A 117,275-nucleotide genomic window follows, 5' to 3' on the forward strand; every position below is an offset into this window, starting at 1 on the left:
TAGCATGACTAATTTTAAGGGAGGCCATGGTCTGGTAAGGTTTCATTTATTGGATTTTGCATTGATATAATAGACATTTTCACAATAATAAACCTGTAGCCTGGTCAATACACATACCACAAAGGATCTATACTGAACCTAATTTTGTACAGCTTGTAGTTCAATGACCCGCCCTTAGCTTGTCCATCCGTCAACATGCAAATATTTGCCGATGACACAGTTCTTTATGCAAATGCTAAAAACAAATAACACGCTGCAAACAAATTAACTGCAGCCATGGCCCATGTGTCTGACTGGTTAAGCAACTCATGTTTACACATGAGTGTGATAGTTAAACATGAGTTTACACACTTTCACGTGTAAACATTAACATGGAAAAAAAAAGTAACCAATACCATAAAATTTTATCTGGCTAATTTCAGGCATATAAGACCATACCTAACAACAGAGGCAGGCAACCTCCTTATCCATGCTATGACCTTTTCCCATGTAACATATTGTTTCTGTTCCCAAGCAAGCACAAAAACTCACAAACCCTTTTCAAACAGACACTAAAAACACTAGAAAACACTACAAAAGTCAATATTTATCACCATTGTCATATAATGTAAAAGTACAATTTATTTATTTTGGTTATTCTTAAACATTTTGCAGAAGCTTGCCTCATCTTTAAGGTCTTACATGGGCTTTCCCCTCCCTTATGGAGCCAGTTCATAAAGCAGAAGTATATCAGTGGTGGGGCAACAAGGGGACTGTGTTGTACAATACAGACGTTGCAAGTTTTGGCAAACAGTGTTCTCAGTGAGAGAACACTGTTTGCTACTAGAATAGTCTACCTACTGAACTAATTAGTGCACTAATTACCTAACTTTGAAACATAAACTTAAGAAATGGCTTAGGGCAGACCAAACTTACAGCCATTAGTAATCTTACCACCTCATCTCTGACACTGCCTTTATATAATCTCACTCACTCAATCACTTTTGTCATGTCTCTATGTATTATTTTGCATTGTTCTCGTAGTACTTGTTGAATCACTGTACTAATGGTATTGGGCACTAATTTATTATAACCCGCCCAGGGGCTAAGGTTGAAAAGTGTAATAGTGTAAACCGCAATGTTGATTGATGTGCATTGTCCCAGGTAATTAAATGAATGACTGAATGCATAAATAATATATATCAATATTTTACTTATTGTTTACAGTACAGCCTCAATGAGTTAATCCAATAAAAACCCCAGCTACAATATTGTTTGAAACCATGTTGTTTTAAATAAATAATCACTCCTCATTTAATGGAACAATGAAGGTATAAAGGGGGAAAAGGGTATTAGTTTCACATCTCTGTGTTCCATATACACCTGCTGCCAGGTGAGACAACACAGAGGGACTTTGCACACGTGAAGACCTTCAGGGAGTTATTGGAAACAATATAAGAGGCTCATTGATAAGGACACTCCGACTGTTCTTAAACAGAGACCACACCAGCAGACCAGAGCTCAGCGGTCGGACCTGCGCATCCACTTGTTGAGTTCATAGTAGTTCACCGTCGCTCTATTTAAGAGGCAACAACATGGCACACGGTCTGGTCAAACGGGAGTCGGTGGAAACGGAGATGCACAAGTCAGAAGACAAAAGAAAAATGTTCGTTTACACCAAGAAGAGGGGCTACGATGTTACCCGGAACCCCCAGCTGAACAAGGTAAGTGTGCAGACACAGTTGTGTGAGTTTTCAGCTTGTTTCCAGGAGCGACAAGGCTGGCAAGCTAGCTGCTGCCTTCAGGGGCCGTAGGAAATATTACAATTCTTAATAGAACTTCAACGGCCAGCCTCAACTGTCAATATAACCGAGGGAAGATGGTGGTGTTGTGTAATATCATAATAAAAGCGGTTTGCCTAACTTTTACGGGGTGGAGATGCTCAACCAGCGGTGGCTTATAGGCCTAGTCTACATAAACGTTTAGCTAATTAGTGACTACAGTGCTAGCTGATGTCAAATATTGACACCTAACGTTAGCTTACTAAACTGTGCTACATATTCAGTCACTTCCCTCTATTACTCACGACAAAAAGCAGCAACTTTCAAACATTGTCGACATATTAGGTCTGCATTTACTACTTTAACACTGTCACGAGTCTTGTTGATATCTAGACCGCGGTCGCTCGGAGCCCTGGAGGAGCAGTGAACGCAGCATTAGCCAGGAGGTTTAGGTATCAGCTTTAGACTCGGTTATATTTAGATTTAAAGAGACCAAACGCTGTTGTCACACAAGAAAGGGGCTTCTGCTATTATTGCAATGTCATGTATTGCTTTACAAAGACTGCAGTGGTGCATGGTTAACATGGTGCTACAATATGTGATTCAGCACATTGTGACAAGCTGCTGTGAGCTCACTGTGAAAGCTGATATCTTGTCATGTAAGATAAGGCACTACTGCCTATATAAAGCCCTGTAAATAGCCCTTGTTTTCGTTTTATGAGTAGAATGAGGAACAATGTAAGAATTGGCTTAATCATGCAACAAATAATGCTGAGCAGCTTCCTTGCAGATCATGAGATAAACTGCTGACTTTGCATATTCTTCTTGTGGTGGTAAAAAAAAAAAAAAACTTTCATTCCGCCTCCGGTAGTCCTTTGAGCTTCCAATATGACTCCTCTGACCAGTTTCTGCTGTTAAACCGGCCTGATGTCTTTTTTCCCATGCTTTAAACGCAAACAACAAAAGAGCCTCTGGCAAGCCTTTGAGCCTTTTCCAGTGTTTTCTCTGGGTTTGTGTGGTGGGACGGGGCCCCAGAGGTCAGGCAGTGGTGACAGGGTCTCTGTCCATGGTGCTGACTGACCATCAAAACAACTGGCTGCAACCAGGGCCACTCTTAATGTCAAGTGTGACCGCTCTTTGCCAGCAGACTAATTTTAGAACACTTGAACAGCAATTTTTCTCCACTGAACCAATTTTTGCACTCTTCCTGGCCCTCTGGGAAGCTACAGGAAAACACTGAAAATGATACGCCTATCGATGTCTAATCTTTAAGCTCCTCTGGTTTAATTCACCATGTATCCGCAGAGTTTTTAATGTAAAAGCTGTTCCAGTCTGATAAAGGTTGCAGTCAGTTGGAGCAGCTGCTGGCCTGGGTGGTGTCAACAGTGAGCTGATAAGTGAGACAGTGAGGTTCAAACAGGCCAGTGTCTGTGGAGCGAGGGGTGGTGAGCTGGGGACTGCACAGAGACCTGTTTGTTAGGCGAGTTAATGACTCCACTCTTGAGACAGCCACAGGCTGCACATCAACCCCCTGTGTGTTTGTTTTCATGTGTGCATGGAAGTGGTAGGGTGAGGTGAGACGTGTGCACAGATTCATTATGATACGAAGAACAAATTAGGCCGCCCTTTTGAAATGTAGGTGTGTTCAACCAGAGACACAGATATCATGTTTTGGTTGTTAGAGATGGCATTAAGGAGTGGGCCGGGTTGGTTTGATCATTCATATAAACAATCTGTGTGCACAAATGTAACAAATCAAAACATTTCCACATTAACTTTTGGAATAAGTTAACTTAAAAAAATACTGACAGTACATGCAGAGTAGTCAACTACTGCAACAACTCATTAGAGTGCAGAGTCTGGTAAACATTATTGGGTTTTAATTGGATTTTAAAGTGTTGATCCTTGTATGGTGTCTGTCTGTGGTACTAAATGGTCAGTGCTGTGATGATGGTGATTTCTCATTCACCAACTAGTAAGCCATGTTGTGACTTTCTCCTTCATCTACATTACTTCCTCTCCCTATTTCTTCCAAGATGTGTTCATCCAGCTTTTGTGTTCTCTTCCCCAGTGTTTCCAATTTCCTTTCCAAAGGATGGATCGGATCCCATTTACAGCAGTGATCGTGATAGCGTTTGTTAGACATTGGGCTGAGTTTGTCGTCTACATACTTTTGTGAGGTTTATTGGAATTTCTGTCACTGCTTGTTGAAGCTCTACCAGATGCTCTTAATCCAGCTCTGATATGTTGACGAAGTTTGAATGAGTTTTTTCTGCATTTGCCTTGTAGATCTGATTTTAAAAAGTTTATTTTTTAAATCTCTTCCGTCTGAGGTGACGGCTGTTTTTAATAGAGGTCAATCTGGGATCTATAGCTTCAGCGCTTAAACCTGGCCCAGTAAACTGTTTGTTTACATCTCAATTTACACCTTGGGACCCTGAATGGACCTAGTGTACAACAGGGCTCTTAAAGAGGGTTAGAAAGCTTGACCTAAATTCATGTCAAAGCACGACTGGTCTAGCACTTAGGATGTTACACTATATTTTGTCTGTTTTAGTAAAGGTCTGTTGATAGAACTTGGCCTGAGACGTTCAAATTTGGAGCCTTAAATGGAAGATTGAAATATAGAGACAAAGAAATACCATTGTACTCACAGTTTTTCTCTTTCTCCATTTCCCTGCTTTTTTATTTTGAATAATGTTAAGAGCGAATGTTACGAGAGCCACGCTTCTTTGTTCTTCAGTTTACAAGAAGTCTTTTCTTCTCCCTTTAAAGTCGGCCATCCTAAATGAGCTCACAGTTTGTGCTGTTACATTGTTTTGGAAGAAAAGTGTGGCTTAACAAGATTAATTACATGAGTACAAAAACTGGGCTCGAAACTTTTCAGCAAGAAACATGTGAGGAGCCTGCTTTGGCAGTTTGTACTCGGCACAGTAGTTTGTTCAATCACTAAGAAATCACAGTGTGTTCTTCTTTTCTAAAGAAAAATAATGTTTTTTTTATAGCGCTGCACAATTAATAGAACTATATAACAAATCACAGAAGCTGCAAGTTATTGATAAAGGTCCAATGTGTGATAAACAGCATTATAATGAAGTAGTGTAGTGCTGCAGAGATGCCCTGGCCTACAGATATTGTTCTCCAGATGTGAGAAAACATGTTTATTTGGTACAGAACCCAACAAATTTCACATCTTCTTGATTTTAATAGTTTCTTCAGTGAAAATTAAATTAAATTTGTGATGCAAAATTACTATTCCCGTACTAATCATGACTGATATTGCAGTTGCCAAAGTAATAGCATATAAATGTTTTTGCCATATAGTGCAGCCCCACTGGAATCCATTTTTCCTGTTAATCATATGTAATTGCCCGATTCTGCACACTGCTCTGCTTCCAAAGGCGCACCAGCTGTTTTCCCGACACACTTTGCCAAGGTTTTTCTGAAGCTACATTATTAATAATAATAATAATAATAATAATAATAATAATAATACATTTTATTTAAAGGCGCCTCTCTGGGCACTTGAGGACACCGTACAACACATAAAAAATAAAAACAGTAAGAAATAAGAAACAGATAAGAAAAGACAATGTAGATAGTTAAGTGGGGTATGCAGTTCTGAATAGGTGAGTTTTTGGCTAATCTCACTTGTAGTAGTTGTATCTGAGCAACCTGAGCCTCTCATCAGTTGGCTAAAGTGACCCGAAATACAGGCTCCCTCAAACACACACAGGTTAGAGTCATAGCAGGAAAAAAAAGGTTTCTTATGCAGCCAGGTGAACCATCCACTGTCAGCCCTGTGCATGAACTGGGGCAAGGAAATTGGAGGAGAAGGTAGGAAATGACTGCTAAAGCGTGTTAGTGGCCAGGCACAGGCAGGCTTCTGTGGCCCAGGCAGTGGCACATTGTTGCCCTCCCTCTGATTTCAGCGAGCCCTGGGGACGAGGTGTGTTTACCTCCCTCAGCTGGCCCACTTCACCTCTAACAGGAGCCAGTCACAGCACAACCTGCTAATTGATGCTGAGGGACGCAGCGCTGAAAGCAGCCTGTCCTCACATTGACAGGCTTCGATTTCCTTTTAATCTCCCCACTCTCACACTTATACATGCAGAGCTGATGCATGTGCGTGACACACACACAGCTTCACCTCACTCTTAGGCTACCGCCCCCTCCTCCCTCTCCAGAGGTGGAACCGGATATTATAGGTGTGTTTTGTGTGTGCTCACTGTGCAATAAAGAGATGAAGTGGGGTGCGACGCGTAGAAAGGGTTCTCTGTGGCGAGGAAGAGAGCGCTGGCCACGCTCCACAGACGTCCTCTGTCTCTCTGCTTGATCACACATTAATGAGGCATCTGTGTGAATCCCGGCCCTCAGTGCGTCTCTCTGACGCTGGTTCCGCCTGCCGCCGGCCTTGGATAACAACAACAACAACAACCTCCCTAAAAATGCTCTTAGCACCCAATCAGGGATGCTGTTTCGCTTCAAACACTGCACTGAGCTGTCGGTGTGTCGGCGGCCAACAGATGCCCATTCACCGGCTCTGTACTGTAGGTGAAGGTGACTGTAACAAGTGCACTCAGTCAGAAAGGTTGGAGAGAATGAGAACTGCAGCTCCTGTCTGTTTGTTGACCTGCTTTTACAGTTTCACAGGCACCAAAACATCGAACCTGACAATAATGAATAGTGGACTCACAAAGACTTGCTTTCAAGTACAGTAGGCCCCTGAGTGAGAAATGGAGCTGTCATTCACGCTATTGGCACTAAATTCAAAGAAAACTCACGTTGATCCCGTTGATTAAACTGTAATGTTTTGTTTATTGAGGCTTTTGAAATCACTAACATTATGCATCATTAGAGCCTACGAATGTTGAATAAAATGGAGAGCCCGTGCCCAGACAGCGCTGCAATTGGATGCCCCATTTGTAACCACAGGCTCCACATATGACATTGCAACATGGCCCGTCAGATGCAGGACTAGAATTAACAATCTCTGGTCTTGGCAGGCACCAAATAACAGTGTATCTGATTTGGGCATTGAGGATGTGCTGGTATGCCAAATGGCGACGGTCCTGATAACCCTCCGTAGCAACTGGAAGTCATTAGGCCCTCATGTTAGATTTACTCGGGTTTGGCTGCTACGCTCATTGACTTTTGCTCCCAGAAAAGATTTTTTTTTGTCCTCACCAGGTTTGTGTTTTCCTTTAACCAAGACCGACATAAATAAATTTAGCAACAAACAAACAAATGGCAACAAAAATTCCAAGCTTTTAATTCTGAAATGGAAATATTTCTGTGTCTGTGTGGCTCTCTGAGTGCTCTCCTTAGGGTATGTGTCATGCTTTGTTGGTTACTGCACAGCGATCTGCTGAGTTTTCCATGTGAAACATAATGTGCTCCAGCCGGTCTGGGTCTCTAGCAAGGCCCGATAAGGTTTTTATAGCGGTGCACGCACTCTTAATAGAATTATGTCACAATTGGTAAAAGGTGCCAGTGAGAAAACAGCTTGATGACCCGACGCTGACTTTAGCCGAAGCAGACTGGAACTCTGATTCCCACTGAGTCACAAGTCAGATTGTTTTCTGCACAGTCAACACTTATACAAGCTTTGTGCTGACAGTTTTCTGCCTTGGTGAAGAATTACAGCAATGCTTTGTTTGTGCTGCTTGCAAAGGTTCCCATGGACGATGGTAATCTTTCTACATTTATCAGTCTCTCAGCTTTCTGGCCCCTATCCATCCACATCAACATTTCACATCCTGGGGTAAATCCTCTGATGGCTACCACATATATTTGTGGCGATAGAGCAGTGGTTTTAAAGTAAATAATTTGTATGATGTCTTGACTCAATAACCTAAGGAGTAAACAGTCAGTCCCTAATGATGCTAATTCTCACAAAACCTTCAATCAAGACTATAAAGGATTAAAAAAGACCTTGGATTTTCAATGTCCAAATGTGTGTGGAATCACTGGCTACGTTGCTACTCACATTTTTCATTTCAATCTCAATCATGTTGATGTGTGAGTAAGTTTTCCAAAAACCACTGCACAGGGGATTCTGACATCACTGCCCTGGGTGGGGCAGAAATCATGTGAAAATGCCAGTGTGTGTGTGTGTGTGTGTGTGTGTGTGTGTGTGTGTGTGTGTGTGTGTGTGTGTGTGTGTGTGTGTGTGTGTGTGTGTGTGTGTGTGTGTGTGTGTGTGTGTGTGTGTGCATTACAGGCTGTTTAGAGGTGGATGACAGTGGTTATGTGAGGTTGAACTCGATGATGTTGGCAGTCAGATTACAAGCCGACGTTTAAGGGAGCGGTGAAAATGGGACAAACCTTTCTCTGTTCAGACTTTATGCAGAGCAGCTGCACTTGTCAATCCCCCTCACTAGGTGGACTGCAGAGCTCAGTGGATATGTGTGTAAAATGAGGGTGTGTGTGTGTGTGTGTGTGTGTGTGTGTGTGTGTGTGTGTGTATGGGTAGTCCCAGGTGTGGCCAGGTGTGTCAGGTTGACCGCACGTATTGCTGGTGACCAGGCATTCCTCTGATGGACTGGAGTGGATCGGACAGACAGAAAAGAAAGTGCGCCCTCGTTCCCCTCCAGTAACCAACCCCAGCTTGAGCTTTACACACACAGGCGCACCTCCACACACACACACACACACACACACACACACACACACACACACAACATAAAAAAAAAAAAGACCCTACTTTTGATAAACCAGTTTAAATAGGTAACCTGCAGCCACACAAGCTTTAATCTGTGTTTTTCAGGGCTGGCTCAAATAAAGAGTGTAATATGATCACACTGAGAGTTCAACTATCTCTGCACACACACACACACACACACACACACACACACACACACACACACGCACTTGGGATGCTGTGTTTATTTTGCAGCAGGGTTTTCTAAATGGCCCTACCTCCTCGCTCACTTTTGTGTTTTTTGTAAGACGGTCCTCATTCATGTGAGGACAACGGAGAAGCCATTAGCTCGTCCCAGACAGAAAGAGGGAGACAGTCTGAGCCTCATCACCTTCCTATGAAGCTCATCTCAAGCATCCCACCTCTTTCAGCCCCTCCTGTCGTTTTCCCCTCCTCTTCTCTTCAATGCTGCTTTTGTCTGTTATATTAAGAGTGGCGGAGGTCTTGCCATATCTTAACAGAGATACTTCAGCAAGAATTTAAAGGTAGTATTCACTCTGCATAGTGAATACATTATTATGTACAAATTTTGAGGTCAGAGAGATAGCTATCATTAAGACTAATGCATGCTGATTGACAGGTTTTCAGTCCCATAAAAACAATGATGAGGTTAGTGATCATTGAATATGCTTGCTATGGGGAGAAAGCTCAACTTTTATGAACTTTGACATGCTAATTTGTGCCGTTGACCAATAGCAAACCATTGTGGCAGTGCTGACCTTAAAAAAAACATTCTACCAGTATCACCCCCCCCGACCTCAAATGCTCTCATCACTAACAGATCCAACACAAACAGGTGAGTAAAAAAAACTGCAAACTCTTTGTAGCTGTTTGTCTCTGTGCCCTTTAACATTGACCATGAGCTACAGTGTTGTGGCCTTTTTCCCAGTGTTTTAACAGCAGTTCTGTTTGCTTTGTGAAGAGACTTTTCTTTCACATTTTTACAGTCTGGGTGCATTTAGAGAAGCAGCTGCCATGTAGGTGGTCATTTGGACAGAGGACATTCTTGTCATCGCAGAAAGTAGCAGTGATAACAGGAAAACACATTTCAGCGGGGCCCTCACATTAGCTTGACACGTTCATTTCTTATTACTGATGGCATACTCTCTTGAAGTGAAGTCACAGAGGTGAGTGAGGTAATTCACCTGTTGAAAATATCCTTGCTGTTGCTGCTGGACACTGGCTATAGAATTAGACAGTTATTTTAAGAGTGTTTCTGGAAGTGGATTGGCTCTCTGTAGGACCTTGAGATTAATTGGAGATTTCCTGCACTATTAAGACAGGTCAGCCAGGGCACACTTGACTGCAAGTAAAGACATCTGTCCTATCATTGCAGCTCTGTTTGCTCTGTGTTTATGTACCTTGTGTTAAGTCTCAAGGATTTGGCTTCATGGACTCTCTCAACTCTCAGCTTTAAAGTATTCCTTGGTTGTTGGTTGAAAAAGGACGTATTTAGACAGTAGAAAAGTGTTTTCATTAGGAGTCACAAACACCTGTGAATTCAGATATGGCTGTTGGGGCCCATACTGTCACCTGAACACGGCCAGTGATAGCTGGAGCACCACTAGCCAAAAGTGAGTATGTGAACCCAAGGCTTCACAGAGCTGCCGATGTCTTTAGAGGCTTGGACACTTTCCCGGCAACACTCAGGCTCCTAAGGGACCTGAACTGTGGAGCATGAAAAGGCTGCCGCAAGGGGATTGGCTGCGTTTGAAGAACCCTACATGTCCTCTACCTCCACCCACTCAAGGCTGCCCACCCTAAGTCAACAGCAGCTCGGTTTTCAAGGCAGTTTGACCAACAAGCGTGTCTGTACATTCACAAGTTGACACCTCTTGATTTAAGTAGGCCTGCGCTTGCATATTTGCTCAGGATGAGGAATTTAAGACGCTCCTTTTGGTCTCAGAGCTCAGTGTTGCTAGGTGGGGATCATGACTCATGAAAGTGAGGAGTAAATTAGAGGCTGAGCTGCTGTCTGCTCGCCAATGGCAGATTTGGACAAGAGATGTGCTGTTGTAGTCTGTCTTGAAAGCTCACAAAAAACTTCAAACGCTATTTTTGGGGTCTTTAAATTTCGAGTTATATATATATATATATATATATATATATATAATATTGCTTCTCAAGTTATTTTCATTAGTATTTTCTGTCTTGTTCATTAAAAGGAAAATATGGCTTAAAATACAGAAAACATACAGCAGCAGCACCTCTACAAATGGGAACAGAGAAAGTATCTCTGGTAGGTGACTTAGTTAAAAGTTAAAAGAGAAAGACAAAGAAATACTCTTAAATACATGGTGTTCCTACACATACACAGTACAGTTTCCAACTGATATTTAAGGTTAACAAGCTCCCATGACCTACACAGGACATTTTCTTTCTGTTTGCATCGGCAGTCGTGAACCAAACAATTATAAGAAATGTGGATTGTTATGAGCAATAAAAAAACAAGCAACAGCCTCTTTGTATGTCGTATATTAAAGAATATTTTCCTTACAAAAGAGTATTATTTATCTGTGTGGTCACCATTAGCAACAGCAGCATTCTATTTCCTGGTCAAAGAAATGTGGCAGAATAGACATTTGGCTATTTCCTGTTGCTCCCTGAACTCTCGTTAATCACACAGCAGGACTGCAATAATGCAGTTTATCTGGGAATTCATCTGTTTTTTCAGCCACCTGGTTACACTAGTTTAAGTTACTGCTAATCACTGCTATCATATGGTGTTGAGTCTTGCGTTCGCCAAAAAGATAACCCTAACCCCTAACCCTTGTTTACACAGGCAACAGCACTTAGCTGATATAATTTGAGGCAAAATCCCATTCTTGTAAGAAAATTTTTGTAATTATTTTTTTTCCTTTTTTTTTAAAAGAAAAGAAACCTGTGTTTTATTAAGACTTGTAGTTTAGAACAAACACACAGTGAAATAGGGGATCAAGCTCCCTTTCTAAACCAAACATATGAAATTAAGCTTAAAAAGCCTGCACACAGAGTTCTATCAGTGGACCTACCTAACATCTAGAAGAAATGTTGATAGAGAAAACACTAGTTATCATTCTGATTAATGTGTTTGACCCTCTGAACAAAGTTTGAGTGCCATAGTCCTCAGCCTCCTAATGACTACATTTGTTTAGGAATGAGTGCACATGCAGGCCTTACACGGCACATTTGTTGGGAGGCATTCATTGGGAAAAAAAACTTAGTCAGCTTGTAAGATCCTGAGAAGAGAAAGATCGGAGCTGATGTGTGCTCTTTCTCTTCCTCCTGAGAGGAAGGGATGGATTTAAAGGGCTTTATTCGCAGGGCAGTCCTCTTGAACCCTTCTATGGTTGCCATTTTAGCAGGAAACAGATGCGGGGCATCTGACCTCTTACTGGGGAAATCTACAGGATTTGGACACAATAGGGCAAGCTGGTACTCTAAGGCTTCACACTGAATAAGAAAATACAGCTTACATTGGCAAGAAAATTGACACTGATCTTAATTTAGCTTCAAATTCATTAACAAATCAGGCAGGTTAGTACAAGAGTTAATGAGAAGTTAAATTCCAGTTGGTTATAATTTATTCCGTATCATTTGTCTTTAAACATTTAGCTATATGTGACCTTTTGTTAAACTTTACCTTCATCTTTTCTTCAGCGATAGATTCAGATTATCCATTGTGAGATATCTACTGTATCCAGGTGTAAGTCTTGTCAATAGTAAGTACAAAAACAGAACTATACTAACTTGGAGACAAATATTTGTTGAACTCATTGCTCCATTTACAGTCCAAGTACAGTCTGTCCATTGAGGGGTTATTTCCGTTCTGCTCTACAAATTATTAACAGTCTCTTTGTGTGTTTCATGTGACATGTGCCCTATACATTCCTGCACTTTTTTCCTGTGCCTTTTGTGAAAGATGGACCAGTCGGAAATGTAAAGATTAGACATGGACTATAAATTCTATCCTCCCTGTTGCAAAATACATACAACACCAGCTAACAGACTCAAATCGTAGACATATGATATACTGTAGATGTATGGGAATTTTTTAAACCCACTCCAACTAATCTTACAGACCTTGGTATAAATGTTAAATACAGTGTACAGTATGACTACATTTTAAGTACATTATAGTTTACAACTGAGTGTTCACTTGCAGACTTCACTTTGGTTTTCTGTGGTGATGATCAGCCTCACTACTGTTCTCTCACATGCTGCTCTGAAAGACCCATTTGTCTGGTCCTTTATACAGGTGGTCTGGTGTTTCTCACTCTGGCAGGTTTATTGGGCTCATTGTGCAGTCCTGTCTGTCCCTGAGCACTGATGGTCTACTTACACGAGGAGTAGACAGACGGGAGATAATGAGCTACCTACAACATATAGGCCACTGTATGTCATTAAGAGATGGAAATACAAGAACTAGATAAAGAAGGCATGTTTGCAATAAAAGTGGGCGATATGGATAAAATCCACTATCATCTTACATGTTATTTTATACTGTATCTCAATCATCTTTCCAAGTGAGAAACCTTTGTGGATCAAATTACATTAACAAACAGGAATTTCTGTTTTGGCTAACAAGTGAAGAACCTGACCAATTTAAAATTTATTAAATTGAACAGTCAATGCATAGATCTTTGGTGAATATCAAACTGAAGGTTCTACCAAGACCTGAACTTCAATTGGATCGCTGGATTCAGAGTCCACAGGGCTGACCATTACAACATGGCACCCATCTTTTGCATGCAGATGGTCTAAATCTCCAGCCTGCGAACTAGACAAATCTGCCATGCTCATGAGGTTTCATTTGCTCTGGCAGATGCGTCTCTCCAGTGTTCCATTTAAATATAATTCTTCTACCCTTGGAGGTCCAGAATTGAAAAGTCAGACATCACACGTTTCGCTGCTCTGATTGATAGGTCTAATTGTGTCCAGTCTGCGGATCTGTCCAGGGCAACACACATGCTCACAAAACTGAGATCAAACTGTCAAACTATGCAGTGCTGATCAAATATAAATAAAAAGTTTTGCATAATTAGCATTTGTGAATGCCAGGCTAACAAATATCCACAAAGACATTGGGAAAAGTAAATCATTTGCTGCCCTATCCTGATGAGGTTGTTATTTTAGACTTAAATTACATGATTAAGTTTACGTCAAGTTGCCTCAGATCAAGAAAAAACACAGAATTTCCAATTAAAAGTTTGAATTAAAAAACGATCTATGTTACTGTTGGCCAGGGGTCATTAACCTGACTTCAAGAGACAATGGAATGTGCCACAGTTTCAAGACAATGCTCTTTCACACTTGCCTAACACTGAATTCAAACACAAATGACTTAAAGTTCCAGATTCTGGGCTCGTCCGGCATTTGACCTTGCACCCAAAGCGAGAATTATACCCCTAGACCAACGAGCCGCACATTTAAGGCAACAACAGGTAAAAATGACAGTTGGATAGAAATGGTCACTTATTTTTCCTGCAGCAAAAAGAAACGAAAGGGTCTGCTTCAGTTTCAGGGGCCTGTTATTGTGCATGCTGGATCACTGGGACACTTCAATACAGCAGAGCCATCACTAACGTTGGTGACACCTCTACTTTTCCCACTATGACAAGTCAAAGTGTCAGCTGGGAAATGATGGACTGCTTTACATTGGATCCAGGCACATAAGCTTAAAGGCTGTGAGCTCATCTGGGAATTGAACCCAAAACCTCTCACACCAAAAGGAAGAATCATACCCTAGACCAATGAGCCCTACAAAATAGTGGTGTTTGCATTTTTTTTTACTGGAGAAAATGGTACTGCGCTTTGCAACAGACCTCTACTGCAAAATACAAATATATCAGATACAAATATGTACGAAGATTTATCTGACCTGTTCCACATTTTGACCACAAATGTCAACCTCATGGTTGCGCAAGAGGAAAAGTCAGGAGATCACCAAACTCACTAGGATTCATCGTCTTAGAATCATGAAAGAAATTTGTGCCAATCTCTCAATTAGATGTTGAAGAAGTTTCACTATATGAGTGAAAGCTTGGACCTGCTGGTGGCACTAGAGGAAGAGTCAGGGATACATTATGATACACCGTCTAGGAACTATTAATGTTTGTACAGAATATCCATCGAACAGTTGTTGAGACGAAGAGAGATCCAGCCTTGACCAAAGTGGTGGACCGACCAACTGATCAACTGATGGACACACAGAAATTGCCATCCCTAAAGCCCCACCGCCAGTGTGTCTAAAAATCCAATATTGCCATAAAGTAGTGTTTAATGAGTTTTTAAAATTAGAATATTTGACCTAATAAAAGGGTCAAATGTATAATAGTAATTAGCGTAATGATTGCCACATGTTATTATATCAAACCTTATAAATTAAACCCGATCATACACTTACTTCTGAATGATCACTGTTTGGGTAGTTATTACATGATTTATTGTAGACTATATATCCAAGCTTTCTTGTATTTCCATACCATTAGCAGAATGACAAGCTTTATTAAGTTCTCCTCTGGGCCTGTGGTTAAAAAGTGACACTAAATCACCATGTCTGCCATGTTTCTTCATAGACTTTCACATATAGCTCACATAGTTTGAAGATGTTAAATGAAAAGCAGAAACAAAAATGTCCTCTTTCTCCCCTTTCATGTGGTCCTTATGGCACTTGAGCAAAACGTTTGTGTTACCGTGAAGCCGTTACAGGAGATTCATTGTGGCTGTTTGTAATGGAATTTCCACTAGAGAGGGAACTTCCCCTTTAACGCAGTGTAGACCGACCTCAAGGTAGCTCTGGGGTGTCTCAAGCTTCCCCTCAGTACGCCAAGTGGACACACACCCTATCGCTCACGTTCTCTGACACACACGCAAATACGTGCACATGCAGTCATGCATACAAGCACGCACACACCAACTAATGTACAGCAGGCCGTGCAGAGTTTTCCTTTCTTCAACGCTGCACCTGCAGGCAGTCCATAAATAAACCTCCTATTCACTCTCTGTGAACAATTAGGATCATTTAAGAAAACCTTCACTCTTACTTTCCAATGGCAGAAGAAACCTTAAAGGCCCTCAAGTTGGCTATTATAAAATGGTCGGGCCTCTTAATCGAGCTTGTGAGTGTGTAGTTTGTTAGTTTTAGGTCAGGTGCTGCATCGTCTTGATGACTAATTGAAAAAGAGTGAGGTGTCAGAGGAGTGGTTTTAGGGGAAACGCCGTTGCACCTGCCGTGTGTTGAACAGAAAATCAGTCATATGTGTCAGAGGGCAGAGGTCAGCTAACGCATGATTTTCTGGCATGTGTGGCGCTCTGCAATTAATCAGTGTGTCCGGGAGAAAAGGGTCATTTGAAGGCCTTTTGGTTTTAGGGTGTGTGTCAGTGCTTCACCTCCCTGGGAAATGAGCACAGACATCTCTGACCTTCATTGTCACATTGCTGCTTCAGACAGTGTAACTCCTTCTCTTGTGGTCCTCTGGCTGTTGAGACTACCACTTGGTACATTCAGATTTGCTTAGGCTGAAATATATGGAAGCAAGTGTCTAACCCAATGGACTTTTCAGACTATTTTGACATATTGTGTACATTCTCTGAAATTTACAAGCGTTTCCAGTGAACATATGCTAACCGTGTGTCAGCCTAACTGATCCACCTGTGAAAGTCAAATAATGTGACATGCTTTCCTGGGTCTAGTTTCAGAGGAATCTCTGATTGAGCTATTTCCACAGCAAAGCCACACATGATCTCATTGCTCATGCCCCCCTCTTAAACACAAGCAGATATCAGAGCAGCCAGGGATCAAAGCAGAGGACATTCATCTGTAGGGGAGTGGGTCAGAGTAATGCGCACTGCTGGATGGGGAGGTGAAAAGCAGTTTGACTACACTGTGGATCAAAATAGTGAAGTATATTGGCAGCAGAAGTTGTTGGTGAGGTCAGGTGGTCCCAGTTGAAGGGAGCTCAGGAAATTACTCAACCACTCCAGGGGCTCTACAACCTGGCTCCTGCTGTACTACCAAAAAGCTCTTTTTTCACAAGTGTGTGCGAGATGTAAAGGGCAAATAGAGTAAAACGCTGGATTCAACAATGATTACAAACTGTAATGTAGCTCATTTCTTCACAGTTCGCAGTTCCCTGAAGTGTTGGCATTATATGACAAATGTGTGAGGTGTGTTTCTAATTTTGCTGTTTAAGTGGCCACAGAGTGCACAAAGTTAGGCATTTTAAAGTTATAACTGTACAGGGTTTCATACAGATCGGAATCTTTTCTGTAGTATGATGAAAGACATCTTTATAGTAATGTACTGCTAATTATTTATTTAAAATATTCTGTGTCTCAGGTGACACAAATTTCTGGTATTTTTATGTATTTGAGAAGATGCACAGTGTACTCTATACTTCACACTATGTTACTGTTTATACCAGATAATATTTTACTTTTACAATTGTGTATGAATCCGAAAAGATGCGCATCTGCAGACAGATGTCAAATACCGTTTTTGACTTTGAAAATGCAAGAAAAAGAAACAGAAATAGTTGCCTTCCTTCCTTTTGTATTAATTCACCTCCATTGTGCAGTGTATTATGGGACAATAGTATCCATGGTCAGTACTATAAAAAAAATTAAAGGTAAGAATAAAAGTCACTGCCACACACCTTTGCTCTGGCCCTTCAGCTTGGTCACTGTAGTTTATTTTGAGTTAATCTCACATACTGTACACCGCCCTGCTTCTATAAATACTCATAAGAGCACTAAATGTGGATTTATCTGCCTCTGAAAATAGTCCTCAATAATGTTGCTTCCTAATGTTTGAGTAACAATCCCACAAATAGTGGGATTTTTTTGGAAATGACTCAGCCTTTTTTTTTTTTTTTTTAAATTAAACTATATAGCTATAGATATAGATTTATCTTCAGTAAAAACTGACGGCCCTGGAGCTGTGTGCCCTAGGGTAGGGAAGTCAGATAATACAGAAAAATGGACTAATGCTTCTCACTTATAACATTTCAAAATGGTGTGCATTGGATACAATTTGGGATGAAATCTGGATACATTGTTTTTAACATCTATGCATCAGTAAAGTCCAATTTATTTGTTTAGATGCACTATGTATTTATTATTTAGAAATGTTTAATTTTGTATTTAGATTGAGTCTTCCTCTCTGAACTGTTTCTCAAGATATTTAAGAAGAACCAACGAAATAAAATCAAACTATCTGTACCATATTGAATTACATAGTATCATTTTGCATCACATCGCATGGCTTTTAATTGCATTGTGTTGAATCAAAATTGTGTCGAACTGCATTGCATTGCAATAGGGATGAATTGTATCTTAGCGCAATGGTTGTTGCTTCGTATGTATCCTGAATGTATCAGATCATTGGCAATGTATCGAGATGATGATAATGATGATGATGATGTTATGATGAAAAAGTCATCACATAGAGCTATTTTGTGAATGCATAATATACTTAAATATATACTCAATATATACTCAACACTCAAAGTCTGGTTAGACTGAGCATGTGGGTTTGGAATTCGGACACAGCTGAGGTCACATGTCTGTGAGACTGTGTGAGCTGCTCTGTAGACACAGCAGGATGACTCTGTTTCAGGATAGATGGCCGTCTTATGTTGCTACTGTTTCCACTTGATTGCTGATGCCTATAGAATTTATAGTGTAGGATGACTGCTATGGCCATTTGGAACAATGAGTGCAGTGATGCCATTAGACTTCAGGAAATGCATTCCTGTGAAGCGTGGGCCCAATATGTAGCTTTTAAAAAAGATGTGGTTTAAGCTTACCTTGAAACATGCAGAATTTACCTTTTTGAAACCCAAGAACATCTGTGGACCGACTCCATATGGGTGTATAATTCAAATGATTGACACCGGCACTGATCCAGAGACCCCCTGTAGTATGAGGGATACCCCATCATTCATCATGCGCGCGCCACACACACACACACACACACACACACACACACACACACACACACACACACACACACACACACACACACACACACACACACACACACACACACACACACACACTCTCTCTCTCTCCTCCCTTGTTGTCTTTCTAAGTGGTTCATAGAAAAGACAGAGGATGTGGATGGAGGGAAAGAGATAATTTAGAAGTGAGGAGGACAAAAATGTCTAGGGGGGACTGGAGAGTTAGAGGGGACAACTGTTTGAGCGCACATGTGTTTGACTAGAACCAGTCCAGTGCTCACCTCCGTTCAGACTCATGAATACTGCCATGAATGACAGCATTCATTTTGCCCTTTACTCCCTCTGTCTCTCTTTCTTCCCTTTTATCACTCCTCCAACACACACTTACCCATTTATTCTAATGTAACATGTAAGAGAACATAAAACCACATCATACGTCAGTAAACTGGGTTTGTCAACTGCCTCCGCTGTGCACCGGAAACCACTAAAGACAGGACTGCAGTGGTTTAACACCTGCTGTCTCCTCAAGAGTTTGACCATAAAGGGTTTGTGAGAGCCAATACCAATATGTTGTATGGAAGCTGTTTCAGTTCCTTTAAACTTTAACATTGTCATGCAAGCAATTCCAAAAGAATGAGAGGGATTTATTGATCGCAACAAAGTTCCCCTCAAATGAGGTGACGTTGCATTCATAGGACAGGTACTGTACCCAATCAGGGTACTCTGCCATTGCTGGGGGATACATGGACAACATTTTTTTTTTTTTTTATTCAACATATTGAGTCAGCTGTAACATCCGAACACCTTTGGTTGTGTTAAGCTAGTTAGCAAGCTAAACAGAAAAGGATAAACAATGAAATAGATATCCACAAATAATAAATAAACTGTTATAATTAGCTAAAAGCAAATGGTTGAAATAGTTAGCTCAAAGTAACGGAGAAGCAGTTGACATATTTAGTTACAAGTAGTACATAAAGAGTTGAAATAGTTAGGTAAAAGCAATGGATATATGGTTGAAACATCTAGCTTCAGCTTTTAGTAGTATGAATGCAAACTTGACCAAACCAACCAACAGTTCAGGTGATATTGTAAAAATGTAAACTTTTATATAGTTAATAGTATTAAATTGCACATTTGGAACATGACTGGTGGTGTGATGAAGAGATAAGAAGAGGTTTTATTTGTCACATGCACAGTTATACATGGTACAATGCACAGTGAAATGCATTCTTTGTACCTTCAGCCAGTAGTAAAGAAAAACAAAATACTACAGTAAAAGGGGTACTGGTTGGGAACCAGTGGCCAGAGGCATGCTTTTTAACCACTTTCCTTCTCATTCTTTCTTCCACGCTCTTTCACCTTCCCCCCTTCTCTCTCTCATCCCCCTTAAGCCTTTCCTCTCACATACTCTTGCGCACCCACGCCTCCCTGCTCTGTCACCTCTCACCTCCCTAAAATGGCCATGATGGAAAAAAAAGTGTTTGGGTTATGTTTTACAGTAATCTGTGAAGGGAATTTCCAAATCCTTCTGCTGTGACTGGCAGAAAGCTGCGATACAGCCGCCCTGAGCTGGCTGTTTCTGAGGGGTTGATGGGAACCTGGTCAGCTGGGTCATCACTCCCACAGCTAGAGAAATTAGAGTGGGATCTGGCTGGTGTCATGCCTCCAACAAAACCCTCCTGGGCCTTTTCAATTTACAGTTTACAGTCATCCATCGAGTGTTGTTTCCATGTGAAATCTCTGGCCATCTTCAGCAGCCTTCTCATTTCTGGACATGGATTACTGACATAAACCAGAAACTTTAAAAACTTTGTTTTCTTTGTGAACACTACACTAAAAGCAAAGCACCCTCTTCTTGTTTTACACCATTTTCTGCTGTATATCAATTCAGTCTCCCACTTTCTGTTCCTGTGGCACTGGTGGTAGGTATGTAGCAATTTTAATTAAAGGACGACAGCAAACTCTAAACACGTAGGGATATTATTAACAAAGATCTTCTGGACAATCCCAGCATGCTTGTGTTATGTTGAGGTGTGAAGGTCAGTCTCTGCCCTTCCCCCCTTTGCTCTTTTCCTAATGATCAGTTCAGGGTCATCCAGTTCATTCTCTCTGGGGTTTCTATCTGAAAAGTATTCCTTGTCATACGAACACTGTTTTTGCAGAGAGAAACTTGTGGAAGAAGAAGACTGAGGAAGACTGAATGTACAAGAGACCTGGTGTCTGCTAAGCTATACTGGAGCATCACATATCAAAGCCTGATGGGAACATTTGGCTTAAAAGTTGGTTACCCGTTGTCTGGCAAAGATTTCACAATTTTATGTTTGTTTGGGGATCTGACAATGGATGAATGTGTCAAGTAGGAATGGGATGATATTGAAATTTCCTGTTATGATTTATCAAAATAATCGAACAATATTATCGCGATAATCATAAAAATATATCTTAAATTCTTAAAATGCCACAAAAACATGCTAGAGTCACTTCATCTTACATTTTGTCAAGAAACCAATTGCATCACAGATAGGACCAGATAGGACGTCCCATTCGGGGTTTCAACACATCCTGTTTAACCTTTTTGTGGGGGATTTGATGAGCCATGGTGACGGGCTTAGAATTTAAGAAAGATGCCGGCTCCTGCTTGTGGCAAATTCAAGGACTGTACGTGGCAAGCTAGCTTTTCCAAATCACTCGTGAGGATATTTACGATTTCACCACAATGTTTTTATCGTGATATGTGATAAAATCGTATATCATCCCATCCCTAGTGTCAAGGACAAATGCCATTTTGAAATGATTGTTATTTCTTTGTGATCTTTGAGTGAAACTAAAACAAAATGACAACAACCTTCAATTTTCTTCATGTTAATCTATTTCTTGTTGGCCTTTTTGTTTTCGTTTTGGACTGACCGATAAGTAGCAAGTGACTATAACAAGTGATATGCCTCTGCTGTATGAAAGGGGAAAGGGGTATAAATCCGTAGTGAGGTTGGAGGTGCTTAGGAGGTTCAGCCATCACTGAGCAGTGAACCTCTCTGTGGATAGAGTGCTCATAGTGCTTTTATTGGTTCATTGCTTCCTCTGTTCTGGGAAGATTCCCTGCTAGTGACCTCACTCTGCAGTGGATAAATATTTCTTTGCTGAAAAGACAGTTTCTAAAACAAGTGTAGTTGTACCAAACAATCTTATAGCGCAGCTCCGAATGATTCCTCAGCTTACAGCTCAAACCACGTCTGAGCAGCAAACAGCCTCTGATGGACTCTCCAGCACTGCATCTTTCTCTGTGTCTCTACGTGGCAGCACCAGAGGGAGGCTGAGCAGAGCGTGGTGGTGGTGGTGGTGGTGGTGATGAGTGGTCTGGTGGTTTTGCTGTTATATAACGAGCCTGGTCGGCTGGCTGATCACAGCCTAAAAGAGCTGTGAATACTGGCCCATTACATCCAGTCACCCCACCAGCTGGCAGCCTGATCAGTTAGTCTTTGACTTTCATAAAAGAGCGTCCCCGCCTCTTACTTACTTTCTTTCTTTCCCGCCCTTTTCTTTGTTTTTGTCACTCTTCACTGTGCCTTTTCTCTCATCTTTGGATTCTATCCTCTAATCCCAACTATGATAACTATGGGATAAATCTGTCATTCCACTGGGCTATCCACTCTCTTACCCCCTCCAGCTGTTTTTACAGCGTCTAGACACACATGCCGCTATTGATAAAACAAGTGGACACCACTGTGTGCTGCTGGACAATGAGGACGTCGTGGAGTGTGGGTCTTCTCCTTTGGCTGGATTAAATAGATAAATCATCTTTTTGTGTTGTGAATCAGGCTTTAGGGAGTGTGTGTGTGTGTGTGTGTGTGTGTGTGTGTGTGTGTGTGTGTGTGTGTGTGTGTGTGTGTGTGTGTGTGTGTGTGTGTGTGTGTGTGTGTGTGTGTGTGTGTGTGTGTACTCTGTGCATCTGCATGCATAAGCATAAAGGCGGTGTGTTTATGAAGATTTGCTTTTATCTGCAGTATCATCACTACTTTGGCATTCTGTGTATATGTGTGCATGCATGTATGTATGTATGTGTGTGTTTATAAACACTGGGGCGAGGAAGGAGACGTGACTCAGTCTTTCCTCCAGCTGTTGGCCAGAGTCTCCCCCAGTGCGGGTCACCGTCGGCCAAACTAGTGAACTCAACTCACTAGTGAAGCTTCCTGTGATAGAAAGTTTCTAATTCAGTTTATGCTGACTGTCGATATTTACGGGTCTCCTGCATGAGGTTTGGTTTCCAAATGAGCTTACTTTGCATGTCTGGGGCGCATATTGTATTCAGGGTTAAGAATAAAGATGTTTACGTGGGCATGTCTGAACCCTCAAGGCAAGAAGTTTCTTCATTTAAAGACCAAAGCTAAATCCCCCCTTCTGTTGTTGCTGTACATCTTGCACATATACCATTATTTGCTTCTGAACACACTGATCTGATTAACTGAGATGCTGCTGTATGCACATCTAACTGTAGCAAGCAGTCTTTTGCTTGAGTCCTGGTGCAGCGTAGAGAGAACACGTGGCGATAATAGTGGGGTAGAGTAGATGGTGCTGATGGCGGTGTTTATGGGAACAACCTCAGCAGTCTTCTGTTCCCTGTTTGGTCAGCTGCAGCGAGGTGGCTGGTCTGACGAGCTCTGACATCACCGGCAGAAGTGAATCCAGATCCACTGGTCTATGGTGCAACAACAGCGTGGGCGAACTCAACCGCTGTAGATTACTTTCTCACAGTCCTGTTGAATGTTACGCAAATGTTAGCCCCCCACAGTTCCATTTCAGGTTTATTCAAAATCAACTTTTACACTGGCAACCACAGTTGAAGTTCTAAATGTTACTGCCAGCACAATGGTTTTCCACTCTCTACTATCCAAGTGGTGAAATTATACAAAACATAGTACCATTACACATGCTGTTGACTCACTATAGACAGGCTTGTAGCTGCTAAACCAACTTATGTTAGTAAGATGTTAGTAAGGGTTATGTTAAGGCAACAAGAGAAGTAAATACTTTCCTTATAGTATAGTGGGCTTTGTACACTGTACTATGATATTGTTTGTTCAAGCTGCAGCAGTTAGTGTGTCTTAACTTGATATCCTGCAATAGACCAAAGAAAAACTATGTTATAAAAAAAGTGTGCAGCGAATCAACTCTTCCTTTTCTTGACAGCAGATATACTTTAGCAGGAGCCAATCACATTGCACAAGCAGGTGTGTGATGGTGTGTTTGGCAGTGCCGACCAGCAGACAGACTACTGATTATTACACTTGGATGTTTGCACTGCCAGGGCTTCCTGCAGTGTTTTATAGCGGAGGCCAGGGCCGGAGTGGGACTCACTTTCAGCCTGGGAGTTTCATGCCTCAGACCAGCGCACTTTAGTTCACAATCTAGATGTTTCCCGGCCATGCCAAAACATGCAGTCTTGTGTGTAATTATGTCATCAATCAGGTGACCTCCTTATTTATTTATTTTTTACCCACCCTGGCCCTTGCAGCCCAACAACCAGCCCGGCCCACTGGGAAATTTCCGGTTTCTTCCAGTTAGCCACTCTGTGCCTGGTGGAGATGCCCTGCCTCACCTGAAACAAAGGAGTGATTATTAAGTTTATATAATAGGGTTATAAAGCTAGAAAACTAGAAGTGGGTGCTCCATCACAAAGCAAACGCCACATAGTTAATGAGTCACTACATTCAGAGCGAGATGAGCTGGGCCAGAATCTGTATGATTGATTTAGTATGTTGTATGTTTGCTTTGCAGTAATTTATCAATGCAGCATGTCAAAACGTTATGAAATTTAACAAATTGGGCAAAGAGCGACAGAGACAAACAACCCAATCAAACACCCCAGTGCCATTTCCTCTCTGGCTTCAGTACTGAAATGTGTGTGTGTCGAGGGGGTGGGGGGGCGGGATGAGTCTACCACATCTGCTAACCAGTTTCATGGGTTGAAACCCTGACTATGCTTTTGGTGAACTAAATGGTAACATACAACATTGCTTTTTAAATGATCCTCTGGTTAAAAAAAAAAAAAATGTAAAATGGCCTGGACTTGATTTGCAACACAAAAGTATCAGCCTAGCAGAATAAATCTCCTGTATTTAAAATGTTGATTAAAGCCCTGCATTAACACCTTTTAAACCTCTTTATTGCTTTTTAGTGTGTGACTGATGTGGTTTACCTGCTTCTACTGTGCTTGCACATTTACTTTGTCTTTGTTCCGTTTTAACCTCATGAAACACTCCGGAAGACTTTGTATTTTAGATGTCTCACAAATATTGTTGACATGACCCATTGAGTTCAACGTTCATTCAAAAAAAGCACATGAATGCTTGACAGATAAATGAGGGGAAGCAGGGTTAAGATGGCTATCACTATACATCATTTTCAGCAAGTGGTTTTACTGATAAACAAATCATACAAAAAGGCCATCTTGTAGTGCTTCAGCCCTGCCTCTCACGAAAAGAAAGCACTCCCTCTCCCATACAGCGTTGAATAGAGAAGTGCTCTGTGGCCACACACATCTCTGCCAGGCCGTATCTCAGTGCCAAACATTTGAGCCCTCTCCCTGTTTAAGGCCTGCGTGCTTTTGTCTCCGTGTCTGATCTGCGACTGTGGTTGAGAGAGGCTCAATAGGGGAGGGCCTCCCTATCGTGTTAGGATCAGGTCTCTCTCAATAGGGGTTGTTTCTCTCGGAGCAGAGGGCATCTCCATTGAACGTGCAGCTCGAAAAACACACGGTGAAAGAAAAGGCGGCGAGCGAGGAAACATCCAACAGATTTTTGTTTGGAAGTGGGATTAGTGTGTCGGAGGCTAGAGGGGGACTGCGAGCAGGAAGGTCCCCTCCCTTATCTTATCTGGGAATCTCGCAAGCCGAATCAATCATGGCTTTGTGTGGAATTACATCATTTTAAAGTTTTCCCAGAAAGTGGAAAGGCTTTTGAGGGTTTAAGTATTTGGTTCAAGTTTTTCTTTGTCAGCACATTGACAAAATGGTCCATCTAAACCAGTTATTTAGTCTCATAGTGAGTCACAAACCCATATTCTGTTAAAAAAAGGAGAGAAAAGTTACCACTAAAGGAAGAGATGATTTAATTTCCTTCCACTGTGTAAAAACATATTTTAAGGAATGCTGTGCTTTACCACTGCATGTGATATGATCTGAAATAAAATTCTTAAAATTGCATTGACAATGTGCCAATATGAAGTGTTAGGCAGTGCTGCACTGTAACCAAAGTAGCTATAGCTAGTCTGCCATGTTGATCTGCCATCTTTCTACAGTAGCCCAGAAGGGACAAACCAAGCACTGGCTCTAGATAGGGGCATTTACCTTTTTCATGCATTTTGCAGCCACCTAGTTACTGGCCCTTTAATTCCTTATTAAGTATAACAACAAAGAATTACATATAACGTGATGAAGTGCATACATATTTATCCCAGTGCAGCCTACTGTATTTATTTTCCTCAGTAGCTTCAGTGGACAGAACCAGTTAGCTTAGCCGCTACTTAGCCATTGGGTGTGCAAATAAATGCAAATTAGATTGTGAAAAGTAATGTGTACACTATCCATATATATATAGATAGATAGATATTAGCAATTTTAATTTTAACAAAATGTATTATTGTTAAAAATGGAACTGGAAGCTCAGATGTCCACAATGTCTGCGTCCACATAGCCCCAATTTTCTCTGTGAAGTAAATTCATTCATCTGACCACGATATGCACCAATGGCACGTGTGAACAAGGTCAATATGCCTTGGTTACACTTGAATTTTGTCACAGCACAGTGTAGGAAATTGCTTCTCACATAGAAAGTGAAATATGAGAATTTCAAAGGACAAAAGTGTGTGAGAAAAGTTTCAGAGCAGTGTTAACACTGTGATGAGGGGCCTATTCCTGTGGGTAAACTAACCCAAACAGTGGCATTAAGGAATTTAACTGGTGGAGGAGTCTAGCTGTAATGAAGGGAGTGGCTCTGCTGTGAGCCTGCTGTTAGACAGAGCCCGGTGTGGTTGTGGCAAATGGAAATTAAAAGGTTGAGGTAGCGGAATGTTTGAATTTCTAAATCTTTACGCCTAAAACTTTGCAACAAACCCACCCTTTGAACTCCCTGGGCAGCGCAGAGGAAGAGGGGCAGAGAAGGCATTTTATCAGTTTCAAAGAACGAGTCCTTTCATCTTTCTTGTTGGCCTTCTGGTGAGCTAATTAGCTGTTTCCTCTCCGCTGAATGTTTTGGGGTGGGCATGGCAGCAGTCCGAGGTTAAGGGGTGGCACTGGCCAGTGGGGAGATTACAGGTTTGGGTTGTTACCACGGCTTCTGGAACATGGAGCTGCGGGCATCACATGTGTTGGCACAGGGTGCGGGCACTTCAGATGTGGTCAGGGACATGTGGAAGCTTTCTAGGGTTTATCCTGCCCAGCCCAGTTTAGGGCTCTCAAGGGGAGAGAGAGCAGGCATTACAGCAGTCAAACCTGCATTCAGACAAACAAACATAGGGGTGCTGTGTGTGTGTGTGTGTGTGTGTGTGTGTGTGTGTGTGTGTGTGTGTGTGTGTGGGTGTGGGTGTGTGTGTGTGTGTGTGCTTTAGTTTGTGTGTGTGTGTGTGTGTGTGTGTGTGTGTGTGTGTGTGTGTGTGTGTGTGTGCTTTTAGGTTTGGATGTGTGGGTGTGTATGTTTGTCACTAGACTTTGGTTTTGAAGGATATAAATCAAAAGATACAGTGAAGGAAAATGTTGACATTTGTTCTATTTATGATGGGTAAATTGCTGACTCAAATGTGTGCATGTTGCATGTTAAGCTCCTTTAGGTTCACACTTTCCAATTTCAAGCTGACTAGGGGCTGTTAAGAGAATTAACAAGGAGTCAGAAGCATGTGAGTGGCAGGTTAGATATTTGTACTTCTATGTGAGCAGAAGTGCTGGATTGAATTGTAGGGCCATTTTTTTTGCCAAAGTTTAAATGTACTGCTTTAAATATTCTTGGTGTGAAGCTGTTTTAACTTTAAGTAAGATGAAAGCTTGGAGCACCATTCTGGCAGTGTATTTACCCTGGCCTATGATGTTGAGACAATGTTCCTCCTTGATGCCCAAGAAGGCCGGCTGACGGACACGTCGACTGAAAGACCTTGGAATTGAAGAGATTGGCAGCTCTATTTACATGCAGAGGACAAGGCCGTCGCAAAGCCAACATTCAAGTCAAAGACATGTCAAAACTGGCGTCAACAGTTCCCACGCTTTCCCAGCCAAAGTCTACGAACCGTGCACTGCTAATCTTTTTCACCACGGAACCCCCCACCCTAGCTCTTTTCTCCCTCTGTCACCAGTGCCCTGCCCTGACCCAACCAGCCGTATCTTCAATCATAAAGTCAGGGTTTCCCCCAATGGACGGCCAAGCTGCCTCCTCCTTTGTGGTGGATGTTAATTGGTTATTTTGGGCCCAGATTCCATGGATGGTATCTATTTCACATGTGACACTGGCAGTCTGTGAAGGCCCATAGAGCTGTGTGGGTAATTATTCTTAATGAGGCATAGAACGCTTTCATGGGTCTTTTCATTCACGCTGACTGGCTGGGATATACAGTGATAAATATCTTAGATTTCTCTTTTTCTGACTTAAGATTGATTGATTGATACGGATCAGTCTGACACAGAACTACTGCGTTTTTGATGTGAGGGAAGACTGCTCTGGTTTCAAGTGTTTTTACTTTGAAGCAACCTACCTCAGTATTATACATTATACATTAAACACAAATTAAAGGAAAAACCCGTAAGAAAATAACGTGAATCAACTGAACACATATGGACTCCAGAGACGAGGAGGTTTGTGTTGGTTTTTCCTTTAAGTTGCCTCCCATCTGTAAATAACAACATAACAACAGCTGTTTTTTTAATACTAGCACATGCAAAGTACACAGAAATACAATCCAAAATACAAATTGAATACAAATAAATCACAATCTTAACACAAGCCAGAAAAAAGGGCAAAAAATACACTATAAAACTAAATAAGTTAATTTAACTAAAAACAATGTTAATACTTATAACATCAAAAAGTTTAGGTAACACTTACTCAATTTTGTAAGTTAAAAAAATATTCTCGATCAAATGGCTTTAGTAATTTTAAGTTCCACTGACTTAAATTTGAAATTTTTATTAGTACTGTGAAAACAAAATACCCAGTAAAAGGTATTTAATCAACAATATTCTTTAACTTACACAATTGAGTTTGTGTTACTTAAAATGTTTGATAATCCGTTTTAACCATTTTTAAAATGAAAATAACTTGCATTACCGTGTATGTGAAAGTGTTTCCAATAGGGCCATTTCTCTTCAAGGAAGATTGAAAATGCATTTTAAATAGTCTGAGAGTGGTAGAAAATAAGTAGAAACGGGAAGTGTGGGCAAAAATGTGCATTTCTGCTAATTATGGAGCTCTGTTTGTTACTGTATGTGTAAATCCGTTAAGTAGTTTAATCCTTTGTGAGAGTGGTGTATAGTGGTGTAAAGTAACTAAGTCGGAAAGAAAAGATGCATTGCCACAGACTTAAGTACAAAACAGTCGATAAAAGCTACAACAGTAAAATGCTACTTAGTCATTAATGCATCAGTAACATCCATAACACTCACAGGGGCGACTACATCAATACTTACTTTCCTTTTTATACTTTAAATACATTTCGCTGATAGTACTGTCTGTGTCTGGTAATGATAGACCAGTGTACGAGTTTGTTTGTGTGGGTGTATGTGTTTTTTGTGGCTCTTTTCTTTTTTTAGCATTTAGCATCAAAGTGTGAGTTGCGTCAGGAGCAGCCAATTCTCTCACAGAAAGAGTACAATAAGTGGAATGTAAGAAACCAGTGAGAGTATCTCCACTAATGAAAGAGCAGCGGGAGTCTGTGTGAGGAACAAATCTCATTTTACAGCCTCACATTAGGCTCAGTTTTCTCGTGTATTTTGAGACTCTTTTCTCCCATATATCCCTCATGGTCAGCTGTGGCAGACGGCAGGGCAGTGGTGCATCGTGGGCCAGCTGCTGTTCCAAACACACTTGGAGTCTGAAGTGAACAGCTGGTTCTCTGAAAAATAGAAAAACTTTTTTGATAATTGGGGAAGGTTGTAATTCAGAGCTGCTTCTGTCTATTTGAGGTCCGTTAAGTACAGACTGCATCGAGCCTCGGAGAACGACGGACGGATCGGGACTCGTACTTCAGTGTCTGAAATAACCAATGCCCTTTTTTCAGTCGTGCTCAGATGATTTAGTGCTGCCAGCTAAATAACCAACATCGTTTGTGTGAATTGCTGTTTACATGTTGCTCTGTGTTAACTCATAGAATGACATACAGTAATTCCAAGTAGCTTGTAGACAGTAAGCAAACACAAAACCCATTTCTTTAGATGTTCTGCCAAAACGGAAATGGCGTGTTTTTGCTCATTTACTTCACCTCCTCTCCCCTCCTGTTTAGCAGCGTTACCCTCAAGAATCATTCTGATGAAATCTAAAAACAACAGTTTGAAAGCAGTCTGCTTTTCTATTTAACAACGACTAATAAGTTTTGGAAGCGTGTCTGTGGTCAGCGCTGATGGTTCCTCTGACGTCAACGCCGCCAAATTTGATTCCAAATGCCTTATTCTGTGTCGTATGCTTTTCTACTTCCCTCTAACAGTGCGTCTCGTGTGATCAAGCACATTTTTTACAACCTCAGAACTGTTTTAACACAACCAGATACACAGAAAGTGCCGGTGGCTTGGAAAGGCTGTAAATTGTGGCGGTCGGGCCAAGCATCCGTGTGTGATCCAAATGAGAGCCGTTTACTGCGCAGCCTCGCTTCTGTCTCACCAGTCAGCAACAGTAGCTGGCATGTTGAGGCTGAGCCTTCACTGGGTCGCTGGTCTTTTATGGATAGAGAGAAAATGCCCACTGTACTGTATCATGCCTCACTTGCAGAGAATAGTAGAGAATGCTGTTCCCATTTTAAATATGGACTCAGTGCTTGTTCTTGGTGATTTGGGGTCAGAATTGGTCCCTTTTATATCAGAGGAGCTGCAGCTGAAGAACCTCATTCTCACACCGTTACCACTTTCTGAAGTCACGTCAATGCATGCAACCCTTCCTCAGTGAGATCATTGTCTCCTCTGTGGAATAGCCTCACAGGTCAGAGGTCAGACTCTTCAGGGTTACAACCTTGACTCTAAACGTGTGCATGTTTTTCAATATTCCCTGTTGAGGGGTTAAAGGTGAGAAAGATGAGAGCCGAAGTGAAGGTCAAAGTGAAGCAGGTTATTTATCTGAGCCTGTGTTTTTGAGGATGTGCATTTGTAAAAGCGGACATCACACCAGAATGTGAGCTAGCAGCGGCCTCTCTGTACACAGATTGGGTGAGAGGGAGCCCCTCTGAGAGCAAACACTCCAGCTGAACAGAGGACACGTTTGACACGCCACTTCTCTCATCACTCAGGAATGTTTGAACAGAAAAGATTGGTGAATATTGTCCTAAATATTCAATTGTTCCAGGTTCAAACAGAGTTTTCCGAGCATAGCTAAACCCGGAGAGGGGGTGGGACTTCTCGGAATTTGGCCTTTCGCAAGATTCAATAAGTAAAGCAGTATGGAGTTAGATGAGAAGAGTGATACCATTCCCATATAGCCTTAGCTTAGGCTAAAGACTGAAAAAAGGGGGAAACAGCTAGGTCGGCTCTGTCTAACAGCAAAAAAAACTAAAACTTCTGTAGCCCTCTCTAAAGCCCACTAATAACAACACTAATATCTAGATATCCTTGTATATGTCAGGATGATGGAGGATGATGGAGTTGGTTTGTGTGTGTTTGCAGGGCATGGCTTTCTCCCTGGAGGAGCGTCTCCAGCTGGGGACCCACGGCCTGTTGCCTCCCTGCTTCATCAGCCAGGACATCCAGCTGCTCCGAGTGCTCAAAAACTACGACATGAAGAGGGACGACCTGGACAGGTGAGGCAGACATCCGAACACAGACAGAAACCTCTACTACCCTGACGTAGGAAAATAGAATTTTTATCTTCTATCAGCTTCATATGAGTAGAGTTAAGTTTCGCCTGGTCCCATAGAGGATTCCCCTGCCTCTGTGCACACTGAGACGTCCTACATCTGGAAGCCTTCAGAGCACGAGAGGCGGATTAGCGATCAGCCCTCTGAGATCTACATCCATCTCCCGACACTGCGTATTTCACTGAACAAATCTCCACACTCGTCTCTCCGTCTCCCCCCCCCCCGTTCCTCCTTCTCCTCCCTGTTCTCCTTCGTGAGTGTTTTCATAACCTCCGCGGTGACCAAATGAAAACTTCAGTTCGGTTTTGCATGCTTCATTAGGAGTTGAGGAGTCCTAGCTGTTAACATTATGTAATGAATCGACCTCATGCTAACATTTCAGTCTGGGCTCTTTGATCAACAAGATCCTCAAACTGAAGACACAGCCTGTTGAACTGTTTTGAATTATGCGCCAATGCTGAATCTTATCCGTCTGTGAAATTGCCTCTGTTTCCAGTCGCCATCTCTCAGTCAACCGTCCCGTCAGCTGTCACTCCTAATGTCAAGGATGAGTGAGTTGCTTGAGAGACAGGATGTAGGGTCAACAGGAACTAGACAGCTTCTTAAAATGCTGCCTCATTTTCCACCATAGCAACATCACAGCATCAACATCTAAAAACAGTCATTATGAGCTTGTCATTTCCATTCCCATGCCCTGTCAATGTCACTGTCAATCTGTCTCTGGGCCCTCCAGTGCGTTCCAAATTTGGGCTTTGGTCCCGTGGATTAAGGACTGCTATTTGCCTGCCATTGCTCAAGCCGGCTGTGTTTACTTACAGTTTGTTCCCCAACTCTGAATCCTTCTTTGGTATTTACTGCGGGTCGCTGTCACGTATTTTTTACGACTATTACTCCAATATTTCACTGCGTTCCATTCTATTTTAATCAGATATGTCGACTCCCATTTTTTCCTTTTGGTGGAATTTGTCGTGTCGGCTGAATTATTGTGACAAATTATGGCAAAGCACTGCAAGCACATACGTTAATGATCTGAGATGATGGAGTGGCTCAAGTCCCTACTGTGACTGTGTCGTCAACAGAGGAAATGGATGTTCAAAGCCCTTGCCAACTGAAATATATAAAAGTATATAAAATGCTACAGCTAAGGGGAAAACTCATACCCAGTGAGGTTGTTAGAAAGCAGTAAGAAGCCTAACATGGACCCGTTGATCACTCATGCAAAGATAGAGTAAGATGGAGATAGATTATGTGCTGGCTGCCTCCGTAGGTTGACTTTAAAGGAAACACTGCACTCGGTAAGTCAGCACGGATCCTGCTTTATAAAGCAGTGTGTACTGTAAATATTCCTGTTTCCTGGGTGTGGGTAGTGATCACGCCTTTTAAGGTTAAGAATGGAGAAAGAAACCTTCCTTAATGTTTGCCAGCATCAAATCAAACAATAGCTCACTGCAGTAATATGTCAGGATTTGATGTGGGGATTTAATTATAGATTTGTTTGATGAATCAGAGCAGCTGAGTGATACTGTGGAGTGAAGTCATCAAAATGTTACATTTCAAGTTAGTTGTGAGCACTTTTCAAACCTTTGTCTTTACTTTTCATTCTTAAAGGGGCCACTTTACAAGAAGATCAGTTTACTGTTCAATCTTTCACTCTGCCTGTGAAATCAAATCAATTATTTCTGTATTATTAGTTAATCTCATTTTCTGAAATAGTTAATTTATTTTCCATAAAAGGTCAAAAAGTAATGAAAAATGTCCATCAAGGTGACTTCTGCAAACCTAAAAATATTTAGTTTATTATAATGTAAAGACAAATACCAGTAACAAATTCTCACATTTGAGAGGCTGTTTGAAAAATGACTGAAACAATTAATTGATTGTCGAAATGGTGCTTGACTAATTTCAGTTTTCTTGTGGTCACCTAATCAGATAATTAGCAAATAGTTTTAGCTTAAATTTCAGCCTCAGAAGTCAGAGGGGCAACACCAAATTGCTGGAGCACCCCTTTAAGATTGAATAGAAAATTAACAGTTTGGTTCTGGTTCTTTTCCCATAATGTAAGGACTTGTAGTGTACCATAACAGCCTTGCATGGTGAAGATTGAGTGAAGATCCCATAATTTTAGACCTGAATCAGTCAGACACATAAATACAGACAAAGGTACAACCCTGCACACATGGGGATTCAAATAAGGGAGTGAAGTATGCATCCTATACAATATTATAAATGATAAATAATTAGTGTGAGCTTATATTCAATAACCATATGACACTTATACGACATGTTGTACAAACATCATGTTCTCACGTTGCTGTGGTCAACTGGGAACTTGTTAAACCTGTAAAGTATTTCACATGAAACTCATGAACTGAACATAAAATAAAAACAAAAAAATTGCAAAAACTTACTGACAAATAACAAGTTACCTTGTTTTGCTATTGCTTTCCACCACATCTCATGGCCTTCCTCAGCAGATGGAGTTTCATGGTGTTAGCACAGTGGTCACCCATTGGCCTCATCACTGTGACAACTCAGTAAACTCTATCTCTATACATGTGTTTTTTTTTTTTTTTTGTCAAACTGTTTCCAAAGTCATAAAATTAACTTTCATATAAAAACAACCAAAAAAATGTGTATGTGTCAGGTTTACAGCAAATAATCAATCTATGGCGAAATTGATTTCAGCTCCACACTGGGAGCCATACAGAAACCATTCATGTGATAAATTGCATGTGACAGAAGCTAATTTGCTTCACCAATATAAAAACCGTTCTCTTCAAGAGCAACTGTCACCACCGTGCATTGTGCAGCTGCTGTGGCCTAACCTATAGCAGAGAGGGCGTGCATGCTTTTTATCCCCTCAACAAGAGGCACCTTGTGCTCTTGGCTTTATGGAAACTTCTCTGATTAGGAATAGAGCCCTTTCTGGCGTGCTTTGCTTAATTTGGGTCATATGCAAACCCTCAGTTCCCGGTCAATCTACAATCAGAACAAAGACCTTGTGTAGGCTATCTGAGGGGCGGAATTTTATTCTGTGTATTTTTCCAATCATTCCGAACACAAGAAAAACAAATCCTTAGAAGTCATTATTGTACATGTGAGCCGAGTTCTTTTCTTCTCTTTGCTTCATTCTTCTTTTTTATAACCTCGCTGTAATATACATCGCTTTTCTCCGACGTACTCTCCTTTAAGTGTTCCCTTGCAGTTCCTCCATTCTTGCCTGGTACATCTCACTCATAAACACACAGGATTTAACATCTGACTTTAATAAACCCCTCCTCAGTTCAGCAGGTATGAGTCCTCAAGATGTTAAAGATTAACATGCTGTGTTTTCCTCCCCGCTCCTCCCTGTCAATCCCAGATATGTGTTTCTGATGGGGCTCCAGGACCGCAACGAGAAGCTGTTCTATCGGGCGCTAACGTCGGACATCGAGAGGTTCATGCCCATCATTTACACCCCTACTGTGGGCCTGGCCTGCCAGCAGTACGGCCTGATATTTAGAAGACCGAGGTGAGACACACTCACAACACTGAACATTGAGCAATCGTGAATTATAAAAAAGTGCAGTTAAAACCCAATTTGCACAAAGATTTGTTCCAGCTTATTTGCTGCGAATAGGCAGTAGGCCAAAAGGAAGCGGGTGATCCTGTTTTTTTTTCTATGTTCCCACAAAGTAAATCTTCCACCACTCAGTTATTAAGTGTTTTATGGTATTGGCAGTTTTATTGTTTTTGTTGCGGCCCTTGGTATCAGCCAGAATCTCAGCTGTATGGTACCAATATTCCACTTTGCAAGCTTTTCTCACAGCACACTGGAAAGAACCGACTAGTCACATGTTTTACACCAATCACCACCCACTGGCTCCTATATAAATGTTTGTCAGCGGCCATAACTGTAGTGGCATCTCACTTTTAAACCCATGCAATAATTCTATGTGCCTTTCACCCTGTTTTACGCAGTTTTTTTGAATTTGCACATAAAAAATTCTGAGTGAAAATGCTGAAAATTGAAAGAGAAAACTTTGGCTGAGGTGGAAAAGTTAGTGTATCGATAAAAGCAAAAGTGCAATGAAAACATTAGATCTTTTGTGAAGACTAACCTTACTCAATTGAATACATGAATGTCACATTTTATGTTTTCTACATTGTTTTCGACAGCTTGACGTTTGACAGGCGTTGTTTCGTTACGTTCTCTTCTTCTGACCCGACTGGATAGTGAGCATCACTGACTGTTTTTCTCAATTAACCTGTTCCTAATATTTGCATAACTGTAAATGCACAGGAAAATGAAAATGCAAATAATCTAGAAATTCTGTTGCAATTTCCAATATGCCACCTGTCACACCACTGTGATGTGTGCATTCTGAAAGGGTTTTAGAACCTGTTTTGTGAGTAAACCTGACCTGGAGAATTAGGAGAATCTTGTAGAACCTGTAAAATGTTAAACCATAAATACTACCTTGAAATGTCAGTGGAAAGGTTATTATGTAAAACACTTGGTCTCCAACAAAACAGGAACCAACTTCACTAAAATCTAATGTTCCCCCTTCTTGGCTGAAATCCCACTCTTACAATTTCATGTGTTTCAGATTTGTGTTAAATATATATTCAATCTGATTGCAATGCAAGAAATCATGGATATCATTTTTATTGATTAGAAATATTTTTTTACCCAGTGGATAATTCTTTTTTTTTTTTCACGCACAGGAATTTTCTGAACTTTTTGGGACATTATTTTGCCTGTGGCTCCTTTTTAAATTGGATTAAAAACCTTAAAGGCCTGCAGGTCTGCATCTACAAAAGCTACAGCAAATTGTCAAATGATTTGATGTCTTTCATTGCAACCAAAAACTCAAGGACTCTGACGGCATGTGTATGTATGTTAGAATTGGTCTTTGATGCTATAAAACCAAATTTGGAGGTTGCGGTAGCTCTTTCAGCTGCAGTTTGGTTAGACAGCTCAGCTCGAGGGAAACCGCTGTAAGCTGTTGAAATCAGTTCAGGGTTCACCTTGAGTGGATCTGGCTCTTCTCCGAGCAGACAGACGTTCATTGGTTTCCTCTCCTCATCTACTGTAAACACACTTTCACTCTCTGTCTCACACACACACACACACACATGCACACACCTTTCTGCTAGTATCTGTTTTCCCTCAGATAGGTTCATCAGGTCCAAGTCTCTCACTATCTGACAGCAACAACTCCTTAAGCAGTTATAGATATTGAGTTGATAGTGCTTTCATTCCCAGCGCTGCATTCAGGGCCTCTCTCTGTTTTACTTGGCCCTGCCTCCCTGCATTTAACCATATACTCAGGTGGATACAAGTTTTTTTTACACTAATGAGACCGATAGGAGAGAGACCACCCTAGTCAAATGTCCTTCACAGGCTCTTAAGCTCACTTACTGCTGGTAGCCATAATCTCTGGCGGATCTAAAAGGATACATATAAGCCAATAATCCACACAGTAACCTACAGTGGTTAGCTATTGTTGGTAACCAGCAGGCATATCCCCGAAGGTGATGGCCATTAGCTGAATCTAATTTTCATCATCAAGTTTTAGACAGTTAGCATGGTTTAACATTATAAAAACAGACTATAAAAGCAATTGTAGTAAGATGTTTGAGTCCCAGTCTTTTCCATCAATGTACAGTACATCTGCTCTTCAGCAAAGCCAGAATTTTCTAAATACTTAATTCAGTGATGGCTTCATTTACCATCACAAATGTTTCTGATTAGCTGTGAAACCCCAGTTTTCCTAATTTTGTCCAAGCAGTTTTATTATAAATGCTTACCTTGGGTACATTTAAAATACTTGGAAACCCAAGCTCTCCCTTGCACATAACTTTGTTACCCAACAGCTCCCTGTTTCCCTATCCCTGCAGAACTATGTGGAAAATATTCCTAGCATGCTTCCCTTTCTCTCACGCTGAACTGGCTGGAGGAGTCATTTTATACACTCCCTCAATCTCCCAGCGCAGTGGGCCAGGAGCTGCTGCCAGAGGCCCCGGGGTTGGGAGTCAGGCCTGTAGGAAATGTGTATTGGGGGATCAGTTAGCAGAATACACCGGGGACATCTCTGTCTATTACAGATTTGGGTTTTCAGCCATGCTGTTTCTCTCTGCTAACCCTGACTGAGAAAAAGGAGCGGGCTGAGACCATGATACATAAGAGTCTGCATTTATTGCATCTGTATATTGTCTCAATGTTTTTAGCCATGCTAGACTCTGGTTGGATGGCATATGTCAGTCGGTCGGTCCAACTCCTTGGTTTGGACTAAAATATCTCTAGTGAAAGGAAAATTTACAGACATTCGTGATCCTCAGATGACTTTAGTAATCCGCTAACTGTTCCTCGAGTGCAACCATGAGGTTGACACTTTGGTTTTTTCTTAAAATGAATTACAATTAAATTTGGTACAGATATTTATGGTTCCCAGATGATGCATCCTTATGACTTTGAGTGATACCTTAACAAAAATTGGATGGATTGCCCTGAAATTTGGTACAGGCAGGACGAATTGTACTAACTTCAGTGATCCTTTAACTTTTTGTGAAGCGCCATCATCCAGTCAAAATTTCACTTCATCCAGTGCTTTGGTTTATGACCAAACACCTGCCAAACTAACGGTATTCCCATCATCCTAAGCTGTACTTAGTGCTAATTAGCTAAATGTTAGCATGTTAACATGCTAAAACAACCAACCACTGTGCCTAACTATGCCCTCACAGATCCACTAGCATGGCTGTGGACTTTTATATGATCTTGAGGAATCAGCTCATGTCTCTGCTGGGTGGGTCTGAAGTGTAATGTATTCTTCTGTTTCTGTCTAAATATCATGCACAGGGCATTTTACTCACCATCGTCCTGTAGAAATTCCTGTAATGTATTACTGATGCGTGTGTGTGTGTGTGTGCATGCGTGGCTTCCAGTCGGACCACCATAGCAGCAGATTAGGTCTCTAATCACTGGCTCTCAGGTATAAAGACTTCTGTGTGGAAGCAGCAGCCTCTCCTTGTCTTGCCTGACTTTACCCGCTAATCTGCGGATGGAGACTAAACACTCTGACACCAGGCTCGGTACCCGAGGCCATAGGTCAAGCGCCATTAAGTGTCAAAACACGGCTGATTCACTGATCTTTAGATGGGGCAGAGGCAGGAAGGAGAGCTGGAAAAAGGAACACATTCACAGATTAGTGGACATGCTTACTTTTATTGGTTTGTAAGCTCATGAGCGGACACAGTGTTTTAGCAGAGAAAGTTAGTCTGTCTTCATTACACAAAGTTTATTTCTGTTTTCACCATAAATGTGGGTTGTGTACTTTGTTTGACAGCTGAAAGTACTCAGTTGTGATAAATGATAATGTTTTGTAGCAGAAAAGTGACCCCAAGTATTGCATGAAAGTAATTAGGTGTACTTCAGTCATTGCCAGTGTCACCGTGCCCTCTGTGGTGTACTGCTATAGAGTGTCTAAATAAACTTGTAATAGGCCCTTTTAAAGTAAGAGTCTGACTCTTCAAGGAGCTCTCAAGGTAAGTGACATGAGCCAATCCATCTTGCTGATGGAGATAAATGATCATTGGTAGCCCATTAGTGGATTCCTGGTTAAGGGTCAAGGGGTTAGCAACTCTGCTACTACAGCTGTCTGTCAGGAGCTGGAAAATAAGACATAGGTATTCTTAATCTCTCCAGAGATAGGGCAGGGTAAAGAGCAGATGCTTTCTTTTACTTCTGCCATTTCTAGCCTATGGGTCTTACTGCCTGTGTAAGTAAAGATAAAATATACCTATAAACTGCTCATTTCATGTTGGAAAGAGGCTGTATTTTATATTTTTACATAGTAAACAGTATTATCTGCTAGGTACCAAGCTGCTGCCCTAGAGGAGTTTGGGGTTAAATGCCTTGCTCAAGTTGTCTTATGACAACAATGGAGCTGTATGCCACAGAGGAATGACATTTTTGAGATATATCAGGCTTTGGATACACAGGCAATACTTGTTGGTAGGATCTATTTAATGTTAGAAGAATAGAATATTGTCAGCCTCATTCTTCTAAACTGGGAATGTAGGTCTGACTTGACGCACGACTCTTTCTTACCTCAAATTTCTCCCAAAAACTTTAGACCAGTGAATAGTGGAAGAGTAAAACCTAATATGTGTAATTTATAATATTGGCTAATAGCACACATTGTACTACATTATTATTATTAACAACCTGTATCATCATAACTACATTAGTATTTACAGTGTAGGCTGTCCAACCGTTAAACATTATCTGATTCATTATCAATTACATTAAAATGTACTGCAATATGACCTGAATACCGCCATGATTAGGTCTTGTAAGGCGGGTCCTTGACTAAAGTAGAGGGTGAGCTGCAGGAGGTTCTAAAGGCCTAATGAAAGGCATCAGCTGAAGCTGCCTCGGCCACCTCTGGAGTGGCACATGCTGGATGATGAAGTGTTCCAACCTTGCAGATTAGGGGCCTTTGAGCTGTGATCTCACCCCAGTCAGGCCCACACACAGTGTTACACTGCAAGTGTGTGAGGAAGGGATTTCATTTGGATTGATGAGCATCCAGGGCAAATAGAAAATAGCCTTGCCTTCTGGATCATTAATCCACACATCATTATTGAACCGTGATGAACCTGCTTAAAACCGTGAATAAGAAACAACCCGCTTATTCCACATAACTTGAGTCCAGAGAGAATTTGTTCCCTGATTGGGACTGATTGCATGACTTTTGGTTATGTATTTGTTTACTGTATTTTTACTCTTTGGTAGGCCATGAGAGAAGCTTAGAATATGCCGGTGCTGAATGGGAGAAGCACTGAAGAAGTAGGGAGGAGAATAAGGGTTTGGAATTACACTGACCTCATGAGGAACGTGGCAAGCATTTGGGATTAATTCCACCCTGGACTTGGAGGACCTTGTATAACAATATAGAGCTCATGTCCGAGGACGTTTTAGAGCCAGTGAAAGCAAAGAAACTTTAGGGCACAGCAGACTGTAACTCCAATTGTCCTGCAGTATCCCTTAGTATGATAAATGAATGTATCAGCTAATACCCAACATTAATCCACAGCAGTGTCCCGTTTACTATGTAAACATGGAAAGTAATCAAACTAAATATATGTTTTGAATAACTGTCTACTCTGCTAAGACTACCTGGCTGAATTGTCTGTGACCTACAGTACCAGGGACTATTGCTAATTCAAACTGCCATAACTTTCCCTGACTTGGCTGCAGAGCAAGGTGGTTGGATTTGGCTCTCTAGGAGAAAATCGAGTTTGTTCCATTGTGTCTCTAAGAAACAACCATGAAATCATTGCAAATGTATTCATTTAGGCTTTTGGTTGGGCTAACGCCTGTCAGCCTAAAAGCCTGCCTGGCAGCCTCTGTCACTGTCTCACCTCACCTTGGAGATGTTTGGCCAATTCAGCCAGAGTCTCTATTGGTCAGGATCCAGTCAGGGTCCGTGAACACCATAGCTGTCTGGTCCAGGCTTCGCCAAATGACCTGCTGTCACTCAAGTTCAGATTTTAAATCTGGGCAGCTGATATAACAACATTACATGAACCCTGAGAACCCAGACATGGCATAGTAAAGAACAGACAGGCAGCTGCCAGTGTATGGAGCAGAGTTTTATTAAAGAAGCATAAAGCAAATTTGTGTCATTATCATCATTTGCTAGTTGTTGCTGCTTATTCTGAGTGGAGTGGGATTGCATAGGTCAGGGGTAAACAACCTTTACTCTCAAAAGAGCCAGTTTTGGCCAAAAAGAGAAAAAGAAAATATGCCTGGAGCCACAAAACATATTTGAACTTTATAATGCAAATTGCTCACTACAGATCAAGCCTACAGGTAAGCCAGCAGAATTGGTGGTGAAAGCAGAGGAATCTGTCCAGTCATGATTAAATTTAAAAATTTTCCTATGAGACGTTTTTACATTTTTATTTGTTACTAGTAGCCACCACTACTGAGGTTCGGCAAAATATAAAAAAAGGTTTGTAATGCCGACACATTTGTGCAATTGGAGAATGTGAAATTAAAATTATAATGTTATTCATTATAAAATTTTTGTCAAAGCCACAGGGAGCCACTAGAGAGGGGCTAAGGAGCTGCATGTGTCTCCAGAGCCACAGGTTGCCTCCAGGCATAAAGCAATAACAGCATTATGTGGACTAACAGGCAGACAGCAGCCTGCTACACAACACAAGAGCCACAGACTGAACAACAACACACATGAGCTTTCCTGCTAAAGTCTCCTTCTTTTTTAGTTATTTCTTATCTGGCTTACAACCAAGGACACATGTCTTGTCCTGCACCTTGGCTTGTTGAAATAGCAACCAAACATCCACATCAGTTTGGTCTATTTAGATGCTCATGTGGTCCATCCACAGCTAATAAGGGCCTCAAGAGACTCTCAACAGATCACTACAACATGTAATGTGAGGGTCACATGACTGATGGGGTTTCCAGGCTAGCATTACTGTTAGCAAGTTATTCTGCTAGCATGTTTACTTAGCTGGGATATCGTATAGAGAACGCTGGCTGTGAGTTTGACCATGTTGTGTTGGACACAGTGAAAATGATGTTTGTGGTCTTTTTAGTATAATGCCATTGTGCTGTTTCCTTTTCAGTATCTGATATTTCTCCTGCCAGACATTCTGAACAGAACTTGGTTGGGCAACGGACCCACGCATTAAAGAATTTGAGGAAAAAATCCGAGCTGTTATACAGAAGTTCAAAAGTAACTTACAGCCTGAAGGGCTGGAGGGAGATTACCTTGCTACAAGTCACATAAACTACAAGTCCCCTCATTTTCATCGATTTAGGAATGGGACAGTTTTGCATAGTTCAAATCACAATTTGTCAAAACTAAACAAATGAAAAAGAATAAAGAAATGTGGCAGATTGAGACTAATTTTCCAAGGACTCTTGTGTTATGTGCTTTTTCACTGTTTACCTTCTTCTACCACAAGCAGACACCAAAAATGAGCTCACTGATGCCTTTGTGTGTCCCTTATTGGTTATGTGACCCTCGCCTGCAGGTCATGGCGGTCTGCCTAGAGTCTTTTGCCAGGACTACACTTGTGGTCAATCAAACACGACACACCCCACACAGCCAGAGGATGGCATGAAAAGGAACATTTCTAATATTTACCCAAAGGCCTTTTTTTCTTCCTTTTTAATGACATGATTACAGTTTGACTTTACTTGAGTTGCTGAATGTTGCATTAATACAAACCTTTCCATCCCCACCAAGGACAAAATTATAGAGCGCAGCTCTGTTTGGCTGCTATCCCCACACAGTCTCCACTGGTCAAATTTTGGGGCGCAGTAGTAATATTTTACCAGCCCACACTGGAAAATACGACTTACTGATCATGCCATGAAGCTTATCTGATACGCTGAGTGAGTCACACTCAGCCTGCTTTGCAGTTTTAAAGCAAACCCCAAGGTGTCTCAGCAGCATGCAGCAGAAAATCCATTCAGCATATGTCACACAAGTTGGCAACATCCTCTGTAATGGCTTTAATGTGAATTTCACAGTGCATTACAATAAGGGAACATTTTTAGAATGACAAAAGAGTTGAGTACATAAGGATATTCACTCTAAAGCCTTCTCTACTACAGAACTAGTATGGAGGTAGCTTTCATCTCCCTGCCTTGAGAAACTTTAGTGGAACTATAAACCCTAGAAGTGGGAGAGGTTGGTGAGTAAAATACGATGCCTTATGGAATAACCCTATGTTTGCAAATGTTGGCCACTTCCACCACTTTGTACTTTCGCGCTCTGTATGTTTTAATGATGTTATCTTTTCTGCACAATTACTGCTGCAGGGGGCCTATAAATCAACAAGGAGGCTGCAAATTGAAATTAAACTATATAATTTCTTTATTACACCCGTCAAGGCTGGGTGCCAAAGCACATGTTGGAGGTGGCTTTTCAAAAGCTAGTGTAGGATGGTTGCCAGCACGAAAGCAGAGTCGTTTCATGCTGCTGGCCTCATTCCTGTGTGACTTGTAGCAGCCAGATGGGTATGTGTGATGTAATACAGCGTATGTATGTAATGCATATGTATGTATCCAGGTTAAATAGTGTCACACATACTGTCAGAGGTTGGGTCTTGACCATGCTCTCCTTATGTGAGAAAAACAGAGGCATTCCCTCACATTTTTATTGTAAGAAAGTTGTGCATGAAAGATAAAGATAGAGTTTAAGGGCATGGAGTCTAAGTGTCAGATGTGGAAAGGACAGTGTTACATCTCAGATCAGCTGAATTGAACGTACAAACCACTACCATCATGCATGGAAAAATGCCTCAGTAATTTCGAATCCAGCTTATTTTTTTTCTTCCCCTTGAATGGAAACTCCAAACCAAAATTTCCCCAAGCCACAGTCCAGACCTTCTTGGCATATTGATCTAAAATCCCTGGCATTTTTTCCCCATTTCATATCAGTGTAGTCTACTGGAATGATGCAAAAATTACAGAAAACACCTACCCAATCAGATCGAAACAGCTGCCACCATTTCTTGGTTCTCTGATGAAGCTCAGTAATGGCCTGATGAAGCCGTTTGGACTGTTTGGATTAGTGAAGACAGTTTGTGGTCACTGAGCCCAACTGATCATCTGATTTACTATAGTGCTTGTTTTTCCAGGTGTGGCACTCCATGCTTCGGTTCCAGATGCAATTTTGTTTTTTCTTTGTAACTTAAAATTACCATGGGAGTGAGGGGGAGGTACCGCAAGACTTCACTTAAGGAGTATATGACCTTTGATCTCCAGTTGGGAGACATAATAAAGAAAACTATAAATACCACAGGCCAAAATCAGCTACATATCCAGATGTATTTATTGCAGTTTTTGCATTATATATACTATGTCCACATCACTATTCTCGTTGCTGGTCAACATTTTTTTTGGGATACAGACAAAAATAACACTGAGACCTTTAAAAACCCATGAGTGAAACTAGGTCAGCTTCATGTTGACATGGGACACTCCTCACTGACCTCTGTAAATGGTATGAGCCCTGCAGCATCTGACACGAATATCTCTTAACGGCTCTGCTTCTTATTTGTCAGTTCATAACTTCCCTCTCCTTAGTTAATGGATGTGGTAAGAAAAGCGCTAAAAGCTAATTTCTCTTTGTTTTGACAGCTCCATCAGCTCTCAGCTCGGCTTTGGCTGTGAACACTTGTAGTCCTGTCAAGCATTTGGCCCGAGGTTAGATACTGAGAGCTTGAAGATATCCATCTGCACTCACAGGCTGTGTGCGTTGTGGAGTCACTCAAAATGCTTCCAAACTGTAAACATTTTCTACAAATATCATTTCATTCAATTTCAAGCATTAAATTAAATCAGAGCAGGTCATTTTAAACGTTTGTTGAGACTTTTCTCTCAGAAGACCAAAATCAGGGATAGAAATAAGAGATTATTAAGTAATTGTGGACTAATGCCTATAATACGCTTTCATACATCTACATAGGGGAGGGTGCTACGGAAGTTGCAATCTGTAACTACACTGCTAGATGCTGCTAAATCCTACAAACTACATGTGCCTGATAGACTTAAACACTAAAACTTCTGTGTTTGAATAGTTAAAGTTTGAATATTAATTGTTAATCCATTAAGATTTCTGTAGGCTTGGTAAATGTGAGGAAAAAAAATAGATGAGCAATAAGATTTCCACATTGCAGTGAGACGAAAACACACAATAGGCTCATTTGGCAGGGATTCAGATGTTAAGACATGCTTATTTTTCAGTGTTCAATGCGTTAAGGTGCCCCAGCAAATCTGCTGAATAGTTTGTTCCCTCTGCAAATTGATAATGCTTCTTAGCTGATAAGCTAAGTTATTTATATATTATTTATATATTTGAACAATAAGATAATATGGGGAGCTGAGCTGTGTTGCTAAACCCAATTTGATCCCAGCCTATGTATTGTAATAACATTATATTTGAATATGCATGACAAATGTGATTTATGTAGAGCATGTTTTGGCAGAGCAGACTGGATTTTTAGGCAGATTTCTGAAAGCATCCTGCTGTTTCATGGCATTCATATTTCTCCGTGTACATGGTCAAATTTAGCATTTTTATGTTATATAAAATGTTTATCTAATGTAGATTAGAAATAACAAGAGCTTCCTGATGATTCTGGATGTACATTTTACATTTTAGCTCTTAATTCACAGAGTATGCAGGGTTTCAGTGTCAGACATGACCATTAATAAACAGTTCTTTGGGTCAGCTGATCCTCTGATTATGGATGATCTCACTACGAGATGATTAGTTTTGGTGGTGATGTAGACTAATTTTCCAGCCCTCTGTCTGGCCTTTGACCATTCCAAAGGAGTGGGGTTTGACCCTTGGTGTCTTTCCTTTTGACTCTCTTTGATCTATTTTTATTACGTAAGACTTGACCTCTCCCCTGGCACCCCGAACATCCACTTTTATTTAGGCCACAGCCTTACATCAGCGAGAGCTTCAGCTCCAGTTTCCATGTTTACAAATGTCACCTATAGAGCAGTAACATGTTAACAGGAAGCACCAAGCTCAAACATTTTAAATTCATTTAGTCATTTTAAAGGATCAGTGTGTAGGATTTAGTGGCATGATTGCAACACCAATCACATCTGTATTTGAGGACCTGGGACAGAGATCGGGCCTGAAGTGTGTAGGAGAAACTATGTTGGCCACAAACCTTGCGTAAAATGATCTATCTACAGCCAGTGTTTGGTCTGTCCATTCTGGGCCACTGTAGAAACATGGTGGTTCAACATGGCATCCTCCATGGAAGGCTTTTGTACATAAAAACATCTCATTCTAAGGTAATAAAGCTCACCTCATTCTCCAGGGCGAGTTGGTACAGGTTCAGGATCTCCAAAACAAGACATTTATCCAGGTTTATTACTTCAGTATTCCAGATAATTATAAAATATAAAAGTAAAGCCCTGCTGGACCATCTTGCAACCTACTTAAATGATGTCGAGAGCTTAAAATAGACAATTGTTACCAACGAACGCCTGAATTGTAAAACCTGATTTTAGCCTCTCACTTAGTGTCAAAGAGTACATGAATTATCTCCTCAGCTATAAGGCATGAAGAATTGGAAACTCTTAAAGCATTTTTCCATCTGTTTCATAGTGGACACTCGCAGTGCGCTTGCCACCACCCCAGACATGCCTAAAATTGAATACACATTTTTCTGTGAATGTCAAAGAGAATACAAAGGGCCATAAATCATTTTCATCCATACAGTGCTCAATGATTTTACAATATTCCTTTAACCTGTCTCACATTGTCTCTATATCTGTCATGGAAGGATGACCTATTTGAATTTCAGGGCATATACAGTTTACTTGTATATGCATTGTGTGATCTGGTCCTGGCCACTGCTGCTAACACACAGCAGCATCTGCAAATACACACACTGCAACTGCTCCTCACGCAGTTGCTGGCCGAAGTGAAACCAGTTGCTTTTCAATGTGACTTTGCAGCCCACACAAAACGTCATTGGCATGCCCCAAATGTCAGGACGTGTGTGAATAGCCGAATGAATGGAAAACCTAGTTGCAGCAGGCTGAAACTCCTCTAATAGCCAGCTGGGTTCATCAGGTCTGTGCCTCTGATTCCTTTAGCAGGGCCTTTGTGCTGGAATTGGCCCTTTCCTGTTGTTTTTTGCACCATGAGTTATGTAAGGCTGGCTGAGTGAGAAGTTGGACATCCAGTTGTCTGGACACTTGACTGCCTCTCCTTCACCCAGACAGCTACAGTAGAAGACAGGCTTTGAAACCCCAGAAACTCACCCTGTCTGGTTGCTATTCTCATCACCTGCAGGTTGGCCCGTGTCAAACACTGTGCGCCTTTTTATGTTTTGTCTCAGCGTGTTACCGAAAGTGATGAAAGGCCAATCAGATTGGCTAAACTGTGTTAATTTTGGCCTCAAGTTCTCTGTAGAGTTCCCCCTCTTCTCCAAGTCCTGGAAGAGCTTTATGAGGGGAGATCAGTTGTTGTGTGGAGGCCCGGGCTGATTTCAGTAGGCTGCAGTGGAATGAGGAGGGGGTGGGTTATGGTTTTCCAAGGCCAGGGACTGGAACTGGTTCTTGCTTGTGTAAAAAGAGAGTGATTCAGGCACTGCGTTGAATACTTGTAATGTGATGGAATCCAGTCAAAGTCTAAGCGTGCCATGGAGGGTGGGAGGCAGAAGAAGAAGAGTGCATTGTCTTCAGAGAGTCATCCTGTATGGAGAGGGGAGGCTGTGAAGGGAAAGGAAAGAGAAGGGACTGGAAAGAGAATTCCTGCCCGTCATGTTTCATTTCTAAGTGATGAGAGCTGTGTGTTGAACAGAAATTACTGGTTACGGTTGCTTCTTGCTGCTAAGATAAATTCCTAGAAGAAATACACAAAAAATTATTTTCTGATGGAACAAACACAGGGAACTGAAGGCTTACATGTGCTTCGACAGAGACGGAGAGGTGGATTATGGGCTGGATAATTGTGTTTGTTGAACTGATGCTAAATTATTCGCCCACTATCCGAATCCCTTTGTCTTTTTTACTTTTTTTTTTTCTTTTTGTGTTTACAGAGCCCTTTTTCCTTTTCCCAGAGCTCTGTTGCATATTTAGTTCTTTGACGATCATCTTTTCCATTGCAGCAGTTATTTTAAAAGTGGGCAGGGTTTGCAACAGCTCAGGCTGCAGCATGAACATGGTTATTGATTGGCACTGCCAGACCCCCTGTTCAACGGAGTTTTCTTCTTCTCCTCTATTGGTTTCGTCAGTTGCTTGGCTGCTTCTTGTGCTGCAGCATGAGTGTGTTAATAATGCAGCTTTGCTCCTTTGGCTTGGAAATCATCAGTAGGAACAAAACCCAAGGGTGCAACCTAAGTAATAAAACTGACTTGCTCTCCTGTTATGTGGATACTTATAGGTAACTTACAGTTTGTGCATAAACTGAAATTAAATTCTACTCTTTCCATGGAAAGCCATTAACTTATTAAATACCACTCCGGGAAGGAAGCAAGAAAGTTGAAACTAGCGGTCTCATTGCTTAAATATTGTGCTGTCAGTCCTTTTTCTACAGCTTGTGGTCAGATACCACATCCAGTCATATAAATTACTCTGTCTCCTCATGAGTGTACTGTATGTCTGTGTACATGTGTTGCTGTGCAGGGCTGTCTCACTTGATGCTGTACTGGTCCTTCAGAGGACACTCACCTCATATAATGACTTGTGTTAGGCCCAGACTAGTGTATTTCCAGTGTATTGACAAATTGGCCATTGAGATTCAATATAAATCAAAACATGAAGCCAAACCCATGATACTGGTTATCCTCACATCATGGTTTGAGATGAAATGTTTGGTTTACCTTGACAGAGATGTTACCAAGACTCCACTGTTGCCAGTAACAAGTTCAAATCTCTTCATGTTTGTGTTTGTACATGCTCTGGCTGCTGGGAAACCGAGGTGTAATGAAAGCATTGATGATTGTTCTGATTGGTATTCAGTACAGATGCCCAGTGTTGGGCAAGCTACAGTCCTTTGAAACTGTAGGTGGTGAAGCTACAAGTTACCCCTCATTGGAAGCATTCAGCAACACTGCAGTTTTGTAGAAAGCAGCAACTACATTACAAGCTACTCAGAAAAATTAGCATAGAACACTGCAGCTATTTCACAAGAAAGATCTCCTGTAATTTAATAAAATAAATCTTCATTATTTTGTGGTGTAAGTCAGAGGCTTCAGCTCAGTTTGATACACTTACCTGACACATGAATGACACAGAATAATTTTTTATTTAATTCAATATAGTGTTGTTCTAGCATCAGAAACTTGTAGGAGAAAACAATCACAGTACATTTATTAGACTTTGTCTGATCGTAGTCTTGGACAGATATTGATTGAAACAAGACTGTTATCCAAATGAACAATCTCTCTATCTTTGAGTGTAAAAAGGCAGACACTTTTCTGGTAACAAATTGCTTCACATCAAAATCTGTGGTTTCTCTCTTTTTTAACTCTGCCTTTGTGACCATTTAAACTCTGACCAAGTGGCGACTATTGTAATGAAATTCTAAAAATGAATCTCTTGTTATTGGCGACTGCATGTTTTTGTTTCTGTGATGGCCTGTTGAACTTCCCAGCTTTAATTAAATTGATATCTCAAATGTCCCAGCATCTGGTCTGGCAGAAGGATCCAGTGTGTTAATTTTGGAGTGATGCTCCTGTTTGAACCTATTTTGTAAAGTCATGGATCACGGGGGAGTTCTCCCATTGAATAGATGTGTTTCTTTTCTATCAATGGCAGACTGTGTCCTGGACATTTGTTTGTCTGCTTTTATGTACCATAGGTTTCATACTGTGCTGGACGTTCATGTACAAAACTTTCTGTGTATGAACTCTATACTACATGTCATGCTAACTGGGTGTGTGTAGCAATACCACAGTATGTGAGAGTGACACAGGATTACATCATTAAGAGAGCTAAATGTGTCTCTATCTGTGTAAATGTGGGTTGACTGTTGGTGTACAGTTACTGTAATACCCCCTGTCTGAGAGGCATGCAGCTTCACATTGCTTGCATAACCCTTCTTGTTGCACAACCATTGTAATACAGTGTGCCAAACAGCTCTGGGTAAATGAGAAAGTAATCAGTCTAACACTAACAGTTTTCTGGGCTCAATGACCGCTCCAGCTGGCTGATTGCTAGAACAGGTACGGAGATGGATAATGTCTTAGTGCTATGTCTGCACTGAACAGTTCATTTTAAAGTCTAATCCTTATATAATTTAGGATTGTATACAACGCAATTGTTCCAGGTTGAATTAACCAAACTCTGTGATTTGATTTATTGAATTATGTCCCAATCAGACCTTTCAGTCTGACCTATTGGTTTTTTTACTCAAAAATCTAAAAAACGTAATATTTGTATGGTTTTTAATTGGGCATTTCAGAAAACTGAAGCAGCCCAAGCTGACTAAATACTTCTAGTAATCTAGTTCTTGAAGACCCTAAGTGGTATCTCTTTAGCTGCTTCATCCCCTTTGTGTATGCATGTCTTGAAGAGGTTTACATCAGCTATGACATAGTTGTTTAAGGATCACTAGTAGATATTGGGGTTGGAAACCACTGGCACAGAACATCTACAAGACCTAAGAGATCATTTTTGTGCCCATCATGTACTGGCTCATTTCGCAAATGAGCCCAGAAATCTGTTAATATCCTTTGAATAATGTGTTATTTTCTTAACAGTGGAATGATATTGTAAATTCTTGCATGGGAAGACATGTTTTTTGTAACCCACTGTGTGGTACTTTGGCTTAACTTCTCAGCAATTACATTTGTTCTCAGTGACATTTCAGAGGCTTTTACAAAATCTCAGACATTTTTTCTGTGAAAGTTCAAGTTACTCACTGCAACAAAACAAAGAATTGTCTTCTTCACTTAGCTGACATTTACCTCTTCCCTCTGGACAGTCACAATGCAAGATGTTGGCTTTCATTCACCTCCAATTAGGCGCTTAGGCACAAATTTAAAAAATCAAGTGGAAAATCCCCCGTCATATTTATTCTCAGGGGACACAGACCAACCGTAAAAACCTGTCTGTTGTGGCAGATTTGGAGCTTAATTAGTTGGAGAAATCTCATAGTGCGTGACTGTGACCTTTAACACTACTTTCACAATCTTTTCTCAATGATTTGTGTCCACTGTGTCAGTTGAACCTTATGTGGCTTGCTAACTGAGGGCGTTCAGCACAGTGAAGATTAAGGTTATGCAGTGGGGGTGAAGAATGGTGACTGGTGGTGTTTTGTGTGGACACGGGTCAACAATCGGAGGCCGGCTTCCTCATGGGGCTCAGAGTGTTTTGGGCTCATGGTGTGGAAAGCAGCTTTTCCTCCTGCCAGCTCCTGCGGCCTTTCCACAGTCCCTGGGGTGTGTTTTGTGTCGGGCTGCAGGTCAGCGGTGGTGCTGTTTCAGGCCATCAGGTTGTTTTCTTTACCCTCTCTGTCCTGGCCACACTCTCTTACAGGAGGAGCCAGACATGGCAACTCAATGCTTTGTGGCCCTCCTCTCATCTAGAAAATGAGGCGACTGCTATTCATTGTGGTTATATCAGCAGCAGGAGTCTGTCAAACACACACATTTCAACTCTCATCAATATGAGGAGAAATATGCGATTCCTCACTTGTATACCAGCACTTCGTTGCTTGAGGGTCCACATCGTGAGTCAGCTGTAACTCCACAAATTGAGAGTGCTTAAAAAGAAGTTATTAAGCAAACACAGAAGTCGAAAGAGTTAGAAGTAATGGATGAAATGGTAAATAAAAAATAAAAGTGATAGTTAGCTAGAAATAATGTTTCAAATAGTTAGCTAAAAGCAACAGATAAACAGTTCACATAATAAGCTAAAGCAGTTAAAATGAACAGATAAATCGTGAAATAACTGGAAGTGATGTATAAATGGTTGAATCTAGGGATGTGTCAGTGTTAACCATTCATTGATTAACCTCCAAGAATATTTTTGAGCAGTTATCCATGTTTGTCCATGTTAATTAACATAATGTTACACACTCAGCTAACGGCTTTGCTAGCTACCAGTCTGAGGTAAAAAATGAAGCATGCTAAATGAAACTCGGTTTGGGAACATTCCCAATAGAAAGGCAACTAAGTCAAATGTGTTGCTATTAGTGGAAAGAGTTTCATAAAAGTGGTTAAAATGGACCTCTAAAAGTATGGATAAACAGTTCAAATATTTAATTAAAAATGATGGATAAAATAAAATTGATAAATGCTGCAGTTGAAATAAAGCGGTTATTCATCTGCCATGTCAGTGGGTGTACTTCTGGAAAAAAAAGAAGACGCTCGGGCCACGTGTTGTTTTTCTTTTATGTTAGCTTAACAACCGTATAAGTATGGGAGGGTGGGCTTTTCCTTTAACCCTCAACCCAAACCCTAACCCTAAACCAGCAGTAACCCCTTGAAGAAATTTAAACAGGCCAAAATGACTTCATTTTGCAACAATGTTCTCACACCAAATATGTAAAATACAACTCTCTCTCTTTCTTCTCCTTTGTCTCCCTCTCTCTCTAACACACACACACACACACACACACACAGCCTGGCGATCTCTGCGGATTGTGGGGAAAAGGCTTTCATATCATACACATCCCCGTGACAGCTGCTGTATACTGTCACTGATCCAGAAATTTCTTTCACCATTTCAAAAGATCATCATTATCTTAACAGTGATGAAGGATTTAAAACAGCACAACGCTGCACATCCTGAGATCCTGTAGATTAGCTCTTTGCTGCTCTAGGTACTGTAGATGCCTAAAGTGATTTCTTAGAGGAGTTTGGTGTTTGTGTCTGTGTCTGTGTGTGCGTGCGTGCGTGTGTGTGTGTGCGTGTGTTAACTGTTAAAAGGTGTCACAGGCCCTCCTGTTGCTTTACTTTATTGAACTTGTCAGGGTTAAGGGTCATGAGGTCGACAGCTCCTCTAAAAGCGCAGAGGGACAGAGAATTAGAATTGGAGGAGGACAGGAATAATGGCAAGCGGAACCTGAAATGTCTTTAGTACCCTTCGGGTTGACAGAGATTAAGCTTTACCACCAGCCTGCCTGTCTGCTTTGATCCATCTTGTAAAGTTGTTTTCCAACTATCATAATGTGGGGTCAACCTTTCAGCCCCAGTGCTGCTATTTCCCCCCAAATTCTGGCAGTGGCTCATATCCTCCTGGCTTCAGGTAAACACACACAGCAGGCTGCACTTTCTCCCTTCTTTCTCCTCTCTTGCTCACATCAACTGTATGAAGACAAAAGTAGTCCAGCTCCCTACAGGTCCCTCACAGCTGTGCAGACATTTTTTTTAAGACTCTTTAAATGATCAACCCATGGTGAATTTGAAGCAGCATACATTCTCGTGCACAGATGTGCAGATGTATGCAGATGTCATTATATTGCCAGAACAGTTGAGAGGTCTTTAAAATGACAGATGCCAGATGTCTGTGGCCTAGTGACCTTTATGTGACCTGCGGACCTTTGCACAGGGTGAAACGTGTGTCTTTTAAAAGCTTCACAACTATCAACAATCAGTCCCTTTAAATCAGTCATTCTTTCTCTCTCTTCTATCCCTTCTCCTTTTCTTTTCTCTACTTTTTTGTCAAATGTTGGGCTACAACTGCAACTTTAGCAATTCATCTGTTTAATTAATGTTTAATTTTTTTTGTTGGACCGGCGGTCCAAAACCCAAAGATATTCAATGCTAGAGAGCAGAGAAAAGCAGCAAATCCTGATGCTGGAGAAGCTGAAATCAAAGAAAGGATGAGAAAGAGCTGCTCTTTTCCCCCACTCCTTTATGTTTTAGCGTTACAACCACTAGCAGAATTATATGCGAAAGGTCAATATAGATTTAAATTATTTGCAGATCATCTTTTGATGTACTTAACTTGCTTGGAAAATCCATACTGCCTTATTTTATAATATGTATTAGGTTTTAGTTTATAAAATTAATATGGAAATAAAAGCAAATAATGCTAGTAGAAAATATAACAAAAAAACATACAAAATTCAAGACATAACACATGAGATACAGTAATAATGCAAAAAATGTATTGTCATAAATCAGAAACACTGGCAAATCATTTTCAGTCGATTAACTAATTGATTAGTTTACATTATTGTAATCTCAATTTTAATGGCTCTTTAGTCATGGCAAAATGTAAAGCACTGGTGTGAGCATTAAGTGTGACATCATTCTTATTACTCTAAGTACTTTTATTCCAAGAGATTAGGGGTAAAATGTAGATCCAACTGTTCTGGCTGCATAAATAAAGTAAGTAAAAGTTCCGATTTTATGGTGTTTTATACTTTGACACAAAAAAAACAACCCATATTCTTACTGTCAGTATCACAATATATCCCCGTATATAGATTCATACCCTCTGTATTATGATGTGTATCATATTGCCAATACACAGCCCTACAAGAGGTAATACTGCCAGTTTCAAGGGGTAGTTTCATTTGTATGTAGTAAATAGTATAGCCAAAGTTATGCCCTCAGCATACTGTAGTGTCTCTAAATGCCAAAGTAGCTGAAAAGGCGACCAAACACCTGAAAAACCAATGACACGCCCATCGGTTATGCTTTGTGTTTAGTACTAGCTAGTTAGCAAAGGATAGCATGCTAATAAACTAAACCTAGGTGACAAACAAGGTAAACATTGCCTGCTTAATATCAGTGTGTTAGAATTGTTATTGTTAGCATGTTAGCACGCTGATCATTTATTTAGCCCAAAGCACCACAGTGCAAGTATCGCTTCACAGAGACACTAGCCTGGCTGTAGACTTTCTTTTTCTGTCTGCAGTGGTTACTGGTGTTAAGTGGAAACCCATGCTGACAGTGTACTCTACCTCATCCCCGACCTATCAAAGCATTTTTATGTGACACTTTTATATGTTTCTTTTCATCTCACTATATCTTATTCTTACTTTTGACAATGTGTCATACTGTTTTCGTTTGACACTTCCACAGTACAAGCATTGACTTGGGATGGGTTTTACTTTATGAGCAGATTCTTACAAATAGTGATGTTTTTACTGTCACTGGGACATGAAGGAGATGTTGCCCCCTATACTATTACCAGATGGGTGTGTTGGGTAGGAAAGATCTTGCAGCTGGACCCCACGCATAGAGATGATCTCTTTATCCTGGGATTGTCCCAGAGGGAAGGACGTTGGTGCCAGGGAGCAAGGGAAGGATAGAGGGGGGGTTGGTAGAAGGGGGTAATGCTGAGATGAATTAATATTTGGGGAGCCTCAAGGGTCGTTCCAAAGCAAACTCCCTGCAGAGGCCCTGGGCTCTGGGCTCAACATTAAAATCCCAGGTTCCATCAGTATTCAATAAAGTCTTGGTCAGAAATAAGAAAAGAAATAGCAGCTTAACTTCAAACAGTCTCTGAGTTAGAGCTTAAAGCTGTTTTTCCCTCAAATCTTGGATAAGAAGTTTTTAAGTACAAAGTGTTCATGAGTTATTTGAATTCTTGTGTTGCCATTGTTGTTGCCAAGATTATTTTAGTGACATTTTACTTTACTAGAGTTGAGCCTGACATTTAAACTTGGGGAGTGAGAATGAGGAAGACAGTTTACTAGGGTGTCCGTGAAGCCTTTTTGAATATGTAAAAAGCATGGTCTCTTTCTCTTCTCTCTTTCTTCTGCTAACTTTACTTATTTTATTTGTTTTTCTATGTTCCAGGGGGCTGTTCATCACTATTCATGACCGTGGCCATATTTCTACACTGCTCCAGAACTGGCCAGAAAAGGACATCAGGGTAAATTATATCAACTTCATGTTGTTCTAGCACTCCCAACTCACAAAACCCTTGGAAACTAAGTGTTGCTCTGTAAGACTGCACAAATAAAGCAGAAGATAACAATGTATGTGTGCAAAAATGCAAAGTGTAAGAATACCGGAAGTTTTTGGTCGATTGGCCCAGTGGTCAACACAAATTGAGTGATGAGAGATACTCAAATGAGTAAATTATAACCCTATTAAATGTTGTGTGTGTATCCAAAGTCTGATGCAGCTTATTCCTCTGTGCTATAGAGCTCCTCTCCAACAACGCTCAAAAACACAAAACAGAACAACTCTCTTGCACTGGGTGACATGTTCTTTCATTACCAATAACATGGGCACTGTCTCCATGGAGGTGTAAACACATGCATGCAAGCGTCCCTAAAATAACTCTCCCAGTTTCCCAATCATTTAGATTTTTAAAAAGGAAACTATATGTTTGTAACCTACTTACATATGCTCTTAGTAGGAATAAATGGGCTTGTGCTAAAAGCCAGAAGAGACGAGGAGTAGAAGTAAGATACTGAGAGGCTAATGTATTATTGGTTTTGGTCTTTACATGGAATTTTGTGACAAATTTAAAAATATAGAACATGACCAGGCTCGTCATTGAATGTAGATTACCATACAATATTGTTTTTTAATATGTAAGGATGATACAACATCAACAATCAAATGTCAAAGTAAATCAGCAGTAGGATGTAGCAAAAAAGTACAAATAGAAACCAATCCAGTAATAACACATGTTGCTATGGTGTGGAAAAGGCATAGATTATCTCTATGGAGTTACACTCCCAAAAGAGATGCTTTCACAACTTTAGGATAAACTATCTTGAGTGAAAGCAGTCCTCCATACTTAAAAAGAAAAAAAAACAGAAGTTAGTGTTGTATAAAAGCACTAAAGATAGTGTTTAAAACTCCTGCACACTACTTTACCTTTTTGTGAGTTGAAGGTGGTGGACCATAGACCTGAATGCAAGGTTTCTCATGTGAAATTACAAGTGAAACTGTGCCACCTACATTGAGTTAACATTTCATTGTGATAAAAAACACAATGTTTTTATTAATTTTTGAAATAAAAGGCCTGCCATCTTACACCAGGCTGATATTAAAACTAGTGAGTGATCTAAATCCAGTGATCAGTTTGGGATTTCATATTTCAGTATTGGTTGTCTTGACTTGCTGTATTGGCCAATTTCCCAAAAGCCTGAAATATTCCTTTAATCTTCTGTATAGAGCAACTATGTGCAAGTCATAATCTAGTCATATTTAGAATGACGAAACCAGGAGGCATTCCTGGCATGTCAAATATACCTGCAGCCTCAGCCACCTGTTCACAGCTGTCAACAGCAGGGCATTTACCTCACTGCTGACATGCCGCCTCCCGTTGTCAGGGTGGTCTTATCGTAGGACTCACCTAATATGGCCTACTTTTAACATTTCCATTGAGAGAAGGAGCCAAGGTAGTCATCCACTGATAAGCCTTGGCAGCCTTTCTGTCACATATTAACAAGTGGTAGTTGGAAAAAATAGCTGTTAATGGTATTAAGTATGGTCATTATGGATTTTAAACATTGAAATGGGAAAACTAATGATACTCTTTAAACCTGTCAGTTGGTGGGAGGAACAGGGCAGTAAAACCTTTATGCCAGAGTTATCTGCGTCACACCGATGCTGGAAAAAGAAAAACACTCAGAATTAGGAACATTTCAAATTAAACACTTCTGCTGCTGATATTAAGTGTTGCACAATTGATTTGTTTCATGCTGTGGAATCAACCCAGAGGAACGTATTTATTGCTTAATAAGTAAAGTGACTAGTGAGTGGAAAGCCAGGAGGGTGTAGGAGGACCTGGCTTACACTGAGGGGAAAAAACATGTTTCTGGGTAACAGGGTGGACTTGTTTTAGTAAAGAAGGTTTGAGCTCCTGACACATGGAGGCAAAACTGCTGCTTTATTTATTTTCTCATTAAATTAAATGCAAAAATGTGATATAAAATCTAATTTCAGAATATCCTGCATGTAGCAGCATAATACACAGATTTAAATTGAGGAGGTGGTTGATGTTGCTACTGTAGTTCATGGCTGACAGTTGTGTTGATTGACAGGCGGTGTGTGTGACGGACGGTGAGAGGATCCTGGGCCTGGGAGACCTGGGCTGCTATGGCATGGGCATCCCAGTGGGCAAGCTGGCCCTCTACACAGCCTGTGGAGGTATGCCACCACAGCAGTGCCTGCCTGTCATGCTGGATGTGGGCACAGACAATGAGGTAAGAGCTGAGGTCTAACTATAAGTGACTGTTTGTTTGCAGAATAATAAGCAACTTGTTATATTGTGTTATATTGTGTTATAACATCACAGACCAATTATTACAGGTGGGAAGTAACATTTTCTCATTAACTGTACCCCAGTATAATTTTATGCAGCTAGATGTACTTAATGCTTATGTTACAGAATAAATAACACAATATATAAAGTAGGTAAAATTAGCTTCAGTGAACCAGCCACAATATAGCATGCCATCTGGCAATGCTAATGGAAATGCTAACATGCTGATGTTTAGCAGGTACTATAATATATGCAATACCATGTTCACCATCTTAGTTTAGTATGTTAGCAAGCTAACATTTGCCAATTAGCACCAGCAGCAAGTAAGGATTAAATAATGGTATATAGATATAGGTTTGGGCAGAGCCAGGCTAGGTGTTTCACACTGTTTCCTTTCATTATGCTAAGCTAAGCTAACTAACTCCTGGAGTACAAACATAAGAGTGCTATCAATCTTCTTTCCTAACTTTTATCAACAAAGTGAAGAGGCTTATTTCCCAACTTATATTTTTGTAGTATGGTATTGTTATTTACTCAAGGAAAGGGAATTCATTTTGGAAACACTTGCAAGTTATCAGTGAAATACTAAGTATTTTTAGTACAGATGCTTTTCTTTTCTGTTGCTTACCTTCCACATAGAGGCCAGAGATGAAGGTTATTTTCAGAGCTGTGTCTTGCTCAACTCAAGGTGGATTACATTAAATTAGACCAAACTGTAACAATATCTTTGGGGAAATATGGTCATTATAGCCCCACATAGTAATGATCAAGTGTGCTTGGTCTCCCTGCTCACCTCTCAACTCTAATGCCCCAGACCCCTGAAACCCAAAATATTGCTCCAACAAATTAACATGCCATGAGAACATGATGGAGTATGCCAGAAGGGAAATGCTGTTTATCCACCGTAGCCAGGTAGACCTTGCCTCAGAAATCAGCCAAGGAAAAGAAAACAAATCTAGGAAACACCCTCTACATAACAGAGGTAGGCAGCTTCATTGATGGATGCCAGCTGGGAAAGCACCTCTCCTCTCTGCCAGCCTGTGAGTGTAGCAGCCAACAGAGCTACAGTTACCTACCTATGATCCATATTCTCTATGGCAGCATCTCTGAAAGATGATTCAAACTCTGGGCAGGGCAGCACATGAGCCCATAGCCTTAAACAGACCAAGAATAGTCTGTGTGCACTTCTATATATACACAACTTTCAGGCCTTGGCCAAAGGCGTGGCAGCCTCAGATGCCTGTGTGCCCGACAACAGCTGAGCTCAGCCTGTCAGAAGCTGTCCTTCATTTTCCAAGACAGTCCTCTCATGACTCAGTCCCTGGAGTTCAGTTTCAACCCTAGCAAATGTCACAAGTAGATTAAGGATGAGAGATGCTGCGGAGGATAGATGACTTTGCAAATAAAATTAAGCAATAAATGCAAGTAGCAAAAAGAATATGGAAGAGTTGGACAGATACCACTGATTTAGTGCAGGTGATATATTATCAATGCTATAGCATCCTTGAAGGCCTGAGATCCCTCTGTGACAGCACTTACCCAATACACAGTTTATCAAAGTTCTCCAGGTCACAGCAGAAATCCCCTTTCATTATAACAACAGAAACACTGCAGTCTTCCCAGAAAGCCTATAAAAGATATTACATCGCTACATTAGTTCTTTTTGTGCCATTGAAACTGGATTAAGAGAGGAAAATCGTCTCTAATTCTGCCAAGTCCTCCACCTTAGCTCTTTATCTTTATAGGCCTACAGTATGTAGCTCTACCTTTCGACCTCTTCCTCTACTGGCATCTCTATGTGATTTAAGTTTCCACATTGAGTGATTCTGGTTTAGGTTGATAATAGCATCTGCAGATTAGATTCTTGGGTGCACCGCAACAGCTTTAGACATTTATGGCTATCACAACACAACTTTAACAAGATGTCACAAAGTCTTTGATCCATGCTTGCCTCAGTCTGCCTTGTACCTAAGAAGAGAAAACACTTACTTGTGTGTGTATAGGCACGTGTGTGTCAGTGAGCATGGATCATTGACAGTATATATAATGGACAGAGCTTCCAGGTCTTGAAAGTAAGGCCAAGGCGGAAGTGTCTTAAATCCTGCATTATATGTAAAGGCCAGCAGGGGGAGTTCCATTGGCTGCAATAAAAAACAATACCATGCACTCGAATGGAGAAATTACTGACTTTTCACTTGATTTATTTACCCAGTAAACAGTTTCCTAATGAGTTTATGGTCTCAATCGCTAGTTTCATGTCTTCTTCCATACAGCATGATGTTCATTATTATGGTCCAATTTAGAGTAAAACAGACGATAAAGCCGCGTATGCTTTTTGGTGTGGCTACCTTATGATTGACAAGTCATTCTCAGATCAAACTGTCAAACTAGGCAGTGCTAAAATATGAATCAAGATTCTGTTACTACGTTGCCTATTTCACACCTAAAATGTCTTCAGAAACATATTTTAGTGTACTGCTTATCTGTAATACAAGATCATGTGTGATCAGGCAAACCGACATTGTTTTCTTCTACGGACAAGTCAAAACTGTGCAGCCAATGAGCGTAGATCACCTCTGATGTCTCTGACAAGAAGCGACGGTCAAAACGCCAAACTCAAGACATCAAAACGGTATTCCACAAACCAATGGGTGACTTCACGATAGGTTCACACTTGGCATGGATGCAGGGCTCATGGGTGTTGCAGCTGAGGTAGCACTGTTGGGCTTCAACCATAACAACTTCAAATAGTTAGAGATGTCATAGACATAGTTAAGCATACACATATTCACTTTCTTTCCAAGAGTTAAATGAGAAGATTGATACCACTGTCATGCCCGTGTTAAGTGTGTATTCTGGTTCTGTCTAAAGTTCAAAATAACAGTTCCTAACAGCTCTAGAGCTCACAAATGAACACATTGTAAATTGTTTGTTTAACCCATATACAAACATACATGTTAATATGGCAGTTTATGTTTTTTTTTTTTTTTCATAAATGTTTTTTATTCATTTGACATGCAAAAGTAAATGCAATGGGAAATAAGGACTTTTTCCTTTTCCAAAAACAACAACAACTACTAAGCATTTCATTTGTCCTGTAGTGTCTTTAATTTGGCTCTGTAATTAATCATACAGCCCCAAACAGAATCAAATTTTCCAGGTGTCCCCCTCAGATGATGCTTAATTTTCTCCAGGTCTAAGTACAGCATGAGGTCCTTAAGCCACATGGAAGCTTTGGGGGCAAATGGTGACTTCCTAGTTTATGGTTTTAGGAGAAGTTACACGCTCCTGTAATGTGATTTCTTTTTTCAGTATCAAGTTAACTTGGTGCAGGTGCTGAAGGAGTCAGGGAGATAGGTAGTCCCTATTAAAAAAGAAACTAAAATACATACAAAACATTGTTGCAGTTGTTTAAAGGCACCTTTGACAGAGCTGGGCTGAGTAACAGAAGTAATATAATGAGAAGGGTAGACAACTGCCTTTGCTGTACTTTTTGAGTAATGTAATAATTTATTATTATTAATTATTTCTGAAATTGTGATTTATTACACTGGACACAAGACTTACTGTAATACTAATTACTGGAATAAGCTTATTTCCCAAAATGTTCAATTATTAAGGAACTAGTGGTCCATCAGCAGAACAGAAATTACATATATATATATATATATATATATATATATATATATATATATATATATATATATATATATATACATTTATATAGCACAGGGACAAGCGACACACACACACACACACACACACACACACACACACACACACACACATACATACATACACAATATTGCTGCTTATGCAACTTATGCAAAAGAAATGGCTATAAAAGAGATTTTACTGTAGTCTCCCTGGCTCTGGCCAACTTTTCCATTTTTCTATTATTCTGAAGAGATGACAGGCTAAATGAGTTGTAATTGGATAAATGGTCAGTCTGTGTGTGTAGTTCTTCTGGACTGGCTTTATATGGGAGGCAGGCTAACCTGCTGCCCCTCGGTACCCCGCCTCACTCTGCAGCCCGTACTGTGAAGGCATGATGGGAGCAGATGGAGGTGGGAGGCTATGAGGTAGTGGTAGCTCTAGCTAATTATTAAAATGACTGCTATTATGGGATTATATTTGTCCTTGAGTGGATATGGGGGTAGACAGAGGAGAGGCAAGCAGGCAGACATCCAAACAATGAAGCAGGCAGACCCCCTGACCAAGGCATACTTTGTTTTGTTTTTTCTGTTATCAACATTTTGGGAAACACACACATTTGCATTCTTGCCAAGAACCAGATGAGAAAACTGATAGAACTGTCATGTCTGTAAGGTAAATATGTCAATGTGCCAAATGTTGGTTACCTAGCCTTGCAAAAGACTGGAAGCAGAGGGAAACTGCTAGCCTGACTCTATCCAAAGGTAACAAATATTATAAAAATGATTTGGTATTTGTTTAATCTGTACAAAAAGTGTAAAAATGGCACGTTGTGCATTTCTCCCTGTTTGCAGTAAGCTAACCAGCTACCGGCTATACTGTAGCTTCATTTTTAGCATACAGATATGATAGTGGTATCAATCTCATCTAATTTTAATCAAGAAGGTGAATTAGCATATTTTCCAAAATGAACTATTCCTTTAATCTTTTATCAGATCATGAGAAGGTTAGGGGCGTCAGTAAAATGTCTGTTATTTTTTCAGTACAGGAATGTGGTAGCTGTGTAATCTCGTGTGAGACCCAGCATTAAACTCTCACTACCTGGACAGCTCTTATCTTTTGCTCACATACAGTGCACACATGCAGACATCTGCAGGGAGAGAGGCACACACACACACACACACACACACACACACACACACACACACACACATAGAGAGAGCTTGAAGAAAAACAACCAGTTTTTTTCTGCATCGTCCTGTCATCTCCTTGGACAGTATCTGTGTGTGTATTCCTGGGCCTGATGTCACCTGGAATAACCTCAACACACACACCGAAATGAGAGTCGGTGATGTCATCCTGGACAATATGCTGTTTGTGCGTTTGTACTGGGTGGGCTTTCACACGTCCAATGCCGGGTGTCCTTTACCTCACACTGGTCCTGGCTTTTCGAAATCTCTGCCCTTGTTCCACATCTTTGGCAAAATTCATTGTTCATAGATGCTGCAGTCACACCTTTAACACTGAAAGTCCCAAAAGTCCAGCACAACACAGTCAAATACAACTTCACTATTAGTCCAGCAGTCATCAGCTTGGAAACTGTTGCAACAGTGAAAATGGAGCTTCTGTGTCTCTAGCAATCATGAACTGTAAAGCCATACACAGGGACTAATCCCTTCTGAGAGAAAAGGGTCTGTACAACACAAAGGACAGCTTAGCCAATCAACAGTGGATAATCTGGGACAGAAAGACGACTCATGTCAACAGTTCAGCACAGTGTCAACGAGGTCAGCCCAAGTGAAACTCACTCAGGACTATCACTTATAATACAGCTCACATTATCACTCAACAGAAGGCCCATTTGCTGTAAGTGAAACTCCACTGCAGAGGTGAACAACTCTTAAAGCTATTTTTATCTTTCTCCTTGCATGCTCTTGCATCATCTTGTGAAATTACCACCAAAAGCTCCCTCTGATATCAACCCACTTCTCCGTGGGATCACATGAAAATGTTTTGCTTGTTTTGGTTACAGTCAAACTTGGCCACCTCTAGCATAATACTGCCCATTAAAAGCTTGCCAGGAAATGAGTTGTCAACTTCAAATAAATATTGCCTCAAATAAACCTCTTTAGCTGTTCTTGGACATCGCAACCCTTGACCCTGCCATGGAAAGGTGGCCGCTGCCATCTCCAAGCCGCGCTCATCTTAGTGGCACCCTCTAATTATCCCTCTCCAGAAAGGTCGCCTGTCCCAATGAGGCATGACAACGCTCCAGCTCAGTACCTCACCCTTTGGGATCAAAATTCCCTGGTAGTCAAAGTTTACAGAGTGTAGAACATTTAGATTATGAGTATAACTTCCAAAATCTGTCTAGGTGGCGATCTACAGCTCTTTGTGTGTTGAAACCCGGCCATGTTATGTCAGACAGGTGCAGCATGTCAAAGATTAGATGAAATATGTACCAATAGCAAAGTCTGTTACCAATCTATCACTGCTAGGTAGCGTTTACTTCCATCTAATTCATCTCAGTCTCACTCTCTTTCATTCTCTGTGTCTGTCTCTCTGTCTTACACACACATGGCTTCCCATCAACCTCTGCTCTTAATTTCCTCACCTCCCTGCTGTATCCCTCTCATTCTTCAAAATGCTAAGGTGCAAAGGTTCACTGCTGCTGCTGCTGCTCTTTCATCTCTGTCACACTGTTAGTTTGCCTTTGAAGGACTGTTTAGTTGATGTGAACAATGCCCCAGCCTTGTGTCCTATGGCCCCTCTAGTCACATACATGCATCATTCCAATTGATCCACCTCGAGGACTTTATTGAATTTCCATCTGTTCTTCCTTCTATTCTCACTTGGAGATGGTAGTGTTGGTCTGTTTGTCTGTTGGTCCACCACTTTGGTCCAGACAGAAATATCTCAACACTTGGATGGATTGCCGTGAAATTTTATACAGACATTCATGGTCCCAAGACGATGAATCCAATTTACTCTGACTTATCCTCCAGCTAAACTACAAGGCTGACATTGTTCTGGCATCTCTCAACAACTATTTGATAGATTACCATGAAATTTAGTATAGACATTCATGTCCTCCTCAAGGTGGAGAGCAATAACTTTAAATTTTGTCCAATACTTTATTTAAGTTTATTTAATACCTGCAAAATGAATGATATTCCTATCAGCTTGTACTTTGTGTTTAGTGGTAAAAAAAATGGTGAAGATGGTTAAGTTTTTGCTGCTTAACATCAACATGTTAGTGTCATTGTGAGCATGTTAGCATGCTGACAAAGCACTACCTGAGTAAGGCCCCACAGAGATGCTAGTGTGGCTGAAGACTCTTGTGGCTTCAATTCTCACTTGCTTATGTAGTTACTCTCTAGACTCAACAACGTCCCTAGAATGCTGGCCATGATACAACCAGATGCTAACCACTCCAAAAATCTGAAGCTCATGATGGCGGAAAAACTGGAACAAATGTGCACAGAAAGATGTAACATTATATTCTTATGATATACAGGAGACACAATAATTCATTCGTCCAATGTAAAAATTATGTCTCGCCTAAAATCACCGTGTGTAAAGTGAGTCACACACACGGTTCACATTATAGCAGAGGTCTAGGTCTATAGAAACACAGGTGTGTGTTAGTGTTCACATACTGTATATATCTCTCCTCTCTCTTTAATTTTCATAGCTAGCAAATGTCAAGACTGCACAGAAATCGCACATACAAACTCTTCAGTCTCATACATTCACCAAGTTTCTCCGTTGCTCCTGGTACAGACAGGTTTATACTTGTACATACACACACATACACCCATGGATCATTTTATTTTAATTTAGTCATTGAAATCTGATGATGTTGAAATACCCCTGATTATGTCATTGGGGGCATTTGGGCTTAGAGAGTGAACACTGTTAACACAAAGCCTGTGTGAGTTTGAAAGACAGGCAGGCATTTACTAGGCTTAGATTGTTTATGAAAAGACACCTGGAAAGGAATGTGCCATTTCGTTCTAACTATAGGAAAATAGTCTTTGAATAGAACCATTCCAATGCATCTTTAGTAATTATTAATTCATTATTGATTTATAATTATTCCTATGTTGAGTTGTATTCCTGACTGTAAACAAATTTCACATGTTCAGCTGACCTGCAGTGCACTGACTAAAGACTGACGAGGTTATGCTAACCAGTTTTAGCATTTTTATTATTATTATTATTTTAAATGATTTGGGGGAATACTGCTGCATATGTAAAAAAGGAAAAAAAAGTTGTATAAACTCTTTTGTGGATTCAGAAGGAGCTGTCCTAAATGTGACACATTTCCTCAAGTGATGTCACTTGAGTCAGCATTAGTTAGGGCTGAAGTTTAAAAATGAAAGAAATCTGGTGATGGGGAGTGCTTACCAGACATCTGTAGTCCATTTCTAATCTCTGCTGGATGGCGCTACTAGGGGCTATAACAAAGCTGAATCAATGACCAAAATGTTAACAGCCACAATGCATTTTGGGTAATCAAGGCATCATTTTTTTAAAAAGGAACAACAATCTGTTAAATAAAACAAAACACATCTCTTATTTGTGCGGCATTAATTTATGTTTAATTGAAATTGTGCACAATGAGTCAACAATAACTGACTGTTAAACAATTGTCTTGTAGATACGTGGAGTAACTAACTGGCACAGTTGCCCATCGCTGCTTTAAACACAATATTAAGTTGAGATGGAACATTAAAAGCAAAGTTTCTCTGCTTCTCCTTCATATCCTGTCCTTTACCTCCATGTGTTTTTGCAGGAGCTGCTGAAGGATCCTCTTTACATTGGGCTGAGACATAAAAGAGTCCGAGGCCAGGCCTATAATGACCTGCTGGATGAATTCATGAAGGCTGTGTCGGACAGGTATGATCATATTGGCCTTCAATTCATCACATGCCCACTCCCTTTATGCTGTCTGCTATTGTCATTCAAATACAGACAACATATGGTGCTGTTAAAAGAAATATGTTAAGCAGTTTAACATAGTCAGTGCATGCGGTGTGATGTTGCCAAATCTTGTGGGATTCAAGGGTCTGGAACTTCAGTCATCGATGATTTGGTTTTACCTTCTTTGAAGTACGTTTTGGTTGCCAAGCAATGTCAATCAAAACTCTGCTTCCTGGCTGAATGGCATTATGCGCTTATTGAAAAGTGATCAGAGAGCCTCGGTAACCATCAGTGCTATTGATTTCAGTGGCATGATTCTCTCCAGGCAGGCGGCGGAAAGCACAGCTAACTAGCTATTCAGAAAATGGTTGAACTGTCAGCAGCTGTACTGGACACTTATATAAATATGATCTATTTAAAAACTGTCCACGAGGATCTGACTTGCTTATTAGTCCATAGAAACTCAGCTAATTGAATCAGGGATGATAGGAGAGCTTCTTTGTTTGTTGTAAACAGGATATGTGGAAATGCAGTACTTTTTTACAGTACAGGATAGAGACTGTAAACAGAGATACTTACAGGAATAGTGGGAGACCTCTTTGAGGAAGAATTTGTGTTTTTTCTCAGTATTGACTCCTGTGGTCTTGGTCCAGGGAAAATATCTAGCCATAGCACAGAGAAAGCATCATTCAGACTTGTTGACATGCAAAACCCTTTTTTATTCAGCAGTGGATCACAGTGGGTGGGGGGGTTAACTTTGGCTTGTTTGTGCAAGGCATTAAAGTGTTTAGCATTCCCTAATGTTGCTCAGTTGGTTTTCATACACTGATCTTATCTTTTCCCTCCTCCCTGAGCTGAAATGAGGTGAGTCAAACAGCTGTCCTTTGGGGCTTGTACCTTTATGTTGTTTATTGCAGTCCTGTCCTTAATGGGACTTTTGTATATACCTTTGACTTTCGTGCACACCAACACGTCTGTATATCTGTGTCCCTGTGTGCCATGGAGCCATCATAGCCACACACACACACAGGCCTGGTTAAAACTTGTCCTAACCCAGAGAGACCAGAGTCCAGAGGGAGAGTCCTGGGTCTGGGCCCCCTCCAGCTGGCAACAGGAAGCCATGACACTAATAACCGGGTGGCTTCTCAACTACAGGGAACAGCGAAGCTTTTTCCCCAAAGGAGCCAGATTGGCGGAAAATGAGTAATTATGGGCTCAGAGAGATTGAATGAATGATTACAGCTCTGCAGTCTTTCAAGTAATATTCATGTTTAGTTTTCTAAGAAACTGAAATACTTCAGATTGACTCATCATCAATAAGCAGCAGAAGTCTGGGGGATTTTTTAATCCACTATTTAGAAATACTTCTTATTTGAAGAAGCGTGGTTAGTGATGTAACAGAGTGTTTGATTTCAGGCCAGCCTCCCATTCTCCAGCTCCACTGCGCCTGTTGAATAATCAGCAGGTGCTGTCTGCTGCTTTTGTCTTCAGACAGAAATGAATTATCCCTTGATCTCACTGCTCCTGCACCACGCCCACAAAACTTTAAAAAGGATGAATTAAGGCTCAGCAAAGGTTTTAAAACTTTGAGCCCTATATTTTCTGTCAGGGAAACAGTCACCTTTTTTGTCACATTTCATCACACTTCATCCCCCAAATAATGTATTTTTGTTGGTGTGTGCAGATTTCTCTGTGAGTCCTACTACATAAATGTAGTGAGATTGAACTGGAGGGATGTGCTGGAACTGAAAACGCCATACAAGTAGTAATTGACAGTAAAAAACAGGCCCGATCTAGAGCAAGCACTGGCTGGTTTGTCTGTTCTGAGCTACTGTAGAAACATGGTGGTTCAACATGTTGAACACAAGGAGGAGCCGCTCCCTCTGTAGATAAAAACGTCTCATTCTAAGGTAATGACAACACAATGCTGCTTATATTCAGGTGATTGAACACTAATGAAAATCCACCTATGGATATTCTATACAATGTCTGAAAATAGATCCTCCTTAATGTTGCACACTGGACCTTTAACAAAAGCACTTGTAGACCATAGGTTGATATTGTTAAAAGTATATTTTGGGTAGCCAAAATATATGATTCACTCAGATCGTGGGTCATGATGTCAAACATGAGTATTTGACAGAGCAGGCTCTAGGAAGTTCTCCATACAACTCTGAGTTGCATTCAAAGTCTCCAGGAATGCCATCAACTATTTTAAACTCTTGGCACTGAGAGGATAAGGAACAGAGAAACAGACCGATGGATGGATGGATGGATGGATGAAAGCAGCAACAGAGGAGAAAGAATGCAGAATGCATCTTTGTCTTTAATGACGGCTCAGGGATTTGAGAAATAATGTGTGCTGAGAGATGCTGGCTCTCTGGAGAGTGAGAGGGGGCTGGGGATTTATTAAGGCTTCAGCCACGAAGCCCTGAAGCCCCGTAGGGATGGCGCTAACAGACAGCCTGTGTGTGTACACAAACACACATATATGCACGCAGGTTCGACAGCTGTGTTTAGACAGAGCACCCTTGTCTGTGGCCTCCTTTGCAGAGGTCCTCTCTGTTGCACTAAAAGAATCACTTCATGCTTTCTCCTCTGCTTCCTCGGTGTTGGAAGTTTATATGACATCCACCTATTTCCTGTTAGGTGGAGATTCAGATTTCATCAAGTCTCAGATGAAGCCAGATTGTGTTTCCTGAAGGAGCTGGGTCACTCGTTAACTCTCTCATCCTACAGACATAAACACCAAACGTCTGAGTGATTCGCCACATGGGAAAGCGTCTGTCGTCTCATATCTCACGCCTTTTTTCATAATATCAAACATTAATAACAATGTCACAAGCATTTATTCTCAATATATTGGACTGGTTTGGCAGTATGCACCAAGAAACTTGAATTCCTGAATCAGAAAACAATAACTCTAGGTATTTTCCTTTCATTCTACTACTGGTATCATTGTGGAAAGTCATAAAGCACAGCAAAATAAAAGCTTTAAGGACAAAGGAGCTCTGTGTTGTTCTGGTAGCATTTTCCAGAAACCTGGAACAGCGCCATGGCAGGAAAGGTTAGTGTGCAGGTGTCTCGTCTGCCAGTCTGGTCGTTGTCTGTTTCCAGAAGTCTCCAACATGAAAATCAATGAAAATCAAAACACCTGTCTTCCTGTGATAATTTATATTGATTAATTATTCATTAATGACGGGAGATGGGCTGACAGACAAAGTGTTCACTGTTATGAAGCCAGTAAAGGCCCCTAATTGTCTTGTTACAATAGGTGATGTTTTTCATTTAAAGTTTTCATTATTTCACACCTCACTGGTTTAAAGTGGTGAGCTGGGCTCAGAAAAAGGTAATGACACTTACTTTCAAGGGTTCTGCAATACTTAAATCAAAATGGGCTGACAGTTGTGGGGTTGTTTACTTACGTTGCCAGGCAACTGTCAGCCACATCTGGTCAGACCACACCCACCAAGTCTTGATGAAGCAGATAGGCTATTTGATTGTTTAGTCATGAAAACTAACTACTTTTAAGTCTTCCCAGGCTTAAACCTGCAATATTTGATTCAATTGAGCAATATTTTTTGTCTGCCAGATGAATGCCCAAAGTCCAATATTTACACGATCAAGACTGCCAGTTCTTGCCGCAGAAAAACAGCCCCACATCATCAATGACTCACCTCCATGCTTAACCGTGGGGATGGTATTCTTCTGGTCATAAGCCTGGCCTTTCGCACGCCAGACATACCGCTGGTCCAAATGTCCAAACAGTTCCAGTTTGGTTTCATCAGTCCATAGAACTGTCTCCCGAAACTCTGTAGTTTTATCCAAATTCCTCCTGGCATATTCTAGTCGACTTTTGATGTTCCTTGTGGTCAAGAGTGGAGTCTGGCCATGAAGTCCTTGTTTATTCAGTGCACGTCTTATAGTTGCCACAGAAGCACTTGTACCAGCCTTCATCAAGTCATCCTGTAAGTGCCTTGCAGTCACACAGGGGTTTCTCTTAGTCAAGTCCCTCAACTCATAAAGAAGTCATCCGAAGCAGAATCTTGCTCTTTGAAAAAACTTGAATCGATAAATCCTTAAAATCTTTCAGGGGGTTGAATATTTCTGATTGCAACTGTATCTCTATCTATCACATACGAGTACTATACTTTAGATACCACTCTAGCATGATTTTTGGACACCCCTGTCTAGGGCCACAGACTGATGAGTTGGGAGTGAAAACGTTGGATCTATTGTTAGACACACAGATACTATAGCTACAACGTTTATACCATTTTGTTCCCTTTCGCATGAAATGGTAGCTGCATTAGGTAGCTTTTCATTAGATTTGCTGTTAAGAGAACATTACAAGACATTGTAATATACATACATTACAACATTGAGCCAGAGCAGCCAAATCAGAATCAAGAGTTGTCACTGTCACTGTTTTACATTATTAAGCAGTTGCAGGCAGGACTGTTCTTACATTGCAGTGACAGGTTTGAGTGCTTTCCCATCAGGCCCTTTTTGGTCTCACAACTCACCGAACAGACACTGCTGTTGACAAAGCAATGGACAAAGAGACGGAAAGCGATCTCACTGCCAAATCTCAACAGCAGGGATACTGTCTCTTTCTTTTTTCATAACAGTCATGGGAGGTGGAACAAAGTCACTGTTTTGGCTGTGGAGTCCGCAACAAGTCCTGAACTTTTGAGTTCAAAATCACTGTGCCGTCATCACCAAATATAATGACATTTTAAACTTTCAACAACCAATGACAAATAAGTGGATAATAAAAAGTATAGCCTTAGATTAAAGCCTGACAGGGGGTAACAAGAAATAGATACATTTCTGAGTGATGAATATGGCTTTATACTGTGATAAAGTCTGTTTTTAAGTAAAAGTATGTCTAAAGCTCATTCATTATTTATGAACAGGACATAAAAGGTTCTGTTCTAATAGTTTTGAACAATGGATGGCTCTATTAAACACAGTTACTGTTCCCTTATATTTTAACATCACTTAAAAAATACACATATTTATTTATTTTATAGCTATGAAGGTTCAGCCTTCTTCCTAGGGGCCCGATGTTTTGTTCCCTAGCAGACATTATCATCTACATCATAATGAGTAATCTAGATTTTAACAATGTTCTTTTTTTGCAAGATATTATAATTTTACAGTATACTTAATGATAACTTTCAGTGCATTATTGGCACCATCCCATGTTTCCACTTGTCTGTGCTGTTATGAGTAACAGTAATACCATACCCTTTAATTATTCAATTTAAGTACTCAATGAAAAATAAAAATAGTAGTAGTCTCTCGTAATAGTCCTCTAATCTATAGTCTTCCATCCAGTCCAGTTCCAGAATATGTACCCAGCGAGTGTTTTATTGAGACTAAATAATGACACTGTAACTTGTAGGCTGTAATTTAACAGTGTAACCTAATAAACTTGGATGAATAATTTTATTTACCCTCTGCCAATCCAAAACAACCTAAGGCACCAGATCCATTGAGGAACATCTGTTTATAGCAATTATGGTACTTTTTGTGCGAGAACAATCTTTTTCCTAATCAGTCTTTCTTTCTCCCCTACCTCTTGCAGACGAGTGGATTTCTCTCAGCACAGTCAGGGATATGGTCTGTGTGTTTTTCATCTTTTGGGTGTGCCTTGTCTTGCTTAGGTTACTGCCCTTGATACTTCAGCGTAAATACAAAAGCAAATCCCGCTGTCTTTGTCCAGGGTATTTTTTTTATCCAGCTGGCAAAGAGGCTCATTGTCAGATTTTGGCGTTCCATTCAGATGGTCGTCAAGGAAAGACAACAGACTTTCAGGCAGAATAGGGACGACCAACACAAATGGCCTCCTAGAGGAGCTTTGTTCTAGGCACACACACACACACACACACACACACACACACACACACACACACACACACACTGTCAAAAACACTCCCCCTATCTTTATTGGCTCAGGCCAAGGACCAAAGAGCTTTCTACAGTGGGAAGATGTTCCTTTCTTTCTGCAATCCCACAACCACAGATAGTCACTCTGTAGTTTATGGTCAGTGGATGCCCATAAATACGCATGTGTTCACAGCTCAGTCATCCTCAGATCTGTGTCAGGAGTTTTTGATCTTTCTGGGCTGTCATTTTAAAATCTAAAACGATGAATTCAATATCTGGCATTGTTTCTCACCCTCATTTAAAGCCTTAAAACCTAATCCTCTGCCTTTACTGAGAATACATGCAGGATGTGAGTCTCAACTCCCACAGAGGACTACACTCCGAAATCCACCTCGTTGGACTCTATGCATGAGCAGCTTGGTTCTGTGTGAACTGGTGTGACCTCTCCAGTAGCGAGCTGCACCAAACCAAACCAGAGGGCGCTGCACTGGCATTGGGGCAAGGCCACATCTATCCTCGCCTGTCGCCTGTCTCCGTCTCTGAAAGCCCCAACACAATGAAAAGTTTATAGCTCCCTTCTTGGCCTCATTATTCATCCTCTTCGCACAGGCTCTCAGTGCTTTAGTACTGCGCTCTGCTTGATAGAAAACACATTTCTCTCCTCAGCGCTACTGCCGTGTTGGCAGTAAGTCAGCGGGGCTGTCAGTCTCTGTATTAGGAATCTGTGTCTTGCAGTGTGGCAGAGAGAAGGATAAACAGTGACCCAGCGATGGCACTCTCTCATCAGGGCATTAAATTTTATTGCAGTTGAACTCAGGTCGCTTCTCTTCCTGCATTTATTTCTTTTGCTCCGCTTCCGCTCAGCTTCAACCTCCTGCTGAAAGTTTAAGCAATTTAGCAGCCACTGTAACAAGTGGGAAACGGCTTTAGTGAATCATACAATAACAGTGCAAACGAGGTATGAGGTGGGGTTTTATGAAAAGCCTGAAAAAGTAACAGAGAAGAGAAGAGAAAGTCAAAAGACAGTATCAGAAAGGAGGAAAAAGAGCAAACCGTGTCTTAACTGTGAAAAACAAATGTGACAAGGGAGGACTTCACCATCCCCTGTTGTTTAGTTAACTAACAGGGCTGCAGGTGCTGGGGAGGGGGGTTTCGGGGCTACTCAGCCTGTTTGCTTGGCCTGTCCCCAATTTCCTCCGTCACTCACTCACTGGAACATGATCCAAGGTTTTAATACAGGTTTCAGACAACCTCGCCCTTTCCTCCCATTGTTTTTAGCTGAGAAATAGACTTAATAAAAGTTATACTGCTAATCTATACTTTCAGACAGTCACATCATTCAAAGGGTATTAGTGTAGTTATCCCAAATATCTGCTTTTGTCATTTGTATTGCAAAAAGATTATTCTCAGTTGTTTGGCCTGTTGGGGAGTCTTAAAGTCCTCTCTTTTACTTTTAATGGAATTCCACCTCATGCGAGAATTTTCCTTGAACAGAATATCTTGAAGCTGTTTGATACCTTCAACTGAACATTTGTGAATGGAGTTAGGAATCTGGAATACTTCACTCAAAAAGCATAATTAGGTAGTTGTCTCACCGGTCTGTGGGCCTATATTTATTGCAAAATCTGCATCTTTTCTGTGGCTAATGTTAATTTCATAACGATCATTACTCCCTGAAGTCAAGCAGCAATAATTGTGATGTGCAAGAACAGAACATTTGACAGGTATAGCAACAAAAGGGGTGCGAAGCTATTAGCAAACAGTCAATTATTCTAAGGAAAGCCATAAAACTTTTATATTATATTATATTATTTTATTCAGCATCTATCTGACTTTAGCTTTTCAGACATGATGTTATCCCGCACACAGCTGAACCTGGCTATCATCTTGGAGATAGAGCAGCAGCCGTCACTCTGCAAACATCCAGTAAATTCCTGAACCAAAGTTCCATCTGTTGAAAGGCATGGGAACTTGGGATTCCTCTTTGTCGCTGCTAAATCTAATATGCAGACTCACAACGCTGGGCTTATGGTTTATTATTGTTGTATGCTGTTTTTGCAGGAGCTTATTGGCACAGGCTGCTGTGCCGCTGTATTGACTACATGTAAACGGTGGTCTGAACAGCATCTTGTAAAATTGAACGCTGCTGGTTTACTGGGAGACTGGGTGGGCTCTTTTCCTTCAAATTTGGTGTTTTTGTGATTCTACTCTTTTGTGAAGGTTTGACCTCCCTCACTGATACTCATTGTGATGTGCTGTTGTAAAGTTGGGCAAAACAGGTGCCAGCTTGTCAAATATCTGTTAAAAAAAAAAAAAAAAAAACGTTCTGTGGCTTTGATTTAGACATGACTTCTCACAGCGTATATAGCATTTAACATATTCAGACAACTGAATTCAACATTGTTATAGCTTTGTGCACCAAGAAGCCAGCATCACGTCTCTTTATTTCTCACCCTGTTGTGTGTAGTGCAGCAGGGGAGCGCCCCCATCAGGACTGAAATAAAGTCTTGAAAACAGGGGCTGCTCTCTGTTTGTGTTGATGTGTGTAAAAGTCTGTTATCTACGATAACAATTAGCTTTGTCATCTCTTCATTTCTCTTTTTCTGCCTGTTTAAGTTGATTCAGTCAGATTAAATGCACCCTTTCTGTTTACAGGTATGGAATGGACTGTCTGATTCAGTTTGAGGACTTTGCAAATGTTAATGCTTTCCGTCTGCTGAGCAAGTACCGCAACAAGTACTGTACATTCAACGATGACATCCAAGGTAACTCAATGACACACACACCCAAATGGACATCCTCTTACTCATTTATTCCTCTTTCATAAAACCCCACGAATGTAAAATATGATTTGTTGAAGGAATGGTCTAAGGTGGTGTGTTATTGAATATCACCCCAACTCTTCACCTTCTATTGAAACATAGGAGATGAGGGAGTTGGGCTGACACATTAGATATTATCTAGTGTGCCTCCATGGCTGGAGGCTGCACTGTGGACATCACCAGACCAACCCCCAATCTCCACACCCCACAAAAAATAGAGCAACGAAGTTTAGAAGTAGTTTATTATAATAAATCAGTGTATTCAGAGAGAGAAAGCTCCGCAATAGATCCCTATATTAAAAGCACAGTGGAATGTATCACACGATGTATGCAGAATTGGGTCTGTTCTTTCTCAACATTGCAATTTAGAAAATGTTTTTGTGTTAAAATGTAATATTCAGTAATGCTATTGGTCATTATTAATTAAACACATGTGGAGAAAATGCCAGAATTATCTAGTGGTTTCAGTGCTTGTTTGTATAGGGATTTGATTGGTTTCAGAATACTATGGTTGGCCTGTGACCAGCTTGTTAAACGGTAGTTCAGATGGTGTAGACATGTCTTGGCAGTCTCTGTAGACATGTGATTTCTGATGAATCGGACATTTTACAGGTTTTTTTAACATGTGGCTGAAAGGAGAGGTTAGAGTCAATGAACACCCAAAGATATTTGAATTCACTTACAACTTGTAATTTTTCACTTGCTTCAAGTATGTGAGTCACTAGTAGGTCTATTGGTTCTGCAGAAGAGCATGCTGACTGTTTTAGACAGATTTAGTTGGAGGCAGCACAGCCATTCAGTCATGATGTGATGGCAGCTGTGGCTCAGACGTAGAGCGGGTCCTCTGCTCCTCTCGCCTCATGTCAAAGTGTCCATTCACCATTTATCTGAATTGGTGAGATTAGCCGCAACATCATCATCAACTTCAAACAGATGGAAGGTCATTGATGTATAGACTGGACTGAGAATAGGTCTTTGCGAGACACCAGAAAGGTGCAGAACTGTTATCGAGATGGAAAATGATCTGCTCAGCAACAGTTGTGATACTTTTGGCAGAATTCTGATAAAATGACATATGGAAAGTAGGTCACCAGTTTTGAAGATTGGACTCGAATAACAGAATTCCAGGTTTATGATAGAAGTAATTAGTGCTGATCAAGGTATTTGAACTCCACCCCAAACACTTCTTTTCCTCATGAAGGTTTGGAAGACCTGATTATTTTCATGACTTCTGACTCTGTGATGGCATGTTCTACTATAGCCTACTGGGTACACTCCTTGATAACTGAGAAACCCTGCACAATATCAGCCACAGAGTTAACAAAGTAGTGATTGACGGCCTCTGCTATTTCCTTAACCCTAACCCTGCAAGGGATAATGTATAGCATAGGGTTCATTATTGTGAAATAAACCCAGACAAGGTGATGCAGGACTCATGCTAACGTGAGCTTACAGCAGTGTACTTTATGAGCAGCAGTGACTGTATTGTGGACCTGGGTTTCACATCTCAGGCTCATGTGCGCATTTTTGTGCACATGCAAAAAGGGGACCCACTGGTAAAAGCAGGAGGAGAGTTTAGGAGATTATCTGTTGTGATAATTAATGATACAGCAATTTACAGAGGATCTTTAATTCTTTATTTAAATAGAAGAAGTACTTTTCACATAGATGTATTATAAACCTGAAGTGTTGATGTTTCTCTATAATACTGTTTAGGTACTGCTGCTGTGGCAGTAGCTGGACTCCTGGCAGCCCTCCGCATCACTAAGAGCAAAATGTGCGACCACACCATTGTGTTCCAAGGTGCAGGGGAGGTATGTGCAGCACACTTGTGGTACTGACTATGTATGTGTGGCGGAACAGCAGCCAGAGTGGCCACAAGAGAATGCCAAAGTGAATCTTTTCTTAATATCCCAGTTTTTCAATTTAGTGCTATATGCTGGTTCAGACTACACGATATCTGCCCGATTATGGCCCGACCTGATTGATTAGTTACACGACAAATGGTTTATCCCGTGTAATGTTGCAACTGGGACTCCTCGCGACGGTCTGTCATGTCTCTCGGTCAAATCACGGTTAGAATTTATGACTCTATAATCGCCTAATCTGACACAGTGACCGTTCTAACTGTCAAAAATATTGAGTGGTCTGGGTGCCCGGTTAGCTCAGTCGGTAGAGCTGGCAACCCCTATACGGAGTTGCTGCAGCGGCCGGGGTTCAAATCCAACCTGCGGCCCTTTGCTCCCCTCTCTCGACCCACCTTTCCTGTCAATCTACAGCTGTCACTATCCAATAAAGTCAATAAAAGGCCCCAAAAAATAACTTAAAAAAATAAAACAAAATATTGAGTCGTCTGAACTTGCCATTAAAGACACTTCCTGGTGGTATAGGGTCATACCAGACCACGGCTGAGCAGAAAAACTTATTGAGTTGAGCAAGGGTATATTTTATTGCCTATGAGGTCATTGTTTTATGTTTTTTTGTCTTTTAAAAGTTATATGGTCTCACTTTAAACAAGAAACCATTAATGCCAATGGAACATACCGATTGCTGTTTTAACAAGAGAACATTTTGGCTGTTTGATTTGTGTGCAGAGGAAAGATTTCAATTTACAATCCCATTACTTTTAACATCACTACTCAGGCCTTGCCTCTTCACCACAATCAGTGAGATGTGTTGATTTTCAAATGGAAAGAAACTGCTGTGATTTCAGATCAGACATTCTTCTGACGACATTGATCCCTTCCCTTTTTTTCCCCCCCAGGCAGCAATGGGGATTGCTGAGCTGATCACAATGGCCATGGAGAAGGAGGGACTCGCTAAGGAAGAGAGTTTGAAAAAGATCTGGATGGTTGATTCTAAGGGTCTCATTGTCAAGGTCCAATAAAATACTGCAAACACCCACATGTACACATGCAGGCATAAAGATGGAATCTTCAAAAACAAATGTCAGGAAGTAGAGAAGAAAAAAAAATGCTGAAATGGACAAAACATCACAGGTTGATGTTATTACGGGTTAAGAATCTCAAAGGGTGGATTTTCCTAAACTGTTTGACATCAGAGTTACCTCCACAATCAAGAAAAAAACATTTCACATGGTTCATTAATTCATATGACAGAGGTCTGTCCTTGGAGTCACTGCAAAAGACTCTCCAGGAGATCAACATTAACATCTGTTACACATCTGTTTTGTCCACAATATCCATGTTATTTATCCCTCATTCCTCCTCCTCCTCCTCTTCACTGTCTTCAACTTCCTAGCTTTCTCACTGCTTCTTCCACTCCATCAGCAATGTTCTCTCTTCCATCCCACCTCTCTTCTTCATATTCATCTCTTCACCTCTTTTGTTTCCAAACTGGTGATCCTCCAGTCCAGAGATACATTTACAAGAAATCCTTCATTCCTTTCAGCTATAAAACAGAGAGCAATAACAATGAATCCAAGCATCAAACCGTTTTTTTTAGTGTCTGGTGTCAGATGGTGTCATGTCTTTAATGTCCTCCTCCTCATCCCACCTCTCCATCCTTAGGGTCGAGACCACCTGACTCATGAGAAGGAGAGGTTTGCTCATGAGCACCTACAGATGAAGAAACTGGAGGATGTGGTTCGGGAACTGAAACCCACAGCTATCATTGGTAACACAACAAGCATTTGATGTTTTCATCAGATATCCAGTTTGTCATTTTGTCAGACTGCGTGGTAGAGTTGATGCAAGGGATTGTTGAAAAAAAGTACTGAGTACATTTGCAGACTTTAAGACTACAAAATTTAAGGTCAGTTGAGCCACGACATTTTGTCTTCAATGTTGAACTAGGAAGAAAATATTGGTAAAGCTCTTTCAAAAAGAGTTTGAAATGAAATATATTGCACATTGATGGCTTTCTGTCACAGGTGTGGCTGCTGTTGCTGGAGCATTTTCCGAGCAGATCATCAGGGACATGGCTTCCTTCAATGAGCGACCAATCATCTTTGCCCTCAGCAACCCAACCAGCAAAGCCGAATGCACTGCTGAGCAGTGTTACACTCTTACTGAGGCACTCACTGTTGATCTCAATTATATTCCCATATCTGGCTATGAATGATTTCATTGCTCGTCTCTGCTGAGCAATGGGCGAGTTGTACTGTTGTATATTAATATACCACATTTTCCTGCAGGGGCGGGGCATCTTTGCCAGTGGCAGCCCATTTGATCCCGTCACCCTGCCTGATGGGAAGACGTTCTACCCTGGTCAGGGTAACAATGCCTACATCTTCCCCGGTGTGGGCCTGGGTGTCACCGCCTGTGCCGTCCGACACATTACTGAGGAAATCTTCCTCACTGCAGCAGAGGTAACACACTGACATACACTGTACATACACACCCTCTTCAAATCTTTATATTATTATTAAATGAATGCATGAATTTGTACCACTGATTGTTGAGGGTGTGTTGCAGTATAAATATGTATAAAATCAAAAAAACACCCAATATTCAGCATATGAAAGCATCTGTTACATTAGTTAGAATGTCTAAATGACCAAGAGTTTAATCTTTACTAAATTCACTGCCACTACATGTCACACTAGAGCGACTGCATCTCACACCTAAACAAAAGTATGCTATAGCCCACCAGACTACATTGACAAAACAAGTGTTTTTATCTGCAGATAATCGTAAAACACACCTCACACAGTTCCAAATAAACCCTTTATTCTCAGAGTTAGATGTGAAAATATTCACAAAAAGGGCTGTAATGGTGACAATGTAAGCTAATCCTTGGGGATAAATTCATCTGTCAAAGTACGTCCATTAAAAGTGCTTGTTTCTTCCACTGACTGGCTCAGATTGTTATCCTAAGTGTCTGACAACATTATGGAGAGGATCCCTACAGAGATAGAGCTTTTTGTTAAAGAGTAATCCTTTTTGATGGAATGATAAAAACAGCTGTTTCAGTTGCTCTCCTTAGTTGCACACGGAGAGGCTGGGATAGAAACACAGGTAGACAGAGTGGAGTGTTATTCTCTGCTGTATTCATATTTTAAATCTCGCATATATAACCTTTAAGACTATGTGGAGGAAAATGTAAAATGATAAAAAAAAAAAGACAAAATAAATACAAAATACTTCCTGTGTAATTGAGGTATTGGGTTTGTGAAGGACACAGACGCTGAAGAATGTAAGCACATGTAGACATGTTATTTAATTTCCTTCTCGACTGTAACATGAGCTGTGTGTGTACTGCTTACCAGGCTCTTGCTCACCTGGTGACGGAGGAGGACCTGAAGGAGGGCAGATTGTATCCTCCTCTCAGCTCTATCGGAAAAGTCTCTCTCAAACTGGCTGTCAAGGTGAGAGCTCAGTGTACACGCAATAAAGAGCAGATGTACCTCACCATGTCTGCTATGTGAGGGCTTGTGAAACAGCCAAAACTTTTAATTTCTCAAAACTTGCTCATTACAGATTGTCGAGTATGCCTATGAGCACAACATGGCGACACTTCGCCCGGAGCCGTCCGACAAAGCAGCATACGTACACTCACTCACCTACAGCACTGATTATGATGAGTTTGTTATGGACTCGTACCGCTGGCCAGAGGACAGCATGACTGTGCAGTCATGCAAACTTTAATGCACTGGACAGGGAGACAGAATGAGCCCTTGAGGGGTGTGGTAACTACTGACATGCAATATCATCACAAGAAGTGATGTTGGCATATGAAACAGGGTGTGTGTAGAATTTTCTCATTTATATATTACTGTGAAATTTATGCTGACAACACATGCAGAGTTATTAGACTTTAATTTGAAGTCTCCCTCTCCAGTAGTGAAAAGCATGGTAGTTTAAAAATACATAGTCAACAAAATAGTGAATATATATAAATTGTTTAAAAAGGAGGGAAACTGAAAAAATGTGAAACAGAAAGCAGTTTGCAGGACTTATGAAATATTGCACTAATATTTGTTATCACGTTATATTTTACGGTAATATATTTGGGGAAAGTCCTTCACAGGTTATTTTTAATCGTACTGTAATAGGCAGTTACTTTATGACTGTGTTAGCTATAATCCAAGTCAAATAAAAATGGTTTTGATTAATGTTTTTCATGTCTGTTTACTACATTTTTACTGACAAAGGACACAGTTCAGGCTTGAGTGTTAGGCTTGGATATAAAAGGGACTTCTAATAAAAAATATTTAAAGTAGCCTCCATGGGTTTTATCATAGAAATCCTGTACAAAACTTCCTCTCACTGACACATTTTGGTATATTTCTGTAGCTGTATCATCAGTAAGACCAGACAGCATAGTGTATAATGTATCTTATAGTACTCTGGCTCCCTCCAAAGGCCAACTTATGTCATTGCGATATAGTTAGAAGCTTATGTTAGAAGAGCTTCATTAACAACCCCATGTAACCATGCAATATTTTTTTTTCAAAGTAAAATTTTCCTCAGCAGATTTTATGTAATTGAAATTTAATAAGTAAACTTATCAACTCTTTTCAGATTTAATCCATATGTACCATAATACGAATCAATCTCCATCATTTTCATGCAATTATAAAAACTAACAAATGGATTAATTATAGTATATGTAATCTATAAATTAGAGCCATACATACAGACAATAAGTGGTGGGTTTATGTCAACACACAATAAAAGTAGCAGGTGAATCAGACCGGTTTATGGTCCAACTATGTATTTGGTGTCTGTCCAGTGTTGTCTGATTTAAACTGAGGATGATTTTACATTAATGAATCAATCACTGGCCAGACAGTCAGTACCAGAGGCCTTGGCTGGCCTGCTGCCCATCCCAGTCCGAAATCAATAGAGAAGCAACCAGACCAGTCAGCGTTCAGTGTTGAGCGTCTCACCCCAGGCGAGCTGTAAAGAGACAAACATTTGTTTTACTCCTTGCTTCACACTCCCCTTTAATTCAGCCCTGGGCAGCCACCACGCTGACATTATGATCAATATGTGTCAATGTCAACACCATGCAGTTGTCTGCTGTCTATGGCATAAATGGCATATTTATATTCCAACAACTTTCCCTATAGATATTATATCTGCTTTACAGAAAAGAGAGGGAGAGATTTATTAAGGAAGACTGACATGTGTGGGTGAACTTTGAACCCTTCAGTAAATCACAGTGAGTTTTTGTTCCAAACACAAAAATGTCTACATCAGTGGTTTCTTTCTTTTAGCAGACATACTGTTACAGCCTGTCAAATGAACTTAATATCCCTTCATCAACACCAAAAGCTATGTTCCAAATGTGCTCTTAACTATATTAAAGTGGTATTCTTTAATGTTGGAAGTGTTTAGGTCAGTTTGGTCAAGTTTGCATTTTTACTAGTAGCAGAAGCTACATATTTCAACTAAAAACATTACTTTAAGCTTGATTAACTATGTCAACCATTTATACTTTTATCTAACTATATGAAATGTTTAACTTATCAGTCCATGTCGAACATTTTGAGCTATTCTATTTGTCTGTTACTTTTATAGATATTTCAGCATTTATCCGCTACTTTAGCTAGCACTGTTTGAACTGTTTATTTAGCTAAGTAATCACTTTTAGCTAACTATTTCCATTGTTTATCCTTTACTTTTTACTACTTTTATTATTATATGAACTGTTTATTTAACAATCTATTTCTACCATTGTTTAGTTAACTATTTCCACTGTTAGGAATCTGTTACTTTTAGCTCATTATTTATACTTTTATCCAGCATTCAATCGTATATTTCATCTCTATTTTTTTATCCATTACTTTCAGCTAACTTTTTCTACCTTTATCCATTCATTTTAGCTGAATATTTTGTAATGTTTATTAATATTTTTAGCTATTTATTTCAACCATTTATCCCTAACTAGTATTTCAATTTATTTAAATAAAATGTTTGCTGTCTAATTCACCCATTTATGCATAACTTTTAGCTAAGTTAACTTTATTCTCTGCTAGCTTGCTATCCAGTTTTCACACACTCATTCACAGTATGTGGCGTTCAGGTGTTACGGCTATATCTTTGTAATCAAATCATAATTTCTATTTTCTCCACTTAGTGAAGTTAGTCTACAATCTTTCCATGCAGGATTATACCCACTGGAAACTCACACCTGGAGCACATGTGCACCTGGTTGGGTCCCAGTGTTCTTCAGCAGGTCTATGTACGGTACTTGCTAATGCTTAATGTCAGTAAAAATACGGTAGATAGATAGATAGATAGATAGATAGATAGATAGATAGATAGATAGATAGATAGATAGATAGATAGATAGATAGATAGATAGATAGATAGATAGATAGATAGATAGATAGATATCTCCGCCTCACCCTGCAGCCCTCTGTGGCACCTTGCTGGTCACAGACAGGCCGGGTGACTGGCAGCTGTAACCCGACATAATGTTGACCTTGTTTACAGTTACACATTAAATGGCTCCTTGCTGAGACCTTGTGATCAGTGCCAATCAGTTAAGCCCCCGAGGGAATGTCGCTAGTGGGAGTCTGTCTACCCATCCTCCCAGTCGCCTGTCTGGCATTTAGCCCAAAACCCCTCTCCAATCTGCCCGACCACCACTGCTCACTCAGCTTGTCCTGCTACAGACATCATTTCATTTCTTCCTAGGGCCCATTATTTGGTCCTTTTCTACTGCCACAGTTTATGATTTATTTTATTTTGTCTAATTTGCCATTTCATCTTGAGGAAATATTGCAGACACATTACTGATTTATGTACTATTCTGACTTTAATTTAAAATTTCCTTCACTTGTAGTGGAAAGGTTGAAATCGTGAAGAAGAGCAACCACCCATAAAGACCAACAGAGGGTGCCCTAACATTGTTTGAGCAGAGATCAGTAAAAGGCCCTAAAAGGCACCATAGTTCAACATCAGTGACAATAATGATTTGAATACACACATTTGTCTGTTATTATCTCTCCTGGCCAGCACATTTTCTTCTGTCATTACCTTTTTCTATAGGTCTACTGAAACTTAATATAATGACACAAGATAATGACTAAATGCATTAAACCCCCAACTATAAATCACTGCATTTATTCTGGGCTAATTTCACCAGCTACATCTTCATATATGCCTGTATTGTTCCCAGTCATTGTATGACTGGGCCAGTGGATGGGCATTATACCCTGCATTATACTGGGATAATGATAGGTAAATTGGATAAAACCTATGTGGATATTATAATTGTCTATAATTGGCTAAATGGAATAACTTAGAGGATGGTAACACTTTACTTACTGCTGGTCTGTTAACTACTGAAAATGGCATTGTGATTAATGTATGCTGCTGTCTTGTAGATGGAGAAATTCAGACTTCAGGTTAAGGACAAATATGCGATCCAGCAGGATAAACTCAGAGAACCTTTTTAATGACATTTGATACTTGATGAATTTTTACCAAACCAAGATATCTTAGATCAATAACAGCAATATGTTTTACAGTTTACCAATACTTTTCAATCACCTGATCATTTGTAGTTGTTTGGACTACTACTATAGTATAACAATTAAAAAATATACTCAATTGTATGTATAGGCTTTAATTATTCACATATATTTTGTTATTGCATTATTCCAAATATAGGTCCAAATCAACATTTTATGTTAAATACTGTATGCAAACCACAAAGACTTAATGTAATTTATCTTTAATTGCAGCTAATCTTAAAGATTAGAACGGTTCTACCTGAAGCAGTATCTTCAAGTACAAATGCAGAAAAACTTGTAGTGACCCACAGAGCCGTAACGCCAAGGAAAGGAAAAAAAAGCATGTACTGTAACAAGTGAAGAGATTGTGAACTTTTTGGAAGTGCTTTGAAACCAGTTTGTTTCAGAACATCTGCTCCTTGAGTTGTAAAGCAGCACTGTAGTCTGCTGGACAACAGTTTACACTTCAAGGATTTTATACACACCAATACACCGCTCTTTGTTCTCACTCACAAAGAGCAATACGTGTCTGCGCTGATCAGATGAAGAGCGTCTCAAGGAAGTGCAAAATCAGACACAGAGGACCTGGAGGATGCTGCTGCTAGGCCGTATCTTTTGGTGACGGCTGTGTAGGGATGGGGCTTGTACGCTGGAGATGGAAAGGACAACCAGAAGACAGCAGAAGAGAGCCAGGAGATTTACAGCCTTGGTAACTACCACCACCTCACATACATGCCCAACCTGCAATGGAGTTTGTGGGTCCAAGATAGGACTGTCAGCCATCAGAGAACTCACTGTTAAAGGAGTGTATATTATTTCAGTGAAGATTGTCGAAGAAGACTGATTACAGAGTAAATATGAGCAGGCATCATAAAACTTGTCTGCTCAATATATACAAGTCACAACAAAATCAGAGCAGCAGTTTCACAGCAGCTAACATCACATAAAGGCAGGGTTTGAAATCCCAACATGCCTCTGAATCTTGCTGGTACAGTATGGAAACTGCCAATAATCCCAGAGGCCTTGTGCCACTGTGTCTGCTGTCAGGCGAGGCGAAGCAGTCATGTACGGTTTGACATAGTACACCTTTCTATGCCGCCACACCAAGTCTCAGAATATGTTAATACAGTGGAATGGTGTGGACACTATTTCACCTTGCTGAAGTGATCATGAGCAGCACATTATCAACCATGACCTCTGACCTCTCTATGGAGACCAGTCAGTAACCAAAAGGCAAGTAACCCTGCAGGATCGATAACACTGAAATCATAAATAGCATAATTAATTAAATTACTTTTTTCTTTATTTTGTATAACATATTTGTCTTTTTCAGAGGGCCAGAACCTACTGTGTATAAAGACAATGCAAGTCTTAGTATTATTTGTGGTGTGAGACAACAGAAGTTGATACACCAAGTGACCTTTATTTTCCTCCGCAATTTCAGTGCCCTGCCTGGCTGGTGGTGGACTGAATGAGGACAATTATCAACACCACCTCTGTTCAAGCAGCTTTATACAGTTCTGCTGTTCCCATTAATGAGTCTGTGACTAATTTAAAGGGACGTCTCTGTTTCGCAGACAGTTCGTGAGGCCTGCACGTCGCACAGGTTTTAGCCTGAGAGGCAGTGGTGGGCGCAGGTTTCCGACAGCCTGTTGTTTCTCGGACGGGTACCACGCGCAGATACCAAGCAGGAGCGCCAACGCCTTGACAACTTTTCCATAATTAGATGAAGCCTTGCACTCAGCGTGTGAAGTCTTGTACTCAAATCTAACGTGACATGTGTGATCACGACCCAAAGTCGCATTTGATTAATTTTTGTTGCCACACAGGGCGCACAGACATCATTCCCTGCAGCTCAGATCACTGAAAAGAACAATTCTCTGCTAAAATAGGCCACTTTGTAGCATTTGTGAGCCATTATATTTAGGTTTGCCGAGTTCAATCTTTATTTTCAGGCAAAATTCAACAAGTGACAGGTCCAGATATGTGTTTTTTAGTACAAGGATACTGTTCATCTCTCTAATAATTCAAGAGTAGGGAAATTGAACATGTTTTAGCCCAGTTTAGATAAGCTACACAGCACGTTGCCTTTAGCTGTTGAGCATGTCTTTGCCGCCTTTTGAATGTCGGCACATGCTAGCCAGACTTGTGCTTATTATTCTGCTGCGAGCTCCAGATGGATCAACACATGCTGAAAATATTACAAGCAAGACATTTGCATGTGACCTATTTCCCTCACTTCTGCTCCACCATGCAAACAAGTCAGTTCTAAGACATCGTTTAATGACCCTGGATCGGAACATTTGCCCTGCACAATTTTTTTCCCATACTTTAAAATTAGCAGAAATTGGTTGATTAGTTCAAAAGGCATGTTATATGTACACTCAAAGCAAGGATGCATGGCACAAATCTCGCATATGTAAAGGTTTTATATAGTGCTACTCATATGTTCATCAGCCACATGTCAGGCAGCAATAAGAAATACTTTGTGCAAGGTTGAGAATAATAGGCTTATAATTTATGCATTGTTCTGTTTGTTTATGCGTGCATGTGTGCGTGTGATAAATGGATGTTTTTAAAGTTGGAATTTTATCTTCAACCAGTATGAACCATGGTGCAAAACAAATTGAATTGACTGACTGACAAAGATAGGTAAGCCCACCATCACACTTGAAGCCCTCAAGACCAGTAAGAGAGCACTGATAATAAGCCGGCAGACACTCTGAGGCACACTATTGTCTGAAATCACATTTAGCATTCATGCATTTTAAGATATTAACATGCATGTATTTGCAACAATAGCCGTGGTTATTGTTTTCTGCATCTTCATTAATTCTGTAATTGTTTGTTGCCAGTGATTTACTGCCAAGTTTTGTAAACATCAAAGCATTTTCTCTTTTTTTTCCCCCTGAAACCAGACATAACCCATTAAGTTAACATGCATATTACATCTTGAGCTAAATAAGTTGCCTAATTAATTGTGAGCGGCAACAACAGCTTCTGGTTGTTATGGGTATAGAAAGTAGTGTGTCTCTCGTAGCTTGTGTGGTTAAGGTGCGCGTCCATCCGTGCCGTACGTATGTTCAGTGTGTGTGTTGCTGACTATAAATGAGGACAGTGAGGTGCATGTGATGGTAATGCAGCCTCCAGTGCTCTCCTTGCCCATTAATAACCAGGTTCTCTTTGATGTGGCCACGATGAGCGAGGTGGCCCCTTTTCTAGCATCAGTTGCGGCATGTAAATCCGCCTGCTGTGTTATCTCTTTAACTGCTCAAGGGTCCACCTGAGTTTGTCCACCTGACAGATAAATTAAAGAAAGCAAACAAAGGCTGTATTTTTTCTTTTTGATCAATATGCCACAGTGCCCTGTACCACGCCCGACATCACACACTATTCTGACAATCTGGTGCAAAGGTTGCACCGAATGAATAGTAAATCCATTTCAAATGATGTTAGATGCACACTTGAAGGATTTAGTATGGTCTGCAATAAAGTTGTGGAACAAAGATTTTAAAAAAGGATAATAAAAATCAAAGCAGCAGACTTTTAGTCCCAGGTATCCTAAGCAACTTGACAGCATCTTTAATTAGACCTTTTGTTCCTGGAAAATGTCCACATCAACACTACTCCTCCAGTTTGTAACACAGGTTTCTGCTAAAAATGTGTAGTATCTTAGCCCAAGCTGAAACTCCCTCCAGAGGCACAGAAGATGTTATTCAACTGTTGTGACGGAACTTAATGTCGAAAATGTATGAATGTCCCTTTAACATACTTTTTTTTTGTTGTTAAATAAACCTATTGAGGAGTGAGCTGTTTTTTTAAAGCTGCTATAGTCACAATTTTTATATTGCCAATGGATGGAATGACTAATGTGAAAGTGGTTTCTAGTGTTGTTAAGTCCACAGAATTATTACCATCTCTGTAGTTCTCAGCACTATTGAGTGCTTTAGCATCTTTCAGCTATTTGTTTTGGCATTATGGCCATTACCTTTGGTTGACTCTCATGGCTCTCATCTTTTTCAGATGCAGCACTGATTTATTCCATTAAGATCCTTTTAAATGTTAGACACTGGACCTTTAATTTCTCTACAATGACTTCCATAATGCAATCTGCAAACATAAAGCCGCAGGTAACCATTTTTATATCCCAAAGGTTGTTTAAAATAGGTATCTGTTGTGCTGGTCACTGAATGTCTCACAGGCCTGTAAAGAGCACCTGATCAGGCTCTTGACCTTGTGTTGAACACTCCCTATGCTTTCCTCCACTCCAAAACCAAATCTCCATGCAAACGCTCAGAGAAGGTAATTCAGGTCAGAATATTTCATGAAAATAAATGCAAGCAGAATAGATCAATAAATGACAACTAACAACAACACTGGCTGAGTGTTTGTGTCCCTGTCTTAGTAATACCATGCTGTGTCTGTGTGTACAAGTGTGTGTGTGTGTGTGTGTGTACAAGTGTGTGTGTGTGTGTGTGTGTGTGTGTGTGTGTGTGTGTGTGTGTGTGTGTGTGTGTGTGTGTGTGTGTGTGTGTGTGTGTGTGTGTGTGTGTGTGTGTGTGTAAGTGTGTCTGTCTTCTGCTGGCTGCATATGGGTGGATAGCTCATTATCTATTGTCCGTAGGCACAATGGCCTGGAGGCCAGGCTACGCTGGCCAAACAGCCCCCGAGCACAATACCTGTAAACAGCGAGCAACCTAATTGAAAATACAGTCTAGCATCACCATGTTGTCTCACAATGACAAAGCTGATGAATAGAGAGGTGGGCTTTTAAAAGGAAAAGCTTTATCTATTGAAAGGTGGGAGTATGTTCCAAATGGAAGGTTGCAGCAGTGAAAGTATCGAGTGTAACCTCAAACAAGTTGACAGATTTTTATTTTTTTTTGACTGGTTCTCAAACTGCAGGTGCTCTTATCGATACTATTTTCAAAGTGGATGCAAACTGAAAACAATAGTGACACCACTAACTTTAAACAAGTCCTGATTAGACATGTGAGCCAGCATGAAATACAGAATCAGATGAGGCACAGCATTGATTTGCTGGCTTTTAAAATGTTATGCTTCGGCTCACTAATGCATTTAACCCTAATGTTGATTGCTACCAATGTGCCCCTCATATGAGCCTCTAGGCACTGAAATCAGAGATATAATCGCCTGTATGGCCTATACGTCCTATACGTCCTTTAAATGACATACACGAGTGTGGAAATGTCCTTCATGTAGGTCAGTGAGTCTACATCCATCCATCACCTCCACCCACCAGGATCTTAAACAAAACGAGAGAGAGGGAGTAAATCTAAAAAAAGAGCTTTGCGTTACTCACCCTCGACTGCACGTGGTCTAAGTAACAGTAATCCAATCAGATAAAAGACTAGTCAACATACAAGTTTTGCCGGATATCTCAGCCGCTGCATGCCCACCACAAATTCACTAGTTCCCTGTCAACTTGTTGGCTTCTATTACACTGAGCTCTGACGTTATGGACCTAATTCTCTTGACGCTGTTCTTTAAATGGGTTTTGCGATTAGGCTCAGATTTCTGCCTCTGTTTCCTCTCATGCGCAATAAAGAGCCTCAGCTGTGTCTCCCTCTCTGTCTCCATATATCTTTTTTCTCCATCACCAAGTGGCTGATATGCTTGTTGTGATGTGTCCTTGTTTGCACAGTGAGCCTGTATTCAAACCCATAGGCTGGTTATAGAAGTGTCTCATGGATGCTGTTCTTCACTGACAGGTTGTATTGAAGGTCAGTGAAATGGACAACAGACGTTAAGATGAAACGCTGGTGAAACAAAGGTGAAAAGAAACAGGTTCAGTCAGGCACATTCTGAATGCCCATACATTTACTGTAAAGAAAATCTGGAGTGTGGCCACAAATAGGCTTCTGCACACACTACTGTTTAAATTTTGAAACACTTGCTACATGTTCTTATTAAGGGGTTAGGGCGCTTTACCTATGATCAGGTTACCTTTCATAACTATCAACATATAAAAGACAGACATCATGTCTCCACCTCCCACTGTACAAAAATGGAAGCCAAAATGTCCCAGATACGGCAGCTGCCATCTTGCACTGGTGATGTCATTTGGAGCCAGAGCCTGCGCAGTGAAGTGAAATGTAGTGAAGTCCCGCCCATACACCTGGCTGACTCAATTGCAAGTAGGGCTCAGCTGTCAATCATGGTGGGAAACCCCTTTTTATAACTTCTAATTAAAACTACCTTATTAAAACCAAACTTACCAGAAAAATTAACACATGAACATATCATATAAGCGTGATAAGAACTACCTAAAATTGACTGGAGCCATATTTTGGAAGTTTGACCCATGTTCCATTTGCTAACAGTGGGCGTTATACTGCAGTCAGCCACAGGGGGCAATTAAGATGTTTTGGCTTTACTTTTGGGAAGTCTTTACCAAGCCCCCAGCAAGAGCACTGAGCTTTAAAGCCAATTAAACATAGTGGCTGGACTGTGTAACTGCAGCAATGACATCTGTTACGTGATGCAACCTGGCACAAAAATACTTTTTCCCATAAGGTTACATTGTGAAAGAAGTGGCTCAAAATTGCTTTTTTTTTTTTTAACATTTCAACCACCACAAAATGATTCATTTCACTATCAAAATATGATCCATTCAGTCCAATAGCATTTTTAAAGTCAAGAAGATTCGCAAAATGAAACTACTAATCCCCATTCAAGTTAACAAAGGGCTAAACTGGAAGCTATCTGGCTCTGCCGGCTCTCTGGCTTCTCTTTTACAAGACCTTGGGAAGAAAGCAGCATAAAAACACCATGAGATTCAAAGGACAGAGCGGAGCAAAGGTTAACCAAACAGCAGTGTTTGTTCAATAAATCTTGTGGATTCTTTTTAAAGGACAAGAATTTCCAAATGTGTAGAAAAGTTGCATTTGAGATCTTCTAAACTGGAACACAACTGAGATCTCTCTCTGCCTTTATCTCTCTATGTCTATTTGTCTCTCTCTCTTTCATTCCCTCCTCTTCCTAAGTTGACAAGCCCTACTTCAGCCAAAGACACGCCTCTTGCTGCTTGCACTGATGCCCCCCAGATGTTCTTTAGTCCAGATCTTTGTCCACAGATAAAGGGGTGGGGTCATCATGTGTCTGACCATGCTGGTCTTTCTGGGTCGGTCAGCCTCTCTCTCCCTCTCCGCTGCTGCTATTTCAGTTCCCCGAGGGCACCGAGGCTGGTCAGTGAGGCTACGTGGCCTGAGGCTATGGGTAAACTCAGGCAGGTCTTGGGCCCAGAGGTGCCGCCTCATATTTGCAGATAGTCGGTTTGAAGGGCCTCTGTGACCGGCCTGGATGTGATCGGATCCGAGTAGCACTAATCCACTGGGCTGGTTGAGGCGGGTTGGGACTCTGGTGTCCCATTAAGTTTGGCCTGGAGGATCATAAGGTTACAATTTCAAGAGTCTGGACTAGCCTTGGGTAATGTGATCCGAAGGTCCACATCGCTGAGATACCCGTAAGACTACCGAGCAAGAGAAGAGCTATTACGCTATCAGAGTGACAGACAGAGAGAGAGAGAGGTGGAGTGTAGGAGAGGAGAGGATTCTTCCTGTCTTCAAGTACAGCATTCCTACAAAACTGTGTGTAGCGTTTGTTCAACCTTGTTTTGTTTTGGTATTGTGATTCTTGTCTTTAGTAAAAGTAACTATACCACAGTGTAAAAATACTCTGTTACAAGCAAAGGTACAGCATTTAAAGGTCTAGTGTCTAGGATTTAGTGGCATCTAGCAATGCCATTGCAGATTTCCACTCCCTCGCTTCAACCTCCCCTTCCTAGTGCAAAGGAAAAACTACAGTAGCTTTGAAACCTGCAAAAAATGCAAGGGCCCTGTTTAGAGCCCGTGTTTGGTTTGTCCATTCTGGGCTACTGTAGAAACATGGCAGCCTCCGTGGATGGCGTCTGTAGATAAAAACAGCTTATTCTAAGGAAAAAATGAACATACTCTTAGTATTTTTGCATTATTGGACTATTTTATATGCTATTGAGTAGATTTATCTAATGTATCATTCTTTGTAGAGTTGTAGTGGAGTAGAAGTATGAAGTGAAATGTAGAAATGGACAGATGCAAATAAAGTACAAATACCTCAAATTTGTGGTGCCAGATGATAAATGACTCAGGTGGAGCCTAAAATGTTTCTTATTTAAATAATCTTCTGATGATGTCAGCCTTCAATCCAGTGCATGATGGGATAAGGTCCAACCATCTATGAAACTCAATAAAGACCAGCATCTATGGGAAATAAATGAATGACAGTATATTATTGGTACTTTAGGTTACAACCATGCTTTTATTGTAAATTCCATACTTGACATTGTTGTTATTGTTATTATTATTATTATTATTATTATTATTATTATTATTATTATTTAGGAAAGCACAATTTTGTGATGCAACGGGAAAGTTTTATCAAAGATTGTCTTTCAACTCTTTCTGGGATTGTCCACAAATGGCAGATGACTGTGGAAGCAGCTGGATAACCCAAAACTCTGGCAAATAAAACCAGAAATATCGGTGTGTCTAGATACAGATGGAGGGAAGTGGGATTATATTTCTTTGGGATTTCAGGCCCTTTATTTTTACTATAATATTTCAGTTTCATTGGTTCAAACAACATCTGATCCATGGGTCAAATGAACTTACTAATAAAATGAACTAATAGACTAATGTTTAAGAACTCCTGCTAACACGGGGACATTTACAGGTGAGAAATTTAGGATCAGAGGATGTTTAGTGATTTCAAATGTTCTTACTTTAATGGGCATACCTTTCAAGACAAACTCATACCCCGCAGGCAGCATTGCTCAAATGCTGCAATTAAAGCTGATGCAATCAGATCCAATTATGTCCTGACGAGATCTCCCCGTTAGGTTCCCATTTTTCCTTTATGTTTGAGGGTTCAGCTCATGATATTAATTGGGTCCCATCCCTGCCCACTTTATTGAACATGACACCCAAAACAGGGCCTGTCTCTGTATCTAACAATATGGGGGACAGTGGAGGAATGGGGGGGAAAAAAAAAAGAGGAATAATTTAAATTTAATTACAGACCAGTTAATTTGGCAATTATGGTCAATTAGCCAGCACGTGGGGAAGTGTGAAAATGATAGCAGACCCTGATCCTCAAATGAGCATTCTGACACTGTGACCTGTTTTAGCCTTCAGGGGGCAAACAGATCTTTAGGAGCAGTGCTTGGTGTGGGGGCCGAATGGACACACTTACACAGAGTTACAATTTAAAGTACCTTTAACTGTCCAACATCTTAATTTAACTAAAAACACAGATCTCTATAATGGAACTTTTATTGTTGTTTTCATTAATGGAAAGTGTCAAACCATTTTCAGACCTAGGATGCCATGGTTACATGATAAATGCAATGAAGTGGTGACTCGGTTTAGGAGGTAAACTAGAAGGAACACCAGTTTAATTGTTTCTGTTCTCAGGGGTGACCAGCCTGCTGGTTTGTAACAACTTTACATACGTTCTAAGAAAATAGTGTTGCATGTTGCATTAAAAACCACTGATTTTACACATCACAGACTGTTTCCAAGTTTTGGAGAGTACAACTGCATATGTATAAAACATTTTGTATTAAGCCTTTTGTGACTCCAGAGGGAGATGTATATAGTCTGATAAACTGACTCAAGTGATGTCACTTGAGTCAGCATGGGTTGGGTCTGAAGATTATAAGTCCGAAAATAAAAAACAATCTAGGGTTGTGAAGTTTGAAAGAAGTGAGCTAGAGGTAAAGGAAGCCACTGATTACATTTACTCTGGGAAAGCTGCTGGCTCTGATGGCTTCCCCACTAGAACTATACAAAGTATTTAAAGACATCCTAACTCCACTCTTATGTAAAATGTACAAGCAAAGTTAAATCAAAAACTGCCTGGATCAACAGAGACAGCTACCATTAATTTAATACCAAAGGGAGGTAAAAGCCCAGAGGAACCTTCCTCCTAGTTTAGACCAATTTGTTTGCAATATGTGGAAAATAAAATATTGGTCATCAATGTCTAGTATTTGTGTTTGTGTTAGTGTTATGTACCTTTCTTGTTGAGGGCATAACCTATATAAACTGAAAATAAAATGAGTGAAAGAAAGAAAGAAAGAAAGAAAGAAGTGAGCTTACCAGTACCTGAGTAGTCCGCTCCTCATCTCTGTTTAAGGCTAGTGGCTTAAGGCTACATAACATACCTACATAGATGTAAGTGTCTATGTCAGTGTCAGGTTTGACCAGGAAGAAGAATGCGTAAACATCTGCTGCATCAATTTTTATCATTTTTGTTTTGCGCATTGAGTCTGACAGTATTATAGGAGCGTGATGATATATTGCTGTAGTACTCTTTTTGGTTTAACTTTTCCACCTACAGTTTTCCCCTTCTTAGCCATACATGGATCTAGGAATGACATTGTCAGTTGGTTGGTCAGTCAGTCTGTCTGTTGGTCCATCACCTTGGTGCAGAATCACTAAAATATCTCAACAACAATTAGATCGCTTTTTAGTTTAGTTCAATCAGACCACGCACGTTCCAAATGTTTATTGCAGCAGTACAACATAGTTAGATTTTGGAGTCTAGGCTCCCACCTCACAGATATGTTTACATAGAGACACACTTTAAATCCCCAGAGCCAGAGCCTACAGGTGGATGCTGGGGTGGTGGTGGGGCTTACAGAACAGGCAGGGCAGCCATACTGATGCAGGGCAGCAGTGGCATGAACGGAGCAGAGGCAGAGCTGGGACATTTTGCAGCTTAAATAGACATAGGCTCATAGGCATCGCTCCATTACCGACATTCACAACCACCTGAGGATTAATTCTACTGACCTTTCATCTGGCACCACCATCAGGTCAAAATTTTAACTTGACAGATACTTTGGTTTGCGCCCAAATACCTGAAAAATTAATAGCATTCCCATCAGCCTCAGCTGTACTTTTTGTTTCTTATTTTCAGGTGATAAGACACATTCTATAATATTATATTTCTGCCATATCAAGTGAAACATTGAAACCCCATTTTGTATGGCAATGACATCCATCAAATGGAAATATTCTACATGCATCATTTGATATACATTTCCCCAAAATGACACACTGACACACTGGGTATCTTTGAAAACTTTCAACTTTATGTTTCTAAGGTTTATAAGGTATTTACATGATCTTGCATCAAATGCTTCAAAACCATTTATTGTGGGCTAGAATAATCTTGGAAATTATAAAAAAAACAAGGATTGTCCATTTGGGTGGACATAATGTCTCTATTGGCAGTATGACTTATGCCATGCCCGGCACTGGAAAGCAACGCTTTTAAAACAGTAATCGTTTTGAATACGTATATATGCTATTACAAAGCTAATGTGTAAGGTTATACATTGCTGGTCTTTATAAATGGCTGATTTGTGATCATTCGCTCTCTCCTCCTTCCAGTCAGCAGGTTCCTTGGTTTGTTGCTGTCTTTGGTTTTCTGATAGTCTTTGGTATTTGGAGATATGCATTACCTTTTTCCACACACACCTCACCCATGTACACACACACACACACTCACTACACTACTGACCTCACTAATGTACATATACGTATTATGATTTATGACCGTGAATATTGTTTAATTAAACTTCTTTTTGTTTAAAACATTTAAATTCTCTGTGTGGTCTCCCTCCTTTGTCATAATCCTAGAGCAGGTTCATGACACATGTGTCTTTTTACTGGCCAGTTTCCACAAACAGAAAATCTAATTGTTCATAACAAAATAAAAGCCTAAACTAGCAACATTTTTGAGCTTCACGATTGAAGTCTAATAAAATCTTTGTGTTATGTGTTTCTGCTGGAAAGTAACAACCTGCCGTGAGAGAGCACTCGTGCTGTGCTCTGTTCCAAACATAACAGCTTTCGTATGGCTCAGAGGTTATCGAAGGGATGAACGTTAAACGCTTCAGTTCCCTACAGTAATAAGCAGCGTTAAACAGTCACAGACAAGCCGATGATCCAAATGAAAGTCTGTGTCAAAAAAGGCAGTGTATTAATTCCTGCTGGTGATTTGGGTCGTTTGTACATCTGAGTTTTCTTTGCCTGTATATTCATTTCTCACATCAAACGAACAGGCATACGAACAGGAGACCTGAGAGGAATGAAGTCAACCATAACTGTACGTCTTGTTAGGGCACAGCCAGCGTTATCTCTTCAGCAGACATCTGAGGAAGCAGGGACATTCAGTATGACACCAGCAACGCAGAGAGGAAGATAAATCCTTCTTTCTGTGCTGTAGCCTTTTGTTCTTCTATTTACACCAGTTTACCAGTTTCCTCCTCCCTACAGATTCAAAGGTTTGGGGATGCACAGTATATCAATTAAAGAGCTTGCTCTGTCTCCTGGGGGGATGTTGGGAGTTCAGGTCTAAATATTTGGAGAGAAGGGTGATTTGACGTGGCAGAGAGGCCATTAGCAGGGCCAAATGGGCCAGGAAGAATCCCAGTGACAACAACAGCAACCCCCAAACCCCTCACAACCACCCCATATACATGTTTACACAGTCTCACAGTCCATTTCTGCCCCCTCTCACCTTCATGACACCAACAAACTAAATCTATTGGAAATGCTGCCAGGTTAACTGCTAAAATCTTTGCCTGTGGTCAAAAGTGTCTGAATGTGCCATTGTTGTAGTTTTCTCCTCTGAAAATTTTGTTGTGGCACAAACCTTGAAGCAGTGGTGAGCTTTATTTGCAGTTAGATAAAGGAATACTTGTATCCCAAGACCACAGTGTGGCCTCCTTCATAGCTCATGAATTGATTTAATTCAGAAATGGAGAATTAGCAAGGCCAGTGTCAATTGTTGGAAAAGTTCTTTGAGAGAGCAGAAAAATAATCAAAATAGCCCATTTGCCTTGCAATTTCTTAATTCTTAAGGCAGTCTGTCCATACCACTATACAATGCCCTCCACTGTATGGCACGCTTCAATAGGGATGAATGTGTTTACATGATTCCAAACTGCTCCTGAGGTCATTTGCATTACTTGGTGCCAATCTTTTCAGTTTGCAGTATAAGATTCGATATTTCTTTTGACAAGTCATTTGATATCCCTGCAGACATGAGCCGTCAGGTTCCTCCTTATGTGAGGAGTGAATGAGAGAGGGGACGCAGTGAGGGAGACTCATCACAGGGCCCTCGTGAGCAACATCTGAGGCCTCAGTGTCCTGATCTCTGTGACGTCCGCCTGCACCACTGCATTCATCAAGCACAGCTCTTCAAACCCCAGAGGCTATACACAAACTACACTTGAGTGTTGACACAGTACACAAAACACAAACACAGTTTATCAATGGACAGATAACATTATTCACATTCACATAAACATCTGACTTTTTTATCCTTGAAACAGTGTATGAATAATAATAATAAGATAATGGTAATATTTAGGTAAAACAAATGTGATTTCACATTTTTCTTTTATTGTGAAGGTATTTTTGCAAAACTGTTTGCAATATTTGTAAAAACTGTCCCTCAATTACAGTCCATTTTTGCAAAAAAAAATAATAATTATGATTTCTCAGCCAATTATTTTGAGATTTTCAGAATTTTTTAGAATGGCTCGTCAAATCAAAGTTAATATAAATAGTTTCACAAAAAATGCACTAAAACACCACAATGATAGATTTCTTTCTTGTGAGAAAAAAAAGAAATATAAATATTTTTTGATCACCAAAGAATAATTCATTTTATTTTAACTGCATCAGGACTGATGGAAAAATTTTGAACTCCTTGGCTTGGGGCAATTATTCAATTCTGTTAGAAGTAGGAATTAATTCAAATAATTTTGAGTCTGTGCCAATCACTGTAGTTCCGTCAGTTCAACTGAACAACCAATTGCAGTGACGAGACACAGGTTGCAAAGCTGGTTAAAGTTAGTTTGAATGGCGGAGCATTGTCGTGTTTTAAAATCCCTGCAAGGGAAAAGACTGGAGAACCAATTATGATAACAAGAATACTTCCTCAGGAAGGCAATGGAAATAATGAAAAAGAGGCTTTCCATAGCTTTATTCTGCTTGATTTGGTTGGTTTGCTGAGGCCAAGATATTCAAAAGCAGCACTTATAGCCTTAAGCAGCATTATTAATTCACAATAAAAAGAGAGAGCGAGAGAGAGAGAGAGAGAGAGAGAGAGAGAGAGAACACGGGATGCATAGCAATAGGAAGACGTTTCCTTGAACATGCACTTGAATCCAGTCCGATGCGCTTTTGTACAGCGCAGTATGCCTGTCTGAGTTCCCAAGCCAATCCTCCCTCCAGGTTTGAACACTGCACTGGCCTCTCACAGACCCCAGGGCAAGGCATTCATATGGCGGGCGAGCCGCATATTAGACACATATGGTGCCGAAACAGATTTAAGAAATAAGCTGTCATCAAATAATCAAATCATTCATGTTTCAGAGAGCAATAATGGAGGTATGTGAGCAGATATGCCCAGGACCTTTCCTAGTGGGACCCCTTTGGGTGTGCTTGGTGTGCCTGTGGACAAAGGCTTGTTACTGTCTCCTCTCCTCTCTTCTTCATGGTCACACAGCAAAACATACAAACCAGAGAACATTACAGCAAACAAGCTTGATTCTGATCAAGAGGCCAAATGGTCAGTTGATAGAGATTGGATCCATTTCTAAGTGCAGCTAATCAGAGGAGAATTTCTTTTAGTACAGTTGTGGGAGAACTTATAAAAGTCACAACTTGGAGAGAGTCAGAATCAGTAAATGGGTCCCAGCACCTGTTATTCCCTTTTATTTCTATATTGTTTAGAACTTTTCTATAATTTTTCTAATTCGTGTCTTGCTGTTGTCTTATATCTTGACACACTTTGTGACATCTGATCTAGACAAGTGCTGTTTAAATAAACTTGACATACTCTTAACAGCAAGTGTTCAACAATCCTGAAAGTCTGGCCAATGTTTCCAAATTATTGAACTGCTTTTACTTTTTACTTACTTTTCCTCTTTCAAATACATTTACAGTATTTCTCTTATGTACTCTCCTACTGTTTTAATCTGTTTTGAACCCAAAAGGAAGGCAAGTATTGGGTATCAAGCACTAATGTAACAGCTGAAGTCATGTTAGACTACAAGTGCTGGATGAATAATGTTTTTTTTCTTCCAGTCAAAAGTAGAAGCTAACACTTTTCTCACTGATAAGATGACTGCTGATCAATTCCCACTGGTCCAGATAGGCACTTAAATGAATTAATTAGAGCCTAAGCCAAGCAGTGGCTGGATATGATGCACACTATGCAAGCACTAGAAAAGACAAGCCAATGCTTCCTGTACCCTGTCTGCACTCATCCCATCAACGTCAGCAGATCGCAGTGTCCTCACTGAGAAAACAAGCCAGCTCAGAGGAGAAGGGGGAAAAGAACATGCACCACTCCGCCCACCAAACCCCAGGCTCTGCTTTTTTAAACCTGTGCCTCTGCTTCAGCCTGTGCCCCGCCTGCTCGCCTGCTATACCCCCCCCCCCACTCCGACTCATCCACCCTCCACTTGCAACCCTAGGCCATGAGTCCAGGCTGTGCATGACAGCTCGCAACATCCCCTGCCACAAATGTTTTCCCAAAGCATCCACTTCCGTGACCCTATCAGCAGATAAAACCTCCCCACAACCCCTGATGGAGTGTGCCTCTCACTTTTCTGAATGTGTCAACAATTTCTGGCTGGCTGGCCAGACACTGCATCCTGGCGATGTCTGCGTGTGTGTGTGTGTGTGTGTGTGTGTGTGTGTGTGTGTGTGTGTGTGTGTGTGTGTGTGTGTGTGTGTGTGTGTGTGTGTGTGTGTGTGTATATGTGTGTGTGTCTGTACTTGCTTATGTATGTTTGAATATATTTACGTCTTTGTGTTTTTTTCTGTCTTTTTCCACATAAAACAGGGGGAAAAAAAGGGCCATGTCATTCTTCCACAACTTAATCAGGAGCTACACACAGGAGAGGGCTGCTGCAGCATGGACCTCCCTGATCATGTTAATGAGGTCCCCTGGCTATGCAGTCATTGAAGTATAATTGACTTGTTCGTCTCTTATCTTCCTAATAGACACTCTGACCCAGAGCACGTTTATTTCGCTATGAGAAATGTCAAGAAGGATTGGAAGTTTCCTCAGTGTGCCCATTAAAACTGAAGGCATGCCACCCTGTCTCCAGCCAGCTAGGGCTGCCATTGGCTCCCTGCCTCATTATGCAGATGCCAAACGTAAATAAATGATTTGCAGATCACTGCTGCCCCCACCATTCTCCCCCGCCCTTGCCCTCTTCCCAAACTGTGGTCCTCTCTCCTCTACCAGGACTGGAAAAGGAGGACAGGAAGGAGGGAGGAAGGGAGGGAGGAGAGGAAAACACAAATCCGTCCAGGGAGCACCATGACGATTTGTGTCTCTGGAGCACAATAAATAATACATAGGTAGTAATTATAATAAGACATGTCCCTGACTTGAAAACCTGGCGAAGCGCATTGATGTTGTTACAGCCACGTATGTCTCCTGGCTTTCAGGACCCATCAGAATCAAACAGGGCCGTGTGTAATGTGGAGGGAGCAAGCCGGGTAAGCGGGCGCCAGGCGAGGGCAAACCAGTGAATGTGGTCACACGCTTGTGGATATGAGGGGGAACATCTGTGCATATCAGCAGCCTGTACCCTCCCTGCATGTCCACCATGTCCTCTCGGGCCAGTTGCAGAATCACAGAGAAAATGCTTTTGGTCACAAAGAATTGTTTGCTGAAAACTGTATTCCGTAGAGAAGCCTAGTTTCTGCGTGTTTGAGCTTCTGTATCTGCACCCTCCCCAAATTCCTTCTGCTACAGTCTACAAGCTGACCTGCTGCAAAAAATGTCTGTCAGTGTGGGGTTGATAGATTTATTAACTTAAGTTAGAGTTTTGTCAACCACTGATTAATGGCCATGCATCCAGGTCTTTCTTTACTCATCATTTATCGTTGTATTAGCTCTATGTTTCTACATAGCCTACAAGTGTTGGCTTAATACCGGGGTTCCTAAACTTAGGGATCCCCACTGTTGATGCACATTAGACCACAGACCCCCAATTTGAGAGTTGTTTTTTTTTAAGGGAATCCCCCTGAATATTATTTTTTTATTTTTAGGTTTGAAGATAACAAGTCTTTATAGTCAATCAGTGATCAAACTAGGTTCAACCCCTATAACCCACTCAAGGACCCCTTTTGGTCCCTGGACCCCAGTCTGAAAACCACTGGCTTAATACTTAATATAACATTATTCTAGAGATGTTACACATGTAAGATTTTAACATCCAGCTACAAATATGGCTGATGTTAGCTAGCATTAACATTAACCAGGCTACACTCTTGAAATAAAATTATTTTACTCAGTTGCATGGTAGCACAGCTGGCGCACGCAACATGTCCTTTCTGTGGCAGCCCAGGTTTGATTCCAACCTGTGCCCCTTTGCTGCATGTCATCCGCCTTTCAGAAGAAATAAAAAAGCCTTTAAGAAATCTCTTTAAAAAAAGGCATACTCATGAATCCGTGTCCACATTATTACATATACTATATGCTGCTTGGTGGCCCACCTAACATTGTTATGATGTCTATGGATGGACAGACACAGGAAAAAAAGAACAAAAATCCAAAGGATAACACAATAAACACTGGGCCCAAGATGTTAGAAGACAAAAGAAAACACAAAGCACAAGACATTCAATATAAAAATATTAAAAACACAGCCCTGAAATCCAAAAGCACAATTTAAGAAATATAAAATAACCCCCAAGGACAGCTACAACAACAGTGTCTTGCAAATTTAATTTATAAATCTGTTACCTTGTAAAAAAGTTCTACCCTGACTTCTATAAGACACTTGAAGACTTCACCACAACATGGCACCAGTGGGAAAAAAAAAAAGGGAGCTTCTGGCTTCATGATTCACTCAAAGCACTTTGCATGAACATGCGTGGACCCTTTGAGAGGACTAGTAGTGAGGAGTATAGTCTTTAATAAACATTGAACAATATGATTTAGCAGCTCTTGCAGTTTGTTCATCAAACCACTATACCAAGCAGAACATGCATACCTGAAATTATACTGTATCGAAGGTGACACACCTTGTTCTGTGAAATGGGAACTTGAGTTTCCTGCCACATTTGGATAATATTTAATATTTTAGTAGCAATGAATTCACAGGAGAGTGACTGATTCAATATTATTTAAATGACATTAATGTTGCAATTCTTGAAAATTTCTGTTAACGTTTGAAGCTTGTCAGCAGTTATTATCCTGACACATTACAGCATCAACTCATGCATGTTACAGTATGTTGAAATTATCATGCTAAAGACACACAGAAGGTTCAAGTGCAAGAGAAATGTCAAACTAAATACAGTGACACAATCCTTTAAGTTGGCCAAAATCTTGTTCGCTCCCACAAATCCATATACACAGTACAGGCTATATAAAGTAAAACTGTCATCTATTTATTTATTTTGTTGGCTTTAAAAGTCAGATGAACAAGTCTTTTTAAGCATACAGCATTTCTAGATTGTAAAAACTCAAAATTTAAAGAAAAAATACCGACCATGACCCAGTGCCCTCAATAGAAGATTCAGACAATAGAGGTCATAAGTCCAAAAACCAGAAAAGTTTTTCACATTTTATTTATTCATTTAATTTTTCACTTATACTTTCTGTTAATTTGTTCTGCTAAAATGAGGGTCTCAAATGCGGTGTCGACAGAGAATTATGAAAAACACAATTACATTTTTTTTTTAATTGCTTTTTTGTCTAAAACAATCAAATTTTGAAAATAAAATTGGGAAAAACTTCAGAATCTGCTTGAAAAAGGAATATCAACTCATTAAACCCAACCAAATTCCCTGAAGAAATACAGAAAATGAGACCTGTCCTCAACTGCTGCAATGTACAAATATACAGTAATTATGTCACACAGTCACACAAGTGATTTTATTTGCAGACATCAGAAAAAACATTATTTTCAATGCATGCAACCTTCAAATCTCAATATTATTTTTCATATCTGTGAAAGGCCCATACAGATCCTTCTGTCATCTCTCCTTATTTAGCATGCATTAATGAGATGACTGTAGCTGCCTTGTGTGCCCCCTGAAATTTTTATTTTCTGATCAGCTGTGTGATCCCGGCACTGGCTGTGCCTTGACTTGGAGACATCATTATAGTAATTACCACAAGCTCTAGTAGTTGCAGGCAAATAATTCTGCTGGGTTCATTTTTTCCCTCCCCTTTGCTGCAGCTCCACAGAGGAGGGAAAATTACATTTTTCACCAAGCCTTTCTGTTATCTGTATTGTGACAGCGGTCATACTCCATCACATAGCCCCTCTCTCAGCTATGAGTATCCCACAATCGGAGTAATGGTGAAAAAAGAAAAAAAATCAGAGCAGAGGAAACAGCCTATTTACAGTGCCATAGTCCCATACCACCTTTGGTGTGTGAATAGAAGAATAGGTTTAGTTCAATGACTACCTTTCATTTGTATTCATCTCAATCGTAGTTCAAAGATCATTTTTAATTTAATTAATATGGATTGAGGGACTAATTAATTAATCAGTCTATTGTGGCATTGGTGTTGCCAGAGGGTAAAGTAGGTCATCACATCAAGACAAATGCTAAATCTTTTTTTATATATTTGATATTGCACGGAAAGTTTCAAGCAGCCAGACATGTGCCCTTAGATGGCTGGTATCAATTTGTTCTGTGACCTGTGAGCCCGATTTTAACTCAGAGAAAGCCAATTGTATGAGAAAAAGCATACAATGTGTAAAGTTCTCACGGAAGTTCTTTCTTTTAAATTATGTGCGTGGGAGAAAAACAGAAAAAAACTCACTCATACCTTCGGAGGTGTTGTTCTGGAGGGATTCACGGGCGGTTTGAAGTGCTGCAGGTTGGGGGAGTTTGGAAAAGCTTCTTATTTTCTTTTCTTGGTTATACAACCCAGTGGCTCACCCACATCTATCCTGCTGCACAACCTCAAATATCCAGGGGTTTTTCTGAAAAATGAAAACTGGGGAACAAAAAAAGACCCCAACCGCCAGCACTGTAGCATCTACAAGAGAATTGAAATGTAAATTTTTACTATTCTATTCCAAGTTTGCTCTCACTCGCACTCTACTTCCCCTTTATCAGTGACCAGCACGTCTAAACCAATTGTTTAGCATGTAATAACAAACATAATTAGCATATCTTTTATCTTTAAAATGATTTTTGATTAAGCACTAAAAACTGCACTTTGTCACTGCACTGAAGTGTGCTCGAGCGTTAGCTTGTGTGCAACATTTCTGAAGTGCCATTGTCGTTCCTCACTTGTTGTTCGCCATACTAACTCTCTATTTAACAGAGGAACAATTAAGAGAGATGCAATTAATGCAAAATAGATAAAGAAGAACTGGTGAAAAGAAAGGCATAAAGAAAACTCAAACAATAGTGGGATAATATTGGCTGAAAAACACATTATATGGACCTGAATATCAGCAACCACTTCACACACACACACACACACACACACACACACACACACACACACACACACACACACACACAGATACATGAGCTTAGGAGGGACTGAAGTGTATGCTTTATATCAGCACAGAATATACAAATTGAGAGTCTGTCCGCTCAGATGGTCAGGGTGAGAGTCTGTTTGTTAAACCTGACTGTAATTTTAGAGCCGAGCTGGATAATTTTTCCACTCTGTAATTAGGTATTCAAGCCAAGGCCGAGCTGGTCACTGTCTACATCTTCTGTACTAATTAGCCCAAATTGAACAATTTGTTTCTCCTTTCATTCCCCAAATCATCCCCTAATCTAATAGTCATTTACATTCAGAGGAGTGACAGCAAGTGACACAGGCAGACCTCCTCCTGCAGCTCTCCATAACACAAGTACATCAGAATTGTGTTACTGATAATCACCACTGGCAATTGAGAGTTAAAGGTGCTATATGTAGCAGTTTGTTTTTTATGGATACTACCTTTCCCATAAAAAAAGAAAAAAAATGCTTTTTGTTGCAATTTATCTCGCATGTATTAATCCTATTCCCCCTTATGCAAGAAACTTACTTTTTATTGTTCTAACAAGAAGCAAGGTGTGCGCCATCCAATCCATAAAATTCTGCATCCAATTTAAAATTCTGCAACTTATTATTAGACTAAAATGCAATTTTTAATTTATTTTTTTAAAGAATAATGAAGCTCTTATATCATTTTTCATTCGTTTTAAAATATTCCAACAGTGACTATTTCTGTTCATTGAGAAAACTCAAGTTGGGAATTTGGACAAAGCTTCCCTTTTTTCTTTTTCTGAAGGTATTTTTAGATAAACATCTTAACCTTGGAAATAACAATAAGATTTGATTTGCTTTTATTATGCAATGAAATAATTGTCAAGCTCCAACCAGAAAACTGAGCTCAGGTCAGTCAGAAAAAGCATCTGTAGCATGTGTAACAATGAAATGTGTTGGACATATATTTGTAGGTTTCACTATCAGAACTGTAGACATAGTCTGCACTGTGCAGTTTACCTTCTTGATAGAAGATTAAAATGGTTAGCTTCTGTGTCTTATAATGTTGGTCGAGTTTTCAATGGCCCATGTGATGAGAGGTGCAAACAGCCGGACAGAGAAACCAGTGGAGGTTTTACACTTTAATAAGAACAGGAAATATGTGTTATATGACCCAGAAGCTTTTTTAAAACATTACTGAGCTACTGAAGCTACTGTGAAACAAGAATTAAGTTGTGTTGCAAACTTCCTGTTTTGTGTCCAAAGCAAACAGACTTTTAGCTATTAAGAAACAGGGCTCCACAGTTGAGTTGCCTGTCCTGGTGTGTGTTAAAACCATAGACAGTATACAGTATAGTATATTTTATACACAGTCTATGGTTTAAACACACTAACACACACTCCAGCACACTGGGTGCACATGAAAAGTGTATGTGCTATGAATTGGAAAGTTCATCTTGTCTGCTTTTTGGATGAGCCAATATATTCCCAGTGATTGGTGGTGGTTGAAATAAAACACGTCAACTCTTCTGTTTGCCTAACAGGTCTTAATCAACTAAGGCAAGAGAGCCAGGACAAACGAATGCTAACCTCTCTTTCTATTGGCAACAGTCTTGTTCTTTGTTTGTTTTATTGCTGTAATTTAGCCTGTGGGTTTTCACACAAGTCAACACAAATGACCATGAAGTTTTTTCACTCAGTAAAACCAAACACCATAGTTGGAATTCTGTGCTGTTTACTTTTTACCATCTCAGCATTTAATTTTATATTTTGAGGCTTTCAGCCTGAGGCAGTATGGTGGAGTATCGTCAACAGCTACATTGACAGAGTGACCCTGACCACTGCCTTTATTAAGTCTTATTTATTTGTGACTTTGGTGAGTTTTGATGAGTGAAACACCAAAGCCAGACACAAACAAATTAACCAGCGGCTCCCAGGCTCTGCGGTGTAAAATTGCTGTTTTTTTCAATGGAGTCTGGTGGATTTGAACAGGGTGATATAACTAAACTTAACAAAAATTATCTTACTCTTTAATAAAAAGGTCTATCTCTGTGGGTTGCTTTCCATGTCAGATGAACTTTTAGTGGACATTCATTGACGGTGCGCAATTGCCCTGAAGGATTACACATTGCAGCCTGTTTCACAGCTGCAGATCTCTCTCGCGCGCGCAGTATTGAACCAATTTCAAAAATTGTTCTACAAATTACATAGAAAAATATGAGAAAATATAGGGCTCAGATTGAAAAGTTTAAACAATAAACCCTGGATCTATTTATCTGTAATTCCAATAATGCATTTAAGCCCTAGAAAATGATGTGCTATCACTGATCATATGTTCTGCGTCCCAACCAACAGATCTACTTCACACTACTTGGTACACATGCATTTTGTGTGAGCATGTGAGACAGAAAGAGACAGACTGAAACACGCCGGTTACAGGGCTTTGTCATTATTGGCATCTGGTTGTAGCTAGCTAGCTAATTCACAATGGCACTATTTCAAAATTAAACAAAGCATTGGCAACATCCAATCTAGCATATGACTGCTTCATCAACGTCAAAGCTTGGAAAGGTTTTTCTCCTGCTGCTGAAAGTTGAATGAAAAATGCACTTTATTTTGATTTTCTGTTGTGAAAGCCAGCCTATGCACCTGACCAGAACTTTTTGGTGCAGCACAGTGTGTCACATCTTATATGCATTTTACTTTGAAATAACTCTGAAATGGTGAAATCTGAAGATTTGTGTTTGACATCTGACAGTGCCCATGTTGTCCAGGTTATTCTGATCTTAACCTGTATTGCATATGTGACCAGACTGTAAACACATAAAACTATTGTGTTGCAGGGGATTTATCTTAATCGTGAGACAGTGACCTTTGCCCTTTCATTGATAACTACAGAGTATTACCACTGGTGTTGGTAACCAGTGCTCGAACCCTCTGCAAGTGCCTCTATGTAAAGAGTGTGTTTGTTGCTTTTTGTGCATCTGTGTTAGTGTGTTTTCATTTGTGTATGAATAGATTATGACTGTGGGGGTGCACGTGTCCTTGAGAGAGAGAGAGAGAGAGAGAGAGTGTGTGTGTGTGTGTGTGTGTGTGTGTGTGTGTGTGTGTGTGTGTGTGTGTGTGTGTGTGTGTGTGTGTGTGTGTGTGTGCCGTGTGCCCGTGTGTGAGCGGCAGCGTGTGTTGAACATGTGCTGGCGTTCTCAGAGGAACAGCAGGGCTCTAATAAGGACTAGTCCTGGATGGCAGCTGGTAAACTCTGTCCTCAGAAAAGGTGTCCTTTATTCATACACAAAGGAATGCAAATTAGTCCCAGTGCTGAGTGGACACTGAGAACGGATCCACATGGCACACACACTCACTCTCAAATGCGCATTGAGAGTTGCACTGCAATGCAACTTCCCTCAATCAAAAGAAAAACAAGCAGGACTAATGACAAGGCCCACCCGCACAGCTGTTTTGTTTGTTTGTGTGAGAGAGTGCATCTGTGTGTGTGTGTGTGTGTGTGTGTGTGTGTGTGTGTGTGTGTGTGTGTGTGTGTGTGTGTGTGTGTGTGTGCATGTGAGTCTAAGCACGTGTGGTCACCAAGGGTCATTTTCCGCTATGACAACCAAAAGTCTGGTAGAAGTCTCAAGAACTCAAACCCCCCCCATCAAAGCACCTCATTTTAAAACCCCACCAGAGAGCCAAGTATGGAGTACCTACTGGTGACCTCATCATTGCTTTTTTTTCAATACCTTTTATTGATTCAAACAATACAGCCTCAGCCCTTCAGCTTCATTTTCAAGTTCATATCAAGTATGTGACTTTCAGAGCAGGTCAAATTATTCCATTCTTCATTCTGCTTTCAAAATGTTCCAGTTTATCTTATTAGAGTTTTGCGCGGAATTGATTTAATAATGGTGTTCATGATTAATGGTATGTTAAGAACTGGAGGCCTTGAAGGCAAGCTGACGGGTTGAAAGCACAGATGTGTGTTCACATGAGAGGAACCAAGCTCTTGACAACATATAAAGTATGTTCTTGTGTGTGTGTGTGTGTGTGTGTGTGTGTGTGTGTGTGTGTGTGTGTGTGTGTGTGTGTGTGTGTAAACTTGCATGTGTACTTCAGGGCTCATTATAAAAATATAATATCTTTGCATTCTGGTATCCATTCAATTAATATTTAATTTGCGATCTTGAAATCTAATACCAAGTCATAGCTGTATGTAACTGAGATGCTCTTCATCTTACCTCAGCAATGTGAACAGAGTCGATTGCTGTGAATTATTACCCATCTCTGCAGTTCCCCTCAGCTCCACACAGTTTTTTAGCTTTTTTCAGCTCATTGTTCTGGCTTTATGGATGTTTTTTTTCTTCTGGAGTTTGTGTAAACCAAAAGGAGGGTGAATATTAGACTTGGATAACTCTCATGGTCCTGTCCACAGGATCAGTCATTTCCACGCTTCCCATTTATTGTCAATGTAAGCAGCCATGCAATACATTGTAATAGCATCGTACCACACCGCATAAAGTTGAAGTCTAGGCTACTTTAGCATCCGGCAGTGTGACTTGCTGACTCCGGAAAGTCCTGAAAACAACCCGTTGTTGCACTTAAATGAAGACAGATTCAGCAACTGCGTGGCTTATTTCTCGCCTCAGATGTTTTCAGAAAGAAATTTTGATGAACAATTTACACAATATAAGAGAAAGTTTCGTAAAAAGCTACCATGTTGGTGAGGTTGGAAATCTGGGAGCAGAAAGCGTTCATCCAATCAGGTGCAGCCAGGAAGTGTTTGCATGGGTGAGCGCTGTGTGTAGCTAAGTAAGGTGATGAGGATTTATGTAACACAGACTCCATGTTCAAATTACCACATAATATAGCCAACAAAGTTTTATCATTGAGTGTTTTTCAGATGTACTATTTCCTGGCCAGAGTGGCTTAGTAGCAGCTACTGACCCTGTGGTTGGGAACAACTGGTTTAGTCAAACTGGCTGAACTGGTGGCTTAGTAGTAATCCTTATAGTGTAACCTTTTCTTACATGCCACATCAGACATTGTTGCCTGGTTGCATATTATCAAAAGAGACATATATGATGACCACAGCTACAAACCTAAAACTCAAGTTGTAACAAACCGAGATTATCCTTCAAGAAATGGAGAACAAATAGAGGTTGGCAATGCAGAGATGATTTTGGTGGATTCTTTTATCCCTAAAAATAACCTGTGGATCATTGTGGTAGATATAGAAAGAGGTGTTCAATGGACCAAACAGTCGAAGAATTTCTGTAATTTTGGTCTCTAGGTAAGACGCTATAAATTTTTAGGTGTCAGGAAGCAGTGCAGGAAGCAGTGCATGAAGCCCGTGATAGGTATTTGCAGCATGGTGCCATATAGAAAATGATTTCAACGTCCCGAGAATAGCTGAATAGATACCCTGTCAGATGCAGCAGTGAAGGTGACCCAGTGCCAGGCCAGTCAGACATCAAAGGGTGCCAGCTGTTTTCTCAAACTGAGGGGGGTTGGAGGAGAGGAACGAGTAGGGCTGAAGAGGAAGATTGAGATGACACGTCGGATCTCCAGGAGTGTCACTTTGTGTAATAGGTGAGTGGCGGGTATTCATCTGCCTCAAGAGAAAGAGCTAGAGAGAGAGGGAGAATACTCTACATGGACTTCAATGAGACTTCAGTAATTACTTATTACTGCACATATGGATGAGATGGGCGATGAGAGGACTTGAGGCGCGCACGGTTCTTCCTCCATCTGAAAACCACCTCCGGGGTGACTTCAAGAACATCCCTGTAATGCTCCAAGACAAAAGTCTCATTACAGGTAATTATGGACTGCCTATATCGCCCCCCTACCACCCTCCCCTCTGCCTCACCCTCCACTACTTTTATCCTCTCATTCAACAGGAGAAGCTGCCTGGGAGAGGGAACCAGGGATGGAGCAGGGGGGAGGGGATTGGGCTATTACCTGGGAGCAGAGAGTGATCATGGCCGCTGACGCTTTACTGCACTTCCATTCATGTGGAGTGGCTCACTTGTGGGCAGCAATTACCGATCAAATGATCCAAACTAGGCCTTGTGATGAAGTAGCTGGACTGACTGAGTGACTAGCTGCACTATTCTTCTTTGCTTGTGTGTGCAGCGTTTTCCTATATGCTTTTAAACAGAGTAGAGCTGCTGGGTGAGCGTGTGTGTATGCACTGTGTATGTGTGTATGCATGGAGTAGGCATGAGTGCTGTAAAATCTACAATACATTTTTTTTTACAATGCTTTTATATGTGAGCATGTTAATGTTGAAAAGGATATTTAGGGAAAGCTAGACTCCACACTCTACACTCCACACACACAAACACACACACACACACACACACACACACACACACACACACACACACACACACACACACACACACTACTGACACTCTATACTACATATATTAGAATTTCCACTTTTTCTGCACACACTAAGGACATTGTGAACATTCTGGATTTAAGGATGACTGATGAGGATCATGATCGTGATGAAGCTGAAAGCTTCAAAAGAGCTATTTAATAGAGACTCAACTTGTTTACAAACTGATGGGCAATGATAATAGAATGAAATAAGTTGAACATTTGGTTATAATGATTGTAGTTTTATTGAAACCTGTCTTAAAAATCTATTGTTATTTCAAATTTTATTTGGTAATAAAAAATGGAAAAGATGGTTGTAATGTTGTTTGAACCGTATACCTTATATTTATGATGGTTTATAAGTCACATGAATAATTGTTGCATTTCATACAAAAATAATCTGAAACAACCTCAGCTTCCACCCATATGACAGTTTGTGGAATAAAGAATAGTATGTTAGAAAAGAGTTTGTCAAAAGGCTCCTTTTTACAGGTACGGTAGGTTATCTGACCTTAAAATGCTGCTCACCCTAAAATAATTTGATAACCTGGGTCTCAGTGGAGGGTTTTACTATACCTTGATACTTGTTGATTTCATACTGGCACAAAAACACTGATATACATAATCAGCAGACTCCTACCAAATGTCCCGGTACTGGTATTTCCCTCAGAAAGCCCAAATCGGGCATGTACCGTACACGTCCCTGCACGCATGCCCTGCTCCCCTCTCACCATGAGCTCGCCAGTGTGGAGCTGGTGCAACAGGCAGGGCTGTCATCCACAGATCAGAGGGAACAATGCTGCCTTCCTCGGCCGCCTTTGAATATGTCACTGTGGGAACAGCATAATCAACCCCGTGTCACCACCAGCTGCTCCATCCGGACCACATTAGAATAAACAACAGGCGCGGAAGAAGCAGAGGTATAAAGAGAGGAGACAAGTGGGTAGGAAAGAAAGCAATACACTTGTCTTGTCTGCCAGCAATGGAAAGATGACATTGTTCTTGGTTATTTGGCCCACTGTCAACACTGTGCTCCATCTGTGGCCGCTGGTGAACGAGGACGCATAAGGCACAACTCGAGCCAGTTACTGAAGGGCTGAGAGGAATGAAGAACCTCCTCTGCTCATCTGTGTTGTACGCCACAGCCTTTAATAGAAGAGACAGCTCATGTTATGTTCAGGGACAACCATCATTTTGTATTTCTGATTCCCTTTAAGATTTACCAGTATCTCCTTGGATTGAAGATAATGAGAAGGCAAGAGAAAGATTGATGAAAACAGTGGTCCAAGCACCATGACCACAAGAGCCGCCATTGTTCTTTATTATGAAAGATTTTAGGCCGAGATATGTTTGACGACAATGGGTTGTCCTTGGAAAACTCAGACAGAGTATGAATTGAGGTTTTGTCATCATCTTTGACAAAGGACCAGTTCTACCTGTACAGAGGGGGCTATGCTTCCAATTTCTCCGAGGTCAAACACAGGTCACGCTCAAACAGACCAAAATGTAACAATTTGAGGCAAGCATGGCTCCAAAGCTCCCTGCCCCTAAAAAACAAAAAACCCCAACTCAAAACGTGTTAAAGTCATCTTGAATAAACAGTGAGGGAGTACAATTTCCCCCCATTTCCCATATGCAGTAAATTGCATTAAATATAGGTTGTGTAATGCATATACCACTCCTCATTCATCCTGTTTGAAGTGCCCTCTCACTAGCCAAGATCTCTTCTCATCTCCAGTACCTGTGAATTATACAAAATGATGCATTCGCCATTGATTTTATCAGTCCACTGTAGTCGCTACTAATCCCATTATAACATGTCTGTTAGTACAATAGCCAGATATGGCCTGAATAAAGGAAGCCTTTCTTTGCCTTGTCAAAGGTAGGCTGTCTTCCAAATTACTTCTTCAGAAGTTAAAAGGCCCACTGCCTAATCAGTCTATTATACCAGACTAATAGATGACCAGTAATTGCAACTAATAACTTATTACTCATCTACACAAATATTCTAATAGCTTGTATTTAGAAGCCAATTTTTTCAATGGACATAGTAAGAAGGGGGGGGGGGTCCTATTCACAAGCCAGACAGACAGCAACACAAAGAAATACTCCCACAAAGGAAGCAGAGAAAGCAACCTGTAGCATGTTTTTTCTTCTCGTAGCTGGATTAATATCTAACCTTATTCATGGGGATGTGGAACCTCAGCTTCGTCTTCATTTCCAGAGCTGTCTAGCAGCAGGGCTTTGTTTGGTGCCGGGCCCCTTTTGAGAGAGAGACAGCGCAGGGAATTATAGATAATGTCCTCTATCGTCTCCCCCTGCTAGCCTGCTAGGCCTCAGACACAGAGCTCAGTGGGGACCAGAGAGGTGGACACACTGTACATGATTTGAGCTGCAGCAGCCATTGTAGCGCCGACAGGGCTCACAGGTGGAAATGCATTCAATCACAGCCAGACGGCGAGGAATTACCTACGTGACAAAATAATATAGCCTAGTGTGTACATGTACATGGCGCTAACATTTGTTTTGTTATGGCATCTGTTGTGATGGGACAATGTTAATTTCTTTAATGATATTTAAAATGTCATAATGTCATGTCATACAATGTGAAGATAATGATAAATTAAGTCTAGTGAAGCAAGTGAAAAATGTAATATAATTTCATTACATATTACTCATTTCTAAAAGTACTTTACGAACTGCTAAACAGCAAAATATTTGCACAACAGCATTGTGGTCTAACAAGCAGTCAGCTGATACGTTTAGGAGGTATTTACTGACCATCAACAGCTAGAGATCCGAACACCAAGTAGCCCTGTGTGGATGTGGATTTGTGGATTGTTTTACAGCCTTGAGTTTGGCATTATGGTTGTCGCCACCTTAGTTTTTTGAAGCCAGAAGTGACCATATTTGGATAAGAGAGTGGAGCTGGGAAGGTATGATATGCATTGCTATGTCTCCATCCTGTCATCTGACTGATGACATGTTGACGTAGTAACTCAATTTTTCTCTAAATGGGACCATAATTTTCTTCATGAACATCATGCTGTATGGAAGAAGTCTTGAAACTAATCATAGAGACCAGAAACCCATTAGGAAAACGTTTTATGAGGTAAGAAACCAAGTGAGAAACATTGTCATTGTTTCATAAGCTTACATACAATCAGACTTCTTTTTTGCAACCAGTGGAGTCGGTCCCCTGCTGGCCATTTGAACACATCTGCATATTTTCTTCTTCTATGAGGCCCACTGTATTCCCCCTTAAAAACTGTGGGTACCATCAGCGGTGAGGCTGGAGGAATCAGTCATGTGAAGATGAACTCCATGTTGCCATTCCCTGTCCACTCCATGTGTTTGTGTGTCCCTCCTATTGATTAGTGGGTGACATGTGCCACTTGTAAACAGCGCCTCTGTAGTTGTCCTTCATGTCTCTCTCACTGTTGCCACATGAGGAAAGAGTCGTGTTTCCCTCTCCTGGAGTTTCTTTAGAGTCGCTGTCAAGATCCCACCCTCGCGATCGGTGGTGGGTTTGCTGCATAACACATCTGTTAAAATGGTGCCAGAATAATCCTCATCTGGAAATTAAAGTGTCTTTGCATGGTTGAGGGTATGTGAGCTCTGTGACTCCAACTCTAAACAAAACCAGCACAGCACAGCTTACTAGTTAGCAAGACAACTAAAAGCACACAACATACAACAACTACAACTACAAACAATACAGGGGGTTGTTGTGTGTTGAGCAGTAAGGCATTACTAGTAATAATATTATTTAATATAATTAACAATATCACAGTTACCTCTCTAAAAATGTAGTTACAACATTATTTTTGTTGTTGAGGAAACTAGTTTGGAAGATGGCAACACTTACATTCATCAGCTGGAAATCTTCCCATTACTTTGATCTTACAATTTTACAAAACTGGATTTTAATCTTCATAAATCTGAATTATGGAGAGAATAACACAGTTACCAATTTTGTGGGGAGAAGATGAAAAGTAATATAACTAGTAGTGTAACTAACAATAACAGTACAGTAATAAACAGTACAAGTAGTATATAGTATATGTAATAGTGCAATTGTACAAGTAGACAAGCTAGCATGTACCAGACCACTCTGTCAGCTAAAACACAGATACCAAACTCATATCAACTCTCCATCCAACTCCACGTAAAAGAGCAAAAAGTCTGATCCCCAAACTGTTGCAGTATTGAGACTTTTAGTGATGTGATTAGTATTTGTATTGAATTTCAAATTGTAATCCTTTACACTCCTTACTGAAAAAAAAAAATCACATTACCGTAACACTAAGCAATGTGTTACAGTGCTACACTGACCATCAGCTCCTTTATTATTAAAAGTTGCATGTTTAACAAAATACTATGTAAACATACTTTGGACTGAATCTACACTTGGGAGGAAGCATCATTAACAAATATGTTTATTGACCGCAGTGCATTGAGGATTGAATGGGCAGAGTACAATAGCGGTAGTTAAAGGGGCAGGACACAAAAACCCACTGGGAGTATACAGCCCCCGCTGATCAATGACCTCATCCAGAGTCAGTTTCTCTTTCAAAGGCGGCGAGACCAAAGAGCAGTGAGGCCTTTTCAGCCCTGCAGATAACAAACCAACACCAGACACCCAATAAAGAGACTTCCACTTCATTTAAAAGCAATTAATATTCTTGGCCGGCCGGCGTGATCCCTTTGGTGTGGCAGGTCTGTACACGCCCCCTGCACTGTAATGGAGTTGACTGGTTAACTTTGAGTCTGTGGCCACAGTGTTGGCTGCCTGGGTGAGAGCACTGATGCACAGTGGGACACAGTGTTTAGATCAGAGTGAATGGACCTGTCTCACAGCCCACTGCACCCCAAAAGAGCCTCCTCTTCTCCATCTCTTTCTCTATACGTGTCTCGCTCTTTCCGTCTCTCCCTCTCTCTGTCTTTCCCGTCCTCTTTCTCTCCTCCACTTTCTCTCAGAGTCTATCTTGGCTTTTGTTTCCTTTTTTCGGTTCTCTTCTTCAGTCGGTATGAATTGCCTTTCAATGGGAGCAAGGGTTTAAATAGTTAGCCTTTGTAATGTTTGGTAATGATTGTCCCCTGCGGAAGTGAAAGACAGGCTCGAAGGGGAAAATATTTAGTTCCTTTAAGCACCCACACACACAAGGTTATAGATATAGGCCTAGTGAATAGATTAGTACTGTACGCCTATACATTTTCATCAGTTGCATTTGAATATAGGGCAGGAATACAAGAATACAATTCATTACAGCCTTGAGGAGCCTTTGAATCTTCACATGATAAATATGGACTTATTGGTCTGATAAATGTCTTCATTTTGACTTTTTGCTCCCGGCTGCTACTTGTATGTGAAAACCTGGACCTTTCCCAGTTGAGCAGCTGAGAAAAAACATAATTTAGGTTGACATGGCAATGACACCACGAGTGACAGACACAAAACAGAAAAACTTGAAAAGAAATTC

The 117,275-nt window shown here is 40.6% G+C and overlaps 1 protein-coding gene across 3 annotated transcripts; it reads left to right on the forward strand.

Moving 5' to 3' along the window:
* The first annotated feature begins 1,366 nt into the window (after positions 1-1,366).
* Positions 1,367-81,502, forward strand: me1 (malic enzyme 1, NADP(+)-dependent, cytosolic). 3 transcript variants are annotated; one of them, XM_051406698.1, is made up of 14 exons: positions 1,367-1,703; positions 31,246-31,379; positions 34,798-34,947; positions 55,698-55,773; positions 57,905-58,066; positions 66,578-66,681; positions 75,256-75,365; positions 77,139-77,236; positions 78,187-78,300; positions 78,953-79,058; positions 79,315-79,457; positions 79,579-79,752; positions 80,653-80,751; positions 80,864-81,502. In XM_051406698.1, exons 1-14 carry the CDS (start codon positions 1,575-1,577, stop codon positions 81,029-81,031), a joined length of 1,767 nt encoding a protein of 588 aa, XP_051262658.1. In that variant the 5' UTR covers positions 1,367-1,574; the 3' UTR covers positions 81,032-81,502. The 3 variants fall into 3 exon arrangements, with proteins under 3 accessions (XP_051262658.1, XP_051262659.1, XP_051262660.1); XM_051406699.1 differs by lacking the exon at positions 1,367-1,703 and adding an exon at positions 9,468-9,590; XM_051406700.1 differs by lacking the exon at positions 1,367-1,703 and adding an exon at positions 9,581-9,599.
* Positions 81,503-117,275: the final 35,773 nt, after the last annotated feature.

Source organism: Dicentrarchus labrax, unplaced genomic scaffold (assembly GCF_905237075.1).
Source record: "Dicentrarchus labrax unplaced genomic scaffold, dlabrax2021, whole genome shotgun sequence".
Classification (NCBI taxonomy): Eukaryota; Metazoa; Chordata; class Actinopteri; family Moronidae; genus Dicentrarchus; species Dicentrarchus labrax.

Excerpts from the sequence above, each read along its gene's own strand:
- me1 (XM_051406698.1), top strand. The coding sequence starts at position 1,575 with ATGGCACACGGTCTGGTCAAACGGGAGTCGGTGGAAACGGAGATGCAC. Across the intron at positions 1,704-31,245 it reads GGAACCCCCAGCTGAACAAG|GGCATGGCTTTCTCCCTGGA; the intron begins GTAAGTGTGCAG and ends GTGTGTTTGCAG. Across the intron at positions 79,059-79,314 it reads GAAACCCACAGCTATCATTG|GTGTGGCTGCTGTTGCTGGA; the intron begins GTAACACAACAA and ends TTTCTGTCACAG.